Consider the following 141,375-nt stretch of genomic DNA (forward strand, 5'->3'; position numbering starts at 1 on the left):
TTTGGGAGAGAGAGTGAGTTAGAGTGCCTGCACATGGATGAGGAGCAGAGAGAGGGAGAGAAGAATCCCAAGCAGGTTCCATGCTGCCGGTCACGGGGCTCGATCTCACAAACTGTGAGATCAGGACCTGAGCCAAAATCAAGAATTGGATGCTTAACTGATTGAGCCACCAGGACCTCCTGCTCCTTGCTCTTAGTCTCTAAGTCTCTTATGGAAAAAACTGTCTATTACAAAGGAAAGTATTGAACTTAAAGCGCAGAAAACTTGGGGATCCCATGATGGATGATATCTCGTCATCACTGGTATATGGTTAGTAGATTAGTTGTTAATTCTAGAGTTCATAGTAATGTTGAATTCAGGTGGAATCACATTGCCAATCCTGAAGTCATTAGAAGGGCCGAGAGGGCTCCTGTGAGTGGTCATGGGCTTGGGTTAACTATGTGATATGCATGGGTTTGGTGGGTCATTAGGTGTTGTCATGTAGGTATAGACTTACTAACAGGGTAAAGATATAGGCTTGAATTAGGGCTACAGCAAATTCAAGAATTGTTAGTAAGATGAGGATGATGAAGGTAATGAGGGCAACAGTGGTGCTGATGCTTATTAGAGCTAGGGTGGCCCCTCCAATTAAGTGGATTAGCAGGTGACCAACAGTAATATTAGCTGTGAGTCACACAGCTAGAACTATTAGTTAGATAAAGAGGCTGATAGTCTCAATAATTGCAAGTATAGGAATTAAAGGAAGAGGGGTTCCCTGGGGTGGGAAGTGGGCTAAGGAAGCTTTTGTCTTGTGTCGGAATCCGCTAACTACAGTCCCTGCTCACAGGGGAATGGCCATTTTCAGATTTATTGATAGCTGTGTGGTTGGTGTGAATGAGTGTGGCAGTAGGCCTAGTTGGTTTGTTAAGCTGATGAATAGGATTAGGGATATTAGTATCAGGGTTCAGGATTGTCTTTTGTGATTGTGAATAGCTAGTATTTGTTTTGATGTTAGTTGAACTAGTCATTATTGTAATGAGATCAGGCGGTTATTGACTAGTTGGTTAGGTGAGGGAAACAGAATGCTTGGGAATATGATGATTCGAATAACAACAGGTGATCCTATTACTATTGGGGTAATGAAAGAGGTGACTAGATTTTTGGCTCAGTCAAAGATCTCACAGTCATGGGATTGAGCCACACAGGAAGCTGGGCACTGAGCATGGAACCCGCTTGGGATTTTCTCTCTCCCTCTCTCATCGCCCCTCCTCCACTATGCACATGCGCACATGCTCTCTCTCTGTCTCTCTTGCAAAATAGATAAAAAAGAAGAAAACTTACCTTGTCCCTAGGTCATTCAGCCCATCTTAATATAGGCTTTTTGGTAGCTATTCCCTTGGTTGAGTTAAAATCTGTCTAAGGCTTTCATCCATTGATCCTAGTTCTAACCAGGACCACAGAGAACAAATCCAAATGACCTACCACATTATGGTTCTTGAGTATCTCCAGGCAGCTTGCTTGTGTGATTAGAAGTCACTGGGTGTAGCCTGAATACTGTATGTTTAGCCCATGCTGGCCCATGGTAGCACTTCATAAATGGTGGCTGTTATTATTATTAATAGTTGTAGTATCAGACTGCCATTGAGCCAGTCTTTTCTTCATAAGTCAAGCCCATTTAGATTCACTGATGTCACAGAATTAACCAAAAACAGAGGTTTCCCCATTAATTACATCGACGGCTTTAGGTACAGATGTTAGACACCAGGGTGCTGGACAACTGAAGATGTCCTTCCTTTACCCTCCACTACCAACACTTTACCTTTGTTAAGTGCCATATCATTCTTAAAGACTTGGCTCAAGGTATTTTCCCTTTGAATCTCTTTTCTGTTCTCCAAGGAGAACTGATCACTCCCATTTCTTCACTTTGAGACTGAATACAATCTGTATTTCTTTTAGATCTCTCCCCACGCCCATAAACCCCCCACCCCCAACTAATATCTAGAATGCTGAACCTCTTTTGGTATCTGTATGTAAAGCAAAATGCCTGGAACATAGCATGTGATAAATATTTGTTAATGAAAGGATAACATTTTTGAGTATCAGGTTATGCAATATTTATTTATGCTATATTATCTTTCATGATATACCAAGACTATTCCATTCATGTCACCTAGAAATCATTTCACACACTGCTGTGTTTGGTCACCAGTCTCTCATCTCTCTCTTCAGCAATGGTGAGGTGGATAGGTTTTTTTTGGGGGGGGGAAGAGAAATCCATGTCTTGTTGCCATTGCTAATAACACAAGTGATGGGAAGTTAAGTGGCAAAGCTATTGCCACTCGGATCTTTCATATGAACCACACCAAAAGAAGCAGAGTGTCTCTCTTTATTGGTGATCACACCAGTTTTTCCCAGGTTAGCACCTCCAGTCACCATACACAGGTTACCAGTGTCAAACCTGATGAAGCTGGTAATCTTGCTGGTCTCCACATCATTCTGAATGTTGTTGTTCACCTTGATGAGGGAATCAGGGTAGTGGACGAGGTGAGAATCATGGGTCACCAGTTGAGCAATTCCTTTGGTTCCCACAAAGATCTTTCTCACTTTACACAACATGTACTTGGCCACCCTTGGTATCAAAGATTAGATGGAAATTTTCAACAGTCTTGTCAGTGCTGATGACATCCATAAACCAGCAGGGTAGGTTATATCAGTGTGGACCTCACCATCCATCTGAATGAACTGCTGCATGCAGATCTTGATTTTATCTTTTGTGAGGGCATACTTAAATCTGTTCCTTAGGGAAATGGTGAGAGGGAGGCATTCTCTCAGCTTGTGAGGACTGGCAGATGGGCACGGGGCAAACACACTGGTCAGTTTATCCAGCATCCAATGCTTTGCAGCTGCTACACACTACTGATAATTCTTGGGACCCAGAGCCATGGTTGCACTAGGCATGAAATGAAGACTGCTGGGGCTCCTGGCTGGTTCAGTCAGTGGAGCTTGTGACTCTTAATCTTAGGATTGTGAGTTTGAGTCCCACATTGGGTGTAGAGATTACTAAAAATAAAATCTTAAAAAAGAAAAGAAAAGAAGACTGCCTTCTTCCAGTATCTGGTAAAATAGCTAGGTTATACAACTTTTATAGCTGGATGGAAATTTAAAAAATTTCTTCTATGCCTCATTCCTCCATTCTCAACCTTGACCTCATATTGGAAGGTATTGCAAGTTTAAAAAAGATTCTGAGGACTGAGTTCTAGAAACGAATATGTTGATGTAATTGGCCTGGGGTGTAGCCTGGGCATCAATATTTTTAAGTATTATATCTTAGGCTGCTAATTCCAGTGTGCAACCCAAATATTCCCTTTTTGTTGATAAGGAAACTGACTTCCAGAGAGGCCATGTGTCCTGTCCGTGCTACATGGTGGGTAAAGAACTCAGGTCTCCTGACCCCTGGTATAAAATGCTGTTCATCACATATGAGCAGTAGTATTCATGTTTGCCTCAAAGAGAGACACCCCTCTCCACTGGAACTCTGGGGAGCAGTCTTTTGTTCACAGGCACAGTGACCTTCTAACCTCCCAATTTTAGGACAAAAGACTAAAAGCAGCTTTCCTGATTATGAAATATTACCAAATAGTAATATTGTTGTGTGGAAAAACAGTATCACTTTCCTCATTGTCATTTTAGTAAAGGGAATAATCTTACCTTTTATGACAATACACTCCTCCTGTGGGACTTAATAAAAATAACTTCATTTTAAATGAAAACAAAATGCAGTCTAAAGTTTTTCATTTATGATTGAATTGGCCTTTGTCTGAGAAGGATGCTTACTGGACATTTGTATATTTTATTTGGAGAAATGTTTATTCAAGTCCTTTGCCCACTTTTAAATTGGGCATTTTGTCTGTTTCTGCCCCTACTACAGCAGAAGCAGTGGATCTTTGTCCGGGTCCCTAAATGGGAGGCTTTGCTATCCTCTCCTGCCCCTGACCTACTCAAAGCTTTTGCTTTCTGTAAGAGAAGGTTTGGGGGAAGTGGGCTGTATTTCATACCTCTCCCCCAGTGGTACCCGATCATGATCTGTATGCCTGAGCCCCCAAAAGGGATTCTATGTTATCCCTTGCTCTTCCCCCAATCTCCCTTGTGATAATGTGGTGGATAACAGCGTGGGAATTAGCGCAATATTCCTTGCAAAAGTCTGTAATGCCCATTTTTTTCTAAACTGAAATAACCCACATTCAGTCTTTAAGAATTTGTTGAGGGGCACCTAGGTGGCTCAGTCGGTTAAGTGTCCAACTTCAGCTCAGGTCATGATCTCACAGTTTGTGGGTTTGAGCCCCGCATTGGGCTCTGTGCTGACAGCTCAGAGCCTGGAGCCTGCTTCAGATTCTGTGTCTCCCTCTCTCTCTGATCCTCCCCTGCTCGCACTATCTCTCTCTGTCTCTCAAAAAGAAATAAAAAACATAAAACAAAGAATTTGTTGAAAGTTTAGCTGTTTTTTTCCTTACCTGCCTTAATGGTGGCCATTCCTTTCTTCTATGCTGTGACAAAGGTATAAATTCACATGTTCACTTTTTTCTTGGAGGTGTTTGTCATTCTTTGGAATTTAATTCATTTAGTTGCCTTGTGTACTCAGGTCTCTAATGGATTCAATAAAAATTATGGTTTTGTTGATTATCTGTTTTTCTTGTTCTTAGGATGGGAACAATGCTTTCTCAAAGTTTTCTAAATCCTAAGCTGAAGTGGAACTCTAGGGGTACCTGGCTAGCTCAGTCCGTGGAGCATACACCTCTTGATCTTGGGGTTGTAAGTTTGAAATTCAGGTTGGGTGTAGAGATTACTTAAAAATAAAATCTTAAGGGGCACCTGGGTGGCTCAGTCAGTTAAGTGTGCGACTTCAGCTCAGGTCGTGATCTCTTGGTTCATGAGTTTGAGCCTCACATAGGGCTTGCTGTTGTCAGGACAGAGCTCACTTCAGATCCTCTGTCTCCCTCTCTCTTTCTCTGTCCCCCCACTCTCTCTCTATCAGTAACAAATAAACATTAAAAAATTTAAAAACTACATAAAACTTTGGGGTGCTTGCAGGGCTCATTTGGTTAAGTGTCTGACTCTTGGTTTCAGCACAGGTCATGATCTCACAGTTCATGTGATCAAGCCCTGTGTCCTGCTCCACGCTGATGGCATGGAGCCTGCTTGGGATTCTCTCTCCCTCTCTCTCTGCTTCTCTCCCACTCCACACACACACACACACACACACACACACACACACACTCTCTCTCTCTCTCTCTCTCTCTCTCTCTCTCTCCCTTTCTCTCTCTCTCTCTCTCCCTCTCTCAAAATAAACTTAAAACTAAATAAACTCTAGGTGTTGTATGGAAACCAATTTGACAATAAATTATATTAAAAAATAAACAAACCCTTTAAAAAAGGACTTTAAGAATCCTAAGAAAAAAACAAGTGGAACTCTAGGTAATAGAGACATATCGCAGTGATACTGCAGGCTCAGTTCCAGATTTTTGCCACAGAGGGAACATTGCAATAAAGTGAGTCAAATGAATTTTTTTGTTTCCTAATGCATGTAAAACTCATATTTCTTACACTATACTGTAGTCTAGTAACTATGAAATAGCATTATGTCTAAAACATAATGTACATGCCTTAATTAAAAATATCTTATTGCTAAAAATTACTATCATTTGAACTTCTAGTGAATTGTAATCTTTTTGCTGGTGGCGGAGGGTCTTGTCTCAATGTTGATGGCTGCTGAGTGATCAGGATGCTGGTTGCTGAAGGTTGGGGTGACTGTGGCACGATCTTAGAGAAACCAATGAAGTTTACTCTACTAATTGACTTCTTTTGTAAATGATTTCTTTGTAGCTTGTGAGGCTGTTTGATAGCATTTTGCCTGCAGTAGAATTTCTTTCAAAATTTGAGTCAATCTTCTTAAACCCTTCTGCTGCTGCTTTATCAATTAAGTTTGTATAAAATTCTAAATCCTCTGTTGTCATTTCAACCATCTTTATAGCATCTTCACAGGAGTAGATTTCACATCAAGAAACCACTTTCTTTGCTCATCCAAAAAGGCAACTCCTCATCTGTTTAAGTTTCATCATGGGATTGCAAAAATTGAGTCACATCTTTAGGCTCTACTTGTTTTTCTTTTTTAAGATTCTGTTTTTGGGGCACCTGGGTGGCTCAGTCGGTTGAGCGTCCGGCTTCAGCTCAGGCCATGATCTCACGGTTCGAGCCCGGCATCAGGTTCTGTGCTGACAGCTAGCTCAGAGCCTGGAGCCTGCTTCAGATTCTGTGTCTCCCTCTCTCTTACCGCCCTGCCCCCCATCCCCCACTGCTCACACTATCTCGCTCTCAAAATAAATAAAAACATTAAAAACATAATAAAAAATATTTTGTTTTTAAGTAATCTCTACCCCCAACATGGGGCTTGAACTTATAACTAACTGCAAGATCAATGCTGCATGTTCTACCAACTGAGCAAGTCAGGTCCCCACAGGCTCCACTTCTAATACTAGTTTTCTTGTTATTTCTACCACATCTGCAGCTACTTCCTCCAACTGAAGTCTTGAATCCTTCAAAGTCATTCATGAAGGCTGGAATTCCTTCTTCCAAACTCCTGTTAATCTTGATCTTTTGACCTCTTCCCATGAATCACAAATGTTCTTAATGGCATCTAGAATGATAAATCCTATCCAGAAGGTTTTGAATTTACTTTGCCCAGATGCATCAGAGGACTCACTACCTATGGCAGCTGTAACCTGTGAAATGTATATCTTAAATAATAAGACTTGAACATTAAAATTATTCCTTGATCCCTGGGCTGCAGAATGGATGCTGTGTTAGCAGGCATGGAAACAACATTAATCTCATTGTACATTTCCATAAGAGCTCTTGGGTGACCAGGTACATTGCCCATGTGCAGTCATATTGTGAAGGGAATCCTTTTTTCTGAGCACTGGGTCTCAAAAGTGGGCTGAAAATAGTAAACCATGTTGTAAACAGATGTGATGTCATCCAGAGGCATAATTCTTGAGGACTCTAGGATTTTTGGAATGGCCAATGAGCACTGGCTTTAACTTCAAGTCACCAGCTACATTAGCCCTTAATGAAGAGTCGGCCTATCCTTTGAGGCTTTGAAGCCAGGCCTTGACTTCTCCTCTTTAGCTATGAAAGTCTGAGATGGCATTTTCTTCCTATCTAAGGCTGTTTCATCTACATTGGGAATCTCTTGTTTAGTATAGCCACCTTCATTCATGATCTTAGCTCCATCTTCTGGATCACTTGCTGTAGCTTCCACATCAGCACTCGTGGCTTCACCTGGTACTTTTATGTTCCAGAGACAGCTTCTTTCCTTAAACCTCAAGAACCCGCCTCTGCTAGCTTCCAGCTTTTCTTCTGCTGCTTCCTCAACTCTCACAGCCTTCACGGAAAAGGGCTTTGCTCTGGATTGGGCTTTGGCTTAAGGGAATATCATGGCTGGTTTGATCTTTTTTCCAGAGCACTAAAACCTTCTCTATACCAGCAATAAGGCTGTTTCACTTGATCAATTGTGTATTCACTGTGCACTTTTAACTTCCTTTAAAAACTTTTCCTTTGCATCCACAGATTGGCTAGCTGGCACAAGAGGCTTAGCTTTCAGACTAGGTCAGCTTTTGTCATGCCTTCCTACTATGCTTAATCATTTCCAGCTATTTATTTATTTAAGTTTATTTATTTATTTTGAGAAAGAGAGAGCCAGCATGCAAGTGGGGGAGAGGCAGAAAGCAAGAGGGAGAGACAGAATCCCAAGCAGGCTCCACAGTGTCAGCACGGAGCCCAACATAGGGCTCAAACTCACAAACCGTGAGATCATGACTTTGAGCCTAAATCAAGAGCCTGATACTCAACTGATTGAGTCACCCAGGCGCCCCTCTAGCTTTTGATTTAAAGGGAGAGATGTATAGCTTGTCCTTTCATTTAAACACTTAGGGTTATTAACTGGTCTAATTTCAATATTGTTGTGTCTTAGGGAATAGGAAGGCTTGAGGAGAGGGGGAGAGAGTGGGGGATGGTTGGTCAGTGGAGCAGTCAAATACACCAAACATTTATTGATTTGGTTTGCTGCCTTGTATGGGTGTGGTTTGTGGCACCTCAAAACAATTGTAACAGTAGGGGCATCTGGGTGGCTCAGTCAGTTAAGCATCTGACTTTGGCTCAGGTCATGACTCATAGTTCGTAGGTTCAAGCCCTGTGTCAGGCTCTGTGCTGGCAGTTCAAAGCCTGGAGCCTGCTTCGGATTCTGTGTCTTCCTCTCTCTCTGCCCCTTCCTTGCTCATGTTCTATCTCTCTCTATCTCTTGATAATAAATAAACATTAAAAAAATTAAAAAAGCTAAAAAATTGCAGTAGTGACATCAAGGATCCCTGATCATAGATCACCATAATAAATATGACAATAATGAAAGAGTTTGAAATATTGCTAGAATTATCAAAATGTGACACAGAGACACAAAGTGAGCAACAGCTATTGGAAAAATGGCTCCAGTAGACTTGCTGGATGCAGAGTTGCCACAAACCTTCAATTTGTAAAAAAATGCAATATTTGCAAAGGGCAAAGAAGTAAAGCATAATAACATGAGGTATACCTGTATTTTAAAAACTCTTTGGGGGACCTGGGTGGCTCAGTCAGTTAAGCATCTGACTTTGGCTCAGGTCATGATCTCACAGTTCGTGGGTTTGAGCCCCGCATCAGGCTCTGTGCTGACAGCTAGCTCAGAGCCTGGAGCCTGTTTCAGATTCTGAGTCTCCCTCTCTCTCTGACCCTCCCCTGCTCGCACTGTCTCTCTCTGTCTCTCAAAAATAAATAAAAAACATTAAAAAAATTTAAGAAAAAAACTCTTTGTGGGGTGCCTGACTGGTTTAGTCAGTAGAGCATGCAACTCTTGATATCAGGGTTGCAAGTTTGGGCTCCATGTTGGGTACAGAGATTACTTAAAAACAAAATCTTAAAAATAAATAACAGTATATTATGGAAATTTTCAAAAATTTAAAAGTATTTCTTTGTGGTCTAGTGTGAGCTTTTTTTATTTGGGATGGAGTCCTAAAAGATTCAGTGGGGTCAAAGATTATGCGTATTTTACACTTTGATAGATAATGTCAAATTGTCATTCACAAAATCTGTAAAAATTCTATTCCCATCAAATACTGCAGGGTGGTGCCAAAAATCTTAACCTAACTTGAAGATTTGAGGTACTTACTTTAAAGAAAATGACAAAGCTATCATGTGTCAGTTTGATCTGCTGAAAGACATTGTCATTGTAAAAAGTCTATTGGCCAATTCAAAAGAGCATTTTGTAGAAGGAAGTAAACATTGGTCTTTAGGTCTCTTAGTCCGGTATTTACATCTGAAGCTATTGCTAGTGAAATGCAATGCACCAAAATTCAGTGCTTAGTCACCTGAACAACACTTCTCGGTTCTATTAGCTCCCTATCCTTGTACATCACTGACTTTAGTAATGGCTCTGATGATTTATGTCATAAGTAAAGAATGTGCCTAACTGCTGGCCTTAAAGGAAATGTGGCTACATGACATTCTATAGCTTCCAGTTAAACAAAACAAAGCAAAGCAAGCAAGAAAAGCATCAGATTTGCTTAAATTCCATACTTCTGATAGTTTTAAATTCTATTCAATAAATATTTATATTTAGTTTTTGCAATGTGCATATGTATTCTATGTATTTAGAGGATTAACAATTAGATATGGTTCCTTTTTTAAAGAACTTCCATACATACAAATATATTTTAGAGAAATCTTTCCATCTATTCATCCATCCATCCATTCATTCATTCACTAATTCATTCAATAAAAATTTGTCTCTAGTGTCTACTCTGTTGTAGTAAGGCATTCAGAACTCAAAGTCGAATAAAAGATGGTCTCTGTCTTCAAAGAAGGACAATCTAGTTGTGGAAACAGATAATGCTCATGTCCTACGAGGTGGTTAGAGAAAGCTTTCCTAGAGAGGTGGCATTGTAGATGTCTGAAGGCCATGTGGCATTTCCATAGGTTGTGTACGAGACAGTTCATTCCAGGTGAAGGGAATATGAAATATGCTGGGCAAAGGCAAGCAGGTGCAAAAGTGCAGTGGAGAACAGGTTGGAGGGGGAGGTTGAGCTATACAGCAGATGCTGAAATTGATATTAGAAACAAATTAGCTAGCATCAGTAAGGAGAAAGGGTATCATTATGGGTAAAAAATGGTTAGAGAAGATTTTGTGGAGAAGGAGGCACTTAAATACAACTTTGAAGGACGAGTAGAATTTGATATGCAGATTGTAGGTGGGAAATGTCCTAGAGGCAGAGAGAAGAGAGTATAAGCATAGATTTGTGTCCTTAGGGGGCAAAGGAAAAGATCTATGTTGGAAACAAGAAGTATCTAATATTGTATCACATTCTTTCATGCATTAAGGTTTTCATGTAGGCTATTTTCTCTGCCAAGAATCTTCTTTGCCTATAACAGGATGCTTTTAGTAGTCTCAACTTCTATTCAATAAGGAGAAATCTCACTTTGATCAGTTTCAACATTACTATCATGCCAGGGGAGAGGAAACATAAAAGTGAGTACTAAGCTCAGAGCTGTGTTACAATGTGACCCAAAACTGATAAGTACCTTGCACAACAGATTAGGTACTCCACGAAGTACATGGATTAAAAGACTCACTGTTATTGTAAATAGCACTGTCAAATGCTAGTTTTGAGTAAAAAGTCTTGTCATTTGTAAAAATATTCATTCCCACTTTTTTAAAAATAATTTTTTAATGTTTTATTTATTCTTAATACAGAGAGAGACAGATCACGAGAGGAGGTGGGGCAGAGAGAGGAGACACAGAACCGGAAGCAGGCTCCAGGCTCTGAGCTAGCTATCAGCACAGAGCCTGACGCGGGGCTTAAACCCACAAACGTGAGATCTGACCTGAGCCGAAGCCGGAGGTTTAACCGACTGAGCCACCCAGGCGCCCCCCATTCCCACTTTTTTATATTATCAAGGTTATATCTCACAGTGGAGCAAAATTTAAATGCACTTACACAGACCAGGACAGTCTTGCTTTTCTTATAATAAATTATCTGCATCAGAAATGCACAATCATGGAACCGAAGCTATAAATAGGTTTTTATATGGGCTAAAGAAATGATTATAAACCAGTAGAACTACTGTCATTCAAAATATACATGTTGACACTTGGCTGTTTCAAAATTTATTTTCATATTAATTTGGGCACAGCTTTCAATTAGAAGGATTTAAGAAGAATCAAGTTTAACACATTGAAATATTTATGTCATGAAAGGTAGGTCTACTCTATCTCAAACCTGAGCATTCTGGTTAAAGATGTTCCAAAAATCTATCTATAGAGCATTAATTAAATTTAGTCAAATTATTTGGACAGCCTTAATGTAATTACTTTCTGTACTTTTGGTGGGAAAAAAATTCATTGTTTCATTGATGGATTGGCTCTGAAGTGTTTTAGTGACCATACTAACTGGTTATTAATTTTATGACTTTAAAAAAAAGATTTTATTTGTAAGTAATCTCTACACCCAACATGGGAATCGAACTTACAATCCCCAAATCAAGAGTTGCATGCTCTACTGACAGAGCCAGCCAGGTGCCTCTGATTTTATTACTTTTAAAAATAAACATATTTTTGCATTGTTGTGCAGAAACAACCAAAGTATCCTATGTTTTGGTTCCTACTAGAATATGTGAAGAACTTTATATTCAATTTAATTTCATAGTCTCTTATCCAGTCTTAAGTTATTTGAATTTACAGAGCCTGAAATTTTCAATTCAGTACTACTGATATGGAAATGAAAGATTTAAGCAATATTTGTTCCATTGGGAATCTAAAATTAGCATTTGGCAGGGTGGATGTGGGCTAATCTATTTAGTGTAATAACTTCACTTTATTAGGCAGTCTCTGAGGGTAAGCATTCATTTGGGAAAATAAATCATTGATTCAAAGGACACTGTCTTCTGTCTTTCACCCATTGTTTGTCCTTATTATTTTCTGTATTATAAATAATACTGATTAAAAGTTATAAGAATTTCATTATATGAAGAAATAAAGACAATACTTACAATTAAAGAAATAAAAATCTTTGGTCCTTACTTTACAACAAGACATATTTTCTAGATTGCAGAAGACACAGGTAAAGCATGAGATGGATTTTTGCACGGTGTAAGGATCTGTTGGCACTTTTTAGTGGGTCATCTTTATATTTCAGTCTTCTTTTGTTCTGCTTATCAAAACTTTATAGACATGTTTGAAATCATTATGCCCATATACCAAAACAAGAAATGATCTTTTCATTAAAATGTTTCATTTTCAGAGAGGCTCCTGGCTGGTTCCCAAATCAAGGCCGGGTTTTTAATACGCCATTAAGAGAGCCAGCTTAGCCTGGTGAAATAAAAACTGACATTAGAACATCTGTGTCCCACTGTTATTTAAACAATAACTTTGGATAACTCCCCACTATTTTTGTGCCCCACTTCTTCATCCATAAAATGCTTTGCAGTAGGTATTCAGTGTTTGTTAAATGAATGGATGAAGTAGTAATAGCCAATACTAACATGGTGCTCACCATGTGCTCGGCACTTTACTTGCATTGTGGTGCTTCAAGCTCTTTGAAGTAGATGCTGTTATTAACTCTATAGAGGAGAAAGTTAAGCTTAATTAACTTGCCACAAGACATACAGCTAGAAATGTGTGAAATTTGAACCCAGGCCACTTAAATGCTGTGACAGTGTTCTTAAACATGCTATGGCTCCATAAGTAGAAAGTCAACAAAAGGCAACTAACAACGCTCCAGCGATCCTTTGCCCTGTGAACTTGTGTCTGTACTTTGTCGTGTTACACCATGTGAAGAAGAAATTCAGCAGGGCTGGAATTTCTGATGTGTGGTGTCAGCAATTCTGGGTGCAGGAGAACTCTTTTACCTTTTGTGTCTTGAAGATTGCATAACTAAGTTCCTTCTAAAGAAAAGAGACAGAGTAATTGACCTCAAAAGTAGATACTGCCCTTTGACCCCCTTGGGGGTAAGTCAGGGGCCTAGAGCTATGTATTACTGCCATCTCTTTCAGAAATCTAAATATAACACCCTCAAAAAGAAATCTGATATTTGGTAGAACAAATGGCCAAGAGATGCTTTAGACCCAGATGGTGGTGGTTGGAGGTCTAGAGGAGGCCCCACCAGAGTTTATAAAAGCCATGGAGTATCCTAATTAATATTTAGAAAGTGTATCCGTGGACATTGAGGTTGAGTTTATATGACTCTAAACACCTTCATTTCATTTTGAAAACAGCCAGTGCCACATAGTGACCTGACTATGTGAAGTTTGAGATGAGATTCTATGTTCTTCTCTACGGTTTAGAAATGCATTCCGTATTTTGGAGACATATTGAAATCTGATTTATATAGTGAACACGTTCAAGGGCATAAACTGAATACTTTATAGAGCTGAAGTTAAGTGAGAGTGACTCTCTAGCTGCATTGTGGGTGTCGGGGGCGTGCCGAGGCAGAGCTAACCCTGTGTGTCTTAAACAAAATTGGAGACGCTGCCTCACATGTGAAAGGTCAAGGGGAACTCACAGCCCAGTAGATAAGGCGGGAGCGACTGATATCATAACCAAACAGGTTTAGATCTTCCCCTATATGTTAAAAAAAAATCTTTTAGAAAATGCAGTTTGGCTGAGAGGAGGAGAACAGAGAGTCTATCCGAGTCAACAAGTAGGAGTGGGTTGGCACAGAGCAAAGGAGAGCACTGAGAAAAAAAAACCCCGAAGCAAAAGAAATGAGATTTCTGAGTGTTTTCTTAACCAGAATCACATATCTAAGAGAGATAAATGCTTTGTGAACTCTCAAAAGTACTTATCAAAACACAGAAGACATTTTAAGTGCCCCTTCTGCCCAAAAAAACCCCAACACCTCTCTGCCCTCCTGCCACTGCACCCCTCCCCCCAGACTATTAAGCCTGTGATACAAGCCAGTAGGCAGCAAAATACTCTGTTAATTTTGGAAGCCTACCATATGTCATTGTAACACAACAGAATGCTGTTTTAATGGCCCTCTTACCATACCCTGTGGTGTCTGAGTATTAGATGGCACAGTATCTTTCTGGTTTAATCGTGCATTTCCTTGCTTCCTTTGGTTCCTGTCTGTAGAAACAGAAATGTTTTAATGTTGATGGATATAAATATAAAAGCGTTTAGCAGTTAATAATCATGGAATAATATAGTGTGCTCGAAACATTTTAAAATGCAAAGCAAAGCGCACATAAAACATTTTTAAATTTTTCAGTAGAAACCTCTAAAAACAGTTTTCTGTGTTAATAATTCACCTTCTAAATTAGATTCGGGAAGACACACTTTAAGGTGGTTATTCAATCCATGTACAATGCATAATTATTAAAATGGATGTAAAAAAACGGACGTAACTAGCTCTGAAGAAATTATGTAAAACCCCCCTCCGGTAAATAGTATTAAATTTTTAACTTATAAAACTGAGTACCATAAATGTTCAATGTACCTTTATGATCTCTCAGCACAATTACTTGCATTTACTTAAAGTATTTTTCCTTGTAGAAAATATCTGAAGAGCTGCACTTTAATCATTTGAAATACATCTTAGGCATTTAAGATATTTGTGCTTTTGGAATCAAAATCTACTAAGAAACATCTGAATGTTTGATAATATATTGTTGTTATTTTTAGGAAAAACAACAAAAGGATAAAATTGCTCAGTCTACTCTAAGGCAATATTAATAATAATGCAGTCAAGAATGGGAACAAAGAACACACATCTTATTCGTAACGCTGTAGAGGTAAAGATCAGCTTTCCTTCTCGCCATGAGTCCTCTTATATCCGTGTTAAACTTAAAAGAAACTCCTCTTTTTAAAGAATTTAAGGATAATAAGTATGTATTATGATTAATTTAATATTCTGGGTAACAAAACAATTGCTACACGTATAAAACTCTTAGTTCTGGGGCATACATTTCAAGGAAATAGAATATAGTAAGATGACTTTAATATCAAGACTAAGTCAAACGATTGTATTGCTTTCTGCTTTCGAAGGCACTTGCGTCTTCCAGAGGCACAGGGCCCTCTATAGCAACATGAATAATCACTGCCTATGACTACGAAGAATTCTAGTTATTTGGGTCCGGCTAGATAGGAACTTACAGGATGCACTGCAATTCTCCTTTGACTTTATATAAATAGCACCTCAAGTGAAAGGGTTTTTCACAACTTTTCTTAATGGTCTTTTTACAGTACAACAGACTTTCATGCTAAATATTTTCTTCAAAACTAAAAGTCACACAAAAGACTTGCAGTACCTCTGTTCTATTTGTTAATTTACTTCTGATTTAATATACTGCCTTAACTAATATTATAAAATACAGCATATAACAATAATGTACACTATATTATTAAGGCAGATGTAAATTCTATCATCTATCATTTATGTATTAGGTAAGATCAATATAAAATTACATTTATATTCTGCACAACTGCATGGATCCTCCAATTTAAGAACCAAGTTTAATTGGGAGATCAGTGAGGGGAACATATCCTTTTGAACTTTAAAACTTTGGAAACTATGTTTGGAAACTTTGCTATTCTAAAAAAATGAAAACAAAGTAATTAACATTTTACAAGAGTAAAATGGGGGCAATAACGTTCTATTATTTTACCACAGGTAAGATGGCTTATTTTTGAAAGTATCTTGCAGAGTCAGAATTATAATTTTGCTCAATTTTCTCTCCTTGCCTTTTTATGGTAATACTATTTGACTTGCAGCTATTATAGTGTGGTTAAGTCTAAAAACATATTAGAGTCATAAAAATCATCTACCTTATAAAATCATTATGATTAAGTTTAGAGAATCCTGAAAAAGTCCTTCAATGTTTTGGAAAAACCCGTATCATGTAAGAAAACTCCTTATTATGTGGAGTTTAGAAAAATGGACTCAAGAGTCTAGTTTCACAGTGGTTCTTGTAAGGGAGTTGACATTTCCCACATCAGAACATGTAGAAAACAGGTGCATGACTTCAGGGGACTTTATTTTCCAACTGACCTAATAAGACCACATATATCCACTTATGTTTGATTCATGGGAAGACACAGGACATGTATATATTATTGTTGATTTTAACTCAGAAGAGTTTAGGACAAAAGCTAGAACCCAATAATCTGGTGTTTCTGTGGAATTATGAAGGGAAAATAGTACTAAATACTTGATTTTTGTGCCAGAAGTTGATATTTGGAAACTGATAACATGTCATCAGTGCTTTGAATTGACCACCCGGTAGCCTGAGTAATGGCAGCCACATTATTCTCATTTGGTATATATCCAAAAATTTTTAGTGGTTTTTAATAAAAAGATTTTATATACCCCGCTGGGATACTTTTTAAGGTACCTCCCTATCCTCCTAGAGCCTTTCTTCCTTCCAAATGTTTACTTGAGTATATATCATAGCAATAGTTCACTTTTATTGGGTGCTTATCATGTGCAAAACCTTTTATATGAGTTATCCCAATTAAACCTCACCAAAATCCTTCTAATGTAGGCATTATTATTTTTTGTACTTTACCAATGATGAAACTGAGGCTTAGAGAAGTTAAGAAACTTGCCTAGGAGTCTGTTCATAAACATCAGAAATGGGATTTACTCGAGTCTGTCTGACTCTGAAATCTGACCTCTTTCTCCTACACTATCATCAGACTCCAGACCTTAAATTCATAACCAGTTAGTTAGGAAATATTTTGTTAAAAACACATACATTTATTAAAGATTAAACATTTCTAAATGCTTTGACAAATTGTCCGTAATTCATCATATTAACTAATGGGCCACCTACTTCTTTTGAGGGTTAGTTTTGTTCCTGTACATGACGAATTCAGTTTTATTATCTCTCATTCTTTTTCTGTTTTACAGATTGGATTCTAATTTGTATCGTGATGTTCCAGATCTTTAAACTTGACTTACATAATAAAGTATTTTACATTTCTAGCTTCTGCTGGTTTTTGTGGAAGTCATTGTCTTTATATCATCACGGAAGATCACCAATTTTATTTTTATGCCTTTCTGGGGGCAAAGAATTGAATGTCAGGAAATGCTTCCATCTAGAAGCTATCACTCATTTAAAAAGAATTGAAATCTGAGTTTGTTTTCATGATAACTGTTCAGCAATGCAGAGAAGCTGCTTCTGATGAAGAAAGTAAATAAAGACAATAAAACACCAGCTAAGGCTTATGGCCATCATAATTTGCTTTATTTTACACACCCTGGGCAGGTCCCCTTATAATTTCTACTAAACTGTTTTGTACTTATCTGCTGTTTTATCACTATTCTATAGTTTCATGAATTCCTCTTCCATCATTCAACTACTTTATAATTTCACCAGAACAGGACCCCCCTCTACTAGTTTTTTGTTTTTGTTTTGCTTTTTTAGATAGGATTTTGCAGATCCCAGTATTACAAAGAAATCAGTACTCAATAAATACCTACTGAAAGAAAGTTGAAATAATCATTTCTTTGTGAAGGGAAGAATTAACACCATTAACTAAGAAATAAGTTTGCCTTATTTGTTTACTTAATTATAAAAATTTTATTTTTAAGTAATGTCTACACCCCATCTGGGGTTCGAACTCACATCCTGAAGACCAAGAGTTGCATGCTCCACCGACTGAGCCAGGCAGGTGCCCTGAGCTTTATTTTTGAGTCAGAGTAACAAGATGGAATGAAATACCTTTTTATAATTCTAAAATCATAGTGTACTTTAAAATATGTGCCTCTTCAAAAGTTCACACCAAAAGATTAGGCTTTCAACAAACTTCCTTTTTTCATGGGAAAATCACAAGGAAGAAAAATGTTCATTAAATTTATAAAGGCAAAGTCTTAGGCGGTGGGTGGTGAGTATCTCATGGCTCTCAGTTACAGGTTTTTAAAATGAAAATGAAAAAAGCATAGAAACCTTATTGTCTTTTGGCACAAGAGTATCAGGCTTTTCCTGAGAAGCAGCTGGGATTTTGGTTTAGGGGCATGTTACCCAGGCTACTAGTCCTTCATTAGCAATCCAAGAACATTGGTTTTACTTTGTTGTTTGTCTTTCTGTATTAAATTTATTTGTAACTATTTGCCAACTGTTATGGACTCATAATATTTGAATCTGGACAATCTGGATAAACCTTTTCCATGCACGGTACCTAAGGCATAGAAAGAATGGTGCACCCAGAGCCTTTTTTCTACTTATGTCTGCTGTTTACCCTTCTTGAGCCTGGTTTTGGGGTACAAGGTAAACACCAGCTGCAGCTAGCAATAAAACTTACCTCTGAAGACCCCTGAAAAGATTCATGGGTTCTCTTGGTACATGTTTGATTTATAATTTAGACATTTGCTTGTTTGTTTTGGACAATGATTACAGTAAGGTCTTATGAAAAGGGCCCAGGGTGTTCCTGACTCCATAGCTGCCTCACCCCCACCCCCTCAAAGCGCTTGCTGAGTTTCTCGAAGCCAGGACAGCAATTAGACTCATAAAAATGAAGTTCATTAATGAAAACTAATTGAAAATTAATTCACCACGACTGCAGGGAAAGAGCTCGCGTTTAGAATGTTGTGTTGTTAGCGAGTGAGTCTCTAATCATCAGAGCATGGCAAAATACTTCAGAATGACACACAGGTTAATGAGGTGGTGAAACATCAGAAGAACAAAGTCTTGTAATGTTAAAATAGCCACCACACTTAAAATGCTGCCTTTCCCTCCCTCCTCACTCCCCTTTCTCTGCCTCATTCTGCCTTCTCACTCCCTGTCACTAGACAGCACATGCCACGTTGTTATTTCTTCCCCCAGGAAATCTTTCCCAGGGAAGAGATTCCACAATGATCTCCAAGTGTTGATTACTAAATATGAATTCTGCAAACGTTAACTTATCTAATCTCTAAAACGTAGAGTCCATGCCTTCATTTTTAAAATGCTTATTATGAAAACTGTCGAACACATACCACAATGAAATCCTCTCATCCAGCTTCAACAGTTATCTAGCAGAAACCTAATTTCAACCATATTTTAGTAAACCGGAGAGAGCAAATATTTAGATGGAATATTTTCTTTCTCATAGAATAGATGTTTTGTCACAACGGGCTTGCTTTTCTTCTTTCTTTCTCATTTATTTAAAATTTATTTGGTTATTAAAGCTATTGTACGTAGCAGATGGAACTAAAAGAGATGGGACATTTATTTAAAATGTCCACCTATATATTTAAAAATTCTATCTCTATCTCTTATGAGGGATTATCTAGGATCCTCTTGAAGCATTTCACATTTTATGTGTATAGCTTCACATTTTATGTGTATATTTACGGAGTTTTATTTTTCTCCGTTATGTCTCAGCTATCATTGACATTTTACTGTGTCTTTTGGTCACTTCAAGTGGGAATGTTCTTCACAAAAACACCTATTTTAATTTTGCTTTTAACACAATTCATAGTTATGCTGGTATTAAGAATATTGGTAAAGTGGTATGTGAGGGGTGCCTGGGTGGCTCAGTGGGTAGAAGGTGCAACTCTTGATCTGGGGATTCTAAGTTCGATCCCCAACATTTAAGTAGAGATTAATACCTAAAAATATATAATCTTTTTAAAAAAGTATGTGAAAGAATCTGATGAATCACTATCTTTCCTCTCTATAGTATTATTATTTTAGACAGTGAGAAATTAAAGGAAGAATTTTGAAGATAAAGCCTTTTTCTCCATTAGGTTGTTACCAGGATCAATTTGTATTTCTTTTATCATCAGTCCTGTTAGCAAAGCTCACCTCTCAACTTGCCTAAAATTTATTATTCAAGTATTATAGCTTCAATCTCAATCCAAAGAAGATAATAAATACAATCTCTTTGTTATATCTTATAGAAAGTTTTTAAGAAAGCTATTCAAAGCTATCGAACTATTCTGGAAATCTTTAGTACATCCTTTTAAGGTATGGAATTTCAACCTACCTTCACAGTAGAGCAAGGCTCTCTTAAAATCCCTTTTTTTTCATATACTCCTATGTCTGTGAGTTTAATATCTCATTTCTCACAAGTCATTTCAGAACAATTTTGCTTTAGTATCTTTAAAATTTTTTTAAAAAGACATTTCCTTCCATGTCACGTTATTCTGATTTTTTAACTAAAATTTTTAGGTTATATTTATGGTATTGCTATACTGGTATGTTTTGAAATAGGAAATTTTAAAATGGAAAAAAGGAAACCTGACTGAGTAAAAAGTTAAACAACCTGTGAAAACGCCAAGCACTGCCCCCGGGGGTGTTAAGAGATTGGTGCTGGGCTCTAACTGTGATTTTGTTTTCTCTTTAATTGCTAAGAAGAGTTCTTGTGTAACTCAGTTTCTAAAAGAAGATTTGAGTTAATACTCGTCCTCACAACTTATTAGTTCTGGCGCCACTTTCAGCAGGGATACGGAGACATGCAAAAGACACACGAATTATCTTAATTTTGAATATGTCCATTAAATTTATCTGATCTCTTTGGTCAGGTATTTCCCTCCTCTGACTGAATTTCTTCTGCATTTATAGGTATTGATTTGAGGCAATATTACATAGTCTATTTTGGGTCCTTCCTTGCCCTGCTCTGGTCTATACAAGGATTCTACGCTCTGTATGAAGCAGTGGGATGAGAACACAACAATGGGACTGGGGAACAGAAAAGAAAATAGACTTTAGTTGAAGAGATTCACTAAGAGAGAGGAGCCCAAGATTGGATGCAAGAAGCACCACATAAACTTTCTTTCTCCGTCACAAAAACATGAGCTTATAAGAAGGATAAGCACCAAATGAAACATATGTACACATTTCTTGAATTTCTGCACCAGTCCTTGTTTTCAAGAAGTCATACCCATTTTCTGTGTGTCAAGTTTCTTGGCAGTGACCAAGGAGGGGAATTTTAGGACATAAGCAATGTATTTCAATGGCAGTATCAAAGATAATATATGGCTGTTCCTTTATTAACAACCGGTCAGTTAAGTATCTCTAATTTTCCTTAGATAACTAACAATGGAACTTATAGCTGCGACTTGATCTTATAAAATGTTTTTAACTGTAAAAAAAAAAAAAAACACCAAACCAAAACAACTATGCAAGAAAGAAATCTTTGCCTTAATTTGAGTTTGAACATTTCAAAGCTGGTATTTGCAAACTCAGAAAAAAGAGCCTTTCATTAATCCATGATTTTGGAAACAGTTACTCTAACCCACAACCACATACAAATACAAAAATCCTAATGGGACTATTTTCTTACTAAGCCTGTAACAGTTTACATTCACCTAATGGCCTGGGGTTATGAGCAAACTACTCAATTAGAGAATTTAGGCTGGTTGCCCACATATTTTAGAGCAAATTATCCTTTCACAAATGCAGAACCCCCTATATAAAACGCCTAACCAGTATTTCCTGTAAAAAAATACTATTCCCTAAATTCCCACCTTGAACCTACTAAGAATTTCTCTTTTTGCTAGGGCAAAGATTTTATGGAAATATTTGTTTTTATATCACATACCTTACTGTTGGTCTTCCTGTGGGCTTGTGTTTTGACCTTAAAGCAGCTAAGATATTATAATCCAGACACTTCTAAATAAGATATTTCTTTTCTGAGTACTTTTGCTAAGTACTTAAGCTAAGAACCTTAAGTTGGAAGGTGTAGAATCCTGCCAATTCTTTGATAACAAACCTTCTGCTTGGGGGGTTAAATGAATTTCATGGTTATCCTTAACACTTACTATTTCTTCTTAGGCCTCTTTCATTTAAAAGGGGGTCGGTGCTTCCAATCTATAAACACCCATTAAAAGTTCTCCACCCTTTTATACTTGGCTGCTGGTCTTAATTGTCTGCAGATGCATTTTTATTTCAAAGGTAGAGATTTGCAAAATGTAAACGAGCCTATTAAAAGTTCTAAATCAAAACTCTCAACATCCATTAAAGGGATCCATGTGTAAATGGAGATAGAACTCAATCTGAAAGTGTCTTTTTGAAACAAACATTTTCACCCACATGTAAGTGGAATTGTAGATCACCACCAACACCTTACACAGGTATTTGACATAAACACCACGTTGTCAGAGAGGTATTTAAACATTTCATGCAAAACTTGGAACTAAGGGAAATGTGTGTTTGTAGAAGATTATTTTTTTCATTTTCGTGGACAGGTAAGAGAGGCTGCATAACCTACCCTACTTTATACATCTTCACTGTGATGAAAAGAAGCAACAGCACGTTCTACATTTTACACAACAAAATTCAAATTCAGCACAATACAGATCTGCAGTACTAACAAACGTATTCGAATGCATTTAATATAACATCTTAAAGCATGACTATTTTTGGTTCACCTACTAAATTATTATCTTCTATCCTGATGAAATTCCTTTTTAGAAAGTAAACTTCAATTTGCCGTGCTGCTGTGACTGAGACCTGAAACCCGAGCCAGTCGCTCTCCGCACTCGGGTGTTCTGGCTTATCTTGCCTAAGGGACTGACAGTTTATCTCAGATTCTATAGTTTCTTCCATCCTTCTTTCACTAGCGTTTCCCCTTGGTCTTGCTTTTCATTAGCCCACCCTGAGGGCTGACCACTTAGAATCTATAAATTAAACAGAAGGAAAACACAAAAGTGTGCTTCTTTTACTTCTGGAAATCAGACTCACCACAAACTCAATTTAGTTTGATTTCTCTGAGTACTTTTGCTAAAATATCCCGAATAGCGCCCAAAGGTTGCTAGGATATCTGCACTTAAAAACCAGCCTTAGATATTTTTCATCTTGCGATGCAGGATGCAGTGGGATTGCTTTGGAATAGTTTAGTCACTTGGGCTCTGATCCCAGTAATCTGTACCCAGTAGTCAAATCAAGGTTCGACATCTGACAACTGTATTTCCTTTATCTTTTCTCTAAATGCAATGGACAATTTAATTTTAGGGGAATGGCGTTTTCCCTAAATTCTAGTTTTAATGTACTTATTATAGTGACAATATTTAAATGATGGCTCAGTCTTTGAGACTGCATTTTTTCTTTTCTTTTTTTTTTTTTTTTTTTACTTAATGTGACAAAAAGGAAGCAGAGGTTGGGTATCTAAATAGAAACAAACAAAAGAACCAATTTAAGCTACTCTCCTTTCGCTTGCAAAAATACATTTACAAGCTCTCAACAAAATTTTACTTTTAAAAGCCATTTTAATATTTGTTATCTTTTTCTGAGTAAAATAAGCTGATGCTTTTACATGTGGATCTTATTATGTGAAAAGCTGTCTAAGCCTGCTATCGAACATAATCATATGAATTACGAACTGTGACTTTATTTCTTTTATAATCTTTGTAGTTCTTGCCATTACTTTTACATGCCTATGTCTGGCATTATGTAGCTTTGAAACTATGCCAAAAATATTTATTGTCGTATATCTGGCATTCTCATACTACATGGCTGAGCTTGGTTTCCAAGCTGGGCAAAACTTATTAGCAGATACAGTTCTTGGCATTTGTTTGAAAAAAAAAATCATATGTAATTTTAGTACCCTCCTGAAATACAACCTTTTGCACTCTTTGAAACATGTATGCGGCTGACATTCCAAGGCTTGAACTATCTCTTTTTCCAATTTTGAGTATTTTTTTCTGTTATGAAAAATACATAAAATAGAGCAACATAACAACAACAAAAGAAACAGAGAAGAATGAATTTAACTGAAAACCAGAACCATTTGAAAAATTCATATGGATCGTCTGTGTAAAATATTTCCTTAACATGCAAATCCTAGGAAACTGGATTTGCTAGTACTTTGTGGTTACATGAACGAATAATAATGATAAAAAGCAAAATAAGTATGAGTATTCCTTTTACTAAGCTCTTTGCAGCTTGACTAGTAAATTCTTTTTTTTTTTTAATGTTTATTTATTTTTGAGAAAGATAGAGCAAGCAGGGGAGGGGCAGAGAGAGAGACACACACACACAGAATCCAAAGCAGGCTTCAGGCTCTGAGCTGCCACACAGAGCCCAACATGGGGCTAGAACTCATGAACCGTGGGATCATGATCAAAGCCCAGGTCAGATGCTTAACCAATTGAGCCATCCAGGTGCTGTGATTAGTAAATTTTTTAAAGAAGTGTTATGAAGATATTCAGTTCCTGCGCTTGTCTAGTAGGCTCAGCCTAGCACAGTGCTCTTCGTGTAGTTTATTCTCAATATATTTTTGTGTAGATAGGGTGAACCATCGGCGTTATTAAAGATGTTTTTAAGGTATTATTAAGATGTTAAAGGATGTATTTTTTAAAATTTATAGTTTATTGTCAAGTTGGTTTCCATATAACACCCAGTGCGCTTCCCAAGTACCCTCCTCCATGGCCATCACCCTACTTCCCCTTACCCCTTCCCCTTCAGCCCTCAGTTTGTTTTCAGTATTCAAGAGTCTCCCATGATTTGCCTCCCTCCCTCTCCCTAACTCCTTTTCCCCTCTTCCCTTCCCCATGGTCCCGTTAGGTTTCTCCTGTTAGACCTAGGAGTGAAAACATACGGTATCTGTCTAAAGGATATTTTTAAAAGAAGGTAAAACCATGACTCATACAAATCTAAAATGTTCAGTTTATCTTATTTTGTTTTATGTTTTTATTTATTTTTGAGAGAGAGATCACGAGTGGGAGAAGGGCAGAGAGACACACACTCACACACAGAATTGGAAGGAGGTTCCAGGCTCTGAGCTGTCAGCACAGAGCCGGATGCGGGCTTTGAACTCATGAGCTGTACGATCATGACCTGAGCCGAAGTCGGACGCTTAACTGACTGAGCCACCCAGGCGCCCCTAAAATGTTCATTTTAGATATCAAATATTTTATTTATTGCATTAATTAGTGAGGAAACCAGTAGAATGTCATAAGGAGAATTCAAAAAAGTACATACATGTGGGCAATATGGAAAGCTAAAATATGTTTACAAAGAGATGCAAAATCTGATCTATACATAGAGCAAAAATCGATTGCATTCTACTGGATGTAATTTGTTTCTGTGGATAAAAATCATTTGTATTATCTATTTGCTTTAATTTACAGAGTAATAAATAATAATGCTTGCACCATGCACTTTAAATGGTAAAGATGCTATTACTTGAAATGTAATATAAATTATTCTGTATTAATATGTTCATTAAATTTTTCAGTCAAAATTTTTTGAGTGCCTATTATGTAGCATTGTATTTGATGCTGAGAATATAAAGGTAATCCAAAACTGCCCTCAGAGATCTATAGTTCAGAGTCAGAGACAGACATTGATCAAATAAGCACAAAAATGAATTTACAATTGTAACTGATCAGAGCCACAAAGGTGTCTGAGAGAAGTCTGCAGGATTCCTGTAGGGTAAAATTTATAGAATGGTAATGTCAATGTAAGTTGATTTTGCTTGAAGTAGCATATACATTTCCTGTTTTTGTATTTATCAACGGTGATACTTTAAATTAGAAACCTATTTTTAAAGAATTCTGAGTCAATTAAATTTTATACAAAAGGCAGTAATTTGCAATACACAAATACGTCTAATATTTACATACTTCAAAAGTATTTTTTAATATTTATTTGTTTATTTTTTGAGAGAGAGAGAGAGAAGAGGGAGCAGAGAGAGAGGGGGATAAAGGACCCAAAATGGTCTCTGTACCGATGCAGGGCTCAAACCCATGAACCATGAGACCATGATCTGAGTTGAAGTCAGACACCTAACCAGCTGAGCCACCCCGGTGCCCTGCCAATTGTCCCTTCTAAAGTCCTCTCTCCAATTCCTCCAGGATGCTTGTCCAAAACAGTTATTTGTGATATATTTAGCCCTCAGAAAGATGTCACTCTTCAGTGTTTCAGTTAACTCAGAACCCATACCATCCTGGATTCTGAAATGCTCAAAGTTTCTGCTGGGTTACCCAGGGCTGAGTATCGCTGGGCACATTTGCTGCCCGTTCCCTCTATTCACTTAAATGTATTCCCTTTATGTTCAAAGAGCCAATTAGAAGATTGCTCTCATGAAACTTACTTTGGTAATATAGAGTTAAGGTACAAAAGCATCCACTTTTTTAAAGATTATTTTAAAAGGGGGCAGGCAGGAGAGGGGCAGAGAGAGAGAGAGAGAGAGAGAGAGAGAGAGAGAGAGAGAATCCCAAGCAGGCTCCACGCTGTCAACAGAGCCCCAAGTGGGACTTGATCGTACCAAATGTGAGGTCATGACCTGAGCCAAAATCAAGAGTGGGTCGCTTAACAGACTGAACCACCCAGGTGTCCCCAAATGCATTCAGTTTTTGAACAGGTTGTAGATATCCCCATCACAAAAGCTAAATTTATGTATATGAATGTGAACAAAAGAGAAAAATATGATTTTAGTTTGTTTTTCCATAGTAGTAGCGGTAGGCACGATGTAAATCATTCATACTTGTCCAAACACTCCTTTTAATCTTATGTGTGAAGCTACTAAAAATCATCCAGCACCTTTAATCCTTTACCTTGTGTTTTATATCAGGTTTCCTAGAAGCAGGTCCTCAGATGAGAATTCATATGCAAGTGATTTATTAAGAAAGTACTCCTGGGGGGAAATAAGTAAGGGGGTGTGGAAAGCAGGGCAGGAAAGGGAAGATAGCCAAGCAAGAATGAGTGTCAGGCCAACTCCCATAGAGAGTGGCTTCCTCTTGCCTGCACGGGAGCTCTGGAATGAAGCCATGCCTCAGAACTGTCCTGATGGGAGGGGAAGGGAGCAAATCCTTCATACTTGCAGCCTTGGGGGAAGCAGGGTGCGGGGAAGTAAATTCTTAGGCACTTCCAGTGTTGGCACCGTGAGATCCAGTTTCCCGGGGGCATCTTCCAAAAAACAGCCTGTTGTTTGCTGTTCGAAGCAGAAACACATAAAGAGGTAAAAAGGGATCTGAAGATATTGGGAAGAAATTTTTATAGTGTTTGCAACATCCTATCTGGTCCCCTAAAATCGATTCTCTTCTTCTTCCTGGGTACCTGGAAGGATACATACAAGGTACATTAGGCTACATTTCCCGGGCTTCTTTGTCACGTGTGGCCCTGCAGCTATGTTCTGTTCAATGAACAGAGTGTAAGTGATGTGTGCCTCTTCTGGGCCTAGGACAGCTCCACCCATATTGTGCTTTTCCTCCCTGCTGGCTGGAACTCAGAGTGACTCAGCTTATGCTATAAAGATAATGACAGTGACCTAAGGTCTGATGAAGCAACATGATAGAAGGACTGCGGTCTCTGCATGACCTCACAGAGCAGAAGGTGTTGATGGTTCCAAGCAGTCACACTGGACTGTTAGGTAAGAAGTAAACCTCTTCTTCAAACGACTTGGCTTTTGTTGGGTCTCTAACACAGCAGTCTGACCTTTTTCTAATTACCAGAGGAGAGTTTATTCTTTAAAAAAATTTTTTTAAATTTATTTTTGAGAGACAGAGAGAGACAGCGTGAGCAGGGGAGGGTCAGAGAGAGAGGGAGATACAGAATCCGAAGCAGGCTCCAGGCTCTGAGCTGTCAGCACAGAGCCCAATGCGGGGCTCGAACCCACGAACTGTGAGATCATGACCTGAGCTGAAGCCAGACTCTCAACCGACTGAGCCACCCAGGCGCCCCTAGAGGAGACTTTATATTTATCAAAGTGTTATATTATAGAACCATTTTAAATTACTCCTGGTTTCTCTTATTAGAATACATATTATAAGAGAGCAAGAGATTTGCCTATCTTTTTCTTGCTGGCAAAAAATACTCAATAAGTACTTACTTAGTGAATAAATAAAAGGGTAGTTACCTTGTCCTACAATAGCTAATATTTATAAAAGCACATTACAATTAAGGAGCTAACTATAACACTAAGTTAGGAGTGATATAGAACAAATGAAAAGAGTTTAATGAAAAGTAATCCAAATGATTAATGAGACAAAGTATTGATATTAAAGATGGATAGAAAATAACTTATATAATTTAAAAACAAGGCTGAAGGGCACCTTGGTAAGTGTCTTCTCATATGGAAAAGGTGATTATATAGAGGTCGTTGACCAACTGTTTTCCATGTCTGCGGAGGAAAAACTAGTGGAAAAGACCTTAAACTGACTTGAAAGAAATAGTGATTAAACATTAGAAAAGGCTCCAGAGTAATATTGTGGAATCTCTGTCCCTGGTGAATTTTAAGGACAAACCATCTGTCTTAGACATTTCAGGCAGAGCCTTGCAGGAAGAGAGAGGTCTGGATTAAATGACTCCTTGATCTGGCTCCCTTTCAATTCTAGAATTCTGTGTCACTATACAGGGCAACAGGTTTGGCTGTGACATCTTTCACTCCAGTGACCAGCCAGACTGATTAACAGGCATCCCCGATCTATAACTTGAGAGAGTTATTTCTCTGGGTGAGGCTGATGGGGTGGAGAAGGCGGGGATAGGGAGAAGACAGACTAATTTTCCAAAATAACGATATTTAAAAGTGTATTTTCTACCTAGAACTCTAAGATGCTAATTTCCATATGATCAATACAAACTGGAAAAATCTTAAGATTTTTGACACATTTCAAGTGCTAGGTTTTATTTAGTGAAATTCACTTTTACAGCAATGATGGAAATGACACAGAACATAGAGGAACAATTGGTATCCATTTACAATATTTATTTACATTTATTTACATTATGATATTTATTTACAGAACACTAGCAACAATGTAAAAATGCTATTTATGAAGTCTGCATTAAAATTTGTACTGTATTTGGGGTGCCGGGCTGGCTCAGTTGGTAGAGCATGTGACTCTTGATCTTAGGCTTGTGAATTTGAGCCCCATGTTGGGTGTAGGGATTACTTAAAAATAAAATATTTTTTCTTTAATGTTTATTTTTGAGGGGGAGAGAGAGGTGGAAGGAGGGGAAGAGAGAGAGGGGAACAGAGAATCCAAAATGGGCTCTGTGCTGACAGCAGGGAGCCCAATGCGGGACTCAAACTCACGACCCTGAGGTCATGAGCTGAGCTGAAGTTGGTCATTTAACCAACTGAGCCACCCAGGTGCCCTTTAGAAATAAAATCTTAATTTTTTTTATCCTGTATTTATATTACTTATCAATAATCATATAAGAAAGTTGCTAAAGATAAGCTTTCATTAGGAAAGATTTTCTTAGTCTTAGGAGTTTGGCTTTTTCATTACTGAATAATATGGCAGCTATTGTTTTAAAGGAAAATACTTTTTTCATTAAGGCATATATTTTTTGCGTTTTGGCACTGAATTATAAAAAACAATTAAAATTTTTATATTGTGGGGATCTCCAATGTTACTAATAGATAATCTTAGTGAAAATTTCCACGTTTGGTAGAAATCCAAACATAAACTTTTGAATTCTTCCAGAAAAGGTAGAAAAATCCTGCTTTTATATTCTAAGATGTCATAGTGACTTATTATTTATTTATTTAGTAAGTTAGTTAAATGGTAGACAATATAAAGTTACAACCTAATGGGAGGGTTTTTTTTTCCACTGAGGGAGGAATATATAATCAAATTTAGAAGGAAATTTTGACTACTCTTTATGTAATGAATCTTGAAAGTAAATATGGTTCTTAAACACATGAAGTGATGTTCAACCTCCCTCATAATTAGGAAGCTGCAAAACTACAAGGGTATACCATTTTTTCAAACCTATCATATTGTCAAAAATAAAAATGCTATCACACATTGCATTGTCTAGGGTGTGGAAAGAAGCACATTTCTGGTAGGAATGTAATTCAGTACAGTCTCCAGGGAGAGTAATGGGAAATATTTATTGAAAATTATAGTTACACATATCCTTTAACCCAACAGTTTCACCTCCAGAAATTCTTTCTTACAGATGTATATTGACACATAAAGAAATGGCAATGCACAAGGTTATAGACTGCTAGGTTGTTTGTAATTGTACAAGATCAGAACCAACCTAAATGTCCATTAATAGACGATTAGATGAAGAATTGAGCCACTAAAACCACTGAGAATTAATTCTTAAGACACATGCAGAATAGCATATAAGATGAACTCTTTGTGCCAGAAAAAAGAGAGAAAGAAATATATCCATATATTCACAAAATATATCTTGAAAAACTACCAAAGAACTGCCAACAGTGGTTGCCTCCAGGGAGAGGAACTATGGATCCAGGGTGAGACAGACACTTTTCTGTATGTCCTTTTGTAACACTTGAATTTTGTATCATATACATGTATTATCCGTTCAAAAAAAACAAGGTAAGGATGTCTCGCTGACTCAGTCTGAGGAAAGTGTGGCTCTTGATCTCAGGGTTGTGAGTCTGAGCCCCATATCAGTTGTAGAGATTACTTAAGTTAATAAAACTTTAAAGAAATAAATAGCATTAGGGGTCCTGTGTGGCTCGGCTGGATACGAGTCTGACTTTTGATTTTGGCTCAGCTCATGGTCTCACACTTCATGAGACAGAGCCTGGGGCTGGGCTCTGCGCTGACAGTGCAGACTGCCTGGGGTTCTCTCTGTCTCGTTCTCTGTTTCTGTCTCTGTCTCTGCCCTTCCCTTGCTTGCACGTTCACCCTTCTCTTTTCCAAAATAAATAACATTAAAAAAAACCCAAATAATTTGAAAAGAAGTATTGTGAATAGTATAACAACTCATTTATTCTTAGTTTGAGGGTTTATTTACATTTAATCACAATTATTTTCAATTTCAAAAATGTAGGGTTAAGCCAATTTCAACATTTTGTAGATTGCTCACACTTTCTGTGTGGGTTATAATTGTGAATGATAATTCATATTTAAATGTAAAATACACCCCAAAATTTAAAAATATGCCCCATGTAAGTAAAGAGCACACGTTATCATTCTTTTCTCCTTCACCCTTGAAGTATGAGGTCCTTGAAGCCAAAGACCCTGTACCCATTCACCCTGAAGGATAAAATGGGAAAAACTACTTCTTTAAAAATTATTTTAATCATAAGATTAATGTGTCATACATATTTCAAATTTGGTAGTTGTTTTCAAATTGACCTTAGGCATTTGCCAATTTATACCTCCACTAACAGGGTATGAGAGTACACATTACAGATCGCATCTCAAGTAGAATATTAGAAGTGTTTTACTTCACTGTCTCAGAGAAATAGTCATAAATTTGGCTAAATAATTTAGATGGAAAATAAGAACAATTTACTGATACATAGGTAGAATTCCTAAAGGAAGCCTAAGGTCTCTGAAGTACTCTGAAATGAGCCATTCTGCAAAGGTTGAGAGTGAAATTTAAATAGCTTCAGTGTATGAAAAAATGGAGTGGCTTATTCTACCGTGATGTTATATCTCAATAGAAAAAATTTTTATTTTATTTTAGAGAGAGAGAGAGAATGAGCAGGGGAGGGACAGAGAGTGTGTGTGTGAGAGAGAGAGAGAGAGAGAGAGAGAAAGAGAGAGAGAGAATCTTAAGCAGGCTCCATGTTTAGCACAGGGTCTGACTCGGAGCTCTATCCCACAATCCTTAGGGGGAATCACCTGAGGGAAATCAAGAGTTGGCTGCTTAACTGACTGAGCCACCAGGTGCCCCATCGACAGAAATTATTAAAAGATTTCCAAAACAGGGGGCGTCTGGGTGGCTCAGTCGGTTAAGCCTCCGACTTCGGCTCAGGTCAGATCTCACATTCGTGGGTTCGAGCCCCGCGTCAGGCTCTGTGCTGACAGCTGAGCCTGGAGCCTGCTTCCGGTTCTGTGTCTCCTTCTCTCTCTGCCCCTCCCCCTCTCGTGCTCCGTCTCTCTCTGTATCAAAAAACTAAATAAAACATTAAAAAAAAAAGATTTCCAAAACAGTAAGTTACTTTTCAATAGTATAAACAATATTTCTTTTAATTTTTTAATTGTTTACTTTTTTTTTGAGAGAAATAGAGAGTGCATTCTGTGTATTTTCTGCATTCTAATGTATTATAAGGCATCTTAGCCTAGCTGGTGTATCTATTCCTGACAAAGTCCTGTGGTTTAGGAGACCAGGCATGCAGAGTTACCCTCACAGGGTGATACGGTGAGAGCAGATAAGTGCTCCAGTGATAAAACTCCCCGCACACATTCATAAAGAAACCAATGTATATAATAGGAGCGACTCAGTTACATTTTCCTGGTCATCATAATATAATAGCAAATTAAAAAATACACTTGAGTTGCCCCTTTCCATGTTTTAACTTCAGGGTTTAAAAAAAAGATATTTTTAGAACTATTATTCTAAATGCAAATGTATCTAGAAGAAGGTATTGTTTTGTAACCTGAAGACTTGAACTAAAGATCCACAAAAGCCTCAAAATATCAAAAACTACCTTATTACACAAGGATTTTTACTAAAGCTGTCAAACTGTGACAAAGAAAGCATTCATGAGAGCCAAGAAAACATAGATTATTAAAATTACAGCAGAAGAGATAGGGATTGTGAGAATTAGGACACTTCAGAAGAGGAAATGAGAAAACAGAAGAAATAGAAAATAGTAAAGCAAATACAAGTTGTGTAGTCAGTAAAAATTGGCAGTAGTTTTATGTTTATGACTTCATGGACTTTGTTTATTTATGTATTTATTTATTTATTGGTTAATATTTTGGAAGAGGTTTTTAAAAAGTTTTTATTTAAATTCCGGTCAGTTAATATACTGTACGATATTAGTTTCAGGTGCACAATATAGTGGTCAACCCTTCCATACAATACCTCGTACTCATTACCAGTGCACTCCTGAATCCCCATCATTTATTTCACCCCCCACCCACCTCCCTTCTGGTACCTTCAGTTTGTTCTCTCTAGTTAAGAGTTTGTTTCTTGGTTTGCCTCTTTCTTCTTTTCTTTTTTCTTGTTTGTTTTGTTTGTTAAATTCCACATATGAGTGAAATCATATGGTATTTGTCTTTCTCTTATTTTGCTTAGCATAATACTTTCTAGCTGCACCCACATTGCTGCAAATGACAAGATTTCATTCTTTTATATGACTGAGTAATATTCCATCATATATATACCACATCTTCTTTATCTATTAATCTGTTGATGGACACTTAGGCTGTTTCCATAGTTTGGCTATTGTAGATAATGCTGCTATATACATTGGAGTGCATGTATCCCTTTGAATTAGTATTTTTGTGTCCTTTGGGTAAATACCTAGTAGTGCAATTGCTGGATCATAGGGTATTTCATTTTTTCTTAACTTTTTGAGGGAGCTCCATACTGTTTTCCAGTGAATAAGACATTTTTCCAAAGAATACATACAGATGGCCAACAGATACGTGAAAAGATGCTAACATCAGTCACCATTAAGGAAATACATCTAAATTACAATGAGATACTACCTCACACCTGTCAGAATGGTTAAAATCAACAATATAAAAAACAACAGGTGTTGGCAAGGATGTGGAGAAAGGGGAACCCAGTGGTGATGGGCATTGAGGAGGGCACTTGTTGGGATGAGCACTGGGTGTTGTATGGAAACCAGTTTGAAAATAAATTATATTTAAAAAAGGAAGAAAGGGGAGCTCTCCTGCACTGTTTGAAATGCAAACTGGTGCAGCCACTCTGGAAAATAGTATGGAAGTTCCTAAAAATGTTAGGAAGAGAACTACCCTATGATTCATTGATTTTAACAAGGATTGTAGTCTTCCATTATGGCCTGTTACAAAAAAGTAATAATGTCATTCAATACTTCAATTAAAAACTTTTTTTCCTTCAAAATTGTGATTCTAATAATATTTAAAAGATTTTCTTAATGTTTATTTATTTTTGAGGGGCAGGGGCAGAGAGAGGGAGACAGAGAATCTGAAGCTGATTCCACACTGTCAGTGCAAAGTCTGACACGGGGCTCGAACCCACAAACTGTGAGATCATGACCTGGGCCAAAGTCAGACGTTCCAACTGACGGAGCCACCCAGGCGCCCTGATTCTAATACTTATATAGAATCAAAGAGAACATAAAATGGGTAAAAGAGATGTTTCTCAAAAATATTTTAAATAGTCATGCTCTTATGAGTTTATTCTGAGGCAGAAAAAAAGCCATAGATATTGTTTATAAGCTATGTGCAACAATAATTGAATCCAGACTTTACTTACATTGGATGGGTTTTCAGACTTGATGAATACATTGACAGCCCTCAAAAGGCGTGATCGTTCTATGCAACACACGGCAACTAGAAATAATGGGAAAATATATTCGTAATGAAGGTATTAACAAATAAACCAGACACCAAATCCTGCTGCATGGTGGCAGATTTGATGCTAGATGTGTCCCACGCTAATTAGTTGGCCATTATTGTTCTCTACTGCTGTGACTGAAAACTCTATGTATAGCTTTAAACTTTTTTGCCAACTCTAAAGTAGCCCGTGGCTTTATTGAACAAGGGGAAATAACCTTTGGACAGGAGTAACCTGTGGTTGAAAACATTCATGCTGTGTTGTCCAGCAACATGGGTGCTGTGAAAGTGAGGAAAAGGGCTCTTAGCACTCTTTAAAGATATTAATAAGTGTGCACGATGTACACCATGTGCAGCTCATTCCTTTAATCTGTAAGAGGAAAAGCTGCTTCCACAGTTGTTAACCACATTGGCATTTACGACTTATTTTCCTTTTGGCTTCCTCTCATAAATGGAGTATTTTACATACATATATCAACTTGGGTTAAAAAAAAGTCTAAGTATAATATAATGAGTTATCCATTATAAAGCTGTTCGAGCCTTGCCACATAGGCCAAAGATATTTTATGCACTCTAAAAATATTTTTCTTTTTTAAAAAGTGATTATTTCTTTTAAGGAGAGTGTATGAGTGGAGGAGGGGTAGAGAGAGGGAGAGAGAAAAATCCCAGGTAGGCTCCATGCTGTCTGTGCAGAGCCTAATGTGGGGCTTGATCTCCTGTACCGGGAGATCATGAACTAAGCCAAAATCAAGAGTCAGATACTTAACCCACTGAGTCCCCCAGGTGCCCCTAAAACATGTTTTTCAAAGATTTGGAAGAAAAATCTCAACCCATGTAAACAAAATCTTATGTAAAAAGTTGATAAAAATAAAATAATTTTAACTATAATTCAGTAGGACACTTTGAAATGTTTCCATGAGACATTTAAGAAATCGTAATCATCTTATTTGGTTTACATGAGGGGACATTCATAAAGAACTGAGAAAACTTTCAGATAACAAAATTAATGGAATACAAAACAAAAGTAGAAAAAGGTATGCAATTAATCAATAGGATTTATTCTGACAAATAACAAAAAGGATTTCAAATCATCACCAAAGCAGGAATTCACTAGAAGGAGGAGAGTCATTTCAAATGGAAGGACTGAATAAGCTCTAGGATTGTCTGCTAATTCTAATGAGAGGAGGGAACCACAGGAGCACATTGAAAAAGGCTTTAAAGTTCTTGTTGATTTGACATACAATGGTTACTCTGAAAAAAGTAATATAAACTCATAACATGCCCTCACAACAAGGACATCAAGAGTAATAGTGATAGTAAAAGTAATAGTAACATGAATAGTTATAGTAATAACTGTCATTGATTAAAAGAAGAGTTCAAATTAATTAGCATACAAGGAAACTTGAAAGTTCCAGACACCTCATAGCACATATTAAAAAAAAACAAAACTAACAACCTGATAGAACTTTCTCTACATTTGACAACCATTCTAAAATTTTACATGATATTAACACAAAGCTGAAATATTTGCCTGAACTGTCAACAATGTGGAAAAAAGTTTTTTTAAAAAAACTGTTTATTTTGAAAGAGAGAGGGGAAGTACATGTGCAAGTGGGGGAGGGGCAGAGAGAGAGGGGGGCGGAGAGAAACCCAAGAAGACTCTTTGCTGTCAGTGCAGACCTTGATGTGAAGCTCCATCTCATGAACGGTGAGATCATGACCTGAGCTGAAATCAAGAGCTGGATGCTTAACAAACTGAGCCACCCAGGTGCCTCACAAAAAACCTACTAATCAACCAGAAGACTGAATTATCTATTTCTTTAAATAGAAAATATTACAAAATCATTGTCACACAGAAAGGCAATTAAGAAGTGTGCAGGAAGAACTTCTGCTGTGGCCAAGGTAGAGAGAGCCTCCTAAAGCCTGTGATTCTGATGATTACAACAAAATACAAAATGCAATTATCTGAGGACTTTGAAAAATAAAGGAAAACAGACAGATTGGGGAAGGAAGTAAAAACCTGGGGAAGTGAGCTGCTTTTACAATATTTCTGACAGTAATTATGTGGGTTTTTCCCTCACGCCAACTAACTGTCCATTTCTCTGGACATCAACTGGGTGTTCTACAATTCAATTCAATTCTCATGCTACCTACCTGGAGTCAGTGTCACACTCCACAGATGTAAGGGCTCAGTCTCACAAGACAGCCATCACTTCAGATGTCAATCACAAGTATTGGGTCTCTAGATTACCCACTCTTCTGTCTGACTTAGATACAAATCAGGGGTTCCCACAACCCACTTCCCTCAGGTTCAGTAATTTGCCCGAACAGCTCACAGAACTAAGGAAAATAGTTTACCTACTTTTACTAGTTTATTATAAAGGATACAATTCAGGAAGAGACAAATAGGAGAGATGCATTGGGCAAATTATGGGGACACAGATGGCACAGAGCCACCATTTTTAAGTGTGTGGTTCAGTAGTATTAAGTATTTTCATGATGTTACACAACCTTTATCACTATCCATTTTCAACTCTTAAAAGGAAATAATTCTAAATGGAAACTCTATAGCATGAAACACTAACTGCTCATTCTTCCCCCTCCCCCCACCAGCCCATGGTAGCCATTATTCTACATTCTGTCTCCATGAATTTACCTCTTCTAGGTACATCATACAAATGGAGTCATCCAATATTTCTTCTTTTTTGTCTGCCTTATCTCAACAAACATGTTTTTAAGGTTGACCTATGTCATAGCATGTATCAGAAATCAATTCCTTTTTAAAGCTGAATAATGCCCTATTCCATGTATGTGCCACATTTTTCTTAATCCATTCAACTGTTGATAAGCACTGGAGTTGTTTCCACTTTTGGACTACTGAGAATAGTCTGCTATGAACATGGGTGACAAGTATTGGTCTGAGTCCTGCTTTCACTCTTATAGGTCTGTACCTGGGAGGAGTGATAATATGTTTGTCACCTGGAGTGATAACAGCCATCCTACCAGGTGTGAGGTGGTATCCCACTGTGTTTTAACTTGCATTTCCTTAATGATTACTGATTGTTGAACATCTTTTCATGCCTTTTCATAGACATTCGTATATCTTTTTTGGAGAAATAACTATTGAAGACCTTAGACCCTTCTTTGAATTATGGTTTTTGTCTTTTTGTTCTTGAGTTTAGAGGTTCTTTATGTTTTCTATATATTAGACACTTAAATGATGCATGATGTACAAACACTTTCTCCCATTCTATGAGTTGTTTTTTCTCTCCTGTGATATTGTACTCTGACGTGCAAAAGTTTTATATTTGGACCATAGTTTTAACCATTAACTTCTTTGATCCGTTCTGAGTTAATTTTTGAATTGTAAAAAGTGAGAGTCCAAAGAAGGCACTTTTTAACCTGATAGAGATTTGCAAAATATTTACACCTAATATTATGGTAAAGTTAGAATGTTTTTCCCTAAGATTGGAAATAAGACAAGGATATCCAATTTTGCTATTCTTATTCAATACTGTACTAGGGGTACTAGAAAGTGCACGAAGTCAAGAGAAACAAATGAAAAAAAGTACAGGTTGGAAAGGAAGAAATAAAACTTTCTCTGTTTAAACAATATGATTTTCTATGTAAAAACATACCAGGGATTTTAAAAAAATCTCCTAGTACTAATAAATCATTTTAGAAAAGGCACAGGATAGAAAGTCAACATAAATATAAGTTTTATTTCTGCATACTATCAACTAATATTTGGAAATTAAATGTTAAAACAGTATCATTTATAATAGTACCAAAAATATGAAATAAACCTCACAAAAATATGCAGAATCTGTATTCTAAAAATTATAAAATAATAATGAAAGAAATCAAAGATCTAAATAAATGGAAAGGAATACTGTGTCCCTCAATTGGAAGATTCAATATTGTTAGTATGTCAGTTTTCCTCAAACTGATGTATACATTCAATGTAATCCTAATAAAAATCCCAATATAATTTTTTTAAAAGAAATTGATGGGTTTATTTAAAATTTCATATAGAACTAGGGCAGCTGAAACAATTTTAATTTTTTACTTTTTAATTTAATTTTTTTAAAAGTTCATTTTGAGTGAGAAAGAGCATGCATGAGTAGGGGAGGGGCAGAGAGAGAAAGGAAGAGAGAACCTCAGCCAGGCTCAGGGCTGTCAGGGCAGAGCCCGACTTGATCCCATGAACTGTGAGATGATGACCTAAGTGAAAGTCAAGACTCAGTTACTTAACTGACTGAGCCACCCAGACACCCAGTTTTACACTTAAATGCAAAGAAAATTAAGAAAATGAACCTCACCTCATACTTTACACCTTATGCAAAATTAACTCACAGTGGATCTTGACCTAAAAGCAAAACCTTAAAGCATAAAATGTTTAGATGAAAACCTAGGAGAAAACCTTTGTGATCTTGGGTTAAAGATTTCTTATCTCTGATACCAAAGAAATAACCCATAAAAGAAAAAAAAGATAAATTCCCTCCATCAAAATTAAGGACTTTTGCTCTTTGAAAGTCAGTTAAGAGAATGAATAGACGAATTATAGACTAGAAGAAATATTTGAAAATCACATACCTGAAAATGAACAATATCCAGAATTTATAAAGAATATTTAAAACTCCATAAAAGACAATGCCATTAAAAATGGATGATTTTTAAAAGCAGATAATTCCTTGAGTATGAACTATTTGGGGAAATAAAGAGAAACTGCTATACCCACAAAGGATAGCTCCCGGAAAGGGTGTGGGTTCTGAACACACTGCTCAGGAAGTTGGTCTTTACATTGTAGGAAATATTGGGTCTGATTTCAGTGTTGCTATAGCATTGGGACTTTTCTAGAGTATATGCATATGTAAGGAAAACTAGGGTTTTGAATATATCTTCTGAAGTGAAGTTCCTTTTACACTATAACCCCCCCCAATATCAAACTTTTTAAGTTCACAATTCAGCTTCATTCAGACCTGCATGGGATTTTAATTTATATAGTCTGTCTGCTATAGATGGAATAATATGACTTAATTGAGAATTTTGGTTTAATATCTACTGTTTGGGAAAATTAGGCCTTAAGTTCTTTAAAAAATGAGTTGTATAGTTAGGATTTCCAGCTGTCTGATTTCAGAGACTTGTCAAGGAAATCAGTCCTATGTTCTTTCTCATGTACTGGTTCATGTTTCACAGCAGCTTTTCCTCCATCTTTATCTTCATTTTTTCCTTTTTCCTCATTTCTTAGAACTTTCTTTTTCATTTCTCTCATCTTTTTCATTCTTACTTCAAACTTCTGCAATCCCTTATCTCCCCCTACCCCCCACCACCCCCTCTGGCTTCAGATCCCTGGTATTTTCCAATTCTTTAATAAGACTTTTTTTCTATACCCAGTCTTCCATGGGCGATCACTTTGTAAATCACCATGACTTAATATTTTTAAGCTACTGCCTACACATGTTTTACTAAGCTCTTCAGGGCAGAAAATTTGTCTTCCAATATTTCATGCTTTGTAAAATGCCATGTACTCTTATGACTCCTGTTAACAATAAATCTCAGTATAAATTAGCTAAATTTACATCTTCTTTGTTTTATGTGTAAGCTTTACATGCTTAAGAGTGCAGTCTCACCAGCTACTTGATTTTTCAAGTGTATCATTACTTTTTAGGTAGCATTAGAATGTGGCCTTTTGGAATTACTGGGCACCAAGACAAGAATCTATTTCAACCTGCTTCTTTTATATATATTTTATTCTAGAAAAGCAAAAAAAAAAATTCTCCATTGTAAGAAAATGTTCCTCTCTTTTTCAATAATTAGACTGAAATCACATAGAATTGTCTATATGGCAGGATGCCCTGTGTTCTAGTTGTAAATCTTGTCTTTCAGAGCAAATGGTCTCTGGAGTTATTAATGACAGTTGGAATCTTTAATATTAGACTTATTAAGTGTCAATATCAAAATATATTGATATTCTCAGAATCATTTCACATCAGCCTAGACTTTATTTCCTCACCTTTTTATCAGAGCATGGGAACCACACTTAGTACACAGTTGCTTTAAGAGCGTGTGATGAACGAATCTAACTCTGAAGGGAGCAGAGGTTGGAGGAGGTGCACGGCTCCTTCTGTTGTACCCCAAGCTCTTGGGATTTAGGGCTGCACTTTCCCTGGTTTGTTGTCCCGCTCATTCCAAGTCTTGTCTACCAAGCGCACCTTTAGGAGGTAGCCGAGTAGCATTCAGGGTCACCTCTCTCTTGGGCATTTTTTAGTTTGAGTTCTTAAAGGTGAAACAATCTCTGCCACAGGATTTGAGGAATGTGACCTTCCTGGTACCATCACCAAGGCTTACTTGATGAGTCCCCCACATATTTTACTTATTAAGAAAGGTATATATTAGTTTTCTTTTGCTGCCATTTATTCTCTCACAATTCTGGAAGTCAGAAATCTAGGCACACCGTGGCTCAGCTCAGTCTCTGATCTAAGCTTTACAAGGTTTAAATCAAGGTATCAGCAGGTTGTGTACCTTCCTGGAGGCTCAAAGGGAGAATCTGTTTCTAGGTTCATTCAGGTTGCTGACCGAGTTCAGTTCCGTGAGGCTGTAGGACTGAGTTCTAAGTTTGCTTGCCAGCTGTCAGCGAGGAGGCATTCTCAGATTCTTGAGCCTGCCTACATTACTTGGCTTTTGCTCTTTTTCCTTCATTTGCAAAGTCAGCAACAAAGGGTGGGGTCTTTCTTGTGCTCTAAATCTCTGTTCAGACTTCCTCTGCTGCTACTCATCTCTCTTCTCAGCTTCCCTCTTCTGCCAGATCTCACTGACTGATTCCAGGTAGAGAAATTACTCTTTGCAAGGGCTCAGGTGGCGAGACTGGGCCCACCTAGATTATTTAGGATAATTCAAAAAAAGGTTTATTTTTGAGAGAGAGAAAGCAGGGTGAGGGGCAGAGAGGGAGGAAGAGAGAAAATATCAAGCAAGTTTTGCACCATCAGTAAAGAGCCTGATGCGAGGCTCGAACTCACGAACTATGAGATCATGACCTGAGCTGAAATCAAGAGTTGGACTCTCAACCAACTGAGCCATCCAGGTGCCCCTCAGCATAGTTTTTTAAAGATTAATCTCTACACCCAATGGGGACTTGAACTCACGATCTTGAGATCAAGGGTTGGATGCTCTACCAACTGAGCCAGCCAGATGCCCTGGTTCAGGATAATTTATAACCTTAAATGATGTAATCTGCAAATGTCCTTCATAGTAGTACCTGTATTAGTGTTTTACTGACTAACCACCGACTGGGAATCATGGAGGGACATCTAGAATTCTGGCTGCTATAAGGTATGAGAACTGTACAATGAAAACGATAATCTTTTTGTGGGGGAGAGTGTTTGAACAAAACAGAGTTATACCATATTCCAGACAGAAAAGGCTCATGTGGGAAGGATATCATTGCCCCTTAAATTAATACACACAAAGAAATTTTAATAAAGATCTAATTGGGATTTTGGCAGGGGGGGGGTGGCTCTTGATAATCTGGCTCCAAAGACAAGAATAAATGAATAAAAATGACATGAGAGTTGGAAAAAATTATATTCCCCAACTCATTTTATGATGCTAGTTAGTGCAATTTTAATGTCAAACCCAAAGAAGGACATTACTAGAAAGAAAATTATTTTCATTCTTTCTCATCTATTGGTTTGTGTCTCACAGCAGATAGTCTTTTTTTGCCTTTATTTTCAGTTTTTCCTCTTTCCTTTATTTTATATTACATTATTTTATTAAAAATTTTTTAATGTTTATTCAGTTTTGAGAGACAGAGAGAGATGGGAAACACTGAATCTGAAGTGGGCTCCATGCCTTGAGCTATCAACACAGAGTTGGATGTGGGGCTTGAACTCATGAACTGCGAGATCATGACCTGAGCTGTAGTCAGACACCCAACCGACTGAGGCACCTGGGCACCAGTATTCTATTTTATTTTTAAGTAGGCTTTATGCCCAGCACAGAGCCCAATGTGGGGCTTGAACTCAATGACCCTGAGATCAAGACCTGAACTGAGATCACGAGCCAGACGCTTAACTGACTGAGCCACCCAAGGCACCTGCCTCTTTCCTCATTTCTTAAAATACGAGAGCCTCCCAGATCTTAAACAAAATGTTAGTACATCAAATCCAGCAATATATAAAAAGGAAATAGACCAATGGAACAGAATACGAAGGTCAGAAACAAATCCACACATACATAACTACTTACTTGGTTTATGACCAAGATGGTACTGCAGGGTAGGATGGAGAGGACCAGCTGATAATAAGTGGTGCTGGTTTAATCCTCCCCATTGAGGGTGGGGCAGGTATGATGATGACAGGTGCCTCCCTTTCTCCATTAATAAAAAAGTTAATTTCAGGTATTCTTAGAACTAAATTTGAAAAGCAAAACAATACAATTTTATTTACTTTGTTTTCATTTTATTTTTTTATGTCTTTATTTTATTTTGAGAGAGAGACAGAGAGCAAGGGGGGGAGGGGCAGAGAGAGAAGGAGACACAGAATCTGAAGAAGGCTCCAGGCTCTGAGCTGTCAGCACAGAGCCCAATGCGGGGCCCGAATCCATGGAGCATGAGATCATGACCTGAGCCAAAGTTGAACACTTAACTGACTGAGCCACCCAGCTGCTCCAAAACAATACAACTTTAGAAGACAATATAAGAGACTATTTGAATGACCTTTGGTAGGAAAAGATCTCTTCAACAGGATACAGACACCACTACTCACAAAGGGGAGAGTGATAAGAATTAAGAATTTTTCATCAAAAGACAGTATTTAAATTTATTTTATTTTATTTTTTAAAAAATTTTTAAATGTTTTATTTATTTTTTGATACAGAGAGAGACAGAGCATGAGAGGGGTAGGGGCAGAGAGAGAGAAGGAGACACAGAACCGGAAGCAGGCTCCAGGCTCTGAGCTGTCAGCACAGAGCCTGACGCGGGGCTCGAACCCATGAACGTGAGATCTGACCTGAGCCGAAGTCGGAGGCTTAACCAACTGAGCCACCCAAGTGCCCCGACAGAATTTAAATTACAAAAAATCTTTATTTATTTTTGAGAGAGAGGGACAGATAGAATGTGAGCAGGGTAGGGGCATAGAGAGAGAGAGAAACAGAATCTGAAGCAGGCTCCAGGCTCTGAGCTGTCAGCACAAAGCCTGATGCAGAGCTTGAACTCACAAACCATGAGATCATGACCTGAGCTGAAGTAGGATCTTAACCAACTGAGCCACCCAGGGGCCCCTAAAACACATTATTAAGAGAGTGAAAAGGTGGGGTGCCTGGGTGGCTCAGTCAGTTAAACATCCCAACTCAGCTCAGGTCATGATCTCACAGTTTGTGGGTTCGAGTCCCACGTCAGGTTCTGAGCTGAGAGCTTGGAGCCTGGAGTCTGCTTCAGATTGTGTCACTTTTTCTCTCTCTGCCCCTCCCCTGCTGATGCTCTCTCTCTCTCCTCAAAGAAAAAAAAATATTAAAAACAAAAGAGAGAGTGAAAAGGCAAGCCAGAATGGAAAAAATATTTATAGCACATGTAATCATCCAAAGACTTGTTTCTACATTATATAGTCAATTAATAGAAATCAATAAGGAAATGATAACCATATAGAAAAATGGGAAAATAAGTGAGCCAATATTTTTATGAAAAGAAGCTCTTTTTCACTAAAGTAAGGGAAATAGAAAACAGTAGCACAATAAGTTCATATTACACATCAACAATAAGTTCATATTACACATCCATTGGATTGGTAATAATTGAAATGTTGGACAATTCAAGTGTTAATGAGGATGTGGAGCCAAAGAAATGTTTGCATGGTATTGTTGGTTATATAAATTAGAACAATTTGTTTAGCATGGTCTTGAGAAGCTGAAAATAAACATGCCCAGGGATTCTATACTAAGGTAAGGACTGTATAGAAATCTGTGTTTATGTGCTCCAGGGTAAAAACACACATACACACCATTATTATAATACCCCAAAGCTGGAAATAGCCTATTCCATCAACAGTACAATAGATAAATTATGATATTTCCATCCAGTATGGTCCTCTACAGCATTGAAAGTGAACTACTGACATGATCACATGGGTGAATCTTAAAGACATAACCTTGATCAAAATAATTTAAGACATGAAAAAAACTTGCCGTATGATTCTATTTACATAGAGTTCAAAAACAGGCATAAGCTACATTTTGAGTAATTAGGCAAAAAAATATGAATAAAAGCATGAAAGTGAATATGCTAATAATGAAGTTAGTGGTTATGTCTAGGCATTTGGGGGTTACAAGGGAAGAAGCACATTGGGGCCTTTTGGGGTATTGGCAATGTTCTACTTTTTGACCCAGTGGGGTCACATGAGTGTTTGGGTTATGGTCTTTAAGTAGTACTCTTCTGTGGGTCTGCTGTATTTTCCATCACAAAAAATAACACCAATCTTCTTTTATCCTATTCTTCTATTTTATCCTGATTCTTCCTCTAGTTAGAAGAATCTACAGTGTCTCATAGAGACTTAGAGTTGTTACAGCAAGACTACAAAGAGAACAAACAATTTAGTTTTTAAAAACAAAAACACTTCTTAGGGTGCCTGGATGGCTCAGTCGGTTAAGCATCTGACTCTTGGTTTTGGCTCAGATCATGACCTTATGGTTTCCTGAGTTTGAGCCCTGCATCAGGCTCCTTGCTGATATTGCGGAGCCTGCTTGGGATTCTCTGTCTCCCTCCCTCTCTGCCCCCCACCCCCAACTCATGCTGTCTCTTTCTTAAAATAAATAAACTTAAAAAAAAAAAAACACTTCCAAAATAGGTTCTCGAGAATACAAAAAGCTTTGCCAAGAGTGAAACAAAGCATTTGATCCTATTTCCCTTCTAGCCTTGGCCAGATCAGCTTAAAAACAACAACAAAACACCAAACACACAAAACCCTGAATTGGGAGGAGTATATGCAGCATAACCCTGAAGAAGATTGGGGTGGGGGGCCAGACAGGGAAGGATACGGTTTGACGGGAGTGGTGGAAAAAGAGAGCATCAGAGTTGGCTGAGCGCCATTTTGGGAGAAGGCAGGAGGCCTGGGCTAGGAGCAGGAACACTGTTGTCACAGCCGTCTGCAAGCGTTGCCTGCTGCCTCGTGTGCTTCATCCAGCAAGGGACACCAGCTTTCCTCTGAACTGCCCGGCGGAGAGCCTAGGACACCTCTGTCCAGATAGAGTGTGAAATCTCAGACCACCTGGTATGCTAGTATCTCCCTCCCTCCAGTCCTCCCATCCCTTCCACCCCTAGGGATTTTAGTCTGCAAGGTCCAAGAGTCTATATTTTAATAATAAGTAGCTTGGGTGACTCTCATGCAGGTGGCCTCTGGCACGGGAGTACCATTGCCCAGAGAAACTCCTTGATAACAATCACCAGAAGCACTTGTTAAAAATTCAGATTTCTGGGCCACATACCAGACATGCAGAATCAAGAATCTCTGGGAAAGGGGCCTGAGAATTTGTTTTCTTAACCAAGGTCCAGGTGATTCACAGGGAATTATGGGAAACAGCTTTAAAGACTTCTATTTTTATTTTGTTTTCTGTAGATATTTAAAAACAAAACATTTATAATAAGGAAGTGTTTTTTTTTGCATTTTGAAAAAGTAAGTACCTTATTGAGAAAGATTACAAAAGATTTTTTTCCCTCTATTCTAGCCCAGACTTCCCAGTGCTGCAGGATAATAGATATATTTACATGACATCTCTCCTTGAAATCACAAAACATCTTAAACTCAACATGTTCAAACTGAAATCACCATCTACTCCCAAACCCAACTCCTTTCCAATATTCTGCATATCTGATAGAATTACTATCCAACTACTGGGTCTGCTTCTGAAGAAAAGGATGAAGGTTCTCAGTATGGCCCACAAGGTCTTGCTTAGTCTGGTCTCCAGCTTCATACTGTAGCACTCTCTTCCTGCAGTCTATGCTCTATCCACATTGATCTGTCCCTCAGGCTTGCAATGTTTCCCCTTTGATAAAAGGTCTTTACACATGATGTTCCTTGTTTTCTTTTCTCCTTTTTTCAGTATCTCATCCTTCAGATCTCCATTCCAGTGTGACTTCCCCAAGGAAGCCTTCCCTAACCTTTCTGACCAGTTTAATGAGTGACTATTGTAAGCTCTCCTGGTACTCATCTCTTGCAACTTTCATTTATTTAAAAAAATTTTTTTAATGTTTATTTTTTGAGGGAGAGAAAGACAGAGTGAGTGGGGGAGGGGCAGAGAGACAGGCAGAGACAGAATCTGAAGCAGGCTCCAGGCTCTGAGCTGCCAGCACAGAGCCTGACATGGGGCTTGAACACACAACCTGTGAGATCATGACCTGAGCCAAAGTGCCCCTACTTTCATTTATTTACTTAAATAAATGTGGTTTATTGATTTGTTGAATTAGACCTTTTAGCATTCCTTTGTCTATAGCAGTTTGTTTCATTTCTCATCTTCTCTAATGTTCTTATGATTTTACTTCCTTAGAATCTATTACAGGACAATTTTAGGATTAGTAAGGAATAATTTTTTTTAATATTTGGACTCAGATGAAGTACCACCTTCATTGACTTTCTTGTATCACCTCTGGCTATGGTTGCTTCATGATTTTCCAACTCTTGAACATTTGCCTCCATCACAGCACTTAATTACCCTATATTACATTTTTTGCTTGTTTTTGTGAGGCTTCTGTCATTAGTGTCAGTTCCTTTCGGGCAGCTATATTTATCTCTCTATCCTTACACGTATCATAGGGTCTTGTCCTTAATATTTGGTGTGACCTTGATAGCCTGTAGTCTAGCCATATACTGCATACGTTGATTTCTCTGCTTGTAGTATCTTCCCTCACTGTGCCAGACAAACCTTTACCACTTAATACAAGGGAGGGAGTGGTATGATGCTAGCTTCAACAATATACATAATATTTCTATGTAATTTCATTTGAAGAATATTTACCTATAAAGTTGTTCATTTAAAAGAGTTAAGGCTTCAATACATCTCTCCCTCTCTTTGCCAGGTCGAGCCTTTCCTCTTCTAGAACCTGTGGAATTTTGTCTCAGGATTAGCTTTGGGATCTTTGGCATCCATCTAGCTCTTCTTTGTCTCCTCTGCTCCTGGTTCTTCCTCCCCCGCCCCCCACTTTGCAACAGACCTTGATGGTCCAATTAAAACAGAACAAATAATTAGCGAGTGGAAAACATTTTTTATTTGTTATTTTAGGAAAATACATTCCTGAGGTGAGGAGATATATTTGCATAGCTGCAGAGGCCTTTAAAAAAGAGACTTTGAAATAGCATAGAATGAGAAACAAAATGGTTAAATTTCCATATTAAAAGAAATGAAATGTTTCTTTTCATTTTCTTCTAGATTCGTAAAGTGCCTGACCCAGAGTACACAAGAAGTAAACTTGGGTTCCCTGCCCTTCATCCTTTCAAGCTTAAAAAGCTGTTAAGTTAGGGCAAGCAATTCCACAGTGAATTATCTGGTAGCTTCCAGTATATTATTCTTAGCAGCTAGATCCTACGTTCAGTTTCTTACTTCACCTTATTTGCTTGCACTGTCAAAGTTTAAATATAGCACATTCACACAATTATAGTCTTTGAAATTCATGGAAACATTATTTTAAAACGCCTAGGTAACTAAAAAAAAAAAAATCCCAAGAAAAATATTTGCACAAAGGCTTAACACATGTCACAGAGGTAAAACTTTTGCTTGGTTTTGCTTTTGCTTGCTTTTCTACCCTTCTTCATTGTTGCTTTGTGTGGTTCAAGTATCTTTTGTTCTTTAGACTTGTCATTTCCAGTTGACTAGGACATCGAACTCTCTTTATCCAATGTTTCTTCAAATCTGAGGTGAATGTAGCCTGGGTGGTTTATTCGTGGGCTCACCTATCACGACCTGTGAAAGGAGTGTTCTTGAGGTTAGAGTTTTGAAATAGAAAACGCAGCTTATGCCATACACGGGTTTGAAATCAACATCATGTGGCACTTGAAGCTTACCACACACGGGTGAGGTAAGCGACCTGTCATCAAATGACCCTTTCTGACGTCCCGGGTGATAAAAGCCTCTAGCACTCCTGGGGTCTAGGCCAAATTTTCTCCACTGGCTTGCTTGGGAACTGGCCTCTTCTAAACTATATAGTACTATTAGTTTGCACTGCTGCCGGATGGATGACAGCTGATCTGGGACTCCTCAAGGCGGAGTCCTTTCCAGACGCACCCATTTCCACCTTCAACCGCACTCGTCTCTCTCGCGGCGGTCTAGGATCACCAGGATCAATTTCGGGGTTCTCTTTCTCCAGTGAGACTTGGCAGAACAAGTTTGAAAAGAATAGGGGGCAGAGGAAGAGTAAGAAGTAACTGTTATCGGTAAGACTCAGAATGAATGGCAGTATACCTCTGAAACACGACGAGCAGCAGCACCCTGCTTAGCCGCGGAAGCCACAGGGACAGGCACCCCCGGCTAAACGCCCGACTGGCGGCCCCAACAGTCTGCGCCGGTCACAGTCACGTGACCGGGGAGCGGCGCGCACCGGCCGCGGCGCCCATTGGCTGGCGGCGGAAGCGCGGGGTTTGATGGGAAGGTGCTGGCCGGGCCCACCGCCCTGTTAGTGGCTGCTGCTGCCTCGGGGGCAGGCTGCGCGGTGGCCGCCGTAGCTGGCAGACCGGGACGCAAGCGCCGGGCTTTGCACGCTTCTTTCAGGTAGAACGCTTACAATGAGGGTAATTGGGAGGGCTCGGCAAAGGGGCAGCGCGCCGCACTTTTCCCTGGGAAAGACGTTCCCGGTTCCCCCGCTCGCCTCTCCCAGGCGCCCCCGCCTCGTGCCAAGTGGCCTAAGCGCTCTGCGGCTGCGGCTCGTCGGACTCCCGCCCGGCTGCGCGCTAACCAACCTCGCCGCCTGCCCCCTTTGATTTCCCCAGCCAAGTGCCAGGGGTGACTCTGGCGTGCTAGTGGCCCCTTTCTCCCCACCTATCCCCGCGAAGGGGAGGTGGTTTCCCCGCCTTGTTCTCTGAGATTCCAATGTGGGGGTCTGGGTTGAGCTGAGCATCGGTTCTTTGGCCCACCTATGTCGAGACAAAGGGTCCGAAGATTCTACGCTAAGCTGTCGCTTGGAGTGTTCTCCCCCCGACTTTTTTTTTTCTAAGTTGTGCGGAGGCGCCCCGAGTGGACGGATTGGGAGGGACCGAAAACTGTCAGTGTCATGCTGCTCGGCCCAGCTGTGGGGGCGTGGATTATGTGCTGCTTAGAGAAGCCTCTCCACCACCGTTGTCCTTATTTGAGGGACGGTGGGCGATGTAAGGGAGGAGGGCAGGGCGAGGTTGCGTAGGTGTCGTGGGACAGCCGGAGGAGAAGAGCAAATCTAGACTCCACCGATAGTTTATTTCTTTGGGGTGCCTGGGTTCGGTGGAGCATGCCACTCTTGATCTCGGGGTTATGGGTTTGGGCCCCGCATTGAGTGTGGGATTACTTAAAAAAATATTTAAAGAAGATAGTTGATTTTTTAATATTGTGTATGGGTATTGAGAGTTGGGATTAGTGAACTCCATTTTGCTGATGGTGCCTTCGCAGCAGTGAAACTGGTGACTCATTGAATTTTCCATGTTCTGCTTTTCCCAGTTGGCTTCTGGTTTGTGTCAATTGTTTTTTTCTTTCTATCTGGCTTGGGTGTCACCATTGACAGAAATGACCCCGTTCACAGCAGTGTGTGTGCGTCTGAGTGAGCTTGGCTTCAGGCATAGGTTCAAACTGGCAGGGAAGGCTAATCTGTTCTCAACAGCCCCCATAGTTCCATTTTAGGAGGAAGTTGATTTTGAACACGTTTTTAAAAACAAGAATGGTGCATTTAAAATGAGAATTTTAAGTTTCTGTCATCTATTAAGATCAGCCCAACACTATTAATAAGCTTACACGGTGTTTATGTATTAACTTGAGAGAGAATGTCAGAAAAGAAGTTCCATGACAATCAAACAGGTATGATTTAATATAGAAACCTTTCTAATTAAATAGTCATTTCTTGCAAGTGTTTAGTTCAGAGTGAACATCAGCTTACCATGAAGACCAGAATTAATCAACGTATCGTAAAATTACTTTTTAGAGGTGTACTTCTGTTCAGTAATTTTATTTTTGAGCAATAAATGTGGTGGTTTGGTATATTTCAGAATTGCTTTAGGATATCAAGTTAGGATATCAAGTTAGAGTTCTAGAACAAATCACTCTTAAACTTAAATTGAATAGAGGTACTGTTGATGGTGACTGAATAGTTTCCTCTTAGGTTTGGAAGTTGATAAATATAAAAGTTAATTTGCTTTGCTGTTAAAGGGCTGCCGGATTATTTTAATGGCAGAACCTGCAGAATATTTTGTTTTATTTTTTTAGTACTAGAGTAAATGAGAGCAAAACAGTTTAAGTACAAACTGTAACTTATTTTTCCAATTTAAAAATTATGAAAACAGGTTACTTTATGAGTTTAGAAAGAAAGGTGTATGAGGAGTATTGTCTGTACTATATGTGCTTTCTGATTATAGTAATAATAGTGGCTACGTGCTCACTACTTGTTGGACACTGTGTCAAGTGATATATAACTTCATTTAATTCATACAATAATTCTGTAAAGTGTAGATATTTTCACCACTATACAAATGTGAAAACTGAGGCTTAGGGAGTTTAATTTCCTAAGATCACATTGCTAGTATGTAGTTGAGCTGTATTTTGAATCCAGACCTTTTTTACTCCTTTATTTTTTTCATTTTATTTAAAAAAATTTTTTTGGAAATGTTTATTTTTAGGAGAGAGAATGCCAGTGGGGAGAGGCAGAGAGAGAGGGGTGACATAGGATCTGAAAAAGGCTTGGCGCTGACAGCATTGAGCCCAACGTGGGGCTCCAACTCACAAACCAAGAGATCATGACCTGAACCAAAGTTGATTGCTCAATCAACTGAGCCACCCAGTTGCCCCTCCATTATTTAAAAAAATCAATCAGTTAATTAATTAATTTTTTGGTAGAAGGGAGGGGCAGAGAGAGAGAGAGAGAGAGAGAGAGAGAGAGAGAGAGAGAATCCCAAGCAGGCTCTCCATGCTCACTGCAGAGCCTGAGTGAGGGTCAATTCCATGACCCTGGGATCATGATCTGAGCCAAAATTATGAGTTGGACACTCACCTTATTGAGCCACGCCCCTACTCTGTTATTTTAATATGATTTGAAGTAGCTGAAAATTTAAGAATGACATGACCCAAGATTTTAAATTTGGACTCCCAAACCTGAGTGTGAATATCAGTTAACATTGAACATTCAAAACATTGAAATAATACTGTGGGCATAATAATTTATTGGAAAACACATTAGATGCACCCAGCTCTTAGGGTCATGTCAGGTCCCGCTGTGATATCAGAGTGGAAAGAGACTGTACACATTCATGGAGGAGTTGGAGTTCTTGAGGACAAGCCACTTGAGACTGAGCCATCTGTCCACTCAAGGGCAAACGTTGATTTATGCTTCTGAAAGAAATGGTAGTTATTTGCTTCCCACATATTTTGAATTTGTTGGAAGAGATAGATTAGGAAACAGCAATGACCACAGCAGTATAAACAACTTGTATTGAGGAATTAGTTATGAGTTAGACACTGCTATAATACTTTAGAATGCACCATGTCAGTTTAGCCTTTCAACATTAAAAAAAATTTTTTTAATGCTTATTTTTGAGAGAAAGAGAGAGGGACAAGTTGGGGAGGAGCAGAGAGAGGAGACACAGAATCTGAAGCTGCTTCAGGTTCCGAGATGTCAGCACAGAGCGGGATGTGGGGCTTGAACCCACAAACTGTGAGATTGTGACCTGAGCATAGTTGGTGGATTAACGGGCTGAGCCACCCAGGTGCCCCAAGTCTTTCAACATTTAAAGAGGGTCCTTAACTATCCCTCCATTGCAGATGAAGATACTGAGTAACTGAGAGGGTAAATGACTTATTTGCCCAAGGTTTCATAGTAAGTAATGGGCCACAGGAACTGGAGTATGGCTGGGAGGGAAAAAGTGTGAAAACAGAAGAGGTATGAAGTTAAAGCTATAGAGAGTTGATTTGCTTAATTTTTGTTATGGTTTCATATCTTTTGGAAGGTACTACCATTACTTGTGTATTATAGCAAATCAGCTTCTTAAACACTGGAATTTGGTAGGAAAATTGCTGGAACAATGAGGGTTGGCTCATTCTTTGATTATGATCCTGAAAGCATGGCTATGGCATTTAATGACTATTTACCATCATGTTGTTTTAGAGGACAAATTCTAAAACAGGATACTCTGCTTCAGGAATTTTAAAGTCATAGTTTACTTCATTAACATCAAAACAGTTCTCCAAGCAAATAATTGATATCAGGTTTGGCATTAATTGCAACATTATGCATATATTTCATATTATACTTACCTAAAAAGTGATATGCAGTAAAAAGTATAAGCAGTGCTTGCAGATTTCTAGTACCAATTCTGCCCCTAACTGGAGCTAGCTTCCAAAATGTTTGGCAAATCATTTAGCTTCTCTTCCATGCAGATTTAAGCATTCAAATTTAATCAGGTGAAGGAATTGGGCTACATGATACACTGTACCAGCACTGTCTCTTGTGTTTATAACGTACTTTCCACTTCAGTACCTCAGTTTAGCTATTTGAGAATGACAGAGGTGCTTTCATATATTTTATATATAAATATTCCAATCTAATTTATATAAAGTAGACTTTACTTCTGATTTTGTGTTAGTGGGAATAACTAGTTGATTCATGAAAAGTCAAAACTAAAATGCTGTGTCTGGCTCTGCGACTTAGTATTTTTGGGACCAAATTACTTCCCTTCCCTCGCCTCAGTTTCCAATATTTGTAAAATGGGATGATAGTAGTATCTAAATAATAAAATTCATATAAGGCATTTGTTTTAGGGGCTCCTAGAGAAGTAGTAGTATTTACTAAATATTTAACTGGTATCTTTATTGTTGTCATTACTTTTTTTTCCCAATTATTTTAAAGAACTTTTTTTAATGTATATTTTTGAGAGAGACAGACAGAGTGTGAGTGGGGAGGGGCAGAGAGAGAGGGAGACACAGAATCTGAAACCGCCTCCAGGCTCTGAGCTGGCAACACAGAGCTTGACATGGGGCTCAAACCCACGAACTGTGAGATCATGACCTGAGCTGAAGTCAGAAGCTTAAGGAACTGAGCCATCCAGGTGCCCTAAGAACAATTTATATTTAAGTATACACTGCCCTCAACATGGGCCTCAAACTCATGACCCCAAGATCAGGAGTCCCATGCTCTACGAACCGAGCCAGGCAGGCACCCCGTCATTACTTTTACATATTAAAAAATCCTGATTTGTGATGGCTACAAACTTAACTTAGAGGCATGTAACTGTTATAAAGCAAAATGTGTAGATCACTTGTGTACAGAACACTATGCTAGACACCACACAGTTAATTCCCAAATAGTAGAGAATTACTATATACTTTGAAAATATCAAGTTAAGTGGTTCATATACATCCCCTTCCCACCCTGCCACCTTTCTTAGTATTTTTAGGATCTTAAGAAGGTTTCAAGACCTATGTAATATTTTAATCTAGAAATTTATACTTTTATTCATTAAAGTTCCAGGATTTCCTATAACTGCATTTTAGAAATTTGAATACTTAGTTAATATTAAAGGATTAATAATACTTAGGTTGCAACTTAAATGTGGCTGATAACATTCATTATATTTATAAACCAGAAAATTTCAGGAGAGATTATTGGTATATCTGGTCCTAGAATCACTTTGTAAGTGAAAGTATTTCATAATTAGGCTCTTTGTTACTTCTCTACCCAAGAAAGCCCAAAATGGGTATGCCTTATGCTAATTCCAATCTATAAATAGTGTTGCAGAGTGAATGTATTACTTGATACTGGTGTTATTTTGTGATTACATTAATGATTTAAAAAAAATCTAAGAATTATGGGCTAACTTTTTTTGTGTGCAAATGGTAAACTTTTACCTGATAAAAGTATGTAAATTTGGAAGTATATTTTCACTATTCAACTTAAAAGAATAAAAATTATATAGTTATTGACTGTTAAATTGATTTAGAATCCAAGATTGCTGATACATTTTCATCCATATGTAACATTATAATACGTTTGAGGATCCTAGAAAAATGACTAAAATAAGGGCATAAACATCTAGCTGACATGGAGGTCAACTGGCTTGAGGGACTTAGACCGAATTTCAGAGAGAAATGTTTATTTGGGAGTTGGAACAATAGTGAACAGACCAGAAATCTGTAGAGTGGCTTTGAATCATGTTTCTTCTGAGCTTGGTCAAATTGCTGAATGTATTTTCACTTAATTTTCTTATCTGTAAAATGGTAATAATGAAGGCTATCCTGTGAAAAATGATGGTGTAGTAAATCTAGTTTACAGAAAAAATTAAAGCTCCCGAATCATTAAATGATCTGCTCAAGGTCACAGATAGTCTTGTAATCCTTATTTTCTTATTCAAAATCCATTTGGCTTTCTGTTATTACTTGTTAAATAATGTTATGCTAAACATTGTAAAATGCTCCTAATTCCAAGTAGCTAGTTTAGTTGGGATATAGATCAATGATAGAAATATTGTGTCTAAGCTTATAGAATGAAAGTAGTTTAGTAAAACTTTTCTAACATTAGGGGACCTACTTTAAAGAGCAGCAAATTGCAAAGTATATACACTGTTAAAATGCCTTGCCATTTAAAAGCCTTTTCAGCTTATTTTTACTTTTAAATATGTCCTGGGTTGGAAGAAGGGATTTATTGAAGGGTAGACACTATCTCAGGACTCTCTGAATTAAAATTCCACATAAGTGGAGTTCAAAGAAATTAGTATTGTATGTTCTTTTTTGGCAGTATTGCAACGTCTATGTTTTATAGTGGATATGCTGTGTGTTTAACTTAAAAATTTTAAATACTGGCTTTTTTTCTAGCTGTGAATTCCTTTGGACAGTTCATGATATTTATCATTGTGCCCAGTTTCTAAAAATAAAAGATGGGTGGATTATTTTCTCGATGGAGGGTAAGTTATTTTTCTTTTTGGCCAGTTCTTAGTCTAATATAAAGTGTCACATAAACCTATTTGTAAAAGTCCTTTTTGTAGTATAGACTTGAGTAAAGCTTGATATTATCCCTAATTCTATTTAATTCTCTTCCTTTTCTTATGAATTATAAGAATTATAATTCTTATGAATTATACTTGGACTTTAATAGTTCTATTTGCTATGTAGGTATGTAATGTCTCTGTTTAAAGTATTTTACATTGACTTATGAATTATTTTTATTTATCTATATATGCATTCATGTGCAAATGGTTATCTTGCTTTTTTTCCTTATATTGCCTACATTTCAATCTTATTTGAAAAATAGTTGAAATTATTGTTATGGTTGAAATAGTTGAAATTATAGTTGTATGCTGTACAATATCTGTTTTTACAGGCTATCTCTTTTTGCATAAACCTTGTCATAAATGTTTGCTGAAGTTATACTAGGTATACTTTAAGAATTAGAGGCTTAAAATTTAAAATTTTTTAATGATTTTTTTTAAATTTTATTTTTGAGAGAGAGACAGACACAGCATGAGCAGAGGAGGGTCAGAGAGAGATGGAGACACAGAATCCAAAGACAGGCTCCAGGCTCTGAGCTGGCTGTCAGCACAGAGCCTGACGCGGGGCTCGAACCCATGAATCACGAGATCATGACCTGAGCTGAAGTTGGATGCTTAACTGACAGTAGCCCCTGCTTAAAACAAAATTTAAAATGTAGTTTGATTTTATTGGTTAAGGTTTTAGAGGAAGTGTCTCCAATTTAATGCTATAAATTATAAAATATATTAATACATGCTCTTTTCTAATATGAGAGGAGATCATGTAATCTCAGACAAACTACTTTGCTTATTTTTAACTTCTTTTTAGTATAATAATGGAGTCTAGCAATGCTTGGTATACTAATTTTTGGCTTGTTACTGGAGCTGCTTTGCTTTGGATTGGTATTCTATGGACTCCTTGCTCTTCCCTTTAAAACTTTATTACAGTTCTGCTTCAGGATCAAATTTGCCTATTTTTTCTTTGTCTTTGTTAGATTGAACCATATGAAATTACCAATATTCAACAGTTTTGACTTACATAAAAAGCAATTTCATATGGTTCAACCTAATGTTAACAACTGTTATGGGAACTACAATCAATTGATATTCATTATCCTCTTATGTTATTGAGCACATAATTGGTAAATGGTTTCACAAGTGTTGTATGAGACATTTTGGTTGGTTTTTATTCTGCGTGTATAAAAATGTTTTTAACAAACAAGCTCTGCTATAATGAAATATTCCTAGATGCCTTTTTAAAATCTAATCTTCAGAAAAGTACTCTAGGAATTCAGAGTGAAGGTAGCCTATTGATTTTGACTTTCAGGGTCCTAAATGACTTTTAGCAACAGTAAATCAGACCATCTTTAGTCCTGAACTTTTTAATATATGAGTTCTTTTGAATAATCATATCTAAGAAAAATTTTCTTAGAGGAAAATTTCTTTCTCTCTATAAAAGTACATTCTACTGGAATTAAGAATGGTAGAAAATGAACTATCAAAGTTGAAAGTACTTCTCGGACTAAAAAGTCAAGTAGGAAAATGCTTGTTTCTTTAATCTTACATAGTTCTCTTTTTAATTATAATTTTAATTTAAATCTAAATGTTATTTATAAATAAATAGGAATACACATTGTTTAACAACACTTGAAACAAAATTTGACTTAAAATGTTTTTATGATTTTATAAATCAAAATGTGTCTAAGTTTGCAATAACAAATTTTAATGTACCATCTGTTATAACAGACAAAACCTTCAACTGTAGAAGTTCTGGAAAATATAGATAAGGTATGTTTTTTAGCTCTGGGGTGTTTTATTTAATCTTAGGTGTTGCATAAATATTATTATAGTATACATGTAGTATTTTGGAGACTGGATCTGGTTTGGGAATTTAGATATGATATAGAGTAAGCCTGAGAACTTTATTGTTACATTCAAGTAGTTAATATAACTTTAATGTTACATTATCTCAGAAAAATCCAAAGTGATTCAGTGACTTAAGTCTGTGTCAGTAGAACCTGTTAGAATGAAATTAGATGCATCGCATGGCATAAATTAATCTTGTTTTTTCTTTTTTTAAATGCTTATCTATTTTTGAGAGACAGAGCATGAGCAAAGGAAGGGCAGAGAGAGGAGACACAGAATCTGAAGCAGGCTCCAGGCTCTGAGCTGTCAGCACAGAGCCCTATGTGGGCTGGGGCTCGAACTCATGAACCCTCATGAACTGTGAGATCATGACCTGAGACAAAGTCGGCCCTGCTTAACCAGACTGAGCCACGCAGGCACCCCTAGTATAAATCAATCTTACAGATAGGATAAAGTAGATTATAAGATAGTCTGCAACAATTTTTATCAGTCCACAAACTTCACAGCTTTTTATACTTTCTATCAAAAATGGATGAATAGATTGAGAGAATCTAGTATGGGTTACTGTTTCAATTTTCTTTCTTTTTTTAAAGTTTCTTTATTTATTTTGAGAGAGAAAGACAGACAGCTCAAGTGGGTGAAGGGCAGAGAGAGAGAGGGAGACAGAGAATCTGATGTAGGCTCCACCCTTGTCAGCATGGAGCCTGACGTGGAGCTTGAACTCATGAAACTGTGAAGTCATTACCTGAGCTGAAACTAAGAATCAGATGCTTAACCAGCTGAGCCACCCAGGCACCCCAATTTTTATTAAAATCAATTTTATTTCTTTCTATAGCCAGATTTTTTTAGACCTTATAAAGGGAGAATTATTACTTGTTTAGTTTAATAAATACTATTTATTGATGTCAATTTTATGCTAATTTGGTAGGTTAAAAGTAGTATCTTAATTTTGCATTTAAGACTAACTTGTCAGAATAGGCATTTTCATGTTTTTAACCTCATTTTTAATTTTCTTTTTCATATGTTCTGTTTAAAAACATTAAAGTATTATATTTCATTGACTTATAAGAATTCCTTCTATATAACCTCGCTATAATGTTAAAATTTTTTGTTAACATTTTGATTTCTTTATGAAATTTGAGATTTGCTTCAATAATATAGAATAATTTTCTCTTAACAGGAAATTCAAGCATTGGAAGAATTTAGAGAAAAAAATCAGAGATTACAAAAATTATGGGTTGGAAGATTAATTCTCTACTCTTCAATTCTTTATCTGTTTACATGTTTAATTGTATACTTGTGGTATCTTCCTGATGAACTTACAGCAAGACTTGCCATGACACTTCCATTTTTTGCTTTCCCATTGATGTAAGTAAATTGTTTTTTTAGTTGACTTTTCCTCTTTTTGACCAGATGGTTTAAATATATTAAGTCTCTCTTTAGTATGAAATAGTAATGTCTCAGTTTGAGCAAATTTGTTTTTTTCCCTTCTTTTTGAAAAGTATTTCTTAAAAAGTAAACCAACTGTTTTAAACCTTAATTTATAGTTCAGTGTATCTGAAGAATGTGACTCAGTGACATTAGTAATAATGACTCTAGGTAGGAATCTTTTGTAATCCTGTAATAGAGGGCCATGTTCCCCTAGGGGTATAGGGCATAGAGTGGACATCTAGATTGTGGGTAGTGTTGTAAGTGAGGGCATTTGTAAAACAAAAGGAACAACTGATCCAATAATTCCAAATATTTCATTCATCCTATCTCTCTTCCCCTCTTAGTTACTACTATAAAGCAGTTGACCTTTATATATTTTATAATATATGACTTTACTGAAAGTGTGTAATGATTGAGGATTTTGAGAGACAGTTGAGTTAAAAATTGGTAAAAATTCTTGGTATTTATGGGTCCCAATTTTGTAGGTATTAGATTATGGTGTGTAGTATACAAAACTACAAAATTTCTGACTGTGGATCTTAGACTGCATATATCAATTAGTAAGTATGATGAATATTCTGAACGAGAAGTGTCAAATGTTATGGGAACACTTAACAGAGGCCCTAACACTGTCTAGGGTGGAGGTGGGGGTCAGGGAAGAGCCTTTGTATTCATTTTCTATTGTTGCCACAAATTTAGCAGCTTAGAGCCATACCCATCTATTGTATCACAGTTTGTGTAGATCCTGGTGGCTTGACTGGGTTCTCCGCTTACAGTCTTGCAGGCCTAAATCAAAGTAATCAATAAGCTGGACTGGGATCTTATCTGGAGTCTCTGTGGGGAGAATTATCAAGATTTAGTCAACTTGTTTGCTGACTTGTGCTGTATCTCTCTGACTTCCAATTCTGCCCTTAACTCAGAGAAAGCTCTGCCTTTAAGGGTTTAACTGATTATATTAGACCCACCAGGATAATCCAGGATAATCTCTCTTGCTTAAAATCAACTAAGTAATACTTATTATATTCGCAAAGTCCTTTCACAGCAGTACCTAGATTACTGTTTGATTATATAACTGGAGGATGGAAGTCTTGGGGAGAGAGAGAGATAGCTTTAGAACTCCCCTTACCAAAGCCTCCTTGAGAAGTAATATTTGAGTTTGAGTTGCAAAGAATGATTATGTGTATCAAGGGTGGTGTGACACAGGAGTGGATAGTCTATTAGGGAAAGGAACAGCATATATAAAGACCCTGAGGTGATAGGACATGGTGGGTTTAAAGGATTGAAAGAAGGCCAAAGACTGGATTAATAGGGAAAGTCAGGATAATTAGGCAAGGGGTATTTCTTAAGGGCTTCAGAGTCCATGATAATGACTTTAGGACTTAGTCTAAGAATAATGGGAAGCCATTGAAGATTTTTAAGAAGGTATATGGTATGATTATATTATTTTGAAAATACTATTGAGGCTACACCATGGAGAATAAATTAGAGAGCAATAAGGATTGATCTGAAGCAGCAAGTTCGAAGGTTATTATAGTTGGGGGAAAAATGATTGGTGGTGATTTGCAATTGAGTGGTGATAGCAGAGTTGAAGAGAAGCAGATATGCTGAATGAGGTGGATGTATTAAAGAGATTTAGGTGGTAGAATTGAGGTAATATGGAGCTGCTCTTGGTGATTGGATACATGTGAAGTGATGGAGAATAAGTATCAAGGATAAAATTTAAGTGTATAGCTTGGGAAGTTCAGTTTAATGGTAGTGTTATACATCTAAATCGGGAATACTATGAGGAAGAGCAGGTTTGGTGACCCACTGAGACTAAAGCTGCCGAGTGGGATGGCTAAGTAGGAGTATGAAGCTCAGGAGAGAAATTTGAATGGGAGATATAAATTTATGATTTGGCAGCTTACAAATGTTAATCAGAGCCATTATCTGCTCAGTAAATATTGGGCACCTGCTATGTGTTAAGTATTGGGCTAGACTCTAGTGATTGAATGAGAAAGTAGTGACAAGGTCTCTGCCATCATGGAGCTGACATTAGGATTAGACATAAAAAAAAAAGAGAGGCAAGTAAACAGTTAATATAGAGAGAGATAAGTGCAATGAAGAGAATAAACGGTGATGTGATAGAGAGGAATGGGCTTCTTTTGAGGAGGTGGTACTTGAGTTGGGAACTAACGTGTGGGAGAGAACCAGCATGTAAAGAGTTGGAATTTATGGAAGATTATTTATGTATACAATGTATATATAAGTATATGCTTCACTGGGCATGGAGCCTACTTAAGGAAAAAATACATATACGTACAATATATGTATATAATACAATGTGTAATAGTAGCATTTATATCTATAGAGAGATATAGGAAAGGATTATCCTCAAAATTTTAATGGAAATTCTCTTTAGGTGGTGGAATTTTAAGTAGTTGTTTCTTTCCATATGGTTTTTAGTATTGTTTGAATTTTTTACATCAGTGTATTCTTTGGATCCTAAAAACAAAAATTCAAGAATCGAGGGAAGATCTTTACAGAAAAACAGAATGGAAAATACAAAGACTGGGAAATAGAAGAGAGCATGACTTATTTGAGGGTCTGTGATGGAGAGAGTGATAGGAAGTATGCTTGCAGAATCAGATAGGTTCTGGATCGTGGGAGGGCCCTGGTGCTAGGAGTTTGAATTTCATTTTGGGTGAAATGGGAAGCTTGTAAATGTTTTAGTGGAAGAATGGCATGATGAGATTTAAGTTAAGAGGCTCATGTGTGCTGCCTGTGGAGATTGAGTAGGGGAGGAGAGGGGTAGAAACAGATCAGCTAGGGTGCTGTTACCGGAGTTTAATCTAAAGGTAAAGATGGATTGGACATCCCCATAGCAGTGGACATGAATAGATGACTTGGCAGTATTTCAGAAGTAAAACTGAAACAACTTGATGTGAGGAAATGGAAGATAATGGAAAAGGAGGAGTGGGGGTATTTAGGTTTTTTGATGGGCATAGGATCTCTTTCTTTGGGACTGTTGTAGTAAAAAATTTTTGTTTATAGTGCAGGGCATATTTTCAAATAGGAACTCCTGGAGATCATAAAATGTTAGCTTTGTATATAGATAAAAGGATGAAAAATTGAGTGCATGGGTATTATAAAATAACATCTCTGCCATTTTCTTTATTTTCTTTCTCTGTTGAAATCTTTTGGAATGCTTCTTATCCCAGGTATAGTAGTGAATTTTATAATGCTCAGCCCCTTTCCCTTGTTCCTTTCTAGTTTTTCATTAAAAGAGGGGAGAAAAGAAATTTAGAAACGGAATAAATGTGATGTTTAGTTGATTGAAACATCTTTAAAAAACCTAAAAAACTCACTTGAGGGCCACTTGGGTGGCATAGTCAGTTGTGTCTGACTCTTGATTTCTGCTCAGTCTAGGATTTCACAGTTGGTGAGTTCTTGCCCTGAATGGGGCTCTGTACTGACATTGTGGGGCCTGATTGGGATTCATTCTCTCCCTCTCTCTCCCCACGCCTCTGCCCCTCTCCCCTTGCATACACACGCTTTCTCTCTCTCAAAAATAAATAAACTTAAAAAAAACCCCTCAAAAACCCACCTCACTTGACATCCATTTGTATATAAAAACATTTTTTTAATTATGAAAGATTTGTATCTAGTTGCAAAAGAATGACAAGGGACTTTACTGTGCTAATTGTAATGGTTGTTCACAAATTTTGATCTACTGGATCTGCTACTAGGCTGCAGAAGACTTTTTTTGGGCAAAAAAATCATACACTAATTGTTCCTAAAGTAGAAAAACTTAATTTCTTTAAAAATGTTTATTTCTTCAGTCTGATCTTTCTGCTATTTTGAGTATGAGGCTGTATTATCCTTACCGTGTCCTGCCTGTTCTGCATCACCTGCATCTAGTATTTCTTGGTTTGTTAAGCTTCAGAGCCATTTCTCACTTTGTCTCATTCACGTTTGTGACCTGGTTCTCAACTGCTGCAGCTTCTATTTCACTGAGCTCTTCACTTTTGGAAGCATAGACCAGTTACCAAACAAAGAATAGAATTGTCCTTCTGATTGATGACAATCAAAAAAGCATGAAATAAAATACAACAACGTGAAAGTGGATGCTGTGGTATCAAGAAAGAAGACTTGCCACAGGACATTTTCTTTCATGTGAGCGATTGTCTAAGCTTATTCCTGGACTTTTTCCCTTTGGAAACAAAAATTTTGAGGTCTAGACAGGGGCTTACTTAAAGAAATGGAAGCAGAATTAGTAATAAAATGTATATTTTTACTTATCACTATTTACACTGGTTATAAAGCTTAGAAATCTACCTGATAATTGCAAAAAGTGACTCACTTCTGCATTCCAAATTTCCCAAATGCTTTTACTAGACAGAGCAGTCATGGATTCAGGACTTAGCATATATTACATAATCATAATTATCCTAAAATTGTTTATGATAGAATATCAATACTCTGTGTAAGATGCTTTGATGTTTTATTATATCTTCTTTTCAGGATGTAATAAGGAGGATCTTGGTATGATTCCCAACCTATTATTTTTCTGCCGTTCAGATCCAATAATATATTTATATCCCTGATCTTTTCAACTATTATTAAAACAAATTATAATCTAAGTGCTGACTTTGTTTCGTTGGCGTCATTATGGCTATGGTCCAAAATGAGGGAAGGTTTAGATTGCAGTTTAAATTTTGTATTTCTTGATTATGCTGGCAGATATGCATTACCCTGGAAATTGGTTCATTTTCTAAGAGTGAACAGCCATTAAACTTTGTCTCTATCCTTAAGTAACTCTACTAGCAATCTTAGACTTTTACTCCTGGATACCTTATTCTTCCAGATTATACCTTTCTAGAAATTTAATTTTCTATAAGATTATTTCAGAGGCCTATTAGCAAAAAACGTTGACCTTCCCAGAAGATTTAATATTTCCTTCTTTCTTTCTTTCTTTCTTTCTTTCTTTCTTTCTTTTTCTCTTTCTTTCTTTCTTTCTCTTTCTTTCTTTCTTTCTTTCTTTCTTTCTTTCTTTCTTTCTTTCTTTCTTTCCTTCTTTCCTTCTTTCCTTCTTTCCTTCTTTCCTTCTTTTCTTCTTTCTTTCTTTTCTTTTCTTTCTTTTCCTTCCTTCCTTCCTTCCTTCCTTCCTTCCTTCCTTCCTTCCTTCCTTCCTTCCTTCCTTTCTTCCTTCCTTTCTTTCGTGTGCGCATGCATGAGTTGGGAAGCAGGGCAGAAGGAGGAAGGGAGAGAGAAAGAATTTTAAGCAGGCTCTTCTGCTCAGCAAGAATCCTGATGTAGGGCTTATTCCTACAACTCTGGGATAAAAAAAAAAAAAGAAAAAGAATAGTTAGATGCTCAATTGACTGAGCCACCCAGGTACCCCAGCCATATTTTTCTTCTGTTTTTTTTTTTTTAATTACTCTTAAAATGGGGCTTAAAAAAAAAAAGGCTTGATTTTGATTCTTGCCTTATTCCTTATACCAAAAGAAAACACTGTTACTAGTTTGTCTGAATGTGAAGGCAATTCTTGCTAAAGTCCTTGATAATTAAATAAGCTGACAAAATAGTCAAAATAGTTATAAATATTGACACCTGTATACCTATTCACTAAATCTTCTCTAAAAATGTTTCAATTAATTGGATAGGTTATGTGGTTGTTGGAAAGACAGTACTTAAGTTTGGCAGAAAGTGATTGGTAAAAACCTTCATATTTTGGTTGGAGGTTTATGAAATGTTAATCTTTTAGTAAAATTGAGAAGGGTTTGATTTTATTGACTGAGCTTTAGCTATTCTGCTATTTTTAAATTTTTAACATTTTTAATTTTAGTCTAGTAAAACACTGAATATTAAGGATTTAAAATATTTACTATAATTAAAATGTAATTCTGTTAAATTGAGGCTCCAGATATTTCCTGTTAGTACACCTTTATAATTTTATAGTGCAAGTCACTATATTATATACTTTTGAAGTTTATTTTAATTTTTATTTTAGAGAGAGAGCATGAGCAGGGATGAGGGGCAGAGGGAGAAAGAAAGAGAGACACAGAAAGACAGAGAGACATAGAGTCTCCAAGCGGGTCCCATGGATCCTTCACCCAGACTTCCCCGGTAGTCACATCCTGCATGAGGACAGTAAAAATCACAACCAGGAAACTGACGTTGATTCAATTCACAGAGCCTATCGGATTTTACCAGTTTTACATGCACTCTTGTGTTTGTGTCATATATTTCTATGTAATTTTATCATGTGTAGCTTCATGTCACTACCCCACAATTCAGATTCAGAATGGTTCTAAAACCACAAAGCTTGGAGCACTTGGCTGGTTCAGTAGGTGGAGCATGTGGTCTTGATCTCAGGGTTGTGAATTCGAGTCCCATGTTAGGTGTAGAGATTACTTCAATAAATAAATATATAATAAAAATAAAACCGCTAGGCTCCTTTTTGCTGCCCCTTTCTTGTCATACAAACCCTCCTCCACCTGCCTCCTTTTTAACCCTTGCCACCCGCTAATCTGTTTTATATCTCTATAATTTTGCTTTTTCAAGAATTAGAAAATGAGATCATGTAGCATAACTTTTTGAAACTGGCCTTTTTCTTTTTCAAAAATTCAGCATATTCTTGAGATCCATTCAAGATGTTCAGTGTATCAATGGTTTCTTCTTTATCGTTGAGTCGTATTCCATAGTAATGACGTACCATGGTTTGTTTACCCATACATTTGTTGAAGGACATTTGGGTAGCTCTCAGTTTTGGGCTATTACAAATAAGTCTTCTATGAACATTTGTATATAGATAGGCATTTGAACATAAGTTTTCATTTCTTTGGGGTATATGCCCAAGAGTAATTTCTGGGGCATATGGTAAGCACATGTTTAGTTTTATAAGAAACTGCTAAACATTTTTTCACAGTAGATGTACCATTTTACATTTCCACTGGTTGTGTATAAATGATCTAGTTTTGGGTGATGGGCATTGAGGAGGCCACTTGTTGGGATGAGCACTGGCTGTTGTATGTAAGCCAATTTGACAATAAATTATATTAAAGAAATAAAAATATAAATGATCTAGTTTCTCTTCATCTTTGCCAGCATTTCATTTTTCACTATTTTTATTCTGATCATTCTGATGAGTGTGTCGTGTTATTTCATTGTGGTTTTAATTTACATTTCACTAATAGCTAATGATGTTGAACTTCTTTTCATGTGTTTATGTGACATATATATCTTCTTTTCTGTGAAACACCTGTTCATGTCTTTTGATTGGATTATTATTCTTTTTGCTGTTGAGTTCTGAGAATTCTTTAATTTTTTTTTAATGTTTATTCATTTTTGAGAGACAGAGGGAGATAGAGCATGAGACAGGGAGGGGCATAGAAAGAAAGGGAAACACAGGATCCACAGCAGGCCCCAGGCTCTGAGCTGTCAGTACAGAGCTCGATGTGAGGCTTGAACTCATGGACTGTGAGATTATGACCTGAGCTGAAGTCCGAAGCCTAGCTAACTGAGCCACCCAGGTGCCCTAAGAATTCTTTATATATTGTAGATATAAGTTATTTGTTGGACATATGGTTTGCAAATAATTTTTTCCCAGTCTGTAGTTTGTCTTTTTTGTTCTCTTAATTGGGTTTTTGCAGAGTAAAATTTATTCATTTTTCTTTTTATGGATTGTGCTTTTGTTGTCAAGAACACTTCCCTGGCTATAGGTTCTGAAGATTTTATTCTTTTATTTTCTATGCTATTTTTCTTTTAACATTTTACATTTAAGTTAATATGCCATTTTGAGTTAATTCTTATATAAGGTGTGAGGTTCATGTTGAAATTCTTTTTTTCTTCTTTTTTTCATTTTGCCCATAGGTGCTCACTTGCTCCAGAACCTTTTTGTTGGAAAGGAATTGCATCATATTTAACACTATGAAATGACCTTTTTCTATGTTAAGTTTTTTTTTTAAATTGAATTCAACCTTGTGGGGTATTAAGATACAGTTCTTGTTTTTTTGGTATTTGCCTAGTATATGTTTGTCCTTTGTTTTAGTTTCTTCAGTTTTTAGTTTCTTCAGTTTTCAAAAACTCTTAGTTTTAGATTTTAATTTATGTTATAGAGTTGGGTTTTGTTTTTATGCTCCAGTCTGAAAGTCTTTTGCTCTGGTGAGTTTAGCTCATTTACATTTATTATGAGGAAGATGTTGACCTAGGTTTTGAAATGTAACTTTGTATTTTGCTTTTGTGTTTTTTTTTTAAACTTAAAAATAAGTCTCTAACTATGTGGTATGTTTATTTTTGCCTAGTTATTTGTAGAAGGCTGTATGAATATGGGGGTGTGCCCTCCTACAGTCCAGGCTATCTGGAATTTTCCTTATGATCCAGGATTTAATATGCTAATTTGCTCAGCTTTTATTTTTCCCACCCAATAGGGTTAAGTAACTGTATATTTTTTTCTAATACAAAACCTCTTTTCTCCCCTGCCACTATAGAAACAATGTTCTTTGTGAACAGGGCATTTCTAATTTTTTATTTTTATTTTTTTAACTTTTTTTTAGCATTTATTCATCTTTGAGAGACAGAGTGTGAGTAGGGGAGGGGCAGACAGAGAGGGAGACAGAATCTGAAGCAGGCTCCAGGCTCTGAGCTGTCAGCACAGAGCCCTAGGCGGGGCTTGAACTCACAGACTATGAGATCATGACTTGAGCCAAAATCAAGAATCAGAGGCTTAACTGACTGAGCCAGGCTGATACCTCTGTGAACAGGGCATTTCTGAATGAGTTCTCTTTAAGCTCTCTGCTTTCTCTGTTTCACTGTTGGAACCAAATGGAGGAGTTTCTGCCCATATAGCATGTGTTTCTTACTCCTTTTTTTTTTTGAGAGAGAGTGTAAGTGGGGAAAGGGCAGAGAAGCGGGGGAGAGAGAATCCCAGCTGAGCCACCCAGGTGCCTTTATCTTTTTAGTGTTATAAACATGGGGTTTAGGCTTCCATACTTTGAGAAGTTTGTCTTGCTCCCTCTTTGTGAGATAAGTAGTAGTTTTCCTTCTCTGCTTGCACTCTTGATCTTCATGATTTCCATTGCTTTTGGGACTTGGATTTTAACTATATCTTAATTTTACCAGAACAAGAATTTGTGTTTTTATTCTCCTTGTTGTTTGGAGTAGTTCTAAGAAGAGAAGAGGGAAAGAGAAATTATGCCCCTGTTCTCAGAGTAGGAGTCAGTAGTAATATCTTTAATATCTTCACAAAATATGTTGCCTTGTTTTCATAAGTTATATCTAATTATTAGGAGAGCAAAAATCTTTACTGGTTTATAGATTTTTGAAGTACCTTGTTGTTTTTCCTAAATTTAATTTTAAAAATACAGGAGAATTTCATTTAATTTGGCCTTAAAGATTAACTAACTATATGTGTTCTACCTTTTCAAATATTGAAGGAAATTTATTGAATAGTTCATTTTCTCCAGCAGTAGTTCTGGTAAAAACCAAAAGGAGAATCTATTGTCCACAAAAGGGGATTATTGAGTTTTATTTTGAAGTAAGGAAATAGATTTCAGTTCTTATAGGTTTTAGATTTTGAAAATTGTGTATGCTTTAAAAAATACCTATTTAAGAAAATTTAATGATTTCCTACAGAATTCTGGTGACTCTGTCTTCAATTCCTTGTCCTGTGTTCTCTGTGTTCCTGTCCTTTTTTTTTTTTTTTTTTTAATCTCCTCTCTGCTGCCACTGTTTCAGTGGGTTTGTAATGGAGAAATAGTGTGAGAGTTTTCGGTTGTAGGATCCTTGGGATTATGAGCAGTATATTTAACTTCTCCTTTTCTTTCCCTTGATGAGGACAGTGCTCAGTGTCTTTTTTCATATTTAGGTAGTTGTTTATGTCATAATGAACCACCACAATATAAAAAGCATGTGTTGGTTATAAATGAACCACCACAATATAAAAAATATGTATTGGTTATCTGTTGCAGTGATAAGTTTTCCTAGAACTTAGTAGCATGAAAGTAGCATGAAATGACAAATGTTTATTATCTCTCACAGTTCCTGAGGGGTAGGAATGTGGGAGTAGCTTACTTGGGTGGTTCTAGCTCAGGGTCTTTATTCATATATAAATTGCAGTTAAGCTGTGGGCTGGAGCTGCAGTTATCTGAAGGCTTAACTGAGGCTGAGAAATTTACTTCTAAGCTCACACACGTATTTGTTGGCAGGCCTCATCTCTTTGCTGGCTGTTTGCCACAGACCTCTATTTTTTGCCGTGTGGGCCCTTCCATAGAGTTCCCTGAATTTCCTCATATATACCAGCTGGCTTCTCTTAGAACAAGTAATCCAGGAGAGAGAAAGATGGTGAGTGGAAGAGGAGGCCTAACATGGAAGCTGCATCTTTATAATCTAATCTTGAAGTGACAAACTCTCACTTCTGTCATATTCTGTTAGTCACACAGACCAATGCTGGTAAGAGGACTACACAAAGGTGTGAATACTAGGAGACAGGGTTCACTGGTGACTTCCTTGCAGGCGAGCTCCCAAGAATAGCAATGATCTATTTCAGAGTGAAGAGATAACAAACTCAGATACAATGTATTTTTTAAATAAAATTGTGAAAAATGTTTATATACTTATTCTTCCATGTTCTATGGAGAAAGAGGTATTTTGCTATATTTACATTGAATTTAAGAGATAATCTTAATAAGTTTGTGATTAGGATCATTCGATTCACTTTTAATATCATCTGATGTCTTACCTAAAGTAAGTCTTAAAGAATTTTCCTCATAAAATCTTTGAAAGGTGTCTAGCTAAGTTTACTTATCAGATATTTATTTGAAGGTAAATTTTCTTTTTCTTCCAGATAGCTTATTCTATTTAGTAGAGAAGATCCTTCCAATGTGAAATAAAACAGGAGGAGTAGCAGCTTACATTTGTATAGTGTGCTAGATTTGTAAAACATGCTTTTTCCCTTAGGGCATGGGAATGGACAAATTTTTGGAGTTGATGCTTACTTAATAAGAAGTGATCTATAATTTGTTCTCTTTTGGGGGCTTCATAAACCTCTTTGAGAATGACGAACACAATGGTCTCTCTAGAGGTATGCACTTATGCATACAAAGGTAATTTCACAATTCTGGGGCACCCTCAGAAGGTCCATGGCTTTTAGAATGAGAACTCCTCCTTTGAAATAAGAGGTAGACCTTTGATGGTCTGTGAAAGAAAGGGGTACTTTCTGATTTTCAAAATAAAAAGGAAAGTAATATACTGAACTCTAGTTGGAAATGTGTATTTCTTTTCATTTAATAAGGCTTCTAATTTAATTATCCTAATGATCGTTTTTGTTCCTGAATTTTGTTTCCTCCGTAGCATCTGGAGCATAAGAACAGTACTTATTTTCTTCTTTTCCAAGAGAACAGAAAGAAATAGTAAGTTTGATTTCTAAGTTTACATTACAAAAAAACCTCCATCTTTTAGTGCATTGTTTTCTAATTGAATGGCAGGTTGCGAAGTGTATATTGAAATGACAGTGTGGTAAGTATTGAAGAGTTGTTTACTATCAAGCATTTTGTATGATCAAGACTGTTCTGTTTTTTTAATTTGTGTTATTTTTATCTTGTTCATTTAGAATTTTTTTACACAAAATATTTAAATCAAGAGAAATTACTTATTAATTTTTAAGATTTATGTTGCATCATTCTCTTTAACCTCACAGCTCCCAGATTTTTGTTTTTATGGAAATATGCAAATTATGGTAATATTTCCTTCTGTAATCTTTGTACAGATTTAAAGATTTTAAGGTCTTAAAAATACGAGTTATGAACAAAGATATGCAAATTTCATTGTAAATGAACTTTATATGTGACTTCTTTTTTCTTTTCTTGTTTTAACTTTTCATTTTGGAAAATTGTACATACCTAATTACCTATACAAAAGTAGGGTGAATAGTAAGTTCTCATATACCTATCACACAAGGTAAACAATCACCAATTGATGGTCAATCTTGTTTCATTTTTACCTCCACCCGCTTCTCTACTTACTGTATTATTTTGAAGTATATCCCAGTTATATCTATCTATAATAGGCTTTAAAACATACATTATATAATATATTAGAATTCATGTAACATAATACATTATTAATCTAAAAATTTTAATATCATAAAATATTAAATATAGTTTGTTTGACTCAAGATCCAAATAAGGTTCATACAGATACATGACTTTCAGACTGCCCTCCTCATTTCCAACTTCTCTTCAGCCCAGTTTAGGTTCTCTGGTCTAGTCCAGTGACTATTCCTTGCAGATACCCTTGGCTCCTTTGCTCCTTTTTTCCATCCTACTTGTCTGGCAAAAACTACACCTTGTTTAAATACAATAGTATGCTTAATCTATGCCTGTCAAAACTCTGTCCTGGTTAAAAAGTTTTATATGCTTAATCTATCCCTGCTTCAGGAAAGCTAAATTTATTTAAATGTGTACTCAGTACTGCTACACAGTCCTATTTTATAGTTCCCTAGAAAATTCACTTTCTTCTCTTTGCGAGCATTTTTTGAGATTGTATTTCTCTTCAAATCACTAATATCTGCCTCCCTGCAAAAAAACAAAATCAAATAAAAATAAAACTAACCAATCAACCAACCAAATAAAAATTCAAAACCTACAAACAAACAAAAATCCCACAAAATCTACCTGGCCACTCTCAAGTGATAGTCTCACTTTATGGAGAACATAGATGTAAACAGATGAGAACTACCTCCACTACCAAATATATCAAGTTAGTTTCATGTGTTACTCAGTATATGTTATCCTGCAGAGGTAGTCTGGAAGACTGACCTTGATCCCATTTATGGCTAAGCCCTCCATTTATGTTTTGGATTCTAGATACTCTGTGCATCTCAAGAACTTTGCTCTTGCAGTTATCTCTTCTTGCACTTATCCTCTTTCGCATTATCTGTTTCTATTGGATTGTCTCTATTGGTGTATAATCCTGCCTCCATACAGGAGGCAGCTGGAGGGGAAAACCCTATCCTGACTCCTCCTCCCTTTAATCTGCCATGGATTCCTCTCTCCCCTTCAAAGTCTTCATCATTTTTACCTCCACAATTAACTTGAATCTGACCACTTCTAACCTGCTTTACCACTACTACCATTCTAATTCAGGGCATTATCATCTCCTAGTTGTACTATTGCAGTGGCTTCCTAACTAGTCTATCTTTAAGATCCAAGTCAGTTCTGATGTTTTTCCTGCTTAAAATCCTCTGATGGCTGCCAGAGTAAATCTGAATTCTTTACCCCTACTTTCTGTCTTATGCTTATTTCCCTAACGTCATCTCTTTGTACTCTTTTTTTTTTTCTTTCCACTTTTGCTCAGCCATCTTTTTGTCTTACAGACAAGTTTTAGTTCTCTGGATGTCAGTGTCCTAATTTGTAAAATGGAAGCATGTTTTATCAACATCGACTATTAACACTGAATCAATTATTAACATAAGTATTTGTTTTGGCAAGCTGTTGTATTAAGTGAAACTACATGCTAAATCATATAAAAACTGCAAAGTGTTATATACATGTGGGCTGATGGTACTGGTTTTTCTTTTCCATTCCTTATTCTTTTTTATTTGTCTTGCCTTTTTAATTTCACTTACCATAATGCCTTCCAGTTCCATGCACACCAAGTTCCATGCATTGCCAAGTTGTATTCCTTTGTATATATAAGCCACATCTTTATCCATTCATCAGTTGATGAACATTTAGGTTCTTTCCATAATTTGGCTATTACAGGTGCCCTCCTAATTCCCATCACCCATCTAGCTCATCCCCTGCTCTACTTCTGTCAACTGTCAGTTTGTTCTCTATCTTTGAGTCTCTTAACAGTTTGTTTCCCTCTCTCTTTCCATCCCACCCTCCATATGTTCCTCTGTTTTATTTAGGGAACACTTGACTTTGAACCTCAATTAAATGAAATGTTATCTCCCCACCCAAAAGAAAATAATTCAGTTCTTTTCATTGATAGACCTATGTTATCAAAAAATTGAACTTAATTATTATTGTATTTGAATTTCATCAGTAAAGATTTGTGGAAATTTGTTTTTTCTTATGCTTTGAAAGTGCTGATTCAATTTTGCCTTTTGGCCTATATTGCCTAAAATATTTACTGTCTAGTCTTCTATAGAAAAGGTTTGCTGACTTCTGGATTAAGGGATAATATTTGGTTTGGTCTTATCCAACTGTAGATGACTATTCTCTTTAAAGCTATTAGCAAACTTCTTTTCCCCCTATAGTAATAATCTGCTAGCACAATAAAAACTAAAATGTTTTGGAAAAATTGTACTAAAATCTTTTTATAAGTTTGTATTTGAATTTTTACAAAAATAATATACTTTGATTTGGGTATTCAGATGCTTGCTAACTGAGAACTTCAATGAAGAAATAATAATTTTATTATAAATTTAATTAAAAATTAAGAATATTTAGGGGCATCTGTGTGGCTCAGTCAGTTAAGTGTCCAACTTCCGATCAGGTCATGATCTCACAGTTCGTGAATTTGAGCCCCACGTGGGGCTCTGTGCTGACAGCTCAGAGCCGGGAGCCTGCTTCGGATTCTTTGTCTCCCTCTCTCTCTCTCTCTGTCCCTCCCCCGCTTATGCTCTGTTTCTCTCTGCAATAAATAAACATTAAAATAATTTTTAAAAATTAAGAATATTTAAATTCTATTTGATAACATGTTTAAATCTGTTTAAATTTTGAAAGGTGTTTTTCCCTTATATATATATTTTTCCCTACTTATAATATTTAGGCAAAAGTATGAAATATATGTGTAAAGATTGAGATAATTTTTATCTGTACACATTAGTGAGAAATCCTAAAATGAGAAAGTATTTTTATGGTTGCTTAATGTATATCATTTGGCTTACTATTTTAAGATATCTAAGTATTTTAATATCTGACTTAGCTTTTATTTAAATCTTATTTTCTAGATGAAGCCTTGGATGATTTAAAATCCCAGAAGAAAAAAATAGTAAGTTATCTAAAATTAATTTATATAAAACAAATACATTAAGAATTGAGTAAGTAATGTTTATCTGTTATAAGTAATGACTCTCCAAGTAACAAGTATGCTTTTAGATAGCATTTTAATGATGAAGCTAAATTATGTATAATTTTAATAGTTAATAATGATTGACAAGAAAAAGTAGTTACAGGACTTTTTTGATTATGAGAATCTATGTCAGTTGGAAGCTGAGAAGCAAGCAAATAAATCATATTGGAGGATTGAATGAGGCAGAAGGGGTGAAAAGGTAGGTGTCCATGTCCAGTTTGATTATTAGAGTCAAAAAAGGTCAGTTCTCAGGATTCAGGATGGTTCTCAGGTTTTCTGGTTGAAGAAAGGGGGAAACAAAGGATTGTTTTTTCATTTTCTATCAGTAGCTGTGGTCACATGGGTTATCTCTTGTGGGGCCAGTTAGATGTTTTCATCAGACATTTGGAAAGGGGTTCAAAGCACGAGAGATGAAAGTCCCTAGATATTTAGAGGTTGTTATATCATAGTCTCTAATAAGTGAACTGAACTTGGTGTTTGACTTGAATTTACATATACTTTTTTATATAATTATTTTTGAAGTATGAAAATGATAATTGATAGTAATAGCATGTTATGTAGAACTTATTTAATGAAATTTAATCAAATGCAAATGATCAATGTATTTTAGAGTAACATGTAATAAGTAACAATTATGTATGAAACTAATAAAAATTATGAAGGTTAAGATTAATGTTAAAAATTATTCTGTGAGCGTGCCTGGCTGGCTTGGTTGGTAGACCATGTGACTTTTGATTTTGGAATGGTGAGTTCAAACCCCATGTTGGGCTTAGAGCTTACATAAAAAAATTTGTTCTATGAATTGGTAACAAAAGACACTGGTCTTGGGGCTTTTAAATACTTGAAAAATAAAGGAACTTTAATTCTGAAAGAATTTCTTACTTGCTTTAGCTGCTTCAGTGTTCTGTAAGTTATTTATGAACATTGCATTGGCATTTTTAATAGTCCTGAAACATATAAATATTACCATTATATCTTATTATATTTCTTGCATTTCATGCATTATGGTACAGCCAGAAATTCAAAGTGAGGAAATACTGATGGTTCTCAGTAATAAACAAGTTGTGATAGGATTGATTTGTTTGCTGATATGATAAAAAGAAGAGCTTATAGAGCCAACCCCCATTTGTACGAAAATGGAGAAATTTTGATTAAAGTAGAAAGTACAAAGAAGAAGACAAAAGAAGAAAATTTTTAAAAATTTTACATGATGAGGAGCTGACCCAGTGTCATTGATACCATGTGACCAGAAAGCAGAATCTTGGGGTAATTTTAGAATAACAGCAGACTTGGAAAATTCTGTGAAAAGGCAAGCCAAGCTATTTACTTCTTTAGTAGCCCTTGAAGGAATCACAACATACAGATACTTCATCTAGATCTGACAGTTGGGAAATTCAGTTCAGGGTTCAACCATTTTTTATATCTAAATTGTTCAAGAGGTGTCAATATTGTAGAATAGTTTGTTATGTCTTATGTCTTGCAATATGATTAAAGTAAAATAAGTTGAGTGCTCCACCTCATTAATTAGGAACACAATTGTATTGACTTGACTGTGTTGTTGGTTATAATATGGTTGCTACTGGGAACCAGCCCCTGGCCTTTATTACTCAAGCCCTTAACAGAGCTGCTTTGCTTGAGTTGCATTACATTTTATTTAGAACAATAGGTGTTAAGGGTGAGTTGGTAAGGAGCACAGTGCTTGCTCATGATTGTACTGGTAATGAGAGGAAAAAGAAGGGATACTACTTTTTTTTTTCAGTGTTTATTTTGAGAGAGAGATCAAGTGTGCACAAGCCTGTGTGCATGCATGCAAAGTGAGGGGGCAGAGAGAGAGGGAGAAGAGAACCCCAAGCAGACTCTGCACTATCATCATGGAGCCTGACATGGGGCTCGATTTCACAAACTGTGAGATCTTAACCTAAGCTGAAATGAAGCGGTTGCTTAACCAGCTGGGCTACCCAGGAGCCCCTGAAGGGACACTACTTTTGAACAAAAGCTAAATGTAATAAAAACTGATCTTTCTTCAGTGATGTTTAAGTTTAAGCTATACATTTATAGCTTTAAAAATACTTTTATTATTGAATGCCTATAGAAAAATGACTTTTATCAATGTAAAATTATCCAATACCTATCTCTCCTCTTTTAATAACAAAATGAATATAAACTGTGTTTACTACTTGCTATTTTATTGAAGGTGGTTTCCTAAGGGATGTATCTCTTTATTCTGAAAAGATTTGTAATATAATTTATAATTTGTATAAGGGTAATTTGTAACAATGAACATGGATGGTCAATTGATTAAAAAGTTAAATTACTTAGGAAAATAGTATCTTGACATTTTTAAACCTAAGAATTTAATGTTTGTATTTACTTATTAAAATAAAGCTAAGAATTAATCTTTAATTATCTAAAAAACTCCCAAGTCTAGTTATGTACATTTTGCTACTCAAAAAAAAAATTTAGCTTTAAAAAAATTTACTGTTTGATAATCCCTCTGCATCCATGAGCATCCCATCAAAACAGTTCAAAATCAAGATCCATCAAACACAGGAGTTGAAATTTAAGTGGCTTCATGAAAATGCTGTACTTTTTCAAGAATAGTATTTCTATGTGGTAATTCCTTTCTGGAATTCTCAGGAAATTTATGTTTTTCTAAATCCTGAGAAAAATCAGTTAAGAATTAGGAACATGGGAGGGAGTGTTATAATTCCCTGAGTATTAAAACTTAACAGTTAACTACAAATGTTACTGGTTCAAAGGAATCCACTAATGCCAGTTGAAAGGAAGAGCAAGAAATGCCGACATGCTGAGCCATAGGTCAATGTGGACATTTCTGGAAATAGGACAGGAGCATGTACTAGAGAAGTCCTATAATCTAATTCATCAGTCTTGCGTTTGTGGCTGTATTATGTTTTATGGGCCGTGTCTCTTGTTAATAGTGTTATTCTTGCAAATAAGTAATAATAAGCTTATACACATAGTATTTTATATATAATTCTATGAATGACATCCATGAAATAAAGTTTAGAAGCAAAATAAATCCTTAAATTGACATGTTTGACATGTGATTCTGTGTAGGACTGTTGACATCACTGGAAGTTTCAAATGCTATATTTTTATATTACCAAATAATGTTTGCTGCCATTTTCCAGTGTTTGAATATTCACTATATATTATATAAATTGATTTGTAAATCTTTGTAAGTACTTTAGCAGAAGAAATACAGAGAGAAAAGATGTGACTACTATTGTGGAATACTCCTTTTTTAAAAAAATTTTTTTTAACATTTATTTATTTTGAGAGACAGAGACAGATCATGAGCAGGGGAGGGGCAGAGAGAGAGGGACACACAGAATCGGAAGCAGGCTCTAGGCTCTGAGCTGCCAGTACAGAGCCTGATGCAGGGCTCAACCCCATGAACCGTGAGATCATGACCTGAGCTGAAGCCGGACACTCAACCGACTGAGCCACCTACGCGCCCCATATTGTGGAATATTCCTATATGAAATCAGAAAATGGGGGCGCCTGGGTGGCTCAGTTGGTTGAGCATTCGACTTTGGCCCAGGTCATGATCTCACAGTTTGTGGGTTTGAGCCCCGTGTCAGGCTCTGTGCTGACAGCTAGCTCAGAGCCTGGAGCCTGCTTCTGATTCTGTGTGTCCCTCTCTCTCTGCCCCTCCCCTGCCCATGATCTGTCTATCTCTGTCTCTCAAAAATAAATGGATGTTAAAAAAAAAAATTGAAATCAGAAAATGATTTAAGTCTGAACTAGTAAAAACAACATTGATTTCAGCAGTATAGCCAAAATCAGGGTAAGCAGACAGTATTTTCATGTACCCTAGTGCTCTGAATTGAAGATGCTTTGGGGTACACTCTTAATAATTTGACCAAAGTCAATGTAAAATGAAAGAAAATTTGCTACATCTAGAATATTTACCACGAAGGATCAAAATATGGGATAGAGCTATTGATTCTTTTGTGTGTTCTAAAATTTTATTTCATGAATGATATTTTAAATACTAAGTATTTGTAGGATTACCTTTTAAAATTAAAATTTTTCTGACATTTGTGTTAATGTTTTCTTCTTTTAGTGTTGTCTATGATGAAATGTCTATATCAAGTAGAAGTAATCTTTGCATGTTATTGAAATATATTAGTATTGATTCATAATAAATTATTATTTTTAAATAAAAGCCCTGAAACCTTTGGTATAATGTATCACAGAAAAACAATTATATCATTTATTATTATTTAAGATTAAAAATATGAAAAATATAGAGTATATTTTAGGGAATTCTGAAAATCTAATTTTTCATTAATATGTTGGATATTTGAAACCACTACTGTTTTCAGACCCATTCTGATTAATTGGGGTATCACCAAAGATTATGTGTTATTGTATTCGCTACTGTTGTAGACTCTTTCTCCTACATTATTTTATTTATTTATTTTTTTTACTTAAAAATTACTTTATTTTTGATACAGAGAGAGAGAGAGAGGGAGGCACAGAATCTGAAGCAGGCTCCAGGCTCTGAGCTGTCAGCACAGAGCCTGACATGGGGCTCAGACCTATGAACGTGAGATCATGACCTGAGCCGAAGTCAGAGGCTTAACCGACTGAGCCACCCAGGTGCCCCTATATTTATTTTTTAAAATATTTTTGAGAGAGAAAGCTAGAGTCAGCACTAATGGGGGAGGGACAGAGAGAGAGAGAATCCTAGACGCAACACAGGGCTCGACCCCATGAACTGTGAGATCATAACCTGAGCCAAAACCAAGAGTCAGATGCTTAACTAACTGAGCCACCCAGGTTCCTCTAAAGTGCCTAACAGTACTATGAAGAAAGCATTAATGTATCTGCTTTACAAAAAGAGAAACTAAGGCCAGCAGACTTGCTCAAAGTCTTTCTAGGTAATTAAGAGTGGAGATGTGCTTTAAACACTGATTTTTCTGACTTCAGAGTTTCAAGTTTTTGTTTTTTATACTGATCAGAATGTCTGTATTTAAAATAAGTTATTCATTTAAAATGTTGTATGGACACATGTGTTAATTAAGATATTATGTGAAAAATTTTTTATTAAAAGTGCAAAAGAGAAAGAGAATGGATTTACATCTTTTATTGCTTTACAATGATTTTATTGAAGATACTTGACATGAACATGGACATAAACGTGAATACTGGCCGAATGATGCAGCAGGAATTGCAATCATATGATGAAGTGGCATTTTGGTTTTGAGTTTTGTGTGTTGTTTTAAAGATCACAGTTGCATCTAATCTTCTTTTTAAGCCTAGCAATCATCTTAGTCTAGAACTGTGCTATCCAGATCAGTAGCCAGAGCCACATGTATCTTTTAAATGTACATTGTTTAAAATGGAAGAAAACTACAATTCCATTCCTCAGTTGCACAAGTAATGTTTTAAGTGCTCATTTGCCACGTATGGCTTAATGGTTACTGTATTGTGAAGATGTAAACCATTTCCGTCATCATCATGTGAAGTTCTGTTGCTACAGCATTGTTGGTCTAAGACATCAAAAATTAATTTGTGGAGATCAGGGATTTAGTTCATTGATATTCCATGTGGATTCCATGTAGATTATATTGATTTGGGGACATATAATATCATGCCCTCTTTCTATCTCAATTCCTAGTTTTTCCTCAACTATACAGTGATACTGCAAACCTCTCCTTTACATCAGAAAATTAAACTTGCTTGTTTTGAGAATTTATCATAATTTTGAAATAATTAGGAAAATTTTTAGTTTTCATTAAACCAAGGTTAATAAATCATTCATCTAAGCACTTAGTTTCTTAAATGTTGAGTTGAGTTTTTAATAAGGAATACATTAACAACTATTGGGCAGCGTATTTTTAACTGTATTTTTAACTTGGTAAATATGCTCTTCTGTGTTGTAGTCCAAAATACATGACCTTTGGAATAAATATGACATTTACCAAATCTAAGTGGCTATCAGTGGTCGCTGAAAAGGAAAAGGGCCTATTTCAATTTTTGCAAAACCATTTTCTACTATACATTAGCTATTTGTCATAATATGACTGTCTTGTACTAAAATTAAACTTTCCTGATATTAGGCCATAACTGCTAAAATGATACTTTACTACTTATTGCTTTTTAAATTAAACCCTGTATTAAGCCATAGAGTGACTTGAGTGTATTGTAAATAAAACGCTATAATAATGAACTGTTTTAATTACAGTCCCTAGTGTGAGAATAGAACTCAGTAAAGTTTTTACTTAAAATTTTAGTATGTTTTTTTCCCTCTCAAGTTGTTTGGATCTAAGTAAAAATGGGGGAGCTTCAGCTTTTAAAGTCATTTGAGCAAATTCCATGGCCGTTCTCCCAGTTAGTGAGTTTTCACTGCATTTGCAGCAAGCTAATTGCTTCTGCTAATAAATAATCTAAAATCGATGCTGACAGCAGTTAATTGGCACAGAGATTTTATTTTGTAAAGCTCTCGGTTAACGACCTTCTTTAAATTAATAGCATTAAGTGCTATGAGGAAATAAATCTGAGGAATTGCCTGTCATTTGCTTGTCATGTCTAATAACTTCCAATAATGATGGCTGATAGATTTTTGCACATTCCATTATTGAAGTTGGTGCATGTAATTATTCTCCTCATTATATGTAAACAATTAGCAGTATTTGGTATTTCCTTCCAGTAAAGCTGTTAAATACAAGTAACATATTAGAGGTTAGAAGCCATTTTAAAATCTGGATTTTAATTATTTGAATGTAGCAAGTCTTTCATGCTATTTGGATATATTATGTGCTGTTTATTTTAAGCATTGTACTTGAACACTTTTGGAATAGGACATTTAAAAATAAGTAGTGTGTATGCTTTAAAGTGTGACAATTTATGGAAATTTTTGTTTGTAGCTTGAAGAAGTCATGGAAAAAGAAACTTATAAAACAGCTAAATTAATTCTTGAAAGGTTTGACCCAGACTCAAAGAAAGCAAAGGTAAGGCTGTTATATCTCTGCTATTTTATTATAAATAGTGCATTGTAATAGGTCACTGTAATAACATTATTGTAATTGACAGGAGTTTGAGCCGCCATCTGCTGGAGCAGCTGTAACTGCAAGACCTGGACAAGGTAAATAACTTTGTAGAAACTGCTGCCGCTGTTGGAAAGATCCATATTTATCCAAGTGAGTTCAAAAGTGTGATAGAGGTGTGTAAAAACTTATGTAGAATGATTTTATGTTAATTTATACTTGGTAGTATGGGTTATAACTTGGAGTGGATGGCAATAAGTTTACTTCATTTTGATTTAACAGGAATATGTTGATAAGTAATGATGTTATCTGTTGAGATTAAATATATAGTTAGTTCAAGCTTTTGAAATTTAAAAATTTCATCAGTATTTTGTTAAGTTTTTTCCCCCTTTTATTATAAGAATCTCTTAGGGGCACATGGGTGGCCCAGTAAAACGTTGGACTCTTGATTTCATCTCAGGTCATGATTTCAAGGTTTGTGAGATTGATCCCTACGTCGGGCTCTGTGCTGACAGTAGGGAACTTGCTTGGGATTCTGTCTCTCACTCCTTCTCTGCCTGTCCCCTGTGTGTGCTCTCTCTCGCTGTCTCTCTCTCAAATAAGTAAACATTAAAAAAAAATCTCTTAGAATGCCTTATGGAAATTCTTACATTTTTATGATTTATTTTTGAGGAATTTAATGAAGGCTTTTGTCAAACTTGAAGTTTCTTCTAAAAACACTTTTATTTAGAAAGATAAAATAATTTAGAAATTTTGAATTTCTAAAAGTTTACAAAAAAACAGAATTACTGCTACATAATAACATTAACTCTTTCAGAAGTTGTATTGCCAGATTAGTAAAACCATCACTACTATATCATTAAATATTGCATAAAATTTAAGTTATTAAGTGGCTACCTAAAGTAATTCTAAGATTGGCATGTGAAAAGATATTTTTGAATTTGTGCTGGCTTTCCTCTTTGTTCTCTTCTCTAGAATATCATAGTTTGTAGACTTTTGTTGTAATACAGAATATATTATTTTTAAACATTTAACTTTTGGGGCCCCTGGTGGCTCAGTTGGTTAAGTGTCCAACCTCAGCTCAGGTCATGATCTCGCGATTCGTAAGTTAGAGCCCCGCGTGGGGCTGGCTCTGTGCTGACAGCTCAGAGCCTGGATTCTGGAGCCTGCTTTGATTCTATTTCTCCGCCTCTCTCTGCTCCTCTCCTGCTCATGCTCTGTCTCTCTCTCTTTCAAAAATAAGCAAATATTAAGAAAAATTTTTTACTTTAACTTTTATTCTTAAAAATCATCAGAATTGCAGCATGGTTTATAAAATTAAGGATGACATTTAGACCTTTGAGAAGTCAATTCTTTTATAAATGTCCAGAGACCATGGATACTAAATAAGCAATAATAATTTTAGGTTTTCTTTCTTTTTTAAAAAATTTTTTAATGTTTATTTTTGAGAGAGACAGTGTGAACAGGGGAGGGGCAGGGAGAGGGAGACACAGAACTAGAAGTGGGCTCGAGGCTTTGCACTGTCAGCACAGAGGCTGATGTGGGGCTTGAACTCATGAAGTATGAGATCATGACCTTAGCTAAAGTCAGAGGCTTAACCCACTAAGCCACTCAGGTGTCCCAGTTTTAGGTTTTCTAATGGGCAGAGCTATATGGGAAGAATCCTATCCTCTCCCATTTTCTATAAGTAGGATTTTGGTTTATAGAAATAGAAGCCTGATGTTTTGATGAATATAAAATTTTACATATGATTAAAATAAAGCTGTCATAGATACTTGCACTGAAACTCCTGCCTTCATAATACATGTACGTTTTTCTACAACTAATAGTGCTTATTAGTAATTTTAAATGTTTTTAAAAATGTTTTTATTTATTTTTGAGAGAAAGAGTGCAAGCAGGAGAGGGCCAGAGAAAGAGGGAGACAAAGAATCTGAAGCAGGCTCCAGGCTCTGAGCTGTCAGCACTGAGCCCAATGTGGGGCTTGAACTCACAAACCATGAGATCATGACCTGAGCTGAAGTCAGATGCTTAAGTAATTTTAAAAAGAGTGTTTGGTCTATAGGTCTGGTTTCTGTAATTTTTACAGTATTTTGTATAACTGATGCTAACGTTTCAAAAATACTTAACCTTAGGAAAATTTTAAAATGTGATATTTTGCAGAAAGCTGTTGCTGTTGCTTAAAAGTAATCTGCTCTTTTCTCTCATTAAAAAAGACATATGACCCCTTTACTGACATTCTTAAGTATTTATTAATATTTAGGCAACATAATTTCCTTGAAGAATGTAAATTTATTTTTCCTTAGAAGCCTTTGAAACTCAAAGGCTTTTCCTTCTGATGTCATATTGTAGTTATAGAAAAACCATTTCTGGTCTTTACTGTGGATTCCTGTGGCATTGCTTTCAGATATCCTTTTAGGGAGAATTAACACTTAGTTATAAGATAAATAATTGTTTCTTTAAAAGAACTGTTAAATAATTCTTATGTGAAAATACCATGAGAAGTACAGAGATGAATATAATATGGTTTTTGACCTCAATAAGCTCATAGGCTTTGTTTTTCCTCTGAAAAAGTTTCTGGAGTGTCCTCGTATTACTAGTTCTTCGTCTGTAGTAACTAATTGCTGTTTGGAATTTTTTCCTTACTAAAAAAAAATTCTAAACTATATCTCAACTTCATTCTACTTTTTGAGAATTAAAATTGAGTTTGGTTGTTAAATCCTTACAAATCTCTTTTAGTTTCTATCATTGTGTAGGTGACTTAGTCATACATTTTATTTATGTTTAAGTTCTCTGTTCCTGTGATTTAGTCAAATATTTATGTCTTTGCTTTTACCATTGTTCATTCATTTGTTCTTTCCTTCCTTCCCCCCTGCTTCTCCTCTCTCCCTCTCTTTTTCTTCTTTTCCCTTCTTTTACCTGTTTCTGAACTGAAATAGGGGAAAAAAGTACTGTACTAAATACAGATGTACATATATGGTACTTGAATAGATTTGCTCCCAAATCAAATTTAATTGTGGTGTTCTTATTTTAATCTAACTCTCTTGCATGATTGCTGAACCAGAACTGATTCACCTGTAGTAGATATCTTTCTTTTATTTCTTATTACTTAGTATTAATAATATATACTATACTGAGATTGATTATAAAATTTGAGAATAGTATTCTTTGGTTTTCTTAGGTTTAGCACTAAAAGGAGTGTAATATTTACTGGAAGCAATACTAACCTCACCTTCATTTAGTTTTTTTTTTAATAAAGTCAATCTTTTGGAATATTTTTAGGTTTACAGAAAAAGTTACAAAACTACTGCAAAGAATTCCCATATACCTTTGTACCAAGTTTTCCCTGTGAACATCTTACATTAGCATAGTACATTTGTTAAAGTTAATGAGCCAATATTGATTCACTATTATTAACTTAAAATCCATAGCTTATTTAGATTTCCTTAGTTTTTTTTTTTTAATGTTCTTTTTCTGTGTCAGGATCTCATCCAGAATATACCACATTTAGTTGACATGTCTTCTTAGGCTTTTTTGGCTGTGCCAGTTTCTCAGACTTTCCTTGTTTTTCATGACCTTGACAGTATAGTCCTGACCCTTTATTATAAGGAATTTTTATCAGTGGCTGCTTAATATTAGAAAATCAGTGTAATCATTTGATATGAAGGAATAAATTACCATAAAGGTAGATAGATGTGTATATATACATATTTGCATTTAATAGAATGATATGGTACTTAGATGCTTAGCATTCATTCATTCTCGTTCTGTAGAAATCAGACTGAGAGATGGGAAGACTTTGTTCTTAGTATATTAAAAAGTAATAAAGTTTGGATTTAATGAAAAAGTGGCATTTGCAAGTATAATTTCCTGAATAGATTCTGTAGGATAAACAAATCTAGGTATTTGGGGTTGGTAAGAAATTTGTGTACTATGGGAATGGCCTATAAGACATGGAATAATTGATGATTATATCAGTGAGAGTTGGGACAATTGATGGAGACCAGTCCATAAGGAGGCAAGAAGGGATGGAACTTAGTGTACAAGTGCAGGAGTTGGCTTTTGATAGGAGTGTACATAGTTTGTCAATAATAAGGGAAGACAGAGAACATGGGGAGATACAGGTAGGTGGTGGGAATTGTCTTCTGATTGTATCTATTTTCTTAATGAGAATGAGAATGGGGGAGACGTCGGGGGCCTGAAGAGAATATATAAAATAGGTCTCTAGGAGACTAAAAGAATAAATGGATTAGGAAATTGTACAAATGCCAGGGGACACTAATGTCTACTTAAAGTTAATAGTCATGAATTTAAAGCAGGATTGTGCATGTTTTCCTGTTGTTTTTAGCTGTATGGGTAGAGGTGAGGAGTAGGAAGAGAGTTGGTTTTAACCAGAGTTGGGGTTAAATAAAGTGATAAAAGGGCAGGGAGGTGAAATTGTTTGCAAGGGAATGATTATGACAATGTATTGTAGAATCTAAGATGATTATGAGGGAAATAAGGACATGAGAGGTGGGTGATGGACATCAAAGGTATTGGTAGTATAATACAGGGGTCTGTGAACTATAAGATCTCTCTTATATGGCTCTTGACCTTAGAATTGGTTTTACATTTTCAAAGTGTTCTAAAAAATAAGAATATGTAACAGAAACTGTATGTGGTCCACAAAGATATTTACTAAGATAATTACTATATAACCCTTAAAAAACAGTTTTGCCAACCCCTTTAATAACTAATGGATTATAGATCCCCTTGGAGTTGAAAGAATAGTAGAGGAATTAAGCTGGAAGAGTAACTGTGATTTCAGAGTGGGATACTTGAACTTGAAATGGTGCTGTTATCTTTAATGGCAAAGTTCTAAGATTAAGTTATGACCATAAATTCTTAACAGACTTTCCTATATTTGTTTGAAAAGGAGGCCACCCATACATTCTTTTTTTTACCTTTGTACATAACCCTGCGTCTCCACTGATGAAATTAACAAGAAAAGTCAATTGTATTCTGCCACAGCTAAATTTGAAATCAATAAGTATTGCAGAAAAATTTAATGGCTCTAGCAAATGGATTATAACTTCTTAAGTAGGTTTTTAGAGTTTACTCACTTGTGTTTCATGGCATATGTGGAAGATTGAAGTAGAAATCACTATTTTTGATCTTGATAGCAAAGGGAATGATACTTCACATTTTACTAGTTTTTTTGGGTATATGTTTGCTTTAAAAAATCTGGGAAACACCTGTAAAATAATAAATTCCCTTTTTTGGGTGTTCTTAAGTGTCATATCTATACTGTTGCACTTATATATTTTTTTAAATGTTCATTTATTTATTGAGAGAGAGAGAGAGAGAGAGAGAGAGAGATGCAGAGAGAGAGGGAGAATGAGAATCCCAAGCAGGTTCCCTGCTGTCAGCACAGAGCCCAATACAGGGCTTGGTCTCATGAACCATGAGGTCTTAACCTTAGCCAAAATCAAGAGTCAGATGCTTAACTGACTGAGCCACCCAGGCATCCAACATAGTTATCTATTGAATAATAAACCACCCCAAAACTTAGTAGCTTAGAACAACATTCATTTGTTTTGCTCATGGATTTGCAGTGTTAGCAAGGTTTGGCAGACTGAGTATCTCTGCCTCACATCTTTTGGCTCTACCTGATTGGGCTTGGAAGATACCCAGATTGCTTACTCACAAGATTGTTTACTGACAAGTTGGTGTTGGCTGTTAGTTCCTCTCCGCATAGAGTTCTTTCCTGGGGTCACTTGGGCTTGCTCCAACATGGTGGCTGGATTCTAAGAGCAAGCAGCCCAAGAGACAGAGTAGTTCTGAAAACTGGCACATCTAAATTCTCTTGGTCAAACAGTAACAGATTCAAGGGAGGGGACATAGACATTCTCTGACCCCCATTTGATGGGAGGCAAATCAAAGAATTCTGGACTTGTATTTTAAAACAGCCACATATACCTTAATACAGGTTACAAAGGCATTTATGTCCCCATCCATTTTTCAGTGGGTTCATCTTAAGGGTGCCCCTCATTCCCGTGAACCCTTCCTTCAATCCATCACTGAGTTTAATCTCCCCATTCTTGGACCTTCTATAGTACATTGTTGGTTCCTTTTTTATGGCACTTAGCTGGGGTTTCATGTTTTTTGTGTGAGCATTGCTTGTCACCTCTATATGCAACTCTGCATTCCATTCATTAGTGTTTTTCTAATAGTGGTTGCTTAATGTGCTGAGTTGAAGGAAATAAAACATTTTCTTAGAATTAACAAATTTTGTTTAAATGTTATAAAATAATAATTTACCAAATAGGATGTTAGTGAGCTGCCAGGTACAGGTTTTTTTAAGTTGAAAGAGGTAGGAGAGAAATTAAAGTAGAAATAAACCATCCAAGGTGATGAAAAAAGTAAATGTTGAGATAAAGAATTATAAAGTAAAACATTCTTTAAAAAATTGTTTTTTAATGCTTATTTATTATTGAGAGACAGAGCATGAGGATGGGAGGGGCAGAGAAAGGAGGAGACAGAATCTGAAGCAGGCTCCAGGCTCTGAGCTGCCAGCACAAATCATGAGATTGTGACCTGAGCCGAAGTCAGACACTTAACTGACTGAGGTGTCCCAAAACATTCTTTTTTTCCCTAATGTTTATATATTGTGGGGGAGAGAGAGATTGAGCATGACCATGAATGGGGGAGAGGCAGAGAAAGAGAGAGAGAATCCCAAGTAGGCTCTGCACTGTCAGTACAGAGCCTCAAGCAGGGTTTGAGCCCATGAACCATGAGATCATGACCTGAGCCAAAATCAAGGGTCGAACACCCAACTGACTGAGTCTCCCAGGTGCTCTCAGACATACTCTTTTTTCAACTGAAGTACAAGTGACATACAACATTATATTAGTTTTAGGTATACAACATAGTGATTTGACAATTGAGTACATTAGCTTTCCAAGTTAAATGTAGCTACCGTCTGTCACTGTACAAAGTTATTGCAATATTGTTGACTGTATTCCCTATGGTGTACTTTTCATCCCAGTGGCTTATTTGTTTCATAATTGTAAGTTTATATCCCTTAAGTCCCTTCACCTATTTTGCTGATCCCTCTATCCTCCCTTTCTCTCTGGCAACCACCAGTTTGTTGTCCGTATTTATGAGTCTATATTTTGTTTGTTCATTTGTTTTATTTATTTTATTTTAATTAATTTTTTATTTTAGTGCAAGTGGGAGACAGAGAGTGGGGGGGGGGAGAGAGAGAGAGAGGAGAGAGAGAGGAGAGAAGAATTTTAAGTATGCCCCACACTCAGCATGGAGCCCAATGCAGGGCTCAATCCCACAAGCCTGGGATCATGACCTGAGCCAAAATCTAGAGTTGGATTCTCAACTGACTGAGCCACCCAGGCACCCCTGTTTCATTTTTTTAGATTTCAAATATAAGTGAAATTATATGGTACTTGTCTTTTTCTGTCTGACTTATTTCACTTAGCTTTATACCCTCTAAGTCCATCCATGTTGTTGCTAATGGCAAGTTCTTACCCCTTTTTATGGCTAATATTCCATTGTATGTATAGGTGTGTGTGTGTGTGTGTGTGTGTGTGTGTGTGTGTATAAATGGCACATCTTTTTGATCCAGTCATCTGTTGATGGACGCTTAGGTTGTTCCATATCTTGGCTATTGTAAATAATGATGCATTGAACATAAGGGTGCATTTAACTTTTCAAATCAGTGTTTTTATTTTTCTCTGGTAAGTACTCTGAAGTTTAAGTTGTATGGTATTTCTATTTTAAAATTTTTATTTTTTAAGGAAGCTCCATACTGTTTTCCATAGTGATTGCATCAATTTACATTTCTACCAATATTGTAAAAAGGTTCCCTTCCGCATCCTTGCCAACACCTGTTATTTCTTTTTGGTACTAGCCATTCTGACCAGTGTGTAGTGATATCTCACGGTGGCATTGATATTCATTTCCCTGATGATTAGCGATGTTGAGTTTCTTTTCATGTGTCTGTTGGCCATCTTTGTGTCTTTTAACATCTGCTCATGTCCTCTGCCTGTTTTTAAATTGGATTATTTGTTTATATAAAATAATATAAGCAAAATATATTGCTCATTTAAAAAGCAGATGAAGAAAAATAGTAAACTAAAGGCTGGCAAGTGGTATATGTGATTAGCATATTTTCTGCTTGAAGTTAGCTTTTTTTGTATGGTTTCCAGACATTAGGCTGAAATTCTCAGTGAAGCAGGCAACACAAATTCAGCTGATTAAGAATCTTAATTCTGTCTGCAATCTTAATTCCTCTTTCATGTAACATAACGTTTGTAGGTTCCGAGGATGAGGATGTGCATATGTTTGGGAGGCCATTATTCTGCCTACTATACCATCTAAGATGGATAACAGGTAGTTGGAAATTTAATCTTGAATGCAAATGGAAAGTAAATTTATTTCATAGATATTTATTATGCTCACATTCTGTGCTAGTTACTTACCAAATCCTGGGGCTACAAAGATGCAGTTCCTGTCTAGGAGCTCTTGGTTCAGAAGGGTTCACTCATGTAAATAATCTTAACATACTAAGGACCGCAATGCAGGTGGTAGGTACATTATAAATTTTAGTAATGATTTGCTTTGAGAACATTGGGAAAGGACTCTTCAGGCCTACTTCAAGCCTACAAGCAAAGATAAGAAGAGAGGAACAATGGGGTACTTCTAAGAGACTGCAAATAGTGCTATATGCCTGAAAAAGGAGGTAGTGTTTATGTGAGGGGAGGATAATTATGAAACATTTTGGATGCGATATTCTGGAGTTTGGGACTTTACCATATGTGACATAGAAAGTCATGGGAGGCTTTGCAATTTAGAAAGAACCCCCCCTTTTTTTTTAATATGGAGAATTGATTAGAGAAAACAAGGCTGAAGACATGGAGATCAATCAATTAGGATATTATCTAATATAGGTAAGAGATAAAGCCCTACAGAATGTAAAGTTGTGGCAAAAGAGTTGAAAAAGAAGAGATTTAAGAAATAATTAAGATTTAAGAGTAGATTGACAAGATTTTATAACAATTAGATTTTGAAAGTGGGCAGTGGGAGGAGGGGTCCAGATATCACCTAGGTTTTTGGAAACTGGTTAGATGTTTTAAGCAAGATAAGAAACATAAGACTTGGAATAGTACGTGTGTGTAGAAGATAATGGATTTGATTTTGGTTTTGTTGAGTCAAGTGATATCCAGATGGTATGGTTTATAGGTAATTGATTATTTCATATGAAGCTCAGGAAAAAGGTTAAGGTTATAGGTACAGATTGGGAATGATTGGGATGTATAGACAATAGTTATTCAAACCATGGGATTGAGTGAAATTGCCCAGGGAGAGAACACAGAGTAAGACCTGTGGCAGAACCCCAGAGAATATTAACATTTAAGGGTAGATAGACAAAAGAGCCCAGGAAAAAGAAGGAATGATTAGAGTTAAAAGCAGAACTAAACTGGCATCTAGAAAGTTGAAGTGTAGTAACGGATGCATCTGCTATCATAGTCTGCAAAGAGTCAAGTGATTAGAAGACAAATGAGGCCATTGAATCTGATCAGTTGTATAATAGAGTTCAGGGCATTGTTGTAATAAAAACTGGGATTTGTATGCTGCCCCCATCTCTTCTTTTACTGTGAGAATTTGCAAGTTACTTAGCTTTTGAGGTTTGGTTTTTTTCTTTTGAAAACTAAGGATAAGAGTTATCTCAAAGAGTTGGTCTAAATATTAGATGAAATTAGTAAATTCACATTAATCTCTTACTATATTTCCTAGAAGATAATAGGGATTTGATAAAGAGTAGCTGTTAACAGTAATGATATAGGTTTGTTGGTAACCAAAGCAATGGTGTCTTCAGTGGCAAGTGGAGGGTGATACTGTGGTAGCTAAGGACAGAAAAACAGATTGTGTTGGTTTGAAGAGTGAAATGTAGGGGAAGATTTTCCTCCCTCTCCAAAGCTTTGCCTCTATGGGAAGGAAAGGTTATGGACTAATTTCGTTATTAAAAGGCATCCACCCATTGAGAAAACCATCTAAGTGGAGATATAAGGCAGAGGCTGAGTTTAAAGTAGCTTAGCATGGGTAGGACATGTAGAAGATGAAACAGTGAATGTAGACTTCAGAAAAAAAATTTTTTATGTTTTTTAACATTTATTCATTTTTGAACAGAGAGAGAGTGTGAGTTGGGAAGGGGCAGAGAGAGAGGAAGACACAGAATCCGAATCAGGCTCCAGGCTCTGAGTTGTCCGCACAGAGCCTGATGTGGGGCTCGAACCCTCAAGTGATGAGATCATGTCCTGAGCTGAAGTTGGACGCTTAACCGACTGAGCCACCCAGGTGCCCCAACTTCAGAAAAGTTTGAAAGTAGAAAAAGGAGATGTCAGATCTATGGTGTTTATTATTTTGGTTTTTTAAAGGAATTATATAAATTTAAACAGTAGATACCAAAATTTATATAAATTTAAAAATGGAAACCCTGCTGAAGCTATATCCCTATATCTCACCTAACTACATTTAGTAATCACTTATAAAGAGCCTTATTCGCCCTGAATTTAAAAATCTCCACATTTACATTTGTGAATCATTCAAAGGCTTTTTCTTGACACTTTTTCTTATGAGGCTTAGAACTGGACATAGTGTCCAGTAAGCCTTTGACTAGTCCTTGGGAAAATATGAGGGTCGTCTTTATAGTTTTGCCAACACAGTTTAAAGAAATTTGAAGCCCAGAGGGGATAAAAGACTTTTTAGTTTGCATAAGGAATTGGTGATGTCACTAGGATGAAAATCCAGGCCTCCCAACTATAATATGGTATTCTTCCTACTCCAGCTTAATACTGAAATGAAGACAAAACCCTCTAGAAGTATGTAAAGAATCAGTATTTAAAAATCTGATTAATCAAGAGGCTTATTTGTACTACAGAACTTTTATCTCAAGAATTATAACATGCTAGAGTTATAGATTTAAGTTTTTGCAGAAATTGTGAATTTCAACATTTAAGTTCACAACTTAAGAAAAACATTTAATTTGTACATTAATATCTACATTTTATTTTAATTATGGCTTTAGAAGTTCTAGGCTGCTTAGCTTTTGATTTATTATAATCACTGGCAAGTTTAGTGATTACTAAAATTATTACTTATAACTTTACTAGTTTAACTACTAGTAATAACTAGTAAAGTTATTAAGTACCTGTGCTTTGGTTAAGCCCTTTGTGTTGCTTACCTCATTTAGTCTTTACAACAACCGTAAGAGGTAAGTATTCCTGTTATGAGGAAGCTGAACTAAGAGTTGTCATCAACTTGGAAAAGGCTGTATACACAGCTAATAAACAGGGTAGAGCTGAAACTTAAATCCACACAGCTTGATCCCAGAGTCTGTGTGGGTTTTTATTTGTAGTTTCAAGTTTTTATTTAAATTTCACTTAGTTAACATGCAGTGTAATATTAGTTTCAGGTGTAGAATTTAGCGATTCATCACTTATGTACAACAGCTAGTGCTCATCACAAGTGCCCTCCTTAATACTCATCCCCCACTTCATCCACTCCTCTTGCCCTTCTCTCCTCCAGCAACCCTCAGTATGTTCTCTATAGGTAAGGGTCTGTGTTATTGTTTGCCTCTCTCTTTTTTTCACCCCTATGTTCATCTGTTTCTTAAGTTCCACATATGAGTGAAATCCTATGGTATTTATCTTTCTCTGACTTACCTCTGGCAGAGCCTATGCTTTTTAACAACTACTTTGTTTTATCATTTTTTTTAAATTTATTTTTTATTGTAATATACTGGTTTTTAATCTCATTCACAAGTACTCATACTTGTTGAATGTGATTTTTTTGAATCAGTGATTGATCACTGATAAGGATGTTGAAACATCCTGTAGTGAAGACTTGAATTTATGGAACACTCCTTATGATACTTTAATAGATTGATATGAAATGCTTGGTAAATCTTTTTGGGGAATGATATTTTACATTTAAATACAGGAAATGTTGAATATAACCAATATAACACTTAGTTGAATGCCATAAACGTTTTAGAGAAATTATAAGTACAAAGCATTTGGGGCGCCTGGGTGGCTGAGTCGGTTAAACCTCCGACTTTGGCTCAGGTCAGATCTCACGTTCGTGGGTTTGAGCCGTGCGTCAGTTTGAGCCCTGTGTCAGGCTCTGAGCTAGCTCTCAGCATTTAATGGCTTTTCTAATGTATAACCACCTCTTAAGGTGTTCCTTGTAAGTAAAAGATAATTAAGTAACCAGCTAATTAGCAGGAGATATTAAGATACAATTAGTCCAGATAAAATCTGAAAATTTCTGAAATGCATAGAAAATCACCAAATACAAAGACAGTTCCATTTATATAATGATGATCTGCTTGTAATTTATTATTTCAGTGGGCTAGGATAGAGACTTATTTAAATTAAAAGCCAGAGGAAAATTAGTTGGTCTCAGCAATAATGGTCTAACTGGTCATTTGAAAATACTGTGTCTGAAAACCCTGTCATCTGAAATGTTATTTATGTTTTCAATAAATGTAAGCTATCAATACAGACATTATCTTATTTAATACTTATTGCAATCATATGAGTTAATATTATTATCCTAAATTTACAGATAAAGAAAAGAGGTTTAGTGGAGTTATCCTACCTGAGGTCTTATAAAGCTGTAGGATTCTAACCAAACTTTTCTGATTATAGGGCCCAGGTTCGTAGCTAGTAGGCTAGATTGTAGTAAACTGAAATCTGATGCTAGAGGAATACATTTAGTTGCAATGAACTTTTAATGAAAACCTTTAACTGCCAAATAGAGTCCAAACTTAAAATATTTTGCTTATGAAGTATGCATTTTTATCAGTCATGCCAATTAAAATTTAACTTCTTTAGTTTCAGCCTGTTTCAGGATTTACAATAATTGAAGGTAATACGTAGAAATAAAAAGCTTATAAGCACTTCTTTACTTGAGATCTTACCATCGACATTCAAGAAAGATATTGGTGGGAAGGGGAAATGATAGAAGTGAATTTTATGTTATGGAGTAGGGAATCTTGAAACTTTGTGTAAAGGGCCAGATAGTAAATATAGTAAATGGCTCTGACAGTCATATGATCTCTGTTGCAAATGCTTAGCTCTTCTAAAGCAGCTATAGGCAATATGTAAACAAAAGAGTGTTGTCATGTTTTAAAAAAACTATCAAAACGGTCAGGAGCCTGGATTTGGCACATTTACCAACCTCTAATACAGAAAATCTTGTAATTTCTGCAACTAAAAGATGAGATTTATTTAGATTTAGTTGTGATGATACTGTTTATGCAGAGTGGAAATTTTCTGTTATTGAATGTATTGGTCAAAAAAAAAAATTACCAAAAAGAGTAATAATATAAAGAGAGTGGAAATGGTACCTAATAGTAAAGAATACTTTTTCAGCATTTTTGTGACTACTTAGATTAAGTACCTCATAAATTTGATGATTCTAGAATATACTTATTCATTCATTCATTTCTTAAAGTTTTTTCTTATCTTAAAAAAATCTGCCATTTTCATTCGAGTTTTCACTAATTCTAATAAAACCTTTCCTTTATCATAAATTAGAAAGGATTACTATAAAACAACATGACACACATTGGGGATGGTTTTATTTTTTTTGAATTTATTTTGAAAAGTGATATCTGTAGATAGATTGAGGCTTTGTGTAAATATATGCAGTTCGAAGTATAGGATCAGAAATGGAGTACTCTTGTTATAGTCAGTTTTCAGTGTACATTTTATAGATTTCTTATTACAAGAAGTCTTGACCCTAGAGATGCTTTCTGGTGCCACAAAACTTCAATTAATGTGTCATTTGTGGTATTGACTAATACAGATATTAACTCGAAAATACACTTTTTAATTCTTATTCTCAGAGATTCGTCAGCGAACTGCAGCTCAGAGAAACCTTTCTCCAACACCAGCAAGCCCTAGCCAAGGCCCTTCTCCACAAGTTCCGTTATCTCCTGGACCGCCAAAGGACAGTTCAGCCCCTGGTGGGCCCCCAGAAAGAACTGTTACTCCAGCCTTACCATCAAATGTGTTACCAAGACGTCTTGGATCCCCTGCTACTTCAGTGCCTGGAATGGGTAAACAGAGCACTTAATGTTATTTACAGTTTATATTGTTTTCTCCGGTTACCAATAAAACGGGCCATTTTCAGGCAGTATGGAAATGGCATTTTATTTGGAAATAGCAGAGCAGTTATCTGATTAAGCAGGAGTTCCATATTCAATTAGCCATAACTCTTTACAGCTGGCACCTTGTGATACTGAAACCTATTTCTTGAGCTCATTTAACTGTTATGGCTTCTTTGTTTAAATGGCAATAAAACTTTGTAGTATTCTGTAGTCAACAGTATAGCATGTCTTTTTATATTCAGATTTAGAATGGCTCCAGATTTATATAAAACAGTGATAGAAGAGAGCACTTTTGGAATATATTCATGCTTTTTGCTAAACCCTTCACATATATTTTTAAACATGACAACATATTCCAGGAAGACTTTTTCTGCATTGTGGTATATTATACTATTATTGTTAATTATGGGCAGGTAGATTTTTCTTTCCTGAAGTCGTAGAACCTTAGTATTTTCTGACAGATACTTCAGCATAATGTTCTATTGAATTAACATACTGCCTTTACTATTTCATTTTTCTGAATTTTCTTTTTTCAGTGTGGTAGATCTCTAGGGGAAGATCTCACTTTTGGAGTGTAATAGATTATGTTACCCTGATTATTATTTCCTTTGGAGTGTGATGGTACATGGAAATCTACAGCTTTAGCAGATCACATTATTTTATATAAATTTCTTTGTCAGCTTCATGAATATGATAGTAAATTATTTAACCTGTCTTTATTTATTTATTAAATTTTATTTATTTATTTTGAGAGAGAGAGTATGTACACGTGGGGCAGAGAGAGAGAGGGAGGGAATCTCAATCTGGTTCCATGCTGTCAGTGCAGAGCTGGATGTAGGGCTCAATCCCTGAAACATCAGATCATGACCTGAGCTGAAATCAGGAGTTGGATGTTTAACCAACTGAGCTACCCAGGGCCCTATTTATCTTATTTTAGGATATTTAATTCTAATTTAGATGAGTTTGTTATTTCATGACTAATTACTAACCTATAATTTATAATGATTTTGAGGCTAGTCAGAGGTTGATATCAAGTATTCAGGGCACTTAAATAATAAAAGCAATCTAAATGTTACTATGACAGTAGAGTTTTTTCCTGCTTTACTAAAAAAAGGAATAGAAGATTTTAGAAAAATGTTAATTTATAAACAAATTAAGAAAGCTGGCTGCAAATGAAATGTATATAAATCATAACTTTTAAAGTAGTTATTGAAAAAGTACTTTTAAATTTGACATATAATGATATCACTTAAGGCAGCCATATATTTTGTGAAATTGAGAAAAATTAAGTTGAATGAAAATTATATATATTTCTGTTATCTGATTGAATGCAATACCCATGATGTGTAAGGTTCTTAGTTATTGAAGAGTTATGAATTTTTTTGTCTGAGAATGCATAAATTATATCATTTGTGTATCTAATTAGTTTTAAGGAAATAAAAGTATATTTATTTTGAGAGAGAGTATAAGCAACCTGTAAAAAGTAATAAAAACTGTATTGCACGTACAAGAATAGGGTTATATAGGGAACAATGGCTTAAATTTCATGATCATATGTAAAGCATATTTTACTAAAGTTCTTGATTTATTTTCCATGTAGATGAGTATTTAAGTTGTACATTGCCAAAAATATGAATGAGCTAAATGATTTCTTATAGAGAAGATTAATAATTCATTTTTTCATTATGGCATATTTGTGGAAGAGAATCAATCTAATGTGTATTACCACAGGGCTCCCATATGTTTGAAAATTAATAAGCAGCAGGTACTTGATAATTTGCCAAGCATGTAAAAATGGCCAGTATTTCTACAATGATTGCACTTGATGTTTGTATTAATTACTGTTATGCATAACAGCATAAATATGAAGAAGTGTTATTTTAAAAGTTATCAGTATGCATAGCATATGAGATATTTTTTTATGAAATCTGTTGTTTTATGTATCCAGATTCCTTTATGGACATTTTCATTTTAAACATGTAGAAGTAAAATATTCCAGCAAAAGTTAATTTGACTTAAATGCTTTCAAGATATAATTTGGCATACTTATTCTAGTTGAAAATTTGATAATGAGTGTGCATTATCGAAGTGTCTGATTCAGGTTTACTTTTTGATGCTAATGATTGAATATTAATACAAGTAAATTAATATCTGATGAAATCTGAAAAATGTTTTTGGTTTGATACATTAAGAACTTACTCTAGAACTTATATTTCATTTGTTAATTGCTACAATTTTGACATCATTTGCCCTTTTTTAGATAGTAACAGCCTTTAGGTTTGTGATTATTTACAAAGCAAATCTCCTTTATTACTCTTGAAAATATTAGTAGAGCATTGTTACTCTTAAGCCATTCTTGAATACTTTAAAGTTTTGTCAGAATCATTTTGAAAACCTTATATCCTTATGTTGCAACGCTTATTCCAGCAAGATCTCATTTTGTTGAAAAGTCTTCCGTGAGGTCTTCAGGTAAATCTTCATTGCTGCCCATCTTATTTTTGTGTTCATCCTGCCTTGCTTTACAAAGGCAAACATCGCTTATTTTATTCTCTCACTTTCTTCTTAGTGCCGCCTTCTGTGTTGTCTCTCAGTTCAGAGTATCTCCTATAAACACTTCTCTTTCAGTTTTCAAAGGTTGTGGAGTTATAGTTCATAAGTCTTCATTTTTGTTGTTAATGTGATGTAAATCATTAATTAAAACTAGGTTATTGGGGTGCCTAGGTGGCTCAGTCGGTTGAGCATCCATCCGACTCTTGATTTTGGCTTAGGTCATGATCCTAGCATCATAGGATTGAGCCCCACATCAGGTTCTGCGTTGATTGTGGAGCCTGCTTAAGATTCTCTCTCCCTCCTTCTCTAGCCTGCTTGCGTTTGTTCTCTCTCAAAAATACAAGTAATAAAAAGGCCCCCCCCCCCAAACTGGGTTATTCTTTTACTCTCTATTCTCCATTTGTTTCTTCTAATATTGCCTAGTTTATTACATGAACACAGTATATCTATTTGTTTAGATCTTCAGTTTTTCTCAGTTTATAGATTTTGTATGTTTTTTTTTTGTTAAATGTGTATGTAATTGTTTCCAATTTTTGATCCTAATGTAAATGGCTTTGTTTTGGTATCTCCGGTTGTTCATTGCTAATATACAGAAATACAGTTGATTTTTGTATTTTGGTCTTATATCCTGTAATCTTGTTAAACTTACTTATTAGTTTTATTAGTTTATTAATAGATTCTATACTATTTTCTACATAGACTGTTACATTGTTTGTGACTAACAGTAATTCTACTTCTTTTCTAATCTGGATTCCTTTTATTTCTTACTCTTACATTATTACACTAGCTAGATAGAACCTTCAGTACAATGTTAAGTAAAAGTGGCAGGGGTACCTCACCGGTGCAGTTGGTGGAGTGTGTGACTTTTGATCTCAGGATTGTGAGTTCAAGTCCCACATTGGGTACAGAGATTACTTAAACTATTGAAAAAAAAAAAAAAGAAGTGGCAAAACACATCCTTGCCTTATTGCTGATCTTAGGAGGAAAGCAGTTTCTCACCATTCCGCATGATGTTAGCTGTAGGATTTTTTGTTGTTGTTACTGTTTTGTTTTATATAGATAGCTTTTATCAGGTTGAGAAAGTACCCTTCTATTTCAACTTAGCTAAAGATTTTTATCAATAATGGATAATGGATTTTATCATATATTTTTTTCTGCATCTCTTGAGATGCTAATAATGGGGTTTTAGTTTATTCTTTGTTTTAATGTATGTTTATATAGTGAAATACATTGATTTTTAAATGTTAGACTATCTTGCTTTCCTAGGATAAATCTGTCTTAGTCATGGTGTTTTATTTTTTATATATATTGTTGGGTTTGCTAAAAGTTTGTTAAAAATGTTTGCATTAATTTTCCTTAGGGATATTGATCAATAGTATTTTTTTTCTAGTAATGTCTTTCTGGTTTTGCTATTACAGGTATGAGAAACTTATCAGAAAGTATTCTCTCATCTTTAATTTTATAGACAAATGTGTGGAGAGTTTATATTATTTATTCCTTAAATGATTGGTAGAATTTACAGGTTGAAGCATCGGACTCTGGTGTTTTCTTTGTGGAAGGGTTTTTTTGTTTTTGTTTTTAAACTAAAAATGCAGTTGAAAAAAATCTACAGACTAATATCCATCAGAAACATAGATATAAAAGTTCTTAGTAAAATTTTAGCATACCAAATAGTTAACTATTTCTTGTTGCGTAAGCTGTGGTAGTTTGGTAGTCTTTCAGAGGATTTGTCTATTTCACTTAACTTTTGAATTTTTTGGCAGAAAGCTATTATACTCTTACTATCCTTTCTTTTGATATCTTTGTAATTTAGATTTATGCCATTTCTTTCATTCCTGATGGTAGTATTTTTTTTTATCTTCCCTTCTTTTCCCTGATTAGTCTGGCTTGAGGTTTATCAGTTTTGATCTTCTCAAAAGAAACAGATTTTCTCTATTTTTACATTTTCTATTTTATCAATTTAAAAAATTTTCAATTTTATCAATTATGTACTCTTTATTCTTTTATTCTGTTTGTTTTGGGTTTTATTTGGTCTTCTCTTTTAGTTTCTTAAGGTGGAAGCTGAGTTCATGAATTTTAGATTTACTCCCTTTTATAGATGTTTGGTTTTATAAATAATCCTCTAAGTACTGCTTTAACTGCATATCATAAATTTGATATGTTGTTTTTCTTTTCATTTTCATTCAATTAAAAATTCCATTTTTTATTTTTCTTTGAATCCTCGGTTGTTTAAATGTATGTTTTTTAGTCTCCAAATATTTGGAGATTTCATTGATGTCTTTCTGTTGCTGATTTCTGATTTAATTATCCTGTGTTCAGAAAACATACTGTGTATTATTTGAATCTTCTGAAGTGTACTGAAACTTGTTTTATGTCTCAGAGTATTATCTGTGTTGGTAAATGTTTTGTATTCACTTGAATACATATTCTGTTCCTGTTGGGTAGAGTGGCTATAAATGTCAATTAGGTCAAATTGATAGCAGATAGTGTTGTCAAGTCTTTTATGTCATTACTGATTTCTGTGTTTATTCTGTCAGTTATTGAGAGAAAGCTGTTGAAATCTCCAACTGTATTATTTTATGTGTATAAGTAAATACTAATACATATATATACAAATATATGTATAAATTTGTGTATATATGTTGTGTATATATTATATATATTATTGTGTTTATATATATGCTGTTGTGTATACATATATCGAATATATATATATATATCCAATATATATTTGTCTATTTCTTTTTGTACATCTGTTAGTTTTTGCTTCATGTGTTTTGAGGCTCTGTTATGATGCACATATATGTTTAGGATTATTGTGTTCTCTTGACAAATTGACTCCTTTATCATTATAAAATTATCCTTTTTATATTAGTATCCTGACAATGATACTAATACAACTACTCCAGATTTCTTTTGATTAGTGTTAGGGAATTTATATATATTGTTTCTGTTATTTATTTTTAACCTATTTGTGTCTTTGTATTTTTTTTTTCGGAACAACATATCAGGTCTTGCTTTTTAATCTATTCTGATATCTTTGGCTCATAATGTGGATGTTCAGGCTACATACATTTAACATGATTGGTATATTTGGGTTTGAGTTTCAGTCTTCTATTGTGCTATTTATTTTTATTCCTATTTGTCCCTCTGTTCTCTTTCTTTTCTGCCTTCTTTTGAACTGAGTATCTTTTATTTTATTTTATCATTTTTCATTGCCTTACTAGCTGTATTGTTTTTTCATTTTATTTTAGTGGGTGTTTTGGGGTTTACGGCACATATCTTAACTTATTATAGTTCACTTTGAAGTGATAGAATACCAGTTCACAAGTAGTCTGAGAATCTAACAACAGTATACTTACATTTCTCCTCTTCTGGACTTTGTGCTATTAGTGCCATACATTTTACTTCTACATATGTTGTAAATCACAAAAAATAGTTATTTTTCCTTTAAGCTATCAATTATCTTATAAAGGTATTTAAATAATAAAAGTTTTCTATATTTACTCACCTGGTAACCATTTCAGTTATTCTTCTTTGTGTAGATCCCACTTTCTGTCTGGTGTCATTTTCCTTCTGCCTGAAGGACTTCTTTTAACATTTTTATGGTATACTTCTGCAAATGATGAATTCTTTCAGTTTTGCATATCTGAAAAAGTTTTCATTTTGCCTTCATTTTTAAAAGATGTTTTTGCTAATTCAGAATTCTAATTGTTAGTTTTCTTTTAAAATATTGTTTTGCTATCTTTTGACTTGCTTATTTTCTGATGAGAAATATGTCATTCTTATCTCTGTTTCTCTGTATATACTGTACCTTTTTCTGACGGAGTTTAAGATTTTTTCCTTGTCACTGGGCTTAAGCAATTTGATCATCTGTGCCGTGTAGCAAAATTATGTTTCTTGTGCTTAGGGTTTGGTAATATTCTTGGATTTGTGGGTTTATAGCTTCCATCAAATTTGGAAAATTTTTGTGCATTAGTTTTTGCAGTATAGTTTCTCTTTCCTTTTTTATGGACTTTAATTATGTGCACTTTAGGCTGCTTGAGGTTGTTTCGCACCTTGCTGATGGTTTATTTAAAAAATTTGTAGGCTTTTCTTTGTGTTTCATTTTGTATGGTTCCCATTGCTATATCTTTAAATTTACTTTTTCTTTTCCCTGTAATGTCCAAAGTGCTGTTCATCCCATGAGCAGATTTTTCATTCTAGCCATTGTAGTTTTCATCTGTAGAAGTTCAATTTGGGTCTTTTAAATTTTTTCCATGTCTTTACTAAACACATTGAATCTTTTCTCTAGAGTTTCAAGCATAGAGAATATAGTCATAATAAGTGTCTTAATATATTTGTCTACTGGGGCACCTGAGTGGTGAGCCACTCAGTTGGTTAAGCATCCAACTTCAGCTCAGGTCATGATCTCACAGAGCCCTGTGCTGACAGCTCAAAGCCAGGACCCTGCTTCGGACTCTGTGTCTCCCTGTCTCTGCCCCTCCCCTGCTCATGCTCTGTCTCTGTGTCTCTCAAAAGTAAATATATGTTAAAACAACAACAACAACAAAATACAAAACTTTAAAAGAATATGTTTAAATACAAAATATAAGACTTTAAGGAAATTAGTTTGTACTAATTCTACAAACTGTCTCATTTGTGGTTATTTTTCTCCTTATGAGTTGTATTTTCCTGCTTATTTGCAGGTCTAATAATTTTTTTAGTGCTTAATTTTTGAGAGAGAGTCAGAGCACGAGTGGGGCAGGGGCAGAGAGAGAGAGAGGGAGACACAGAATCCAGAGCAGGTTCCAGGCTCTGAGCTATCAGCACAGTGCCTGGCATGGGGCTCGAACTCACAAGCCATAAGATCATGACCTTTGCCAAAGTCAAGACGCTTAACCCACTGAGCCACCCAGGCACCCAGCATGTGTAGTAATTTTTAATCTGGTGTCAGGCAATATAAGTTTTATGTTATTGAATGCTGGATGTTTTTATTTCCCTTTACAAAGGTTCCCTGAATACTTAACCAGTAACCTGTGAGTTATGAAGGTTTCCACTCTTGTTGGTGAGAACATGCTATACTCTGGCTCTGTGTGAACACTAGTACCTTTAATGTTTTGGGGCAGTTATTTCTCTGTCCTCGGTTTCATCATACCCGTGCACCAATCACTACTGTGTTGATAGCCTTCAGTGTCCTCTGTAGATCTTTGGTGTTCTTGCTCTGTGTGTTCCCTTCTCTCTACTACTCTGGTGAACCCAAGCTGCCTTTGTCTGCCTAGAGTTCCTGCTTTATCTTCTCAAACTTAGGTAGATTGATATATTTCAGCTGGGTTTACCCTCCCGGAGCTGCTGCCTGGAGATTTTCTCTAGGCAACAAGCTGGGGCAATTGTAGGGTTCATCTTACTTGCTTTTGGTCTCTCAGGAATCCTAATCCTACCTTGCCTGATATTTAGTCTCCTTACAACTGTTTCATAATATATTTTGCATAGTATTTAAGTTGTTTTAGGTGGAAGGTAAATCTGACCCCTGTTTTACTCTATTATTGCCCTAAATAGAAGTCTCCTAATTTGTTACTACATAAGATTTTAAAAGTCTGGACATTTTAAAAATTAGTTTGTACAGAGACCAATGTAGTTTCATTTCTTAATAGATTATGTTGATGATTTTGATATAGAACATAATTTAACACATTTTGTATAATCTTTTTAATAAAAACTTGAATGTTCTGTGGAGATTTATAAGAATTGCTATTATTTTTGTTAAAATCTTTCAAAAGTTCTGACAAGTATGGCTAGTACTTGGTAAGTGAATTAAAATATAAATGTATTTTATACATATAAATATATGCATAACATATAAATATGTATTATATAAAAATAAATATATAAATACATGTTCTTGTTTATTTACTAGGTCTTCATCCTCCGGGCCCACCTTTAGCAAGACCCATTCTGCCCCGAGAACGAGGTGCTCTGGATAGAATTGTTGAATATTTAGTTGGTGATGGTCCACAGAACAGGTAATGTTTGTTACGGTGCTAGGTAAATAAAAATAAAGAAGTTTTTTGGTCAAAAGGATGTGTGTGTACAGACAGTAGATATTCTATGGTTTTGTGGCTCCTGTTTCCTGATTTTAGAACATAATAGAATATTTTGTACCCCTGCAAAGAGCACATATTCACTTGTTTTTCAGTAAGAGTTTGGATAAAGTATCTAGATAAAATACAGAAACATATGTAGAGAGAACAAAAAATGTTACACCCCTACTATAAGATTATTTTTAGAGTAATTGAATCATTTCATTGAAACTTTTAAACTTGAAGACCACACAAATAGTAAAATCTTTGTGTTTTGTAAGAAATGGAGTTTTGTAGATGTCAGTACTGGAATTGGTGATGGTAATGGTTTTAATGGCAATGAGGACAATTTAGGTATGTTTGACACTTACAGTTCTTAAAATAGTTTTCTAGTTATTATCTTATTTGATTTTTTACAGTGATCCTAGGAAGCTAAGGATGATGTGAGCAGAGCAACTGTCATAATATAGACTTTTAAAAAATACTTTAGGAATGATAGACTAGAATATTTGACAAGGTTATTGGTTAATATTATGGTTTCAATAAAAGGACTAGAACTCAATGTTAATGTAATAAATTGTATATTATTCAGAACAGGTTGTTGTTTGGTAGGGCCAAGTGTTACCCAGAGAACAGAGAGAGTGTATAAGAAATGAGGAAGCCGTATAACTAGGATAGACACAGGAATCATGATGTTTGGAAGTTAACCTTTGGACTAAACAAATTCATTTCTTTACTACAGACTTCTCAGAAGTTTTAGTGACATTCATTGTGACTCACTCAGGGGTTCCATCTTTTCTAATCTAATCTGAACCAGATTTTGGGCCTGTTATTTTCAGAAATACATATTAGGAAATACTGAAATTTAGGTGTTCTATTATCAAATATATTTGTTAACTTAGTAAGGATATATTCATTTGACTGTTTAATTTGTTTTTAGTTTTGTGTATAAATTATGTTTTAGAAAGTTTCAAATTTTGGCTGTTATGTTTAAAAGGTAATATTGTTTATTGTGTACTAAGTAACATCTAATCTGTTATGACACATTTAGCTATGTTAAAATATTAGTTAGCTCTGATGGCTAAAGTAGCCTTTTCATGGGCTTTGTCTGCATTTGTAACTGATCTGTTCATTTTTCCTTTTTGTGTAGGTATGCCCTTATATGTCAGCAGTGTTTTTCTCATAATGGCATGGCTTTGAAAGAAGAATTTGAATACATTGGTAAGAATTATTGGGCAGTTAGATTAAAATATTTTACATATTTCATTCTATGTCAAGTCCCATGCAATGTCGCTTTGTGTTAGGTGCCTCCTCTGTGTTGTTCATGCATGTTGTCCTTATTTTAGAACAGAGAGCAAAGCAGGAACAATGCAGGTTTTTTCCTCATACAGGGTACAACTTCTAGGTCTTCTCAAACTTCACAGTTTGAGAATCACCTGAAGAGCTTTTAAAAATACCATGCTGGGGACCTACCAGTTGGTTGATCTGGGGTGGGTCTAGGCCTTTTTTTTTTTTTTTTTTTAAGCTCCTGAGATGATTCTCATGTGCAGCCACTATTAAAAAATATTGTACTGGGGCACCTGGTGGCTCAGTCCATTGAGCATCCGACTTCAGCTCAGGTCATGATCTCACGGTTCGTGGGATTGAGCCCCGCATCAGGCTCTGTGCTGACAGCAAGCTCAGAGCCTAGAGCCTGTCTTCAGATTCTCCCTCTCTCCCTCTCTCTCTGACCCTCCCCTGCTCATGCTGTCTCTCTCTCTCTCTCAAAAATAAATAAAACATTAAAAACAAATTCAAATAATATTGTACTAAATTAATTATGCTTCTTAAATATGACATACTATAGATTCTTGGGCAAGTGAGCAAGGTTCTGGATTTTAAAATCCCTAATGATTCTACTGCCTAGAAATGTAATTTCTGTAATACATTTAGATCATTATTAATATTGTTTTGCTATTAGATAATCTGCCATGTAACTTACCATCTTTTGTTTTACTTATTCATTATTTATTATTTTTAAAATAGAATTTATTGTTGTTAGCTAACATACAGTGTATATAGTATGCTCTTGGCTTCCGGAATAGGTTCCCATGATTCATCACTTACATATAATATCCAGTGCTCATCCCAACAAGTGCCTCCTCAATGCCCATTACGCATTCCCCCCTCTCTTCACCCCACCATCAACCCTCAGTTTGTGCTCTGTATTTAAGAGTCTCTTATGGTTTGCCTCCCTCTCTGGTTGAAACTATTTTTTTTCCCTTTTCTTCTCCCATGGTCTTCTGTTAAGTTTCTCAAATTCCACATGTGAGTGAAAACATATGATATCTGTCTTTCTCTGACTGCCTTTTCTGTTTTAAAATTAATATTCTAATTCTAATAATAATTAGAAAATGTGTTTTAAAATTAGTTTTTGTTAGAGCACCTGACATTATTATTAAAACCAGATGTAATTTCACAAGGGATAAATAATTTTTGAAACGTTCTTTGATTATTTGCAAAAGTAGTCTGGAGAGTGATCTTATTAGTCCTTGAATGTTTTTGGTTTGTGGTTTTATTTTTTTTTAAATCTCTGCAGCTTTTCGATGTGCCTACTGTTTTTTCTTGAATCCTGCAAGGAAAACTAGACCTCAGGCTCCAAGACTTCCAGAGTTTAGTTTTGAGAAGAGGCAGGCAGTGGAAAGCTCAAGTTCCATTGGTCCCTTGCCCGCTGGAAGGGGGATTTCATCAGAGAACCAGACCATCGAAGGTATGAATATATTTATTAAAAAATGTTATCTCTTAACCGTGTTTGCTACTTAACAGTAAAAGCATAATGCTTTTAGATAAGAATGGATTGATTTATCAGATTTTGCAGCATGCATACATCAACTATTGCTCTGGTACTCAGCCCTTCTGTGTGATTGGTATGATGTGTTTCACTGTTAAAATATAGGTTATCCTGTGTTAAGCAGCATCTAGCAACAGCTGGGTAAACATTGTTTATGGAGTGACATCTTCTAGGAACGGTTGGAAGATTTGACTAGTGATATTTTCATTGAATCATTTTTTGAATTTATTTAAGTGAAGCATGTTATAAGAATTGTGCAGCTACTTATAAGGGTAGAATTCTGATGAAATTTGTAATTAACATTGATAAAATAGATTTATGTCTACCATTGGAATTGGTAAGGTTACCCGAAGCATGAAACTTTGGAATTGGAAAGTCATCCTTAACATTCTTTGGATAAGTATGTTGATACGACTAGTGTTTCTTTGAAACAGTTGATTGAGGTGCACAAGATTCAACATTGCTGATGTATGCCTTTGATGTAAAACAACCTTTTTTTAAGAGAAACAGAATTTATCAGGATTCATTTGTTTTTAGGATTTGTCTTATAAATCTGTTTTAGGACTTACTGAGGAAGTTTCATAAATGGAAAAGATGAGGTGGAAGATCTGATTATTAGTTGCCAACTATTTCTAGTTCATATTAGGTAGGGAGCTATTATTTAAGCGGCTCCAAATCATGGAGATGCTAAAATTTTGGCACAGGCTATGATATTTTGGTGCTATGCTTGATGTAGAAGAAAATCCATATTAGAAGTTTAGTTCACATAGTGTATTTAGCAGTCAGTATTCATCCTTTTAATTTCTAGGAATTTGCATTTACATATATTTGATTTCTTCTTTATATGAACACTAGTGAAAAAATTGCTTTAACTGAGAACAATATATGAAGCAGTAAATTTTCAGATATCAGAAGTTAATATAAAATTTGAGCATCTCTTTTTTTTTTAACTTTGAAGCGTGAACCTAAAATATGTGTGTTGATTTGGGCTTGGCTTTTGGCTTACTAACATATATAAAAATGAATTTGAACACAGATGGCCATGACAAGAAGTGTGTATACTTTCAACACTGAATCAATACATTCACCTTCTCCAGGTCTGCAGCATCAACTCCAAACATATCACATTTTTTCTTTTGCTTATTTAAGTCAGGCTCTGAAGCTGATTATTGCATGCAAATAACTTGCCTTGCTATTGTAGCCTCTTGGAACTGAAAACTAAAGAATTTCATGCTGAAGATGCCTAGAGGAAAAATTGAAGTCCTTTCCATAAATAAGTAACCTTGCTTATGAAAGCTAAAGTGAATATTTGAAAGTGAATCGTTGGGACAAAAAAAAAAAAGAAAGAAAGGAAAGAAAAGAAACAGCCAACAAAATAAAAATCTTGCTAATGAGTCCCATGCTTTATATCTTCTGCTAGAGTTGAGATGGGTAGTTAGCAAACAACACCCAGCTATACCTTTCCTTCTCATCAAATCTAGGAGGAGCAAAACCCCAGATGTCTCATTTTCTATCTGAAATCTCCAGAACGAAGTCTAACTGGCTCAAACTCAACCCTAATAAGGTAATGTTTATAGGTGAAGACAAAACTTGAGGCAGGATCTGACAACCCTGTAGTGCTGGAACCTGAAGCAACAATTCCATTTGGATAAGATAGTCTTTGGAGACGTAACTTTTTCATACTTCTCTTTGGATTCATTGAAATGGCTATGAAAATTTTTTACATTTTTGGCTTTCCAGAAGATTGAAACTTTTCTCCAAGACTACTGTCTCAGCACTGTAATATACAGTTATCATTTCCAAGCTGCAGTCCGTTAGTGAACGACTAGGAAGTATTCTGATGAAAGATGAAGCTCATTTATTGTGAATGCTGGTGGCATACCCTTATGTTTAAATTGAACTATTAAGTACGACCATATCATCTCAATCATCTACTCTCTGTGCCGACAGCCTGTATAATGGAAGGCTCTTATTTCTGAGTTATACATTCTTGATGTAAAAACTTGAGGTCTAAAAAAAAAACCAAAAACTTTTCCTGATTTAATCTTTATATTTTTTGAAAGTAGTGAAATAGCTCCTTAGTAATTGCAGAAACTGCAGAGATTAGGTTATTGAATTCAGAGATGGAACCAAAAGGTGACTTTTTTCCATCTGAATTTCCCTTTCAACAAATATTCAGTAGTCATTTATATGAATAATCTTGAATTATTAGAAGCAGCCTTTTTTTCCAGTCTAGTATGCAAGACTTTGAAATTAATGTTGCCTTTATTTGGCTACTGGAAGATTTTTCATTTAGGATGAGACACAAGGCTTTTGAAAAATTTTTGGATCACTCTTTAAAACAACATATGAAATCTTGGAAACTTTTCATCAAAGAAGGAGACCTGGAAGAAATTTCTCCCATTAATTACTCATTTGGATTCCTAGAATATTTTTCTAGAACTGTGTATCCAGATGCTTTGGCAATAGAATATTAAAGAAACCCAAGAAATTAGGACTATGGATTTTCTTTTTATCTAGGAGCATACTAGATGTGGTATGCCAAAGTAATGGACTACTTTTAGGTTACTCAGTTTCTTTTATGGCTAAATAAGTAGTGCAGTAATACTTGAATCTCTGCTAAGCCACATTAAAGTGGTTTACCAGTTTTGCTTTTTTGAAGTGTGCTTTCCAGAATACTTGATAAGTAGCATTATTTTTTGTTAACTATAATAATAATTAGAACAAGAGATTTCTATATTGCTAGTGTACCAGTACTCTAATTTTCGGTTAGCATGTTTAAAAAATGTTAATATTGTTCTGATTGCTCGGTTGTATTTGTCTAGATGTTTGTAATTGTTTTAATAAAAAATAGCTTTTATTCAGTTGGAAATAACTTGCTAATAATAAAACTCATGGCCTTTAATCAATAATATCAAAAATAGTAAGTAAAACTCATATAAGGTGAAATTTATTTTGGTAATTGATTTCTTCTTTTTCTTTTAAACAATATACTGTTACTGTTAGGTTTGTTAAACTAGAGAAAATTCTATTTTTAGTGTGGTTTGTAAGGATGCTCTAGAAATTTGAACTATTTGATAATGTAAACTTTGTTGAATTCTGTGTATTTATCAGATCCAAAAAGCTTGTTCCTTTGTTGATATTTAATTATGTACAACTTCCTCAAAGTGTATATTGCCTATAGGATGTTTTCGCATTTTTGTTTTAGACATAGAGATCTTATGCCCTTCAGATTCTCTTTTCTAAAACACTTTCACCTAATAGATTTACATTATTGCCGAATAATGACATTTCTTACTCATCTAATGGATTTGTTCATCAATGGTAAATAACAGCACTATTATTAAACACTATTCTGTTGCTCAGTATGAGTTATTTTCTCACAGGTGGTTTTTATTTAGTTGACTTTTATTCATTGAACTATTGGGTTAAGTTTTGAGATAAGATGAGATCCATGTCTTTGTTCCTTAATATAACTTGGCCATTTTCCGCAAGGCAGAAAAATCTTGTAAAAACTGCTTTGCTTAAAACCTGTGAGTTCAAAGACAAACTGTCCATTTTATTTGAACAAATTCTCCTTTGGGTAAGTTTTATAGTCTCCACATACAGTAGGTGCTGTTGTGTTAGCAAGGCAAAAGTTTGATGTGTTTGCAAGACAAATTTTTGTTATTGTAAAAGGAATAAAAAGTAAGAATCTAAATGAATTCACTAAAATATGAAGGGTTTTTAAAGGCATAAACTACATAGAATCATGATTTTTTCCCTGTAGGAATGATATATTTCTAAAGGAAGTATATGAATTTATTTTGCTAGACTATTCTTTAATTTTCTTAGAAAATTATTCTTTCAAGATAAAAACCTAAAAGTAAGGTGATATTCCCTACATGTTTTTGCATGTGTGTGGTTTATAGATGAGGCAGTGGAATTCAGTATACAGTTCGCTCAGTTTTATGAGTTTGAGTCACCTAGCTGAGTTGAGGCTTTGCCCAAACCAACTGGAAGCCAATTGTACCAACTGTTATAATTTGGTAGAAAAAGCGTCTCAAGAATATTGACGTGAGAGTGGGGCAGGGGGTGGGAGTGGGGAAAGGAGCAAATTCCATGGGTCATTTTTGTTTTATCACGTTGTGGTATATTGTTTCCTTAACATTATGGATGCCAAAGCTGATTTTTAAAATTTTTCTCATGGGGCGCCTGGGTAGCTCAGTTGGTTGAGGATCCAGCTTCAGCTCAGGTCACGATCTCACGGTTCATGGGTTCAAGCCCGAGGTTGGGCTCTGTGCTGACAGCTAGCTCAGAGCCTGGAGCCTGCTTCAGATTCTGTATCTCCCTCTCTCTGACCCTCCCCTGCTCGCACTGTCTCTCTCTGTCTCTCAAAAATAAATAAAAAACAGGAAAAAAATTTTTTAAAAAAATGTCTCACATATAGTATTAGGTCAATCAGGTAACTTTGTTTTAATTTTAGTCTTAAACTGGTTTTGCAGAAGGGAGAGGAGGCCTGTTCAATTAGTGTGAACACAACAGGCTGGTTTCATTTTTAGTATTTTAGGCCCAGCTAGTGACATCTTTTGTAATGTATTTTTTACCACCAAGCTACTTTAAACTGTAACTTCACAGAAAGAATTCACTGTTTTTTATTAGAATAGGCAAATGATATTCTCCCATAGACATAAATTTAGATAGAATACACTTAATGATCTTATTATAAAGCTCTGTGGCTTAGTTATTAAACACTTAATTCTCCTTTAATCCTGTACACCTAATTCACTTAAATCTTGTTTGGATGACTTTGGATGACTTTTCACAAGATGGCATTGGCACCTAAAAATCAAATATTTCTGTCATTTTGACTGTTGTCTGCATTATAGGCATCATGACACATGCCAGGTTTTCTGTGGTATTACTGCTCTTAAAATGACTTTGCTGCAAATTAACCTGGGGGAAGAGAAGTAGTCATCAATAGCTTTTTGATTATTTTCAAATATGCATGCTTTTTTCAAGCCCAACCCATCATTTCACCAATTTTTAGTCTTTTGTATATTCTTTGAAATACAATACAGTATTGACAAGCTTTGTGTATGATGTCATTTTCTAATTATGAAAGCCCATGGTATTTCTTAGAATTCATCTTTATAGACATTTAAAAATTTAAGTATTATAGTAGTTCTTTTTGTATTATCTGCTTTAAGACCTGAGAATTTTTAAATTAAATTGGATTTGTCCAATGATGTGTCTGCTTTTGAAAATAGTTACATCACAAAGCTTTAAGATGATAAACTATCAACTTGAGTACTTCTCCTGTTTAAGTTCAGTACTGAGGCAATTGGTCAGACAGAATATGACAAATTACATGGGCCTATAGTCACTTAAACACATTTATTGGTGAGTCCCGGATTTTGAGCTGCTTTTTCTTTTCATTTCGTGTAGCTTTATTGTTTTTTTATTTTTTTCCAGAAGGCTTTCTAAAGTATAACAAATTGTAAAGTTCTTGGCAAGTAAGAACTGTCAATAGCCAGCGAGTTGTAGAAAACCGTGACTCTTACAATTCTACCCTGGATAAATTCTGGGAGGGTAGAATTACAAATGGTTGGCGACTCTTGAAGTTTTCCACTGAAGAACTTGCTTGCCCTTGTGGCAGAAATGATCTGTACATGTTCTGAGAGTTTCATATGTACTTTCTGCTTTCCCTTTATGCACTAGAACATTCAAATAACAAAACTCTAATGACCTACTGCTTTTCTACCTTGAGTTTTGTGAGATTCCAAGTGGTACAGCAATGCCATTTTCAGTTCCTTTTAAGATAAAAATAGCATTTTTGTGACATTTGATTTGTGAACATTTCTCCCTAATGTCTGTGATTATGTGAGTTTTCATATAGTAAAACCTCATTAACTTGGATATCCCTATCTGTGGAATTTTGGCCTTTCATTCTATATATGTAAGAGGGAAAGAGGTTGTAATTAGTTCTGTAAACTATAGTCTAAGATCTGTTTAAAGAAATAATTGCTTTTTAATATTTTTATACAGTCTTGGCATAGAGTGTGTGAGATATAGATAAGTTGTATTTATTAACTGATAATGGTAAATCACGAATTTGTAAGATCTCCACATTTCCATGTGTGCGTACAGCACATAATTTCTTTGCAAAACTATTAACTAATTTTATTTATTTAGCAAGACTCTGACCTGTAACGATTCTACTGTAAAGGAACTAAACTTGAACTTTTTACTAATGTAGACTGGCTTTTTCTCTGGATTTTTTGAATGAATAACATTTGTAGTATATCATAAGGGATCTTGTATGAGCATAATAAAATCTGCTTATTTGTTTAGCAGTTTTGTGATTTAATGATATTTCTCCTAGCAAGAATACTTATTACTATTTATTACAAAAACAAAAGCTAGATTTTTTTTTCTTTTATAGTCTATTATCAAGTTGGTTTCCATATAACACCCAGTGCTCTTCCCCACAATGCCCTCCTCCATACCCATCACCCGCTTCTTCTTTCCCCCTCCTTTTTCAGCACTCAGTTTGTTCTCAGTATTCAAGAGTCTTTCATGATTTGCCTCCCTCCCTCTCCCTAACTCTTTTCTCCTTCCCCTTCCCCTGGCCCTCTGTTAGGTTTCTCCTGTTCCACTTATATGTGAAAACATGGTATCTGTCCTTCTCTGCCTGACTTATTTCACTTAGCATAACACCCTCGAATTCCATCCATGTTTCTACAAAGCCAGATTTCATTCTTTCTCATTGCCATGCAGTATTCCATTGTATAGATAAACCACATTTTCTTGGTCCATTCATCAGTTGATGGACATTTAGGCTCTTTCTATGATTTGGCTATTGTTGACAGTGAAAAGCTAGATTTTTAGTTTTGACTTGGAAAATTGGAGGCCCAAAGCTTTCTGCTCTACTCCCCACATTTTATTCTTTAAACTTTAAAGAATTAAAGGGGCTCTATTGAATAAAACTATTATTATTAGGGATTTGAATTTAATGAGACTCAAAAGAGAATTTAAAGGAAGTAAATTTTTAGATAGGAACCCACTTAGCTTCTACTATGGAGACAGGAGCAAAAGACCCTTCTCTTCTCTTAGTATTCTAGGTATATAGCATATTCTGACTCTGGTTTAAATCCTGAGAACTTGTCTTGCAGAGAGTTGAAGGGAAATTTGTCATGCTTTGGAAAAGGTAGATCCAGATATGTGTTGGATAATAGAGATGTAAATCAGTGTGGGAAGTAGCACAGCCTACACACACACACACACGCATACACACATGTATACATTTATTGTTTACAGGGTTGCCTGTGTGCAAGGGACCTAACTCCTAATCTAGGGGTTAGCACATTGGCTTTGTTTGCTGTACTGTTTTCTTATGGCGCATAAGTCTGTTAGAACTTCATTTGCCATATTTGGACATTTAACTTTCAAATACATCTTTAGGAAGTTTCCTGAATATTGTGAAAGTTGCTAAATTTTAGAAAAATATAGGGCTTTATGTAAAAGTATGTTTATAGGTTTGTTTTCCTCAAACTTTTTTTTTTTGTCTTTCATTCATACCAATTCATATATGGTATTCTACAGGGAGCCAAGTACATATTTTAAAAGGTTTTAAGGATAATGATAGACCATTCTCCTGTTTCTTAGTCCATGTATGTGTGTGCTTACCTTTTGTTTATCTTATTTAGCAATTTTAATATTTGGATATGCCTAAAGTCTTGACTCTTTATCTTTTCAGAATCTTTAGAAGAACAAGATGTTCTTGATAACAGTACAGAGCAGACAGATGAGAAAATATCAGATACAGAGCAAACAAGCGAAGGGATTGAAATGGTACCTGGCACAGAGGACCCAGAGGAGAGACAAGAGACCGAGAATGAGGAGACCTCAGTGAACGAAGCCAAATCAGCAGTTCCCAGAGCGGATTCTATTCCGAATCCTGAACTCAGTGGGGAATCTCTGGGGGCAGTGCAGTAAAGGCTTCCGCGTGCCTCTCGCTGGACATGTGTAGTCTTGTTGGTGTCAGTTACTGCTTTGTAGGTGCTGCTTTTTTTTTCCCCTTCCAACGATGTACTTGATCTCTTTCGAATTCAGATTGCTTAGCTATTTTCAGCATGTCAGAGTTGTAGCTACTGGGTATTAAAGGCAAGTGATATCAGTAAAGTAAGATCCTTTGGAGTGTACAAAGACCTATACCGTTTAGCCAGCTTTTAGATGTTTTCTTCCATTCTAAAAGTAAACAAACATAGCATTCTTGTTTTCTCTATGCGTGACCTGTAAATAATACCCATTTTGAAATAGGAAGAACTTTGGTTATGAGTAAGTTATAATAGCATTTTTTTAAAGGAATGAAACCCAATTAAGACTTTTAATAATTCATCATTAAAAACAGATAAATTTTTAATTATTGAGATATTTGCCAGGAGGGGAAATGTCTATTTAGGCATTTGCATTAAGTGGTATGAAAGTTACAAATAACTACATAGGCATTGGTATGAATTCTCAGTAAGAATGCAATTGAACAGTCAAGTGCAGTGTTTCTTTTTGATGTTTCTTATTTTGCAGCTGGCCAAAGGCACATAATGTATATAATTAGCTTATGTTTACATATTAACATATAGGAAATATCTCTGCACTTGACTGTACTTGAATTCTGAACATTATTTATACTTGTAAAATAATGGTGATATAAGTGACTTTTGTGCTCTTTGTGTGTGTGTTGTTAAAGAAAATAAAGATGATCTGGCAGCAGTTTCTTTTTGTTAAATATCTAGACTTCTTCAGCCAGTGTCTTGGTAGATGACTTGGCTCCTGAAAAATCTTAGTAAGAGGAACTCACAATACAATTAGTCTGTAGACTCTCCTGAGAGCAAATTTTGATGCTTCTATTCAGACCACTTGCCTTTCAAATTCACAGAAATAGTGACATGTAGAGGTTCTAATCAGTGATTAGAGTTTCTTGATTCAGGAAAACCTTAAGCCATTTGTAATTTTTTATTTTGAGAGACAATTAAGTATTGTGAGAATAGGTAGGCAGTTACTAGTAGTTCATTGGTTTAATATACGTATTAATGGGAAAAAATTTGACCCAGAATGGTAATTCTCATACCTTACATACAGTGTGATTATCTTATCTTCCTTTTATCTTTCTTCTCCATTATTCAAAAAATTGAAATCAAGTTATGCCAAAGGAAGGCATATACAGGAATGGTATATATGGCAAATAATTCTAAATTGTACATAGTTTATTAAAAATTAAATAAAATATTTATTTAAAATTCATATCTATGATTTAATATCTTATATCTGATAGGTATTTAATGTACCCAATGTGTTAATAGTCTGAGGCATTATGGTATGGGGACCAGCGTTTTTGAGATTACAAAACTGGGGTTAGATTTCAGCTCTGCAGTCTTGGGCAAGTAACTCAACCTTTCTGAGACTGTTTTTTTCACCTGTAAAATGGGAAGTATAATATCTGTTGGATGATGAAAAATAATTTGTATAATATGCCTATTACCAGTAGACAACTAAGCAAATGGTAGCATTTTATATTATTGATATCCTTATGAAATATGGAAGGGCTATATAAATTCTTCCTCTTGCACATAAGGAAATAAAAAAATAATGTGAACATATACTTCAGCTGCTCAGAATCAAGCATCAACTTTTCTCTATTTTATATGTATATAAACACAGATTAAGGAAATTGGAACCTGAGGCTATGGAATGTAATCTCTGAATATAATCTTTTTTGGGTGGGGTGGGAGTGAACCCATCAGGTTTTGTACGTTATGGGCTCATGAGCATTTTAGTAATATCTTGCTGAATCTTGTTTTAAAACATTCAAGTTCTGATATACATTGCTTGAAAATGAGTATTTCAGAGAAATATAATTTAATGATAGAATCAAGCAAATATTATGAGAAATAACTTTGAAAGAAATGTTGAAGAAGGTTAAAAGGGGATTAGTAAAACGAATGCAACGGGTAGCGTGTTATGATTGTATAGTACCCTTTAAAATAGAAGAGGTTATTCTGATGTGGTAATCAATAGTTAATGGTTTTACAGAGTGGTAGAATGTTCTGACTGTTAAGACTAGTATAACAAACTAGTATTGAGACTAGGAAAAACAGACTACTGAGTGTTAGTAGCTAGTGTGATCTTCCCTACTTAGAAATGCTCAACAGATATTTTCTAAACTCTTCTCATTGTGTCCTCAGCATGACCTACAGGCGTGGTCCGGCTTCTACCTCCCCATGCCTCCTCCGCCATTATGCTGCAGCGTCAGGGCCCTTCCAGCTCTGCGGCCATGCTAAACCCTTGCCTACATTAGGTCTCAGCTTAACAGGTCCCTTCTCAGAGAGGTACACCCTTAAATTCCTGGGCCAAAGCTGGCCTCGGCCTGTTACTCTGTCATGTCACTTAGTCGCTACTATTGGTCCTTATCACAATTTTAGTATTTTATTTGTTTGCCAGTTTACTATCTTCACAACATAAAGTCTGTGTGCAAGGCTCTTTTTAGTCTTATTTACCACTGTATCTCCAGGTCTAACACAGTGCTTGACACATATTTCTTATGTGAATGAATAACTTTGTTGCTAAAAACAGGGAAAACTCTCAGTCCTTAACTTACTTCACTGCTTGGCAGTATTGACATTGTTGAGCACTCCCCTTTCTTTGAAACACTTTCTTTTTTTCTTTTGGCTTTTGAGCTCTCACATTCTGGCCCCTTTCTCTCAGCGTCCTTTTGCCGGCTTCTCTTTCCCTGCCCATCCATTAAATGCTGGTGTCCCATAGCTGCTACCTAGTGCCAGCATGTTTTCACTCTGCAGATTCTGTCTCTAGAGGATATCTCATCACTCATCAACCCCATGGATTGAATTAACACCTGTCTCTCTGATTCTCAAATCTCCAGCCTTGATCTGTTTGCTTCACTTCAGAGAGATATTCACCTGCCTTCTAAATGTCTCTTACAATCAATACATTAAAAAAAACAAACACGCTATTTTCTCCTTCAGACCTTCAAAACTTTCAGACATTATTGTTTGAACTATAGTGTCCACTCAACCCTTTCCCCCTTTTTCCTCTATCTTCACTGTCCGTTTTGGTCTCCAAAACATCTTCTAGTTATTTTCTTCTGTCTCCATCCCATTAACATTACGTTAATAATGATGATAAACATTTGCATTCTTAGCATGTGCCAGGCAATATGTTAACTGTTGTATGTGTCTTTTTAAATTTGTTCTTCTGCATAGCCCTGTGAGGACTTTTATTTCTAGATTATAGATGAGAGACCTGAGCTGTAGAGAGAGTAAGCAACTTGGGCAATGTCTGGGATTTGAATGCAGGCAAATAACTTCAGAGGTCTTGCTCTTAATTACTGCTGTGCTGCCCTCTAATTCAGGCCTCCATTATCTCAAAACTGCCTCTTCACTGGTTTCTGTCTCCAGTCTTGCCCACTTGCTATTTATTTTGTACACTCTAGCCCCAATGAGTTTTCAGAATTGGAAAAGGAATCCTACCATTGCTTAAACTCTTCAGTGATTCCTCATTATTCTTGGGATGAGGATCAAACTCACTGATAGGGCCTTGTGTAATTTTGCTTCTAGACCACAACTGTTGCCATTGTTCTCCGCTCCCCCTGCCCCCCCCCCGCCCCCCCGCCCTCCCCACTTTTAATGTAGCTATCCTAATGCTTTCTGTGGTTTGCATATGCAAAGTTTTTTGGTTTGTTTTTTTTTAAAATCATCTCCTAGCTTCCTTTTCCCTTGCTTGAGATATCCTCCCACTCACACCGACAAGGGGACACTCAATAAATCGTTGCCAGATTGCATCGAAATAGTAATAGAACCCACATTTGGAAATTTTGCTAGTTGTTGTTAACCTGTGCCTTTTATTGCTGAAATTGGTCTTTCTCATTTTATGCATTAGATACACAATATTATGGAGAACACGGTTGAGTCAGGAGAGTTATAGCTTAGCGGGCGTGTGTGTGTGAGAAAGAGAAAGGGAGAAAGGGAGAGAGAGTATAATTATATAATGATTTTCATTAAGTATTATATGCTGAGTGTCAGAAAAGCTAAATGATGTAATATAGGACTAACTAGCATCTGAACCAAGCCTGAACTCAGATCTCAACTCTTAATGCAGGATACTTTTTATTGAACTATCAATTTTACACTGCCAATCAATATTAGCATTAAAGGTTATTTTTAAAATGTAACGTGTTTTCTTATTTTTTCTAATATTACTTTCCAAAATTACAATATTAACCTGTAAGATTGTGTGCAAATCAGTCAAAGGCTCAAATAATGGGGATAATTTATGGAATTATGAATAGCTATTTTAAAACAATCATGGAGGATAGACCTGCTTTAGAAAATCAGAAGAAAATAATGTGGTAAGTTATGATACAGTATAACTTCAAATCACTGTAAAAATTGTAGAAGAGATTTAGGTATAGTTTATGGATTCCCAGAGAGCTACTGTAAATATAAAGATGATCATGAATTGATGATCTGCTAAATCTTAGTTTGTAACTTGACTTGTTTCAAAGTGTTTTGTTTATATTTATTTATTTATTTTGAAAGTGTGCGTGCATGCACGTGTGCACTTGTGTAGGGGGGCAGAGATCATCCCAAGTAGGCTCCAAGGTTAGCATGGAGGGCTTGACATGGGGCTTAGTCTCATGACTATGAGATCATGACCTGAGCCAAAATCAAGTCAGACACTCACTCAACTGATTGAATCACCCAGGCACTCCTGTTTCAAACTTATTGAAGATCTAAATATGTTAACTCCACATAGCTAATATATAAATGTATTCAGGCTCTGGATTTAGAAAAATTTATAAATAGGGCAAAGTACATTTATTAGAATACTAACTAAAAATTAAAAAGAATAAAAACTAAATTTTATTGGTCCATAAACTATTAATTTGTCTTAACCTCATTTCTTTCCTCCTCAGAAGTGAATCTACATGTTCTATTTTTATACTATTAAAAAATGTCTTTTTAAAAATTATTGAATTTTTTGGGTCATAGATATCCCCTCCCTCAGGTGCCCTTTAGTTTGCCTTTGTGTGAAACTTAGATTACACTTAATTTTCCATTCATTCTCCTCCAGAGGTCTGTGTGGTTTAATTTATACTACTTGTAGACTTTAGGAGAAGAAAACACTATCCACTTATATAGTTCTATATTATTTGATATTTTTTACAACCTAGAATTTTCTGCTTTATGCATTTTTCTCTAGTGTTTTTTTTTTAATATTTATACCTTCTTTTTTTCTTTGGCAGCAGAAGTGGTAGAAGTTGGAAGAGCTCTGAGAAGATTAAAATATATTCTCAAAAAACTCCTTTATAAATTAGTTTTTTAAAGTTCTTACTCCAAGATTATATGGGAACAGGCCAAATTTTCAGCTGCCAAAGATTTTTACCAGATCCCTGGCATTTGATTTAGGAAAACTAGGGAAAATAATTTATTTTTGTGAAAATAAATATTTTTATCTTAGTCTGATTTTGAAGGGTGAATAAAGTGGGGAATTAAATGAGCATTTTTTGAATACCTGCTCCTGGGCAGGCCCTGTGCACTAGATACTTTCACATACATTTCTTACAATCATGTGAGGAGGTGGAATCCTATCAAGCAGGAGTTAAATTAATTCTTCAAGACCTCTTAGTTTATGGATGTTGTAAATAGAATCAGAACCTAGGGTTTTTAAAATCCTTTTTTTAAAGTTTATTGTGAAAGAAGGAGTATAAGAGGGGGAAGGGTAGAGAGAGAGGGGACAGGGAAAGAATCCCAAGCAGGCTCTTCACTATCAGGGTCAAGCCCGAGACAGGACTTGAACCCATGAATGGTGAGATCATGACCTGAGCCAACCAGACGCCCCTGAACCTAGGATCCTTAAGTCCTCCTGTTTCCTATCTGTGAGTTTTTCTTGCTGGCTGAAAGAATAGATCAATGTTCTTTCAGATTTCTCATATTTTTGTGATGATTCAAGTATTGCTTCTTCAGGGCAGTCTTCTCAACTGAAAACTTGTCAGACTCTACTCACACACCCTCCCCTTGAAGTTCCTTCATAACGTTATCTTCTACGCCAGACTATGAACTCCGTGAAGGCAGGCCCATATCTGTTTTTACTTGTCAATATATTCCTAGTGGCTGGCATGTAAAAGACATGATAAATTAACTGTTGAATAGGTAGTATGCACACCCAGGTGTGTGCACACAGAGTGGGAAATAACTGCTGTAAGTCTTTGTGCAGATTTTATAGTGGGAGCAATTCTGTACATCTCAAACTTGAATTATTGAGTAGGGAAGAGCCAGATAATCCTCACAATTGAGGTGAATTCCAATAGTCTCCTTTGTCTTTTTGTTTGTTTGTTTTTTGCTTCATCCATCCATATTGCTGTAGGAGCTTTCTAAAACACAAGTTTAAAAAAATATTCTAAGGTTCATTTGTATATGGCTGACCACTTAGGTGGCTTGTAAGGGTACCCTTTTCCAGCTTTCTCTTCCACTACTCTCCCTTCTGCTCTGACCACAGATGAATATTTGGTTCTTCTGAGAGATGCTCTGCACTGAGCTTACATGATGCTCTTGTTAAACTCTCACTTCCTTAAGCCCCAGCCTTATCTATAATCTTTTGATTGACCTCTTCCTCAGCTTTCCTAAGCAGTTACTTACTTTTTCTTCTCATCGTACCTTATACATCATATGTAACTTGTCTCCTGCCCTCTTGTTATTGTCTGCTTCCCTCATTTGATTGTGAACACTGAAGACAGGCTGTATTCCCCAATTTTTATTTTCTCACTCCTGCTCTCCTCAAACAAAATAACACAAAATTAAAATAAAACCAGGTATGGTGTCTGCCACATACATGTTTAGAGAGTGGATTCATGTGAATAAGTGATAGACTTGCCTGGGTCAGCCCCAGTGGCTGGTGTGCTCCTTCTGTTTGAAACACCTATAAATAAAGTGACTGTGGCTGGACAGTGAGAAGCACTAGCTCAAGATTTGAGGATATGGAAACTGTGAGCACACTGAGGGTGGGGAGGATTCGTTTGTTTTTGTATTCTTAGTGCCCAACATGAACTGAAGTGGAGATACCGATGTGCTAGCGAGGGATTACAGTGTGGAAGCTGTTCCTTCATTCACGTGAATCCATTATTTGGGCAAGGTTTCTCACTTGTATATAAAATAATTTGGTTTAACAAACCCCCTTCTTGACGATCTCTACATTCTTCACCCTATGATCTCATATTTAACTTTGAATGAGGTATTTTGAATTTTTTTGTTTCTCTTTATTTTTATTATCTCATTTCTGACCTGTTTAATGTTATGGCTGATGTTAACTTAGAAATTTTCTGGATCAAGTAGGTGCTTTTTTGATACTCTTTCTGTTGGAGTCTGGATATACACACAAAATACAATTTAGTAATATTTCTTTTTTCATTACATAGGTCATTGGAATTGAGACCTTAAAGCTGAGTACTTGCCTCAGAAAACATTAAAAGGTATTATATATTGCACATGGCAAGTATAATTACAACTTGTACTCATATATTTTATGAATTATAGTCAGCTAAGTTATTTTTTTCTAAAAATGAAATAGGCTATTTGTGCCTTATTGTTTATAGCAAGAATTCTAAAGCCTTTGCTTACCTTTCAAGAGTTCACACATTTTATTAAATTATAGTGGCTTGCTTTTTAAAAAATTATTTTTTTTCCTAAGAACTAAAAGGAATCAAAGTTTGGAATGAACTTGTATTCTTGAGTGTGGCTGTTCACACAACCGAATAATACACGAATTTTCAGAATAGGATGCTGTGAATTTTATAAACTGAGTACAGGCCGAAATAAAATCGATATGTTTGAAACATGTTTTGGGTGGATGCTGTGGATTCTTTTCAGCACATTTTTTCCCTTTTAGTTTTTGAAGACCTGGATTCTTTTTGTGGGTTTGTATGATCTTTTCAGTAGGCAGTCTCCTGTAGTTGGGCTTGATGAAATTAAATAGTGTTTTATGTATTTAAAGACAAGCACAATCATTGCTAAAGGGTGGGGATTTTCACTTTCCTGTTGCTCCCCACCTCTCCCTACCCTTCCACACACACCCCCAATCACCAAAGGGGAGAGCAGCAGGTTTCAGTAGATTTGGGTATGAGCAGTTTGTCTGCCAGCAAATAAGTTGTTAGCAATAGTTTGATGCAAGTGTGAATGTCCACCATTCCTTTTAGGGTAGGAGGGCACAAGACTACTAAATTGTATGTTGGGACAGTTATACTATGTATTTGGAGTTGGAGGAGGAGAAGTGGGGACCAGATGACTTGCCTTAATAAAGAAGCTGAATTCAGGGCTGCTGTGTTCCAGATGAGTAACAAGAGGTATGGCAGTTGCCACTTCTGTTTTTAACAGTGCCTCCAATAGACATGCAAACAATTCAATTTGTTCATTATAGGTTTTATTGTCTCTAAAGAGTGATTTATGTCCTCATTTCTGCATTATCGCCCACAAGGTACTGCCCTCCGTCAGAAGGCCTGTGCTATCTAATTTTTTAGACCTTTGTCTTCATTAGTACAGCAATTTTAGCTTGTGATCATTATACTAGACCTCCCTGATAAGCTAAGACAGTATGAGATTCATAGTGCTGACATCTAACCTTGCCACTGGCTTCTTGACCCTTCTGCTTCCGAAACTTGGGTTTATTTAAAAAAAAAAAAAAAAAGGACACCCGAGGTAGAACTCCATCTATTTTTCACACACATTGTAGGCAGTTTAAAGGTTGGTTAGAATCAAATACTGTGCTTTCAAATTTGATAATGTATGAGTACAGAAGGATGACCTTTGATACATAGTCATACATCAACATGACATGAGCAGTAAATGCTGCAATTACCTTTAGTATGTTGAAATGATGCTTTAGTTTTCATCTTTAGAGCAATTATTGCAAAAGCAAAAAAAGTGCATTGGAGTTTTTATTATGAATTTTGTAAAATTAAGTATCTTTAGAAATAGTCCTAATTTATGCACTTATTTTCAACATGAGTTTGGTTTTTATATGATGTAGTAGTTCACTACCAGAGGATGTTAATTGCTGACCTGATAATTTTAGGCGGATTGTTGTAAAGCTATTTTGTGTTTTATGAGTAGGTTATTTTTCAAAAGGATTAAATGCCGTTTCTTTACAAAAGCGTTTTACCACGTGTGTTTTCAAATGTATTAAATTCTGCTCCCAGTGGCCATCTGATGGAGTATTTAGTGATGACAGGGACCTTTATGTTGCAGCAACCACAGCTGCATACAGTGTCTGCCGTCCTGTATGGGATCGTTGCCCCAGCGCGTTCACTTACACATTCATTTCTCCTTTAGTGAGTCCTTCTGTGTGTCAGGCATAGGAGAAGGAAAATGAATGAGGGGTGGCCCCTGCTCTCAGGGAGTTCCCAGTCTAGCAGATGAGTTTGGGGCTAATAGTTCAGTTACCTTTTGAGAAGTCCCAAGATAGGAAAGCAGTAAGCTGACTCAGTAAGTGCTAAGTGAAATGATGCTGGAATTAAGGGGACCATGTTTACATTTTGATTCTCCCACTTTCTAGCAGTCTGACTTTGGAGACGTTACATAACCTCTCTGAACCTTAGTTTCTGTGGCTATAGAAAAATATTATGTAGTGCACAGAACTGCTGTGAAAAGTAGAGAATAGGGAATTCTAGGCCAAGTGTGGCCCGGAACAGAAAGCTGCTTTTTCTACTCCCTACCCTTCTGTCTCCACCTGCGCTTCTGAATTAGCCAGTTCACTATTTCTTTACAAATTCATTTTATTTTTCTGGTTCAGAGGTGGATAACAGTGTCCAAGGACCTCCAGAGATTTCCTACACAATTTTGTATATATTCATGCACATCTTTCCAGGGAAAAAAAACATAGCCCTATGTTATTTTCAAAATTGGACCATGAGTCAATAGAGCAGGCACGCTGCAGCTCTCTTCTAGGAGAATAGCCATCAAAGATATTACTTAACATTACTGTAATATTTGGATTAATGATGTAAAAAAATCAATTGAATCTCAAGTATCTTTTCTCTGGGCATTAAAGAATCCTTTAAATGGTCCCCACAGCCAGAAGCTATATGCCAGGTGCAAAGCAGCAATGCTGTGCTGGTGGCAAAATTAATATGAAAATGGAACTCTAGTTCAATGTTTAGGTCTTGCATGCTTTCCAATTGCTAATAGCTTTATCAATGATCACTTTCAGACATGCAAATTGCTTAAAATTTGTCAGGTTAGTGAAGGTGAATATTGAAAATTAGATGCGGGCATTGCAAGGGATCACAGGTGTCTTACTGGATTTTAATGTTATAATTATTATAGGTCCACCCCCCTAGATTGTTCTTTAACTGTCCCTGCACCCCCAGGACCCCCGGATCAGGCAGTGATGTCATGAAGTTAGCGGTTTTTTTCACCAACCCTGATTTTTTTTCTTTCTTGGTTTTTAATATAAGAAATGTAAAGCACAATAATAAGACATTTTAAAAGCTCTTTACCACATTCTATTGTTGTAATGCATTAGCTGTTTTTCTTCCTTAGGTTTCCTTTTAGTCATTAGTCCTTTTAGCTTATATGTTTTACAAATTGGTATGCATTTATTTTTAATGTTTATTTATTTTTGTGAGAGAGAGAGAGAGAGGAGAGAGAGAAAGAGAGAGAGAGAGTATGTGAGCTGGGGTGGGGCAGAAAGAGGGAGACACAGAATCTGAATCAGGCTACAGGTTCTGAGCTGTTAGCACCGAGCTTGCCTTCAGCACAGAGCTGGATGCGGGGCTCAAACCCATGAACGGTAAGATCATAACCTGAGCCGAAGTCAGATGCTTCACCAACTGAGCCACCCAGGTGCCCCTGTACACAGTTGTATTCTTAAAACAGAGTGAGGTGCACTGTGTGGGACCTCTTGTAGCTTCCTTTACCTGGGCTGTTGTCAGATTCGTGAGTTACTCACTGTCCATTCCGAAGCTCTGGAAGCCATGGACATCTGATACATGAGAAAAGGCTTGAACCCTCAACTTTTTTGTAGACCGCAGAGCAGCTGTTAAGGGATAATGAGTTTTATCCCCTTGTACTCTGGCAAACATGGACCAGGGGCTGGGGTGCCTGGTCTTAATACTCCCTGTAATATCTCGTCTTGCATTTTTCCTTCAGAATAGAGTTTAAGTTTGTACATTTGCTTTGTAGGTCTAAACATACTGCATTGTAAAATAAGGTTCATCACAGAATTCTTTTTGATACTGAAAAAATAGGTCATCAAAATGTTCAGGAATGGGAGAGTGTTTAATGTATTTAAATATTTTTGAAGTATTTTTAATAACAAGAAAATGTTCATGATTTAATATTGAAAGAAAATTGGATATAAGTTTGCACAGTCTTATAGTCTGGTCTTATATGCAGGGATATATATAATGTATGTAAAGAGACTGGAGATAAATACAACAAATTTTAACTAATTATGTTTGGGTTATAGTATATGGCTTACTTTTTTCCCCTTTACCTTCTTTTCCCTGTATTTTCCAAGTTGAATATCAGGAATTTATATTATTTTCAGCAATTCTAATTTTTCAAGTAAAATATTTTTTAAAATCTGGAATAATGATCTACAACAAATCACTGTGTTACAGAAAGATTTTTAAATTTAAGTTGACAATTCAGTTATTCCCCAATCCAAAACATTTTCACATGTGCAAAGTCAGAGGAAAGAGTTGATTTTAGTTTAACTTTAAAAGGAAGAGAAAAAAATGAGTTTATCTGAGCAGTAAAAACATAGAGACCTTGGTAACCTTGGAATAAAGGAGCAAGATGAATACTTTATGAATGATACAGACTGAAAAATGAGGAAAGAATCTGAGAAGCTTGGATAATTTTCTTTTTTAGAACTAGCAGCTTAAATGAAGTGCTCTCAGCTTGGAGAGCCCTCCCCACATTAACATATTTTCTCTGCCTACCTTTATGTGCACATATATAGACATATACAGCTCATTAATTCCTTTAATTAAGAAGAATGAATCAAAGGGTTTGTTTTCTAATAAGTAGTTGCTTTGTTATATGCAACGTGGTATACTCTTTGATCGTCCCTTAAAACATTTCTTTGGAAATCTCACAAGTACCCAGACTGCTTTTTATGGATGTTCAAATAATATTCTTAGACATTTAGAAATAATCACAATGCAGTATATAGTAATGCATCCTAGTACAGTTTGGTCTTCAGTTGCCTTGTGATAGCAATTATAGCAACATCTGGTTATAGCATCCCAAACTGAGAATTCATGGTACTTTGTGATGGGGATAAGAAAGCACTTCATGATTTAGAAGATTAGCTAGGTAAATTATGCTGTATGTAAGATTTTGGAGAAATATCTACTGCGTGGGCACTTATTTTACATGTTCATGTATAGCAGTGTACCTGAGACACACTGATGTGCTGGATTCCTGCTTGAGAAACCAGAATTGACCGAATGCTTAATATAAACCCAAGCTGCTATGAGGCATCTTATATACACAGTCATTTGATCCTTAAAAGGATTCTTTGAAATAGATAATTTTTAATCTCCATCCTATAGATAAGCGAGCAGAAATCCAAAGCAATTGAGTAATTCACCTAAGGTCACACACTTAGCAAGTGGCAAAGGCAGCCTTTGAAGCTTGGTTTATTCATACATGTTTCATTGTATCACACATCTCCCGTCTTAACTTTTTTGTTAAAGTGTGCTTTTCACCAGCCACACTTTTGTTACCTTATATACTTTAAAGTGATAAAAATATTCTGTAAAAATGTTCTGTAATTGTGTTTGGTGTTCTGAAGAATATCTTTAAGTATCCCTTTTAAAAAATTTATTTATTTTTGAGAGAGAGAGCACACGCGCGTGAGCATGAGCAGGGGAGGGGCAGTGAAGGAGACACAGAATCTGTAGCAGGCTCTAGGCTTTGAGCTGTCAGCGTAGAGTCAGATGGGGGGCTGGAACCCATGAGCTGTGAGATCATGACCAGAGCTGGTCAGACAACCAACTGAACCATCCAGGGTCCCCTTCAAGTACCCCTTTAAGGAAGATGACCACTCCTTAGGTTGCCCTGGTTTTGCATAACACTATTGGAGATGTCATTATTGTTTAAGAAGCTGGAAAAAAATATAGTGCTTGCTGGCTTCCCCTCCCCGTTATAAGGGGCAGTGTGCATGTTTTCTGCTTTCGTCATTGGCTGTCTCTTCTGTGATGGCACACAGAGTTGAGTTGATTGTGACAACAACAGAAATGATGATTATAAGTTGCTCGGTATATACATTACATTTCTGTTCTTGGTACTAGTGAACTTCTAAAACCAAAATCTAAAAACTTTGATACTGTGTTGCTTAATTGGAATTGTCTTTTCAATGAGATTTTTACTGAGAGCACTCTAATATTTTTTTGTCTATCAAAATGTTTCTCTGTGCATACGTCAAATGCCAGTTTGGTTTATACAAAGGATGCGGACTTCTTCCTGGACTTCATATTCACTGAAGGGTTAATTTTTCTTTTCGGTACCTTCAACTCTCCACTTAGAACAGTGCTTGGCAAACAGTATGTTCTCCATGCATGTTTGTTAAATTGTTTCTTAGCAAAACATCATGCCCCTGATACAGACGCTTATCTTTGAAATTTGGGACTCTTGAATTGGTCGAAGAAGCCTTATTTTGAATTTCGTTGTACCTCCATGTCTTCTACTGAAGCCAGAGAGGGAAGGGTCTGGGGCTACTGCTATCCACAGCTCCCACCCCCCAGGGCTTTCACTGGAGGCTCAGGGATCGATGAGCAGCTGCCTTTCTCCACTTCACCTTTGGTTAGAGGCGCTGGCCCTGGGAAGGGCCCCACTCTAGTCAGCTGCCTTGTCTGGACCCTCTCCCCTTCCCCTTACATCCTTCTTCTGCAGTCACCCTGTGCTGGCCTAGCATCAGCACCTCCATACTTTGAATGCCCTGCTATTGAATTTGGGGTGGGTATCAGCCTTGACCTTAGTCCTCGATAGCTTTTCCATGTAGTTTTCATGACTCTTGTTTATTATATGTAAGTCATGTGTTATGATGGGTCTATTCACAAAGAGCATGCTTTCTACAAACCTCTACTAACACATTTTGCTGTCCAACATTATTGCGAATTGTTTGGTAAGGCAGGTAAGGAAATAGTTCAGGACTATGAGCCCCTGGGCCTCTGAAGAGGGTGATGGGGAAGTGGTTTGTCCTATTGCTTTTAAGCACTTCAACAGCCTTTACCTCTCCTGACACCTCCGGAGAGCAGCCTGGCATCACCCTCATCGGTCTTCACAGCATGTGGCATCTTTCCCAGCAGCCCAGGGATCTCTAGTTTCAATGCTGTGTGCCGTGGAACCCCAAGATTCCACAGGGCTCCTTCTGTGACTCTTCAAGCATTTGACTCAATTTTCACCATGAGTGTGCAGAAACTTAAAGGATGCACACATCGAGCTATTTTATAACAAATATTAATACCAGAGACAACTAACTTGTGTTCTTTCTGATGGATTGGTTTTGCGAAATCATAATAATACATAAATGCTATGAATTGGAATTTGTAAATAAATTCATCTGTAGCCTAGATATTGGCTGTCTCTGGAGACGGTCTCTGTTCTCACTCCATATTCTGTGCTGTGCAGACATGGGCCTGCTCCCAGCGCTCAGCCCTTCTCTCCTCTCTTTTGGGTTGTTGTAGAGTCACTCTTCTGCTTTCCTCACAATCCATTTCCAGCGCAGCCAGAGCCAGCCTGCTCAGAATCCCTCCCGTATTTCCTCATCTTTTTTTTGTTCTTATTCTTGTTCCACTTGTTTCCTGCCCACCCCACCCCAGGTCTATTAAGATATAATTGACATGTAACGTTGTATAAGATTAAAGCATACAATGTGTTCATTCGACACGTTTATAAATTGTAAAATGAATACCACTGTAACATTAGCTACCACTTCCATCCCTCCACATAGTTACCATTTCTTTTTTGTGTGTGGTGAGAATGTTAAGATCTACTCTCTTAGCAACATTCAAGTGTACGGTACAGTATTATTAGCTTCTGATTTGGTGATTAGTATAATCACCATGCTATATATTAGATCCCAAACTTGTTAATATTAGAACTGGAAGTTTGTACCTCTTGACCAATGTCTCCTCTTTTCCCCCAACCTCCACCCTACTATTTCCCTGAGTTTGTTTTTTAAGATTCCATATATAAGTGACTATATAAATACAGTATTTGTCTTTCTCTGAAATTTCACATAGCATTATACCCTCAAGGTTCATCCAGGTTGTTGCAAATGGCAGGATGTCCTTCTTTCTCATTGCTGAGTAACATTCCATTGTGTACATATTTACCACATTTGTTGATAGGCACTTGGGTTCATAGTTGAGATCCATAGTTTCCCATCTTATTTAGAGTAAAGGCCCAAATCATTGCAGTAGTCTACAAAGTCCTCTATTAGCCTCAGCCCCTGCCTGGTCTTATTATCCCATCTCTCTCTGGTCTCACTGGCTTCCTTTGCATTCGTCCAACATGCTAGCTCTACTCCTGCCTCATGGTCTTTTCTCTTAATGGCCCCTCTGTCTGAACATATTTGCTTGGCTGCACCCCCAGGTTTTTACTGAAATATTGACTTATCTCCCCTGACGTGACAACACCCTCCTTTCAAATATCCTCTTTCCCTCTTATTCCCCCTCCATGAAAAATGTATGAAATTTCTCTATTATCCCCAATATTCAATAGCAATGTTATTACCATCTAATACTGTATATTTTGTATCTTTGTTTATTGTACCCCTTCCTCCAGTAGAAAGTAACCCATGTTGCCAGAAATCTCTGAATATTTTGTCCCCTGCTATTCTTAGTATACAGTGGTTGGTAGATTGTCAGTAAATATTTGAATTCTCTAGAAATAACCCATGAGCCCCAGAACATTAGTAAGTAGGCTGGGACTTTTGTGAGGAAAATGGACAACAAGGTTTATGTCCAAGAGGAGATTCTTCTTTCAAGTACTTTCTCCCTTCAATTACTTCTTTCCTGACCAAAGAGACCAAATTATTTTGACTTAAGAGAGCTGCTCTCCTAGTACCTTGGATACCTCTATAAACAGACCCTTTCTAGATTACTACAACATGTAATCAGGCAAACTAGGCAATAATGTTCATGGGAGTATCTGTGTGAGATGTGTCATAATGTGAAAAGATTTAAGAGGAGAAAAGATTTATGAAAATTCTTTTTAATATTACCTTTAAATGCAATGATGTATACAAGCCTAAATAAGTAACTTAATTCCCACCCCCCATTTTTCCTAAACTTTAACCACCAGTCACCTAACACTTCACTTCTACCACCACCCCATGGATGAGGTAAGGCCAGACTTATTGTCCAAAGGTGGATAATTCAAGCCATTTGCTTTTTCCTTGTCCCTATTTTATTTGTAGACTTTGGGCCGTTTCTCTATTGTTTCCCACCAAGAATGACAATATGTGAAGGTACGATTAAGTTAGTCAATGTTATCACTTATGGTGAAAAGTTGGGTGGGGAGAAAAGAACAAGCACTGGCTAAAGGGAAATTTTAAGGGTCCATATGGATTGTACATCCATGAATCATTAGCACACATAATTGATAGCAATACCAATGTATTAGAAATGATATTCTTTGTGGTGCCTGGGTGGCTCAGTTGGTTGAGTGTCTGACTCTTGGTTTCGGCTTGGGTCGTGATCTCACAGTTCATGAGTTCAAGCCCCATGCTGAGAACATGGAACCTTCTTAGGATTCTCTCTGCCCCTTTCCTGCTCACTTGCTTTGTCTATCTCTTACAAAATAAATAAATAAACTTGAAAAAATTTTTTAAAGAAATTATATTCTTTACTTTCCAGTTTGCTTTATTAACACGCATGTATTTCATTAACACACATAAGCAAGGACAATATACATGTAGTAACAAATGAATTTTCTTTAGCCATTTTGCAAAGTTAGTGAGTGATGATTTTTAAGGCCGATCTACCAGTATATGTAAATGTAAACACCTCTGTATGCTATGGTGACATCTTTAAGTAATTGAAAGCTCAGCATGAAAGTTGTGTCCAGCCTTAAGACCACTCTCAGTTAAAAGGTTAATCCTTTTAACAGTTGAATAGGCTGCCCTCTCAGACATATCTCAGAAAAGAGAATTTATTATCTAAGGCACAATCTCATTGGGTATGCAAGGTAAATAACCTCATTAAGAATGGAATGTGAAGGAGACACAGTACTATTCAAATAGGGCAAGAGGGGGCCAACAAGGTAAAACAAAAGGCATTTATGGAAGTCAACCACTGCTTTTATTTTTTGTTTCATATTTTGTGCTGAATAAAGCAGATTAAAAGGGCAAGCTGCTTAGAATTGAGAGGAGCCTAAAGGAAACAAGGTCTGGGTAAATTCTTTTGGTGAAAAGCAATAGAGTAGAACATAGCCTGTTGGTCATTAATTGAAGCATCTCAAAGGGTAGAAAATGTTGACTACCGTGAGGGCTGTCAATAAAGAGATCCTTCTGGATCTAAAAACTCTGATGGACCTTGGGCACTTGTTTCCCAGAGGCATGCATATCTTCTGATTGATGGCTTGATTAGCTCTGCTCTTGTTTGACTGAACTTTCTTGTTATGCTGGAATGTCAAAATCATTACCTCTCTATGAAAAATTCCTCTTTACTTGAGGTATTGGGCAATGGTCTCCTGCCAGTTAGGATCTATCGTCATCTACATCTATATCATCTACAGTTACTGTCATTCACCTACCATCAAAAAAGTTAAATTGCTCCTAAGCCTCCAGAATTAAATATTCCTAAAATGGAAGAGTAGATGGGTCTTGGAGGTTGTTTGGTTCAAGCTTCTGCCTTTAGATTGTTACAGACAATGGATATAGAACACTTCGATATCTACTATTTTCTAAAATGGTGTCTATATATATATATATATATATATATATATATATATATATATATATATACCATGTCAACACTTGGGCAACAACTTTTCCAGTGCGGTCTGCAGTATGTTTGTATGACATGAATGAGCTCTTATGCAAACAGCTCTTAGGAGAATGAGGTCTGTCCGTATGACTCAGAAGTCATGTTGGTCAGTCATGATTTTTCTCAGATCATCAATGCTTTGCATCATCAGACAGCAGCTGAATACAGCAAGCTGTGGAAGAACACAGAATATAGAACCTACAGCCAAACTAGAGAAAAAGACTGTCCTGTGAACAGCTGGCTATGTGTTTTGTCTTGGAAATGCTTTGTGTGTGATGTTTTCTGATCTTTTGCTATTTTGTTCTAGTCTCCACTAATCAGCAGTCCTCAAATCCTTCTTTTTACCCCTTCTTATGTAAGCTATCTTCCCACTCTCTCTCTCTCTTTTATTGTGCTAAGATGTACGTGTTTTTAAAAATAAAAATTCCTGTGTTTACCATAGTATTTTCACGTCAGGAAGTTAACTTGACCTTTTTTTTTTTTTAACTGTGAGAATATTTTTATTCAGCTGCTTCTTCTTGTTGGTATTTTTGTTACAAAGTTGCTTAAGTTTTGAGTGGTCTGCTTCTAACTCTATTTCTCCTGTAAATCCTGTGATTTTGCAGAATGCAAGTATTTTTTTGAAACACATATATCTCTTACAGCAAAAGAGCCTGCATTGCGTTTTCTTAATGCTTGTTATATGGCTGTTATAACTGACCATCTTCAGGGTTTGTACTAGGAAGCTAAACTCAGGTTGGAGCAGGATTATCTATAAACAGTCAGTAAGAGATTCCAAGATTAACCAGGAAACTTGCTGAGATTTTTGTGGCTCATTAGTGTCAAAGTTCATTAAGTCTCACAACCTATTAATCTTATTGCAATGTTCTTATTCCTCAAGTTTCTCCTACCTTCAGTGAGTGAACTATATATAAAATGCTGTCCTAACGTCTGATGGTGACTTCTCTGAACTTTCTTGAAACCATCAGAAACAGTTTTTGGTGTCAAGAATATGGTTTACTCAGCATACAATAAAGTCCCTTTTTAAGCCTTTTTCGGTTACATAAGAATTCTTAGTTTTCAGATGGGATATTAATTTTTCTGCTCTTTCCTCTGCTCCCCACCCAGCACTCAGGACTCTTACTCTGTTCTTTGATGCTTCTGCTCATCATCATTTGAACAAATCACATGAACTTGATCTTAAGGGTGCTATTTCAGTCCAATAAGCATGTATTAAACACATACTATACATAGGGAACTCTACTAATGAGTTTCTGTGAAGTCTCCTAGATCAGAAATTGGTGTCTAACCAGAAAACTTCTTGAGGCTATGTCTTAACCCAAGCCAGCAACCAGAATGGAATAGGGACCCAAGTATTCTTTAAGTGGCTCTTACATCTCTTAAGGAACCTATCTGATATTTTGCTGGGTGACCTATTTGCTCTGATATCAGCAAATAAGCTGGGAACCAAGAGAAGGAACGTTGGAGGCCAATGGGCATTTATCTCTCAGAAGCAACCTTATTTTGTAACAGGTTTCACCCATGAGATTAGTTTAAGGACAAGAGTATGGGTGTATACGTGTGTGTGTGTGTGTGTGTTCAAACCACTCCACAAAAGATCTTGAAACCTGAAGTGTCTCAACAGCTAAATTTCTCCATGTCACAAGGCCATAAAGCTGGCCTGGAATAGTGAAATTCCCATGAAATTGAATTGACCCTCAAATTATTGCTTAAATGATAGGACAGTAGAAACTTAAGAGCATATTAATGCTAATGGGAATTGCTCAGCTAATGCTGTGTAAGACTGGTTGTGAACGGCACTACACATGCTACAAAAGGGCCATTATGCTCATCTTTTCATAGATGCATGATTTGTTTTATTCTTAAAACATTTGAGGTTTAAAGTTTTTATACGATGCTTTATGAATAGGAGGGTAATGAGGTTGAAAACCAAAATAGTGCTCACCACTCTGCATAGAAATAGGGGGCGGAAAAAAAGAAAGTGTTAGCTGAATGTTGCCCATTTGAATCCCTATTTCTAAAAACCCAATTTAATTTTTATTACTTGTCTCACTAACCCCAAGATGTAGAAAACTGAATGCTACCTGAGTAAAATAAGAATGATAATGCAAAAATACTTTTAAAAGACTTAGTTTTTCTATTGCTCTTCTCTTAAGCATCTTAAAATGAAAATATTCTTACATGATAAAATTATTTATGCAACACATATGTGATTTATCCCCAAGCTTGAATCCACCTGTCTTAAATGTACACTGAGCCTTTATTTATGCTTTGAAAATATAGTAGATAAAAAGCATAAGTGTTTCTGATATTATGTTTTGTCATCTCCAGCTAAGAAGATTGAAATCTTGAGAAACAATTTTCTGAAGAAATGAAATCGTATGCCCTCCTGAACCCTTGGGGGAAAATAGCCTCTCTCTTTGCTCAGAATATGAAACAGTAAAACAGTACAAGCAAAGCAGACAGCCATGCCATGCATGTCACATTTCTATTTGTATCGTTTGAAATGATGTTTTAAGATGTTTCTGGGGGTTTTATTTATTTATTTAAGAAATAACTGGAACAAATAATATTTGCACAATCTCACTGATGTTAAGAGTTTCCCAAGCAGTTGTACTTATTTTCTGGGAAATGTGAATGATTGGTTTATAGCCCTTTATAACCCTTATGTTCTATAACTTCACAGAAAATATGTAAAAGAGGAGATTTGGGAAGTGCTATCACGGTAACATTTCTGAAAATGTGAAAAGAATCCTTCAATGTCTTTTTTCCTGGATCCTAAGAGAGTCCTCAGTAGATTGGCTCCACAGGGTAAGTGGAAGGATTCCTTATGGAGGAAGAGAACTTTCTAAGAGGCAAACATTGAAAAACACTGTTTATATTTGAGCTGCTATTTTTTTTTTCAAAGGAAAGTGATCACATTTAAAGTAAGCTTTTCTGGATATTGTCATTTCTCATCCCTCAAGGCAGTAAACATCTCCCTTAGGTTAGGTGATAGTCTAGATAATTCAATACTGTAGAAGTTAGAATGTAAGAGTCTGTAAAACCCAAAGTAATCTCTCTCTCTCTCTCTCTCTCTCTCTCTCTCTCTTTACGAGGTGACATAATACATCCAACCACTTTGGATAGTACTGCTTATGCACTTGTTGGAAGATGCTGGACTTCAGGAGAAGAGATTTTCCTTCTCACTTATGAATCTGATTAGGTAAATCATATAAATAAAATTTTTAAATTTTACTTTGCAGGTAAACTATATTATAAAATTGTAACAGCACATAACTGAGCAAAATCACCTGTCAGAGGCAGTTTGTAATAATGAAATAAAAATCTATCTCCATATTTATAGTCAAATGTTATTTCTGATGCCAAGTGATTTTCTAAGCTTGATTACTCACTGTAATCAACAACCTTGGCTCCAAAGAGTTTGGCTCACTCTGAAAGTCTAGACTTGTTTCCAATGATAAAGATTGGTACCACTAAGAATATTCAGAGACACAGGCAGTGAGTAACCGTCAAAATGGAGCCAATGCTGCTTTGAGAAATGGCAGCCTCACACTCCTGGGCTAATGACCTTTGAGAAAAGCACATACCTGGCATATTTATTTAAAAATCAGTTCCTTTACTGTGGAGTCATATCTTGTTTACCATTTTGACTCAGAAATACATCTCTTCCAGATTCCTTAAGGACTCAGGAAACTGTTGGGAGCTGCTATGCTTTAAAGCACATGGGATCACTTAGCCCTAAATTTTGGTGATCAGAGAAGAGGGATGGTCTCTAGGACTGTAGAGGAAGTTGAGCCGCTTGACAACATTAATTCAACTGTTGGTTGCTGATCACTACCTTCAGGAAAGGATTCCCTGGCCTCTCTCTATGTATAGTTATGTGCTATTAAAAAAAATATATATATGCAAATACATATGCACACATTTGTTTATTTAGCAAACACAAGGTATAAAATAATTAGAATACATATTATAAAATATTTATTTGAGTAGAGTTGATACATAATGTGATGTCAGTTTCAGGTGTACGCCGTAGTGATTCACCATCTCCATATGTTATATTGTGCCCACCACATGTGTAGTTACCATCTGTCACCATACCATGTGATTATAATATCATTGGTTCTATTCCCTATGCAGTGCCTTCTATCCCCATGACTTATACCTTCCATAATTGGAAGACTGTATCTCCCACTCCCCTTCAACCTTTTGCCCACCCTGTCCAACCCCCTTCCCTTGGCAGCCATCACTGTATTCTCTGCATTTATGGGTCTGATTCTGCTTTTTGTTTATCTATTCATTTGTTTTCTTTTGGTTTAGATTTCACATATGAATGAAATAATATGGTATTTGTCTTTGTCAGTCTGACTTATTTCATTTAGCATAATACCCTCCAGGTCCATCCCTGTTATCACAAATAGCAAGACCTCATCCTTTTTTGTGGCTGTGTGATTATTGATGTGCTCTCTAAAATAGTGATAGAACAGTCCTTGTTCACAGGTTGTTTTATAAAAAATTCTTTGGGGGCATTTTTATGTGCATTAATCCTTTATGCTCTTTTAGTCAGAACTTTTTTGACTGCAAGTAGCAGAAATCCAACTAGTTTAAGAAAGAGGGGAGTATTTTAGAAGTTCACAGGTTTATCTTATATGATCTAGATTTAAGCAGGGGTGGCATGCAGCTAGCCCTTGGGGACAATGGGATCTAGACATTCAAATGCCTGCAGAACTGCTGCTCTATCCCATTCCCAACTGTGGTTCATGCTGCTTGTTCGCTCTGCCCGTGACCGCTGTAGAGCAATGTTCTTTGTGTGGCGGAGGACACATGGCCAGTGATGCCAAGCCTTGCATATCACCACGACTGCCACTGGATTTGCCAGTTGTCATTTCCAAGTTCTAGCTCAGCCAAGCCCAGACAGGCATACCTCTAGACCCAACAAGCATGGCCAAGGAGGTCATCAGCCCTCACAGAGATCACAGGGCTGGAGAGAAAGGGACTGGGGGGTAGGAGATGTTCTCAAGAGAAGGGAGGTTTGGGGCATAAAACAGAACAAGCTTCTACTACAATTTCCAACCCAAAATACAAGTACTCCAGGAAGAGAAGTGATAGTGCGTCAAGCAGAATGGTCTGAATGCTCAATCCATGTTTACGAGTGACTGCCTTCCAGATTATTTTTAGGGCTTGAAAAACTGCCCTCCAAACTGCAGAATTGCTAATGGCAAATCTCCCACATTTCCTGGACCTCACCAGAGAGATTCCCCGTGGTGACACTACGGTTAAGGACGTGGGCTCTGGTGCCAGACCCCCTGAGTTGAAATCCACCCTGCTGGCTGTGTGACTTCTGGCAAGTTCCTCGACCCCCCATATCTCCACTTCCTCATCTGTTAGACGGAGATGATACCTGCTTCGGAGGGATGTCTGAGGATTCGGTGGGGTTTCAATACCTGTACTTGACAAGTAGGTAAGAGCTTAATACATGCTAGCCATTATTAATAGTGTTATTCTTCTTATAGTTACATAATAAGAAAAAGAAACTCTACTGGAAAAAGAGCTATGCGTCTTTGCATGAGCTGCTCCTTCTGCTGGGATGGCCCACTTCCTACCCTCCTGGCATGTAAAGCTCCAACTGTGCCACAGAGCCAGTTTTGCTCCTCCAGTTCTTCAAAGCATCCTACAGGCAGAAAACATGGACGCACCCCTGTTGGGCTGCCGATGCTCTTCTCCCTGTGTCCTGTGGGAACTCTGAGAGTCTGGATCGTGTCTGGTTTGTTTCTATATATTTAGAGTTTAGTAGATGGGTAGAGATCAATTTTTGGTGGTATGACTAAAAGCATGCACTTTTTTAAAATTAAAAAAATTTATTTAATGTTCATTTATTTTTGAGAGAGAGGCAGAGTGTGAGCAGGGGAGGGGCAGAGAGAGCGAGGAGACACACAGAATCACAAGCAGACTTCAGGCTCCGAGCTGTCAGCACAGAGCCCGACACAGGGCTCGAACTCACGGACTGTGAGATCATGACCTCAGCTGAAGTTGAATGCTTAACCGACTGAGCCACCCAGGCACCTCTAAAAGCATGCCTTTTCAATTTTCTCCTGTGTTTGTAGCCTCTGCCATTTTACATGGCATTTCTTCCTTCAATCCTTGTCTTACTGAAATCCTAGCCCTTCAAAGTGCCGTTCAAATGCTGTATTTTTGACAGGCATTCTCTGAACAGCCAGCCAAGTTTCTGCAATCTCTCAGCACACTTTCTTTCCCAGTCACATAACACTGTCATGGATGTGGTACTGGCTCATCTAAAAATAAATGGGACATCGAGGTTTTCATTTTTACAGCTGCATAAAGAAACTATGTAGTCAAATGAATGCACCTCTTTGCTTATAGGTAGGACATATGTAAGTAATCCTCGTTTAAAAAAATATTAGCTTAATGTATTTATAAACATAGTTCTATTGGCCCTACAGCGCAGAAGTCCCATTCAGTTCCTAAATTTATATACTTAATTTAAAAACTATTCTCATATTCTTGGTAAAAAGATTGCACCTATTAAAAGATTCTTTTATTATAAGAAAAGTTGGGAATTCTGATTCCTGACTCTATTAGATTTTAATTTAATTCAAATTGTTAAGCATATAGAAGCCAAATAATCCTAAGAAGCCAAAAGAAACTTTGCAAAAAGGGAAGAAGAAACAGGTGGGATTTATGCTATTTTCTAGAGGGTTTCAGGGATCAGATTAAAAAGTGGTGAGCAGTCTATGGAGAAAAGACTTGCTGCCAATTTAAAAAATGTGAATGACAGCTGAAGGTAACTAATGTCCTAGGCGCCCTTGATTGTGAGGAATTATTGTATTCCCAACCTCAAGTTCTATAAAAGTGCTTGTTTCTCTGTCCTTTTTACTGTTCAGGTGGCCATCTTGTTTTCCCAGAGGAGGTGCTGTACTTGACCAAGATGGGACAACTTGGGTTTGGTTGTGGTTTCAGCTGGAGACCCTTATCTCTACAGAGAGAGGACGTAATACCTGTGTCAGCAAGGATCCAAAGGCATGAGATCTGGGAGAACTTGTCTGTGAGCCACAATGTCCTTTCTGTTTCACTGTTGGCAAGCCTTTATCTTCCCATTCCACAAATAGCAAGCATTCATTCATGGGATATTTTATCTAAGTATTCATTAAAAACAATATACTTTGAATACTTCAATGGCTATATCAACACCGTTAAATTAAAAAAAGAGATGGTGGTGGTTGGGGGAGGGGGGAGAGATTTTCTGGGTGATTTACTTAAAAAGACTCTATTACTTTAAAAAAATCACTATTTCTATTGACTGGCTTCTCCATAGGTCACCATGGCTCTGTCCTTAAAAGCCCAACAGAACAGGCTGGACTATTTTAAGAATGTAGGAGGGCCATGTCAGATAATTTTCTAGACTGGTCTTTTTCCACAGTTACTTGATAGATTTCCAGAGCTGATTCTTTCACCTGATTACATCTCCCACCTTCATCTCAAGACCTGTATTGTCTGTTTTTCTCTTCCTAATTCCCTCCCCAATTTTTCATCCCCTCTCCCATCTCCTCTTCGATTACACTTTCCTATCAGCCCAGATACACAAGCTTTTGCTTCCCCAAGGAATCTTCCCTGTATCCTGCCTCTCTGACGCTTAGCCTGTTCCCTCCTCTTCTGGATCAAGTATCTGAAAAAGAAAAGTCTATTCCTGCTGCCTCTACTTTAACCCAGCGTCTAGCTTCTGCCTCCAGTGTTTGTTGTGGCTACCTTGCAAAAGTCACCAATGTCCAGCTAATGTCTCACTCAGTGGCCTTTCTTTGTTAGGCACTGTTGACAACTCCTTCTCCATGATCTACCTGCAACTTCACTTTCCTTGTTCAAGATCATTGCTTGTTCAGGCCTCCTTTCTTGGTCTCCTTCAGTGTCTTGCCTTTCTCCACCTACTCTGTCATTCATTAATTGTTGAGATTGTTTGGGTATCTTCTTGCTGCTTTATACTGTTTTACTGGTGAGCTCATTCATCCCCGCTGCTTTGACTATAGAGGGTGCCTATATGCTGGTAACTCCAAATTTGGCATTTCCAGAGCTGAGATGGTCATAAATGACATCTGATCCCATAATTTTTTACTTCTAACTGTTCATTCCCTGTTTTGCTATCATTTATCTTTTAAAAAATATAATTCTGATTATGTTACTTTCTTATGCCTAAATTCCCTAATGGCTCCTTGCCATGTCTGGGATAAAGGCCACCCCCCCTATATGTGACATGGACATGTAAAGTGCTTCCCTGTCTTCAATCATGTCACACACCAGGCTGTCCCTTGAACCTGCTGGGTCTTGCATGCTTCTCAGCCTCTGTTCTAGCTGATCCCTCTTCTCGATCTTCTCCTCTTTGGTTTGCTGCTTGAAGACTCCTTATTTCTAAGGACTAATTCAAATCTCAGTTCCTCTATGACACTTTTTTTTTTGATTCTCCTTTACCCCCAAGCTTCAGCTAGGACTAATCCACTCCTTTGTTGTGCTTTTACTGTACTTGGTTCACACTGTTAGAGATACAGTGTTATTTATTGTTCTTAATGTGTCTAAAATGTAGGGGCTCTGAGGGCCAGGCTCACATCTCATTTACCTGTCCACCTCATGTCGTTAGTTCTAACACATCTGCACATGTAAATGCTCAATAAATGTATATTGATTGATGGGTGACTAAACTGACTAAACCCACTGGTGGTTTGGGTGAAGTGTGTCCCCTGCTCATAATTATATCATATATCAAGGAACCCAAATTAGAAGATAACTTCCAAAAAACTATAATCACTTTGATATTTTCACAGTAAATAATGTCAGTGTTCTTGGGATTGTTATCAGCAATGATGCATTTATAAATATTGTTCATTTTGATGTCGATGCTTTTAAAAATTAATTTAGAGTCTTCTCCAATTTTCATCTATAATTCTTAGTATCACCCTCTGCCTTTTTCCCC

General features: G+C 36.2%; 1 protein-coding gene, 1 long non-coding RNA gene and 1 pseudogene across 4 annotated transcripts; 1 reads left to right on the forward strand and 2 right to left on the reverse strand.

Annotated features, from left to right (window-relative positions):
* Nucleotides 1-5,661: 5,661 nt before the first annotated feature.
* On the reverse strand, nucleotides 5,662-27,181 carry LOC115286999 (annotated as a pseudogene).
* Nucleotides 27,182-47,422: 20,241 nt separating this feature from the next.
* Nucleotides 47,423-49,016, reverse strand: LOC115287694. The gene is made up of 2 exons (XR_003906606.1): nucleotides 48,636-49,016; nucleotides 47,423-48,137 (listed from the first exon to the last, which is right to left on the reverse strand). It is a non-coding gene; the product is annotated as an uncharacterized LOC115287694 (long non-coding RNA).
* Nucleotides 48,354-115,097, forward strand: LNPK (lunapark, ER junction formation factor). 3 transcript variants are annotated; one of them, XM_029934352.1, is made up of 14 exons: nucleotides 48,811-48,941; nucleotides 55,209-55,297; nucleotides 57,107-57,148; nucleotides 58,407-58,594; nucleotides 69,989-70,047; nucleotides 73,596-73,636; nucleotides 80,617-80,700; nucleotides 80,783-80,834; nucleotides 94,643-94,855; nucleotides 103,353-103,458; nucleotides 104,666-104,736; nucleotides 106,094-106,264; nucleotides 107,827-107,909; nucleotides 114,084-114,169. In XM_029934352.1, exons 2-14 carry the CDS (start codon nucleotides 55,271-55,273, stop codon nucleotides 114,090-114,092), a joined length of 1,146 nt encoding a protein of 381 aa, XP_029790212.1. In that variant the 5' UTR covers nucleotides 48,811-48,941; nucleotides 55,209-55,270; the 3' UTR covers nucleotides 114,093-114,169. The 3 variants fall into 3 exon arrangements, with proteins under 3 accessions (XP_029790211.1, XP_029790212.1, XP_029790210.1); XM_029934351.1 differs by lacking the exons at nucleotides 48,811-48,941; nucleotides 107,827-107,909 and adding an exon at nucleotides 48,354-48,607 and having other exon boundaries at nucleotides 114,084-115,097; XM_029934350.1 differs by lacking the exon at nucleotides 107,827-107,909 and having other exon boundaries at nucleotides 48,819-48,941; nucleotides 114,084-115,097.
* Nucleotides 115,098-141,375: the final 26,278 nt, after the last annotated feature.

The sequence above is a fragment of the Suricata suricatta genome, chromosome 3 (genome assembly GCF_006229205.1).
Source record: "Suricata suricatta isolate VVHF042 chromosome 3, meerkat_22Aug2017_6uvM2_HiC, whole genome shotgun sequence".
Classification (NCBI taxonomy): domain Eukaryota; kingdom Metazoa; phylum Chordata; class Mammalia; order Carnivora; family Herpestidae; genus Suricata; species Suricata suricatta.

Coding starts and splice junctions, on each gene's coding strand:
- LNPK (XM_029934351.1), top strand. CDS start 55,271: ATGGGTGGATTATTTTCTCGATGGAGG. Junction 80,701..80,782: donor CAGACTCAAAGAAAGCAAAG/GTAAGGCTGTTA, acceptor TGTAATTGACAG/GAGTTTGAGCCGCCATCTGC. Junction 103,459..104,665: donor GGTGATGGTCCACAGAACAG/GTAATGTTTGTT, acceptor CTTTTTGTGTAG/GTATGCCCTTATATGTCAGC.